Below are 144,179 nucleotides of genomic sequence, written 5' to 3' on the forward strand. Positions count from 1 at the left end.
AGATTTGCATCAATGAAATAATAGTAATACATTCCAAAAGTTTGTTTCACGAGCACCCAATTATCAAAGCTTAACATTCCTTCCATTGTATACCCCATCACTTAGTGCTAGAACAAACACTGATTCTCGAAAATATATTTCATCCGTAGACGGTAGCGAACCGTCAAGGATGAGGGCTGTCAAACCCATATGGCCATATAACATAAGTTCTCGCTTACACCCGGCAAGTGTAACTAATGATAATCGAATTGAGGATTTTGTTCTAAACTCGTATGTAGAATGTTTGTTTTCCCGTTCTTGTGTTCACTTAGTTCAAAAGAATCGTTTATGTTTTCTCATCCCAATATAAGTTCAAAAAGAGTAAAAGTGGGACTATGATCTCACCTCGAGTGCACGAGTATAAAAGTACTTCAACAAGTAAACGTGTGCATGAAAGTTGCTTAGCCTTGACCTAAACAAGTAAGTTATATCAATTAACCGGTTACGACACAAGGTCGGGTGAAATGTGTTCAATTAGTCCTATGGCTCGACACGACTCGATTATGTAGCATGTGAAGCAAATTGTCAAGTTTCATGCAAAATACAAGTATAAAAGCATGTTAGGAAGATTGTATTAAAAGTTTGGTTAAGTTTGACTAAAAGTCAAACTTGGTCAAAGTCAACGAAAAAAGTCAACGCGTTCGGGTTCGGTCCCGAACTATTTTTCTGAGGTTTTTACTCATATATAAGCATATTAGAACAAGTTTCATGTGAATCGGAGGTCGATAGCTAGTCAAACATTTCACGTGAAACGGGACGAGGAGGTCAGAATCTGACCAGGCACATCGGCGCGCCGCGCGGGGAAGGGGCGCGCCGCGCCACCCTCTGTGCAGGGATTTCTGGTCAGTTTTCAAAGTATGCACGAACCAAAACACAAACAATCACATTTTATGATCCGCAAACAATTAGAACATGTATTTTATATCATCGGAAAGCTATTTCGACAAGGAATACAACTAACCACATATCATCAATCAAAAACATCATTTACAATAAACGAAAACTCGTCAATTGATCGAGAAAGGTTTATTTTCAAGATTCAAGTTCGTAAAACGTATTTTATGATTCGGGAATCCAATTTACACATACGATATGCCGTTTTGAAGGTAATGAAGCATACATTACTACTAGACACTAACAATTAACATTCCATGACATTTAAGCATCCAAAAGTTCATGTCAAGAACTATCAAACCCTAGTCAAACATCACAAAATCATTAATCGGGTTTTTGAAGTTTCCTTAATCAACCTACACATCCAAATGTGGCTAATGATACTAGTAACACAATTAAAACATGCACTTTAACAATCTAACAACATTAACTCATCCAAAATCAAGGATTAAGCATCCACTTTTCATTTCCAAGCTAGTTACACCAAAACATCAAGATCGAGCATACAAATCATATAATCATGCTAGACACGAGCCATAGACATTAACTAACAACATTTCAAGTCAAAAACACGAATTTAAAGAAATCTAGAGTTTTAGAAATGTTACCCAAAATCGGTGTAGTTAGTATCAAATCGTAGAGGATGAAGAGAGGATCACGAAAATGTAATTTGTTTTGTTGTAAGCCTCCTAGATCGAATTTAGATGATGATTTAGTGAAGTTGGGAGAAATGGGGTTCTTGAGCTAGAGAGAAAAGGGAGAGAGATGGAGGGATTGAATGGATGAGAATGGTGGGTTGACTAGTTGACCTAGTCAACTAGTTTGCCCACTTGACAACTTCGGTCCCTCAAGTTTCAAAGCGGGTGCGGGAATTAACCAACGAAATATTTTAAAAACGCTCGAGTAACCGAGTGATGTTATAATTAAATAGCGGAAATATAATGAACGTTACTCACGGAAACTATTACTTTAAATACGAAAGATTATGTTTTTTAAAAAAAAAAAAAAAAACGGTGTTAAAATTAAATTTAACGGAAAAACGCGGGATGTTACATTATCCACACCTCAAAAGAAATTTCGTCCCGAAATTTAGTTGGAAGTAGTAGTCGTTGAATCTTCCTCGAGATCTTGTGTTGCCAATTCTACGAATGAGGGAGAAGTACGTTCTAAGGTATTTCAACGAGTTTTGACGGTCGGGATCATGTGTTGTTTTAAGGTTTGGCTTCACGATTTATGGTTTTAACCGGTCCTCCTAGGAAGTGAGGGTTATCGTCGATAGTGAGTTCATCAAAGGAGATAATAAGTTCTCGTTTCGCAAAACACGTCTTTGAGTTGATGCATCGAATGTAGGATAAACGGAGACCCAAAATGAGTCGGAAAAGTCTAAACGGCTAGCGACGGGTCCAAAACACCCCAAGAATTTAAAGGATCAAAATATCGTGGATTTAGCTTCCTACGTTTTCCCGAAACGGATTGCACCCTTCCAAGGTGCGACTCTTAACGTGACGCGGTTTCCCACGTGGAATTTGAAATGTTTACGTCTAACATCGGCGCAGCTCTTGGTGATTACGAGTCGCGTAGGGTTTTGCCTGAATATGAATAAATTTTCTCGGTTGCTCATGAATAACCTCGGCCCCGGTGAATTGATCATCGTTTACTTGGTTCGACAAAGGAGAGTGACGTTTCCGGTCACACGTGGTTTCAAAAGGAGTGACGTTAAAACTCGAATGAAAATCATTGTAGTACGAGGATTCGGTTAAAGGAAAATATTTTTCTCAAGTAAATTTGAAGTTGGTAATACAAATTCGTATTATGGTTTCCAAGGTTTAAATCGCATGTTTGTTCGGTCCGTCGGGTTGTGGATGGTACGCGGTACTCATGTCTAAACGCGGTCCCGAGGCTTCTTGTAAAACTAGAAGTGAAACGAGTATTTCGATACGGGATAATTAACAAAGATACACCGTGTTGGAATAGAATCTCTTAAGATATGTTTGAACGAGTCAGTTAGGGTTCGAAAAAAAATGTTCGTTAGGACTATTCACCCTCGTGGCGAATACTTATGTAATATGAGGAGTTTCTCTATCCATGGAGAAATGTTACAAGGAGTTTCTTTAAACGGAAATGCGAACGGTAAAGATAGTAGTGAAATGAGGACTTAGAATAGGATGAGTTTACATCTCGAGGTTGCCATAACGTGCCTCTAGTTGTCAAAAGTCGAAGTCTGAAAGAGAAACGAGATCGTACACGTAGTTGTTTAGTTCGGGGTTGAATAATAGTTGGCCGATTATTAGAAACACAATGACATTAAGTCAAAGAAGAGTGAAGTATCATTGGATCGTGTGTTATCTTAAGTTCCAGTAATATCAGACGGTAACGGTGAAATAACAGAGATATGTAGCGTGGTATGTGATGACGAGAAAATTGATCGGATCCACAATTTAGTATTAGAATTCTTCGCGCAAAATAACGAATTTCAGTTACACTGATTTTGAGTCGAGAGAGCATGCCTTCCGGCGTTCATGTAGAAATATTTTCATAATTGAGTTCCATCTGGTGCTATACGATTTTTAACTAGAAATATTGGTGTGAAGTATCACGCTCAAGGTTCGGACATGGGGGGGTTTAAATTTTTCCCTCAGTGAGTTAACGAGGTTAAAAGTCGTGTAACACGAGAAAAGGCAGAAATGAATCTTCGGTAATAACCGGCGAGATCTAAGATTTTACGAATACAAGTCTGAGTCGGGGGAGTTTCCTGATTACATGTGGCTTGATTTCGAGATTGATTGAAATGCCTAGACCATTCACATCATGGTTTAGAAAATTGTACTTCGTTCAACAGAAATTCTCACTCGGAGAATTTGGTATAGAGTTGCTCTTTTCTCAAAAGTTCGAGCGTAAGATGGTGATGTTGTTCGTTTTCCTTCTTTACTTGAATAACTCAAGATGTCATCTATAAATACGATAACCGATTTGTCTAGATAAGTTCGCATACGTGGTTTAGGAAGTTCATGAATACGGACAGAGTCCTAAATAAATCGAATGGTACTAAGAAAGATTTACAACTAACGTTGCGAGTTCGGAAAGTGGCTTAGGAGACATCGTCTCACTTAACCCCCAATTGATGATAACCGGAACGGAGGTCGATTTGGAACATACGGGATTCGTGCAAATAATCATGAGGTCATGGGTGCGAGGGAGAGGGTATCGGTTTCCAACCGAAAATTACTCAGTTCACAATAATCTATACAAGATGATGGGGAAACATTTTTTTTTTTTTTTTTTTTTTTTTTTTTTTTTTTACGAATAGATTCCGAGCTCCCTAGTTCTATAGGTGTCAAGTCAAAAGTCTTAACGTATTTCCTCCAATAAAATTTATAGGCACACAATATTTTTCCGTCGGTCACTTAAATCGTCTAAGTAGTATCTGGGGGAAAGAGGTGGAATATAAAGAGCATGAGTCAAATCCTTGGTTATAAAACGTCTAGCGGTAATCGAATCGAACAAGTATGAAATATACGGTTTGTTGTGAAGAAACGTACCCGTTACTAGTCCATCGTCGTTCCGGGCATCCTTGGTGTCGATGTCGAAGGTTCAACGGCGTGCGTTGGGGTTGATTTTCTTATTTGGGCACACATTCCTAAAATGACCCAGTTGGCCACATTCGAAGCAAGCATCCGTTCTGTGTGCGTTGGGCATCTTTCGAGCGACGGGTCCTTGGCGCCGGTGGCGAAACCTGCCACATCCTTCAAAGTGATGCTTGTGGCATTCGTCACAAAAAGGCAGCTTTCCGGCATAGCCTTTCTTGTCGTTGGAGGTAAAAGGCTTCTTGGCGGGGTTGTTGTTATTGTTGTGGTTGCTTGATTGAGAGGCTTCCCATGTTCTTTTGTTGTTACTCGGGTGGTTCTCGACCATTGGTGCCGGTGCTTCCATTTCATTCACCGTTTCTAAGGCTTGGCGGGCCATTGTTAAAGCCTCTTGTAGGTTAGTGGGTTGAGATGTCATTACCTTGTGTTGAATGCTCTTAGGGAGGCCATCCATGTAAAGTTCGATTCTTAGGGATTCGGGAGTCATGAGAATTGGACACATCGAGACTAGTTCGGTAAACCGTTGATTATAAGCTCCGAGGTCGTTCCCGACCGTTCTTAAATTCCTTAGCCCTTGCTCGAGCCTTCGAGTCTCATCGCGCGGGAAGTATTCGGTGATCATTCTTTCTCTTAATTCGGTCCAAGAGAGTGTAAGGGCTTCATCGATACCCACTGATTGTACATACGTGTTCCACCATGAGAGAGCGATACCGGTGAAAGTGAGGGTGGAAAACTTGACCTTATCTTGGTCTCGACAACCGCTTGTGTTAAAAACGGTCTCCATTTGTTCAAACCATCGGGTGAGAGTAACCGGTCCTCCGGTTCCATCGAAAGTGGGAGGATTGTACTTCATGAAGTTCTTGTAGGAGCAACCTTCGATTGAATTACCGGCTCCATGATTGTTGTTGTTAGAAAAGTGATCGGCCACGGCCGTACCCACGGCGGTGGTTATCATTCGTTGAAGAGCTTGTTCTAGGGTTTCGAGAGGAGTATTGTGTTGACCTTGGTGAGCCATTGTTCCTTCATGAGACAAGAATATCGTTGGTTAGTATTTTCAACAATACTAACCGTGGCATGGAATAAGAATATCGTTGACTCGCCTTAAATTCTCTATGTCATAATGTCGGAACGTCCATGTGAATCACCGTAATATAATCCCGGAAATTATATTACCCTGATTCTCATGTGCATTTAACATTACTTCATAAAGTCAAGGTGGCGCACCAACAAAATTTATCAACGTAAGATCAAGATCGAATACGAGTTAGATATGATAGAAGAGTTCGAGTATAAATGCACAATTAGTCAAATAATTCCTACTTCAGTCTATATGCCGGTTGTAGTCTAGATTCACCTATGTACCCTATGACTCGGGGTGAACACAAATGAACTCTAAATCCCTACAACCAAGGCTCTGATACCAACTGTAGCGACCCCGACAAATCGTCAAGTGACGGCGTCGGCTACGTGGGTCCCATTACCTGATTATAAGTCTTTAAGATAACGTTTGACCAAAATATGTCGCCTTCATTTCAAAATAAAGATTGTTTCAAAGTTTACAAGGATTGTTCAACCAAAAGTTAAGTTACAACGTTATAAGTACGATTGAAATCTGGGCGACACGGTTTAAAGTAAAGTCAAAAGACGCTCCATGAAATGCATGTATACTCGACATCGGATGCAAGTATCAAATAGTAAGCGGAAGCATGTTTCACATATCGTGCATGACCTGAGAAAAACATAGAAATCTGTCAACGAAAACGTTGGTGAAATCATAGGTTTAAGTAAGTAAGTACAAGTGAACCACAAGATTTGCATCAATGAAATAATAGTAATACATTCCAAAAGTTTGTTTCACGAGCACCCAATTATCAAAGCTTAACATTCCTTCCATTGTATACCCCATCACTTAGTGCTAGAACAAACACTGATTCTCGAAAATATATTTCATCCGTAGACGGTAGCGAACCGTCAAGGATGAGGGCTGTCAAACCCATATGGCCATATAACATAAGTTCTCGCTTACACCCGGCAAGTGTAACTAATGATAATCGAATTGAGGATTTTGTTCTAAACTCGTATGTAGAATGTTTGTTTTCCCGTTCTTGTGTTCACTTAGTTCAAAAGAATCGTTTATGTTTTCTCATCCCAATATAAGTTCAAAAAGAGTAAAAGTGGGACTATGATCTCACCTCGAGTGCACGAGTATAAAAGTACTTCAACAAGTAAACGTGTGCATGAAAGTTGCTTAGCCTTGACCTAAACAAGTAAGTTATATCAATTAACCGGTTACGACACAAGGTCGGGTGAAATGTGTTCAATTAGTCCTATGGCTCGACACGACTCGATTATGTAGCATGTGAAGCAAATTGTCAAGTTTCATGCAAAATACAAGTATAAAAGCATGTTAGGAAGATTGTATTAAAAGTTTGGTTAAGTTTGACTAAAAGTCAAACTTGGTCAAAGTCAACGAAAAAAGTCAACGCGTTCGGGTTCGGTCCCGAACTATTTTTCTGAGGTTTTTACTCATATATAAGCATATTAGAACAAGTTTCATGTGAATCGGAGGTCGATAGCTAGTCAAACATTTCACGTGAAACGGGACGAGGAGGTCAGAATCTGACCAGGCACATCGGCGCGCCGCGCGGGGAAGGGGCGCGCCGCGCCACCCTCTGTGCAGGGATTTCTGGTCAGTTTTCAAAGTATGCACGAACCAAAACACAAACAATCACATTTTATGATCCGCAAACAATTAGAACATGTATTTTATATCATCGGAAAGCTATTTCGACAAGGAATACAACTAACCACATATCATCAATCAAAAACATCATTTACAATAAACGAAAACTCGTCAATTGATCGAGAAAGGTTTATTTTCAAGATTCAAGTTCGTAAAACGTATTTTATGATTCGGGAATCCAATTTACACATACGATATGCCGTTTTGAAGGTAATGAAGCATACATTACTACTAGACACTAACAATTAACATTCCATGACATTTAAGCATCCAAAAGTTCATGTCAAGAACTATCAAACCCTAGTCAAACATCACAAAATCATTAATCGGGTTTTTGAAGTTTCCTTAATCAACCTACACATCCAAATGTGGCTAATGATACTAGTAACACAATTAAAACATGCACTTTAACAATCTAACAACATTAACTCATCCAAAATCAAGGATTAAGCATCCACTTTTCATTTCCAAGCTAGTTACACCAAAACATCAAGATCGAGCATACAAATCATATAATCATGCTAGACACGAGCCATAGACATTAACTAACAACATTTCAAGTCAAAAACACGAATTTAAAGAAATCTAGAGTTTTAGAAATGTTACCCAAAATCGGTGTAGTTAGTATCAAATCGTAGAGGATGAAGAGAGGATCACGAAAATGTAATTTGTTTTGTTGTAAGCCTCCTAGATCGAATTTAGATGATGATTTAGTGAAGTTGGGAGAAATGGGGTTCTTGAGCTAGAGAGAAAAGGGAGAGAGATGGAGGGATTGAATGGATGAGAATGGTGGGTTGACTAGTTGACCTAGTCAACTAGTTTGCCCACTTGACAACTTCGGTCCCTCAAGTTTCAAAGCGGGTGCGGGAATTAACCAACGAAATATTTTAAAAACGCTCGAGTAACCGAGTGATGTTATAATTAAATAGCGGAAATATAATGAACGTTACTCACGGAAACTATTACTTTAAATACGAAAGATTATGTTTTTTAAAAAAAAAAAAAAAAAACGGTGTTAAAATTAAATTTAACGGAAAAACGCGGGATGTTACAATAACTCTATTAATAATAATAATATTATTATTAATAATAATTTTTATTAATAATAATGATATTTATAATAATCTTATCACTTTTAGTAAAAGTGATAATATTAATAATATTAATGGTAATAATAATTATTAATAATAATAATATTAATAATATTGAGAGTAATAATACTTGTAAATGAGGATAAATGATATATTAAAAATGATATTAATATTAATATTAATATAACGAATTAATAATAATGAATAATAGTTCGTGAATCGTCGGAATTTGTTCGAAGTTAAATGAGATCATATAATGATTTTGTTTAAATTTTGTCAGAAATTTTCGGGTTGTCACACGTTCTATGCGTGATATATGTCGTCAATCCAATCCTGATAGTATGGATACTCTCTTTGGGGTAAAACAGTTGTGTTTGGTGGTGACTTTAGACAAATATTACATGTTATTTAAAAAGGTAAAAAAGAATATATAGTAGATGCATCTCTAAATTCTTCCTATTTGTGAGATTATGTTACTGTTTTAAAACTTACAGTTAACATGAGATTATGTGGTATTGAAACTGATGTCAATACTAGAAGTTTTGCTCAATTGATACTTGACATAGGCAACGGTGATGTCGGTGAATCTGAAGTCGGAGTTTTTGATATTGAAATTCTACAAGATCTTTTGATAACAGATCTTGATGATCCAGTTGGTTTGATCATCTCAACTATTTATCCAGATTATCTTTTTAATTTTGGCAATCCAGAATATTATCAGCAACGTGCAATTCTTGCTCCAACTCATGAAGTAGTTAACCTCATTAATGATAGAATGATGTTGTGTTTGGAAGGAGAAGAAAGTTCATATTTGAGCTCAGACAGTATATGTGCGTCACAGAGAGACGCTGACTTTAATAATGAACCATACACTACCTATTTCCTAAATAGCATTGAAGTTGGTGGTTTACCAAACCACAATCTGAGGCTCAAAATTGGTGTACAAGTTATGTTACTTCGAAATATAGATCAGGCAGGAGGTTTGTGTAACGGTACACGTTTACAAGTTGTGCACTTAGGAGGAAAAATCATCAAAGCAAAATTTTTAACCGGCTCAAACGTGGGGAAGATTACAGCTTTATCACGTATGCTTATCGTACCGACGGACAAGAGAATACCTTTCAAATTTCAAAGAAGACAATATCCATTGTTGGTGTGCTTTTCAATGACAATAAATAAAAGTCAAGGACAATCACTATCGCGTATCGGTTTATTTCTTCCAAAACCGGAGTTTAGTCATGGACAACTATACGTTGCACTATCTCGGGTTACTAATCGGCAAGAAATCAAGATATTAATCTTAGACAAGGATAACAAACTATCCAACACAACAAAAAATGTGGTATAAAAAGAAGTCTTGCAACACTTATAGACTTAATTGAAGAAATGTTTTAAAAAAAATTTATTTGTATGATATCTTTGAACTATTATGTATGTATAATGTTTTTTTAGAAATATTTGAATTATGTTACATTATTATGATTTCCACCAAGTATAATCTAATTTTTAAATATGTTTCATTCATATCAGATATGTGACAAAAATTGTATAAGTTTTCATGTGATGTTACTAATATTATATGTACGGTATCTTAGAAATAATATGAATTCCAACGTGCAACGCACTGACTCCAAAACCTAGTATATATATATATATATATATATATATATAAAATAAAAAAGTGAAAAACAATAAGAAAATACATGGTACGGAGTAGACATTACATATACTCCGTACAAAGAGTTTACAAAACGTAAATGAAATGTCGCACGCTAGCACTAGATGGTGGGGTAGGTGAGAGGGGTTGGTGAAATTGAACCCCACCGTCGACTGTATAATGCATGACACATTGTATAAACCACGAGCGCAATGAAGTCCACATCAGGGCTACGCTAGCAGTCCTTAATATTGCAATACAACAATAAGCCTTCAATGAAAAGTAGTGAAAGGCTCCTAGTTTGTTTTCTTGTTTGTCTGGATTTGCTTGTTTATGTAATGTTTTCGGAGTTTTTTTATCGGTTGTTGAAAGACACCTAATTTCTACTACGTAATTCAATTTTGCTTTCTTGCCAAAGAAAATGAAAATTTGTGAACGGAATTATTTTTCCTTTTTTAAAAAAAAAATATTATTAGAATTGTCTGTATACATAAAAAAGAGGAAGTATATTTGGATGAATTGAGAATAATTTACACTTGAATCTTATTTTATTCTTCTGAAATTTTTTCCCATAAAGTGTTTACAGAAACATTTATGAAACTATATATAATTTCATATTTTAAATGATAAATATATAAAACTTTACCTCTAAAAGTCAATGTTTTTATGACGTTTTGTTTTAGATGCACTTCCGTTACGTTGGAATTTTTCAGCAAAGGGTTGGAAATCAATAGCATCCTATGTCCCATTTGTCATAAGGATTTGTTTTTTTGATTGCACGGTGGCGTTTGACATTTGGAGAAAGGTTAAATTATGGCTTGATTTCAACTTACCTCCGTTTTCTTCATGGGACGACGTCAAGACTTGGATCGAGGGTTACCAAGCTTTGCTTCGTGCAAGGATCATATCATCTCGGTCATAGCTACTCTTCTTCGAGTGTTATGGCGATTCAGGAAAGAGACTGTTTTTAACGAGCCGAGTTTTAGTAGAAATAGTTTTTTGATGTAATTAATTTTTTTCTTCTTCGATGGCTTAAAAATAGAAGTTGTGTAGTTTCAAATTAGAACCTATGGCCTCAAAAGCCGTTGTAATTTCTCTCTTAGCGTCTTGCTATGAAACATTTTTATATAATAGTCCGTTAAAAAAATAAAATAAAATGCATACATCTTTTCATCATTTTTTTAGTCAAAACAATTTAGAAGATACTGTTGGCCTTTAAATTCTTTATACTCATTCCGTACAATTTATTTGAAATAATCCAAATGTAAAATTTAAAAGTAATTTAAGAAAAAGTCGTAGCCATTGATGTAGTCATTTAAGTTTATTATATTGGAAGAGAACATGAAGGTCAATCAAATAATGACGCCTTTGTAAATTTTTTATATTCATAAGTCGGTGGCGGAGCTTTATTAGAATAAGAGGGGCTTTCGATCTTTCAAAAAGTAGAGCTTTATTAGGACAAGAGGGGCTTTCGACCCTTCAAAAATTCAATAAGTAATGAGATTTTGTAGCCTTTGAGTTACTGACGTCTAGCTTTTGAATCACTAAATCGGAGTTTGTGTGAAGAAGATATGGCGAAAATGATGAAGGCTTGCGGATTTTGATTTCATTAATAATTTACTTCATTCTTCCATATCTCTCGAGCGTTTTTAACTTAAAATCAACCTAAAATCAAAGTTTATTGAAGTTAACTTAGATGATATGCAATTATGATCGATATCGTTACCCAAAATGTGTTTAAAATATACAATTTTGTCACACGTTAGACAAAATTTGGCCCCTAACTATTATGCTCGAGCACCGCCACTACTTCAAGTTGCAATTAATGGTAACGGCATTGCATTTTTAGTAGTGACATTTTAATAATAAATCAAACTACCAGATTCTATGATAGTATTACGATCCATCGTTCATCTTTTTCACTCAGTGTGAATTCGATTTTTTTTTAGATGTTTGTACAACATAAAACTGAATAATTAAAATGCCATAACAAAGCGTCTGTAGCTCAGTGGATAGAGCGTCTGTTTCCTAAGCAGAAGGTCGTAGGTTCGACCCCTACCTGACGCGAAACTTCATATTTTTTGTTTGGTTATGGTTTTTATTTTCATATGCTGGCTGAACTGAAAATTAGTTCTTGAATAGAACGACCATTACACACATGGCAAATATTAAGCCGGTATACATAAATACAAACACATGGACTACGGTAGTTGTGACAATTATTGAGATCAAAATGCCAGAGCAAGGAGAAAAAAGCTAATTAAGCGGTTTCATATCTTTTAAACATAAGAAAATAAAAATAAGATTACATCCCAAAGTAAGAATCTTTTTAAACATAAATTCTGAAATTCTCCAAAATAAGAACTCATATAAACTAGCAAATTACCTACTTTTTCTAGAATTACTAACTTCACGTTTCACAACAGCCACAAACCCAGCCTTAATCGGAGCAACAGTACGACGTGAACCAGTCTGCACAGCAAATAAACAGTCAAAAAAATATGGTATTGTCTCAGTTGATATAAAAATGTAACTTATAACTATAAATTTATAAGCAAACAATAAACACAATGAGAAATAAACAGTTTAAAGTATAAACAGCAAACCTTTTCGCATAAGAGGAAGCAAAGACGATTTTCCCTTGAAAGAATTGTTTGTGCACTCTTGCAACAATTGCAAATCACATACTCATCTGTAAATAAAAACTTAAATCAGCATTCATATATACCAAAAACCAAATCCACATTTGAGTTCATACATAATACAATACATAATACATAATAATTATTAAAAGATTAAAAAAGTTACTTACTGACGTATCGCCTTAATAGTCCTTCAAAAGTTCTTGGCGAAAATAGTCCCTTCACTACCAATCTTTGTTTACCATCAATAGATCCACTCGTACCCAATTCAGCTAGCATAAAACTCATAACATGATCTGGCAGCCTACGCATACTGAAAAGCACAAAACAATAACTTAGCAAACAACATATTATACTATTAAATCCACCTCTGCAACTAATTAATTAATAGAAAATAATAGCCATACGATTTGCAATTTTCAATGAAATTCACAAAAACAGTCTTCTTAGTTCCTTCACGAAGTACTTGTGCTGGCCTCAGGGTGGCTTTCGGCCTATCAGCCGCAAGCTCGGGATTATTCTCACTCAGATTACGGAAGACTCTGTCTAAAAGCTGAAAGAAAATAAACATATTTATTGAATTTATAGAATTGAACAAAAGTGTACATATCCATATAATTTAATTATAATTATAATACTCGAGAGAATTGTGTACCTCCTCATACGTATAGTCACGATCATGATCATTACGTCCCAATGGAACTCCTTCTTGCCTGTTTTCTTCACCTGCATTTTCTTTATCATCATCATCATCAAGATGATCTGTCTGTTGCTCTTGAAAGACAACCTTCTTTTTCTTCTTCTTTTTGGTGGGGTCAAATGGTGCCAGCTACATTATGGTTTACAAATAAATAGAAAATTAGAAATAGCAACAATATATATGAGTAATTAACTTCTATTCGGAGTGGCCAAAACATATTAGTTGTGTCAATTTAGCAAATGGCAACACATAATCACCAAATTTTAGTATTTCAGGGGTTTTCTTTCCTAATTTTTATTACAGTGGAATCTAATTATTAATTGTTATTACAGGGGAATATAATTATTGTTATAGGTGTTATTTATTAAACTAATGATGATATCAAAACATACCATAAATTCAGTAGTAATAGTTCTAATAGGACAATATTATACACCATCATTATTATACAGATGTGTTGGTCTCAATTTTTCACCTAAAATTAGATACAATTGAATACAAACCCTAAGCATAAAATCTAACAGATGATATAAAAAAAAAAAAAAAAGGATCAAATGACAGTATGACACTTACATTAGTCGTTGAATCCTCCATCTTAAGTTGTTGAATGTTTTCTTCTGCCATGGTTAACAAAATCTAAACACACACTAATTCACAATTATCAGTCAAACAGGAAGAAAAAAAAACTGAATCAATAAGTTAACACATAAATAAACACAAACAAATAATAATATATTAATGAAGATTATATCAATCAACAGATGAACAAAAAGCATAACAACAGATCGAATCGAATATTTACCTAAAATTGATGAATGCGTAACTCAAATCTGTAACGTATTTAGGCTTTAACGTACTCCTTTATAACGCAACAGTTCGATTTATTATAACTAGTGACGTTTTTTATCTTCGAATTTTTTTAGTGGAAATTCTCTTTGGTTTGAAGGAATTGAAATAATGATCAATGAGAGGCCATAAACCATTTATAGGAGCAGGAACCGATTTGTAAGATAACTTGGCCTCCAAGTTTAACTTGGGGCCCAAGTCCAGACAAAATTAATACATAATTCAACTATTAACGTATCCAAACAATTTTAAGATAAAAAATATGAGCAATATCCGTATTTTTCTACATATAAACGAATGGATGTTACATTAAAAAATATAAAAAAAAGGACCATAATTCCCCATTTTTCTAGGCCCATGAATGTTTTATATTCATGTACTAGGCCAATAGCCCATGAAAATTCACAACCCATTATTCCTAATGGTGCAGGCGTGCAGCCCACTCGAGTCTCGACCACTCATCTCTAAAAGAAAAGCAAGTGCAACTTGTATATTTTGATGCTTGGTATGTTATTACAATTTGGGGTGCATAAAAGTATCTAAAAATGATTAAAATTCGCAAGAGAACTCAAGCTATAACCAAAATTTTATTAGTTAAATCAAGTACATATGTTGATAATAATTCTATTGAATATTTTGAAAAATTTACTAAAGTTGTTTTTTGAATGTTGTTATGACCCTCAAATTTGATAATGCTACATTCGAAAAAATGTCCCAATTGACTCACTATGACGACTAAAGTGATGATAAAGTTGCATGTTGCTTGACTAAGTGATCCTTTTCTGTATGAAACATTTAGTTTTATTTATGTAAAAGAGCTTCGAAAATCGAGGAAATTGGTTGTGTGTCGTGCAACTATGACATTGAATCTGTACAACATGTTTTGTTCGTTTGTAATGTAGCGGACGAGTTATGGCGGAAGGTTAGAGTGTGAATTGATATGCCTTTGCCCATTTTTTTTTTCAGTTGGTTTGAGGTGAGTTCTTTGTTCGATGGATGACGAGCAAGTGAAGATTTGAAGGCTAAAATGTACGTGATTATTGCAGCTATACTTTGGCTTGTTTGACGATACTAAAACGGTGTGATTTATTTCCGGTGAACTTATGAAGAATGCTCTTGTATTTGGTTCCATTTCTAATTTTTTGTTTTTATAGATTACTAGTAGAGGAAAATTTGATGTAAGTTGAAACGATTGGCTTGTAAAGTTGGTTTAATAAGGTCGTTAAATAAAAGAGAGTTCCATTTTTCCGTTTATTTATTTTAGATTGTCTAGAAATAAAGTGTGAACATTTGTTGTTGGAAAAATAGATTGAAAATAAAATTGGGGACTAGTGCGTGGGCTGTGATCCAGTAAGCCGCTGAAGTCACATTTATTTGGGTAAGGTCCAGGGCCGTCCAGTCTTGTTTCATTTGAATCATTGCATGTCTCAATCATGAAATAAAAGTAGGTTAAATTCCACCGACTTTTAGGAATTCTACGTCAGTATGTCACGTGTCTTTTTTAACGACAAAATTTAACATATATAATCTCCTTAAAGCAAGACGCTAAAGAGCAAACTTAAGAGGCCACGTAACTAAATATTGATCTCTATGTCACGTATTCAAACAAATTTAATTGTCAAATGCAACTACTATTAGATTTCTGGTACTCTTTTACAACATTTTCAGTTTTCAACAGTAGGCAAGCGTTTAACACCTCAAAATTGCAAAGAAATCTAAATCATTTACTAGAGGGAGATACATGTAATGTATAACATCCATCATTAGAAGATGGAGTTTTTTTGGCTTAGTGTCGCCTACTTTATATTTTTTTTTGACAAAAAAACTAAAAACTTAAATAGAACTTAGACATTTCACAAAAAGTGAAAGAGTCATGCTTCAAAGGAAATATGGAGTAATACTCTAGTGATCACGGAGGTGGTTAATACCGCTCTGGATGATGCCGACAACTTACCTTAAAAAAATTACTCTATCTTGGTACTTATAGTTATGTTTCCTTCAAGGATCTCCGCGCTTAAGAAGGTATCGTTTGGTCACTGCTTCATTGGATACTATTTCAAGACGTGTGTTTTGTATTTTTATATAAATATAAATATATTTTAGTGTAACTTTCAGGTTTAGTGTTTTTGCAAGCAAAACATCATAATATATCCTACGAGCTTTGCATTCAACTAGTTTTGGGATCCGCGCTATCCAGCGGATTTTGTATTAATTGTGTTAACGATATGAGGTAAGATGAAATGGTGATTAAAGTTGAAGTCTGCATTTTACATAATAGGATGCTATCACTGGTCACATATACTTTTCGATAAAAAAAGATTTTCAAAAGTTGAGAGTGCTACATCTTTGCTTGCTAATCTTTTATTTCACTTGGTTTGGTTGTCGTTGGATCCTGCATAAATGTTACAATTGTCAGTATTGCAATATGATGTCAGGTGTTTTTCGGTGGATAACTTGGTCAATGAAGAGTGATCTTTTTGTGCCGGTGTGACTTTACTCGTATTGAAATGTCTTGCGATGGAGTATCAGTGAATGAGGTGTGGTGGTACTTCTGTTTTTGGTCACTAAAGAGTGATCTTTTTGGTTATGTCTCGTTGCGATGAATCATTACATACGTTCAAAAATCTATACACCTGTAGTGAAACACAACTAAACATTTTAATGAAACACATTTTCACACAAACATGTAACATAAAATGCACAGCCTTGTGTTGTAGCTCATGTGATAGTGGCATTCTTCTTTTAGCGAGAGGTCGGGAGTTCGACTCCCGTGAGGTGCATCATTGCACACAAGGTTACCCCTTAACCCTTGAATCCCACCCAAGCCTTCCGCATATTGCATTGCGGGGGCACTGGGGGAGGGGGTTTTATCGCCCATGCTCTCGGATTGGGACGGGATTCCCCCTGGACAGCAATTGGGGGCGGGGGTATGCAACTACGGGAGATGAACGCGTGAGTGGTTCAAATCTTCTTATCTTTCGAAATATACTATCAATTACAGAAAACAAATTTAACAGCAGCACAAACTTTTAAATGCAATTAGAGAGAAAAAACAGAAATGGCATATTTGAACCTCAAATAACACAAACAACACAAAATAACCTACATCATGAAAACATGACACATATTATAAATATAATTAAAATAATACACCTGAGATCAACATAAAACTAAAAAGGCAAATAGAACACAAAAGAATAACAGAAAAGAAACCCTAATTTGTACCAACATAATGTGACGGCGGAACATTTTAGGGACAAAAGGGGTATCCGCCCCCCCCCCCCCCCCCCCCCTTCAATTTTGAAAAAAAAAAAAATTTTACTAAAAAAAAAAAGAAAATGAAAAAATAAGGTTTTTTTTAGTGTTTACCCCCTTCGATTAGTTTCGCCCCTCTCGAGTCGGATTCAAGTTCCGCCACTGATAATGTCGATTCAATATAATCACGGAAAACCCTAGCATCTGTCGACATATTCATGATCAGTTGATTCAAAAGAATAACAGAAACGAAATAGGTTTTCCATAAATCGGTTCGACGATTTATGAGTGGATGAATCTCCAATTATATTTGAAAAATCAAGATCTTCCCATTATGAATGTGATAGAAGCTGCGAGACCTACAAGATGGTAGAATAATAAATGAGGAAGGCGTAACTTTTTTTATGGATCAGGTCAAAAACATAAACGGTTTCTACGGCCAGGGGCGGAGCTGGGAATTGTTGTTAAGGGTGGCCCGAGTCATTAAGACAGACAAATTTTTTATGGCTCTCAAAATTTAAAAAGATTATTGTTTAAAATGGTACAAAAATCACATACGAATGGCATATTACAAAATTTCTTATTCAAACTTATATTAGTATTTTCAACTAATTTTATAAAATAGTTTACCAGTAACCATTTTTAATACGTACATCCTTTATTACCTAAAATTTGAATGCTGAAATATATCTCCTATATTTATTACTACATATTACCTTTAAAATGAAGATTAAATGACATATATGAAATTTGATGGGCTAAAAATCATGTATGTAGTAATAGTTGAGGGGTCGAAAACATAAAATGAGAAAAGGACAGAGGGAGTATCATCTCTCCTAACTCAAATCTCCAAATTTACATCTCAAACTCACCTGCAACTGTTTAAAATCGCTAGCTTCTCTATCAACAACTCAAAACTTTTACCATTAAAACACATATAGGTATCGATTAATCTACTAGAGTTGAGGGTGGCTAAGCACCCACAAGCCACCCTACTAGCTCCGCCCCTGTCTACGGCAGAAACCCGTTAAATTAGCCAATTAAATGTGTCAATCAGTACGTGATTTAGGATGTATAAAAGTGGGCGTAATGTCATTCATTTCGGTGTATTTGTAATAATGTTTGAACATTTCCTAGATTAATCAAAAGGTTTCATAATTTATTTTTCTTGTTTTACGCAAAAATATAAATAAATAATAAATAATAAAATATTCAATATTATGTGTTGATGATAGTAACTTTATGTACGTATCTACGTGTATATGTTGTTCACCGTCTATATTTGTGATATGTGACTCTTTGCGAGTTAATAAAAGAAGAGCATCATTAATGTCAAAATAATATTGCGTAATGTTATAAACTATACTTTATATTTTGTCATTTTATATATATATATATATATATATATATATATATATATATATATATATATATATATAAGTATAAATATAAATATAAATATTTAATATTAATATAAAGTTTATAGTGGAGGTATGAAAGGAGGGCGTGGTTAATGGTATAACCCCAATTTAGGAACGTCCACATAAAATTTTTGTTGGTCACCAAACATCAAAAGTGGATCTTATTAAATCTGCTTTGACCTCACACCGCCACTCATGGTTGGCCGTTTCCAGTTTGATTATACTTCGTCTTAATTCATGACTTTTATTTCACTAAATACTATTCCTTCCGTCTCATAATTATTGTCATATTTGACTTTTTCTACTCTTATATTAACGACTTTGACTATAATTTTAGTTCGTTATGTTATATAACATTCGATGAAAGATATATTAATGAAAACTCTTTTAAAAACTCAATTCATTCTCATAAATTTCTTCAAATATTATATAACACAAATTAACATATTTAAAGTCAAAGTTTAAGAACAAATACCGAAAAAAGTCAAACAGGACAATAATTATGAAACGGGGGGTATTAATAGTTTTCTTTACATAGTTTTGATGAAATGACGTTTGTAATAAATTTTTCGTTATTTATGTAATATTAATAATTAATAAATTAGTTTTCACATATATTACCGTTTAGAAAAATTTCATTATCAATTTATACTTTTTATTTACTTTATGTTTATTCATTTATTTTTCATTTTATATGCACAAAGTATGTTATTTAAATAAAGATATACTCTAAAATTTTTATATAAAGAATAAAAGAATAATACAATGAGTTCATAAGCAATCAAAAGTTAAAACAACCCTTGACGCTCCCCAAAGCCCTAAGAAACGAATTAAAGAGCAACAAAAACCAAGCTCAACATGAACCACAATTAAAACAAAAGCTACTAACGTGATTAGTGAATATCCCATACAGTCATTAGCCGCTTCACTTCAGATAAGAGTAGGGAGTTTCAAACAAACCGTGAAAACAATCACTTCAAACACCTGGTCAACATTCTAAACCTTCTTCGTAAAGAAGCGATTGTTCCTTTCTTATCATAGAAAATAAACTGGAGTTACAAAAAGAAGCTTAACAACAAACACTGTAGAATACATCAAATGAGCAATCGGGGAGATCATTCAACGAAGTTCTTGTTGGTTATAATTTTAGTTAGAAGAAATGGGTATGGTTGCTTTGTATTTGTGAATGGATGTTATCCCACATCGATGGGAGGAAGAAGTGAGAGGGGGTGACTTGGTTATAAAAGGAGTGTTAAGCCTCACTTCCAAATTGCACCAATCAATACACTTTAAGTATTTGATCAATGATTAGCCAAAATATTCATATAAATTTGATAAGAATCGAAAAATTTATATACATACATATACATTTCGGCATGTGTATATATATATATATATATATATATATATATATATATATATATATAAAGAGAGAGAAATAAGTACAAAATAAATTAAGAAATTTATCAACAATATTTCTAAAAGTTTTTAAAAAAATAAAAATAAATAAATAAATAAAAAAATAATACTTTTGCTTTTTAATTAAAAATTATAAAGATAAAATCTCACTTTTGTTATTTTATTTCATGACCTAACATTTAATAATTTTTATTTTTAAAATCCCATTATCAAACCAACTAAAACTTAAAATATTTTTTTTTTCTTTTTATTATTTTATTCTTTTTACCTAATTTTTTCAAGTATAAATACCACATCATTTCTCATTCAAACTCACACCAATATATATATATATATATATATATATATATATATATATATATATATATATAAAGAGAGAGAAATAAGTACAAAATAAATTAAGAAATTTATCAACAATATTTCTAAAAGTTTTAAAAAAATAAAAATAAATAAATAAATAAATAATACTTTTGCTTTTTAATTAAAAATTATAAAGATAAAATCCCACTTTTGTTATTTTATTTCATGACCTAACATTTAATAATTTTTATTTTTAAAATCCCATTAGCAAACCAACTAAAACTTAAAATATTTTTTTCTTTTTATTATTTTATTCTTTTTACCTAATTTTTTCAAGTATAAATACCACACCATTTCTCATTCAAACTCACACCAAAATTTCTTTCAATCTCTCTAAATCTCTCTACTCTCTATATCTCTCCATAATTAGTAGTATTATTAATATTATGTATTATACATAAAATACTACGACGGATTGATGTTTGGGTAATTTCAAAACGGGTTTTTAAATGGGTTAAAGCTAAGGAAATTATGGATTATAGCTAAGGAGGTTATAAGTATGGTGATGTTAGCGAAGCTATGTCAACAAGATTAGGATGATATAATTCTCGTCACTTTTAAAATTATTATTACTATTATTAATATCATTATTAAAATTATTATTATAACTAGTATTATCATTATCATTAACAATATTATAATTATTATTAAAATTATCAACAAAACTATACTTTTTATTAAAATAACATTATTAATAAAATTATCATTATTATTATTATTATTATTTTATTAATATTAATATTATTACTATCATTATTATTATTAATTATTATTATTATTACCATCATTATCGTTATTATTATTATTATTATAAAATAATATAACTTTTTCTTAATAATATTTTATCAAATAAATATTAGTTTTATAAAAATATTTACTATATATAACATAACTACATTAATATTTTTATAATAAATATTAATTATTTATTTAAGGAATTAAAACAAATATATTTAATTAAATTATTAATAAAACATATCCAAACTTATATACATATCCAAACTTATATACATATTCAAACTTATATACATATATAACAAGTTAAAATTTAAACGTATGGCTATACGAACTTCATCGCTACTCACGGTCGTAAGTGAATGATGTCTAGGTTGCACTTATGGGTAAGCTTATGGATCTCGAATGCCATGACTTAGATTCTGGTCAAGAGTCCTGGGCCCCCGGTTACATCTGGTCATTCCTGACTTACTTGATAGCATCGAAGTTTGGGCAAAGTTGTACAACGTTTTATAAAGGATTATAACTTGAACTTAAACATTCTTTAAAAGGAAAATTACTATTAATAGTAATCTTTCGAACAAACGAATAATTATACTCAAACACTTTATTGCTTAGTTAATTAACGACCAACTATTATCTCTAGGTTGAGTTTTCTGGTCAACTTCAATTACAGCTATGTGAAATCTTTGATGTGCTAATTTATTGTGAGTTCATCTGCTCCCTTTTTATCTATATTTTTGGCCTAAGAATACATGCACTATTTTTATAAACTGTTTTACACGTTAGACACAAGTGTTCAAAACTTATCTGTTGAATACGTGCTTTGTCATGCTAAATCCCTGCCGTAATATCGTTAATTGCTGAGGTATAAGTTGCAAGCTTAGTTATTGTGAGTAGCGCTACAGAGAGTGACGTCTCTAACCATTTGACCGTAGGTCTTTGGTTACATAATAATGATTCAACTGACACTGACTGTTCAAGGTGTCTCGGGGTAAAATTCTGTTTAGTCGCGATATTACAAACTGCAGCAACTCTTTTTAGATTGATATGACGGGTATCAATCAGCTTTAAACTGAAATCTTGTGATCTAATGCTATTATTGAAAACTGTGATTTACGATAAACTTATGAACTCACCAACCTTTTTGGTTGACACTTTTTAGCATGTTTATTCTCAGGTACTTAAATATTGCTTCCGCTGTATATCTGCTGCTTTGATGATGATTGCTTTGCCATGCTTGGAGTCTTCATGCATTACTTATCAATTCATTTAAAAACATTTAATGCTTTAAATACAATGTAATCTATTTATTTTCGCTGAAAAACTCAATAAAACGTCTCATATAGAGTCGTTCTCGTTTATACAACTGTGATTTGATATAATTAGTCACAAATACCCCAGACCCTATTTGGGGGTGTGACAGACATGGTATCAGAGCAGTATTGTTGTAGAGAACCAGGATTGCATTTTAAATGTGTGCCTTATACAATTAGGTACCTTAGCAATGTAGGACTACAACTTTCCTTGACCATAGTGCCTTTAATTATTGTCTTTAATTGATAAATACTACACTATACCTTAGAAACTATGCTTATTAAATTCATTAATCTTCCTTAGAATTCCAAGCCAATCTAAGAACTCTGCTCACTCTCCTAAGTACTATCCATTTTCGCCACCACATTTAAATGCGACACCATGATTTCTGAAATTCTCGACATTCCTTTGTCATCTATCATGGTTTTGTGTATTACATATGTATTACATGAAATGTTATCCATGATTCTTGAAATCTCTACTATTCATATTCATTACTTTCAAAATCTTTGCTTTCTCGTTATTTTTTTATCATTGAATTTTCTTGACGAGTGGCGGCAACGAAACTCTAGGATGGAAGGGTTTAGATTGTCCGATTTAAAGGGTTCTATAGCTCAAGCCCCTAGACCTGAATAGGTCACTACGAATTTAAAGTTTTTAATCGAAAGTATATCTATCAATCCTTGTTGGAAATCATTTGCTTAATAATTGAAGTCTCGACACGTCATACTGCGATTATTGCATAGATGATGTACAGACAAATTCATATCTTATCATATCTATCCCAGTAAACTTTGTCTACCACTTTTCCTAAATTTTCTCCGCAAATTACGAAATCTTTTTGCTATATATACGTATTCAAGGAGACGAATATATCATTCAATATTCAACACCCATTTCATATCGTAAACCCTATTCCAAATCACATAATATGGATTTCTCACCTGATTCTTCAAGCTCCTCTAGTTCCGAAGACAGCATGACGGGGACACACCAACCGATCAACTACCGTGATTTCTTCAGAAGATGGGGATGGGTTCGTGAAATACTCACCCTATGGAGGAATGAAGAAGGTACTCCATATCACGAGCCAAACTTACCACCTAACGTCGGAGTACTCGATCCGCTTACCGGCGAACCTGTTCGCAACACCGTTTTCACTCTTTTCGCAAGGATTTTCCACCTCGAAGGTCGTCTCACCATAGTCAAAGACAGTATTCGTCCTCTACTCCCAAATTCTAATCAGATAGGATTACTAGAAGAAGTTAGAAGACTTCAAACTAAATATCAAGAATTGACAAACCTTACGGAAGAATGGGTAGAACTAATTCATAGACTTGAGCGTAAAGTAGAAACCCTGGAGGAAACGGTGCACGATTTGGAAGCTTGGATCACATCTACTACCCAAGTACCACAAGCAATACCAACAGCAACCACAATACCACCAGCAGTATCGTCAACATCACCAGCACCGACGGCACTACCAGAATCAGCAACAACCTCAACAGTATCACCAACATCATCAACACAGCAAGCATTATAAGCACCAGCAGTTGCATCAGTATCAGCAACAGCATCAGCACCATCAGCTTCATCAACAACAACATCCGCATCACAAGCCTCAACATCACAATCTGTGCCACGAGCATCAACATCATATGCACCATAGACACCAAGGAATACCAGTAACAACAAACGATGAAGTATTGATTCATAACTACATTGAAGAAATACTCTGCAGAGAATATGTAGTTTCTAAAAGTTTTTGGAGATTATTTATTCTTGTTTCAACCTCAAATCATATGAGACTAATATGATATTAACTCATTAAATCCATGATTTACATCCGAAGAAAATATATATGTAGGTATATATTCAAATTCTTTTGTACAAACTGTTGATGTTAAAAATATTTTAACGGGTAGGTAATACCCAAGAAATATTTAGAATTTACATTAATATGTTACACTGTGCAATCTTCAATTCTGATTCAGCAGACATTAACTATCCTACTCACATCCACAGATATATGTATCTGTTCACCGAAGAACAACTATTTTCATTCAAATTCAATTGGACATCCAAAGCTTTAGCAGGTGTTATCTTCCTAAGATCACTACATTCGTAAATTATATTCATTCGCATTCTTATCACATCAAACCATCGAAACCATCATTCATTACTTTTGAGATTTACAACATTTCTAGTTACATCCTACGCTTAAACACTTCAATTCAAAATTCTTGAAAACACCTCAGAACTATAACCAATGATTCAGATTCGTTAAACTTTGAGAATGCTGACGAAGCAGCAAAAGCTGTAGAGGGTCTTAATGACCAAAAGCTTGATAATAAAGAATGGTATGATGAAGAAGCTCAAAAGAAAACTTGGTACCCATGAATGAGGCTGTTGACAAATCACGAAGATTAAACCTATACATAAAGAATCTAGATAATTCGATTCCTGATGAATATCACCGAAGATCTCTTTACGCATTCTAAATTTCTACAGAAGAATTTTCCTCGTTACCCTTCGATTATAAATTTTAAGAATTCATCGTATCTTTCAGTATAAATTTCCTCGACATCTCTGAAGATATTTTTATAACTATTCTTTTCTGAGAATATTTATTTCTTCACACTATCTGCAATACATCATAAAGGAAACTGTTTTAGTTTCTAAATCTTTGAAAAATTCGAAATTAAATTATGAATGTTTTAAAGTAGTGTTGGGAACTGAAGCATGAGTTAGTATAATATAACGACGCCTAATCAACGTGGTTATATTACAGTAAGTCATGCTGAGTTTCTAATGGAACATGATGATATCATGTGCCATGTTACACGACTCTTACATTCTACTTAAATCTATAAACATATCAAGAACATATTTTCTTGATATTTCTATCCTTTCCGTGATTCTAGCAATTTACTAATTAATTATGCTATTATACTTCCTTTCTGTTTAGAACATTTTTCTTAAATTTCCTTAATTCTAAAAATCAACCGTGACTACGTTAAAAGTTAAATCTTTATTTTTCTCATAACAATATTTTGTAATAGCTTCACTCATAATCTTCACATAATCAAATTATTATATTCATATTTATCGATGATGAGAAACTCTATACTTATTAAAATCTATTTCTTTAATGATGATTATATGAACAACCGAATTCATGATAAGAATTTAAGTTATATCATATTTCTTGATACAAGAATATTCTTATTTTCATTGTCAAATTTTCCTTAATCAAATTTCGAGACGAAATTTATTTAACGGGTAGGTACTATAACAACCCGCACTTTTCAACTCTTAAAATCACTAATTTGTCCATCGGGTTGTTATTCGAATAACAATTAATACCATATAATTAAAAATTATTAATAATTTTATTATCAAATAATAAGGAACCTATATGAAAAGTAAATATAATTAACCTTGAAATAAATTTTTTTTATTGTATGTAAATAAAAAAAATTAAATCAATGATTAGCCAAAATATTCATATAAATTTGATAAGAATCGAAAAATTTATATACATACATATACATTTCGGCATATATATATATATATATATATATATATATATATATATATATATATATATATATATATATATATATATATATATATATATATATATATATATATATATATAGAGAGAGAGAGAGAGAGAGAAATAAGTACAAAATAAATTAAGAAATTTATCAACAATATTTCTAAAAGTTTTTAAAAAAATAAACATAAATAAATAAATAAATAAATAAATAATACTTTTGCTTTTTAATTAAAAAGTATAAAGATAAAATCCCACTTTTGTTATTTTATTTCATGACCTAACATTTAATAATTTTTATTTTTAAAATCCCATTATCAAACTAACTAAAACTTAAAATATTTTTTTCTTTTTATTATTTTATTCTTTTTACCTAATTTTTTCAAGTATAAATACCACACAATTTCTCATTCAAACTCACACCAAAATTTCTTTCAATCTCTCTAAATCTCTCTACTCTCTATATCTCTCCATAATTAGTAGTATTATTAATATTATGTGTAACGACCCTACTTTTTCCGTGATCTTTTGCCGTTAATTATTAAACGACCGTTAACTGTTATCTGTGCCACGTCATTTCTTTGACCTATATTATTATTTTTGTAAAAATATATTAATTATTATGTGTTATGTGAATATTTATATTCATATTTTAAGTTATACGTTTCTACGTGTCGCGGATTTCTATCCGGCGAATCTTTTCGGTTTTCAAACCAACAGTCAAGCTTTAGGGATTTTTAAGTCCTAATTATTTTAAATATGATATTTTAATGTCATATGTTTATATTTAGTATTTATACATTTTATTCGTCGCGTATTTGTTATCTCTCCGAAAAATCAATCGCGTAGTAGCGTTTTCGCGTTTCGGGCTTCGATCGAGCATTCGGGACATAAGGATTTCATCATTTATCATTGTGGGCCATTTGAGGCCCACCCCATTCAGTTTTTGGCCGAATCCATGGGGAGGGGGGGGGTATACTCCCTTGATTTTTCCATTTCTCATTCATGTTTTCATTTTACACTTCCCATTTTCTAAACCTAGCTTTTATCACTTTATTTCTCTCCCTCCTTTCTCCATTAGAGCCGTCTCCACCACCACCATAATCCACCATCATCTTCATCAAATAATACTTGGATCAAGAAATCATTCACATATTCGGATTCTACGCGTTCTTCTCTACACATCTACATCTCTTGATTTTTGATTAGGGTATAAAACCTAACCCTAACTTTTCAATTTTTCTTATATTTTTCTATTTTTGAATATTATATTAATATTATGATGATTACATGTTATTGTATCGATGTTTGTATGCGTAGAATTGCTCAAATAATTATGTTTTCGGTTTGATTTAATTGGGACAGCAGCTATTTAGTTCTTTTCTGATATTTTAACTGATATAAAAGTGAAAATAAAGTATCTAGATGAGTTCCTATCATCAAGACATTAATTTTAGACTCCGGATTCATGTCGTTTCGATTCCCGGAGCCCTAGATATGATCAAAATGGTATTTTGTTAAGATTGAAATGTGATATTGATATGAACCAGGTTTGGTACGAATTTGTGACTATATTTGGTGACTTTAGAGTGTGTTAGTGTGTTAGGATTAATGATGGGACGAACTTTCATGTTCGGGTCATCTAAATCCGAGCCACGAATCACCCGTTATGGCTAAAACACGATTTTGATTGAATTGAAGTTCCAAGTGGTGTCATAGCTGATCACCATGACTTGTGGACTGTTCTTGTTGTGTTCTTGAGTGCACCAATGTGTCAGGTGGTTTGATTAGGCGGAGATATATATAAGGCTCGCCGAAAACCGACACCCGGGGCTCAAGAAGCGACGCGATGAACTTTTGATTTAAAACTTATGATTAATTATTAAACTTATGATATAAATAATGAATTTCATTATTATTAAATTACTTATGATATAAAAAGTAATTATTATAATTTAAGACTTATGATATATATTTATTATATCATTTAATTATTACTTATGATTTAACTAAACTTTTAATTAAACTTATGATTAATAATACTTTTATTATTAATGGAAAATACTTATGATAAGTATTAAACTTATATTATGAAATTATTATAATAAGACTTATAATAAGGATTAATTAATAATTTAATTATTATAAGGCTTAGTTACTATTTAATTATAATTTAATTATTAAATACTTATGATTTAATAATTATAATTAGAAACTTATGATATGATTAATAATTCATTATTAATTAATAATACTTATGATATTATTTAAATTTTATTATTAATTAATAATACTTATATTATTACTAATATTTAATTAATTAATTAAATACTTATGTTATATTAAATATATCATTTAAACTTATGTTAACTTTAATAATTCATTTTAATTTAATTAAACTTATGTTATGACATAATTATACATATTTAACTTTAATTAACATTATAACTTATATTATTATTATAACTTATACTTTAAAAATTAATGTTGACTATGTTTGACCAAGGTTGACTTTTGAGTTGACTTTCGGTTGACTTTGACTTTCAGTTGACTTTTGTTGACTTTCTAAATAAGGAAACTTTCCTAACTTAAAAACTTTCTAAAAATAGAAACTTTCTAAATATGAAAACTTTCTAAATTTGGAAACTTTCCAAAAATAGAAACTTTCTAAAAATAGAAAGTTTCCTAAAATAGAAACTTTCCTAAAATAGAAACTTTCCAAAAATAGAAACTTTCCAAAAATGGAAACCTGCTAAAAATAGAAACTTTCTAAAAATAGAAAGTGTGTGTCCGTACGCTGTTCCGATCAAACCGATGCATGTTTAGTATTGTTCTATGTCTACTTGCAACCTGTACAATAGCTATCATACTAAGACTTGACCTAAGTTAATTATTTATATCGACCTGCTTTATTTATAGGTCGGCGTTGTGATCATTCCTGATCACTTAACTTTGATTGTTGTTCGCTTATTTGTATGGTTACTTCGTTCGCTATTAAGGTGAGTTATAGTCCCATTTTCTATTTTAAATCTTTTGGGATGAAAATACATGCAATTTATTTTATATTTTGGATACAAGTGGAAGTTGGTTTAAATTATTCATTGTGAGTTGAACAAAAATATTTCCTAGTCTGGTAACTGTAATCACTGATTTCTACTAGTGAACGCGAATCCTACGGATAGATCTATCGGGTTTGACAACCCCATTTTGAGCTAGTCGCGCTAGCAATTTATAATCGGAATGTTTAGTACTTCATAATTTGTTGTAGATACACTTGTTCGGTGTATATTATTTATTGTGTTTGGCAAGGGTAAATAAATGGTTAAGTGGTTACCAGGTGGCTCACGGTAAATGGAATAATGTTTTTATATGTTTTCTAGCATAAAATTTTGTGGTCCAAAAAGGGGTTTTTATGTTTTCAAACATAAATTTTTATGGTTTAAATTAGATATTGTTTGCAATATTAAACCTATAATTCACTCAACATTTTTGTTGACAGTTACTCGCATGTTTTATTCTCAGGTTCATGATTGATTGCTTCCGCTGTGCCTAGAGAGTCTGCATATTTATGATGGCAGCTTTTGTTAAACAATAACTTGCATTCTATTTTGATACATTTAATAGTGGATGTTGTTGACTTTGTTTTGGTCAACTTTTGGTTAAGTAATAATGTATGATTTTTCTAAACTTACATATTTTGGTAGATTTCCTTTATAGGATATCATTTTTAAACAAAGAATGCAAGGTTATTTATTAAATTCATATAGAGTTATGATCAAGCTGTGGGACCAAGATAACGATGGTCGTCAAGTGTACTTTGACGGGTCATTAAAGTTGGTATCAGAGCGTTGGTTGTAGGGAATTAGGCTGCATTGATGTCGTTACCCGAGTCGATAGGGTGCATTAGTGAGTCTAGTCTACAGCCCGGCCTATAATGTATTATTATATGTGATTATTTGTATCGTATTGGTATGTATATTGTTATCATACATACATCCCTATTATGTTTTGAATCCGGGAGGAACTCCCATTCCAATTTAAACATAGTCTCCGACTCGTGCGAACTTATCCTTATAAGAACACCTCGGGTAGTGAAACCGAGGGGTGTCATTCTTGTCTTCTGAAATTCTCGACATCTCTATGTCATCTATTATGGTTATGTATATATAATGTTTGAGTTATCTTACACGAGATGTCATTCTTGACTTCTAAATGCTCGGCATTTCAATGTCAGCTATTATGTTTAGGTATATAACATTCTTGTTATATTACATGCCTTTGTGCCGTTGTGCCTATGTGCTTTGGTTTTTGAAACGGAAGACGTCATTCTTGAATTTTAGAGATTTTTGGCACTTCGAAGACATCTCTATCTCATCGTTACTCCTATTTGTTACTTGTGATGTTTTGTCTCTTGTGCTATCCTTAGCACATTGTTTAAGAAAATGTTTTAGAGAAATTGTGTGGAAATCCGAAGTTGATCGCGTGTCCTGACCTCATGTAGTGCTATTGGAATGGAGCTATGAATTAGTGAAATATAATGGCGTCAGGCCAACGTGATTATATTACGTTAATTCATAAAGAAGTCCCAATATTGTGACATGAGGAATAGAAAGCGAGTCAAAGAAAATTTTTACACTACTCATTCAGAAATTCCGATGTATTACATGGGTAGGGAAGATATTCATTATCTTATTTTTTGATATACGAGAAGCTCGTTTTAACCAGATTATCTATCTCATGCCCTATCCTCCATAACTCGCTTGTTAGCAACTGCTTCACTCGGGAACAGTTTTGGCCCAATGACTTCTGTCCTGATAATAGTCAAAATAACATTTAACTCATTGGTTTTCATGACCTCGTAACATTTGTTGATCAAATGTCGCACGACGATTCAAGTCATTTACTCGATCTTTCACGATCTTACTTCAACTTGTAACCTCTGAAATACAGATACTCTGTTTATCATCGGGAGTTTTACACATTTGTTTAATTGGGTGGTTCTCACGGGATTTATGGGTGAATAGAAGTAATGAAATATTTTGTCATGTATACAATTTATAAAATCATATATGTATGTATGGATTCAAATGATTAAATTTACCTTACCTATTTTGGCTAGTATATACCAAATCATACCTTCAAAATTATTTTAAAACCACTCATTTATTGAGCTGTTTGACTAAGTCAATTTGTTTTATATAAAATGGTACACGTTGTACATACTTCTAAATTTACTAAGAACTTCATTCCGTTTATGTTGTCACATCAAACGTTTAAAACTTTTTCAAAACTCCTTGGTTGATTTTATCAAATTTTCGCATTACTCTACTGAGTGTTTGGATCACAGTACTTTCCATCGTCCGTTTAAGGATGAAACTTACCATTAAGTTCATTGATAGAAACTCTTACACCACTTTGGATGTCAGTTTTATAAAATTTGTTGGAAAGCCTTTGCGCTCATAAAATTTTCCCCTCTTATGGTTGGACATGGTCGAAACGCGGACCGATAAATCAATTTTATGGGGTACACTCGGCGGTCACCCTATTGTAGAAATGGCGCTAGGTGGGTTTCTACCCCAACTGTTGTTATAGTGGGTATCATGGATATATATTTCACTAGACCGTTTGGAGAGTTTCTACTCTCAATATTCGCTGTCAACCACAACACCCTCGTAAACATCAATCCTAGCATTCAATACTTTGAGGTGCACGAAATCGTTTTTGGAGATCCATCTCACCTGGAGTCGACTATCCTTTATAACCCATGATTCGCGTTCTTTTCATCCGCACATAAATTTAAGAATATGGATGAATCCTAGATTTCCTTGCTCATTGTACGAGGAAGTTCACTCTCGTTGAAATATCACACCTTTCGTACGTCTTCCTTTCGGAAATGTAATAAAAATTTACTTTGAAGTCCATGATCCTCGTTATCTCCTTTGAGAGAATTGCCTTAAATATCTATGCCACCGATGTGACTACTCCATATATTTCTTCCTTCATTGTTGCAACTATATTTCATTCGTCCCAGTTCGTCCCCTTAGGGAGCTTCTGTTTTGTTTGTTAAGAACAAAGGTGGTTCATTCCGATGGTGTATTGATTATCGCGTGTTGAACAAGCTTACGATTAAGAACCGTTATCCTCTTCCGAGAATTGATGATCTGTTCGATCAACTTCAAGGTTCGTCCGTTTATTCTAAGATTGATCTTCGTTCCGGTTATCACCAATTACGCACTAAAGAAACTGATATTCCGAAAACCGCTTTCCGTACCCGTTACGGTCACTGCGAATTTCTTGTTATGCTGTCTGGATTGATTAACGCACCTACTGTGTTCACGGACCTCATGAACCGTGTGTGCAGACCCTATCTAGACAATTTCGTTATTGTTTTCATCGACGACATCCTTATTTATTCCAAGAGTGATGAAGAGCACGAAGAACATTTGAAGTTGGTGCTTGATTTGTTGAGAAAAGAAGAGTTGTATGCTGAATTTTTCTAAATGTGCACTCTGGTTGAAAGAAGTTCAATTTCTTGGACATATTATTAGTAAACATGGAATACAAGCTGACCCTGCTAAGATTGAAGCGATTGAAAAGTGGGAAATTCCGAAAACTCCTACTACGATTCGTCAGTTCCTAGATTTGGCAGGCTATTATAGAAGGTTCATTCAAGATTTCTCTCGTATAGTGAAACCTCTGACTGCTTTAACGCACAAGGGGAAGAAGTATGAGTGGAAGGATGAACAAGAGATTGCTTTTCAAACTTTGAAGAAGAAGTTGACTACCGCTCCGATATTGTCACTACCTGAGGGTAATGATGATTTTGTTGTTTATTGTGATGCTTCGTATCAGGGCTTTGGTTGTGTTTTGATGCAACGAAAGAAAGTTCTTGCATACGCGTCACGTCAGTTGAAGATTCACGAATAGAATTATGCATCCCATGATTTAGAATTGGGAGCTGTTGTGTTTGCGCTCAAGATTTGGAGACATTATCTTTATGGGGTCAAAAGTACAGTGTACACTGATCACAAAAGTCTTCAACATATCCTTGACCAAAAATAGTTGAATATGAGGCAATGAAGATAGGTTGAGACGTTGCATGATTATGATTATGAACTTCTGTATCATCCGGGAAAGGCCAATGTTATGGCCGATACGTTAAGTCGTAAAGAGAGGACTGAACCTCGTATGTTTAGGGCCTTGAATATGACCATTTGAACAAACCTCGCAAGGCAGATTCTTGCAGCTCAACAAGAAGCCTTGAAGGAGGAGAATTTTGTAACGGGAAGGTCCGAGGCTTGAGTAAACAGTTAGATGTAAGAACCGATGGTACTCGGTATTTTGCGGGACATCTTTGGGTTCCAGAGTTTGGTGATATACGACAATTTGTTTTAGATGAGGCTCATAAGTCTAGGTACTCTATTCATCCTGGTTCAGGAAAGATGTATCATGATCTTAAGGAGTTGTATTGGTGGCCTAATTTGAAAGCTGATGTGGCTACGTATGTGGCTAAGTGTTTGACCTGCGCTAAGGTTAAAGCTGAACATCAGGAACCGTCTGGACTTTTGGTGCAACCTGAGATTCCCTAGTGGAAATGGGAAGGGATTACGATGGATTTTATTACAAAGTTACCGAGAGTTGCGGGTGGCTATAATACCATTTGGGTGATTGTAGACCGACTCACAAAGTCGGCTCACTTTTGGCCGATTAAAGAAACGGATTCAATGGAGAAGCTTACTCATTTGTATTTGAAGGAGATTGTTTCTAGACATGGTGTTCCCGTGTTATTTCGGACCGAGATAGTCGATTTACATCGAGGTTTTGGCAGTCCTTACAAGATGCTTTGGGAACTAAATTGGATATAAACACTGCTTATCATCTACAGTCAGATGGTCAGAGTGAAAGGACCATTCAAACGTTAGAAGACATGTTACGAGCATGCATCATTGATTTTGGTAATGTTTGGAATAAGTACTTGCCACTGGCTGAATTTTCTTTTAATAACAGCTATCATGCAAGTATTAAGACACACCTTTTGAAATGCTGTATGGTAGATAGTGCAGGTCTCCTGTCTGCTGGAATGAGGTTGGGGATGCTCAACTCATAGGTCCAGGAACTTTTCATGAAACTACCGAGAAGATCGTACGGATTAAGGAAAGTTTGAGAACCGCCAGAAGTTGGCAAAAGAGCTATGCCAATAAGATAAGGAACGATATTGAATTTCAGGTCGGTGATCATGTTATGTTGAAGGTACCACCTTGGAAGGGCGTGATACGTTTTGGTAAAAGGGGAAAGTTGAATCTCGTTTTGTTGAACAGTTTGAGATTATTGAGAGAGTTGGACCCGTGGCTTATCGTTTGAAATTGCCACAAGAACTCAGTGCTGTTCACGACGTTTTTCACGTGTCAAATTTAAAGAAGTGTTTGGCCGAGGCCGATCAGACTATTCCTTTGGAGGAACTTCATGTTGATAAGCAACTTCATTTTATTGAGGAGCCTGTTGAAATTATGGACCGAGAGGTTAAGACTCTTAAGCAGAGCCGAATTCCTATTGTTCGAGTTAGATGAAATGCCAGATGCGGTCCCGAGTTCACTTGGGAGCGTGAAGACCAGATGAAGCAGAAGTACCCGCATTTGTTCCCAGATGCTGAGTGAACCCCTGCACCTGCTTAAATTTCGGGACGAAATTTCCGTAACGGGAAGGTACTGTAACGACCCTACTTTTTCCGTTATCTTTTGCCGTTAATTATTAAATGACCGTTAATTGTTATCCGTGCCACGTCATTTCTATGACCTATATTATTATTTTTGTAAAAATATATTAATTATTATGTGTTATGTGAATATTTATATTCATATTTTAAGTTATACGTTTCTACGTGTCGCGGATTTCTATCCGGCGAATCTTTTCGGTTTTCAAACCAACGGTCAAGCTTTAGGGATTTTTAAGTCCTAATTATTTTAAATATTATATTTTAATGTCATATGTTTATATTTAGTATTTATACATTTTATTCGTCGCGTATTTGTTATCTCTCCAAAAAATCAATCGCGTAGTAGCGTATTCGCGTTTCGGGCTTCGATCGAGCGTTCGGGACATAAGGATTTCATCATTTATCATTGTGGGCTATGTGGGGCCCACCCCATTCAGTTTTTGGCTTAATCCATGGGGAGGGGGGGTATACTCCCTTGATTTTTCCATTTCTCATTCATGTTTTCATTTTACACTTCCCATTTTCTAAACCTAGCTTTTATCAATTTATTTCTCTCCCTCCTTTCTCCATTAGAGCCGTTGCCACCACCACCATAATCCACCATCATCTTCATCAAATAATACTTGGATCAAGAAATCATTCACATATTCGGATTCTACGCGTTCTTCTCTACACATCTACATCTCTTGATTTTTGATTAGGGTATAAACCCTAACCCTAACTTTTCAATTTTTCTTATATTTTTCTATTTTTGAATATTATATTAATAGTATGATGATTACATGTTATTGTATCGATGTTTGTATGCGTAGAATTGCTCAAATAATTATGTTTTCGGTTTGATTTAATTGGGACAGCAGCTATTTCGTTCTTTTCTGGTATTTTAACTGATATAAAAGTGAAAATAAAGTATCTAGATGAGTTCCTCTCATCAAGACATTAATTTTAGACTCCGGATTCATGTCGTTTCGATTCCCGAAGCCCTAGATATGATCAAAATGGTATTTTGTTAAGATTGAAATGTGATATTGATATGAACCAGGTTTGGTCCGACTTTGTGACCATATTTGGTGACTTTAGGGTGTGTTAGTGTGTTAGGATTAATGATGGGACGAACTTTCATGTTCGGGTCATCTAAATCCGAGCCACGAATCACCCGTTATGGCTAAAACACGATTTTGATTGAATTGAAGTTCCAAGTGGTGTCATGGCTGATCACCACGACTTGTGGACTGTTCTTGTTGTGTTCTTAAGTGCACCAATGTGTAGGGTGGTTTGATTAGGCGGAGATATATATAAGGCTCGCCGAAAACCAACACCTGGTGCTCAAGATGCGACCCGATGAACTTTTGATTTAAAACTTATGATTAATTATTAAACATATGATATAAATAATGAATTTCATTATTATTAAATTACTTATGATATAAAAAGTAATTATTATAATTTAAGACTTATGATATATATTTATTATATCATTTAATTATTACTTATGATTTAATTAAACTTTTAATTAAACTTATGATTAATAATACTTTTATTATTAATGGAAAATACTTATGATAAGTATTAAACTTATATTATGAAATTATTATAATAAGACTTATAATAAGGATTAATTAATTATTTAATTATTATAAGACTTAGTTACTATTTAATTATAATTTAATTATTAAATACTTATAATTTAATAATTATAATTAGAAACTTATGATATGATTAATAATTCATTATTAATTAATAATACTTATGATCTGATTTAAATATTATTATTAATTAATAATACTTATATTATGACTAATATTTAATTAATTAATTAAATACTTATGTTATATTAAATATATCATTTAAACTTATGTTAACTTTAATAATTCATTTTAATTTAATTAAACTTATGTTATGACATAATTATACATATTTAACTTTAATTAACATTATAACTTATATTATTATTATAACTTATACTTTAAAAATTAATGTTGACTATGTTTGACCAAGGTTGACTTTTGAGTTGACTTTCAGTTGACTTTGACTTTCAGTTGACTTTTGTTGACTTTCTAAATAAGAAAACTTTCCTAACTTAAAAACTTTCTAAAAATAGAAACTTTCTAAATATGGAAACTTTCTAAATTTGGAAACTTTCCAAAAATAGAAACTTTCCTAAAATAGTTTCTAAAAATAGAAACTTTCCAAAAATAGAAACTTTCCTAAAATAGAAACTTTCCAAAAATAGAAACTTTCCAAAAATGGAAACCTGCTAAAAATAGAAACTTTCTAAAAATAGAAAGTGTGTGTCCGTACGCTGTTCCGATCAAACCGATGCATGTTGAGTATTGTTCTATGTCTACTTGCAACCTGTACAATAGCTATCATACTAAGACTTGACCTAAGTTAGTTATTTATATCGACCTGCTTTATTTATAGGTCGACGTTGTGATCATTCCTGATCACTTTACTTCGATTGCTGTTCGCTTATTTGTATGGTTACTTCGTTTGCTATTAAGGTGAGTTATAGTCCCATTTTCTATTTTAAATCTTTTGGGATGAGAATACATGCAATTTATTTTATATTTTGGACACAAGTGGAAGTTGGTTTAAATTATTCATTGTGAGTTGAAAAAGCTAACTACGGCACCTATATTGTCATTTCCTGAAGGGAATGATGATTTTGTGATTTATTGTGACGCATCAAAGCAAGGTCTCGGTTGTGTATTAATGCAACGAACGAAGGTGATTGCTTATGCGTCTAGACAATTGAAGATTCACGAACAAAATTATACGACGCATGATTTGGAATTAGGCGCGGTTGTTTTTGCATTAAAGACTTGGAGGCACTACTTATATGGGGTCAAAAGTATTATATATACCGACCACAAAAGTCTTCAACACATATTTAATCAGAAACAACTGAATATGAGGCAGCGTAGGTGGATTGAATTATTGAATGATTACGACTTTGAGATTCGTTACCACCCGGGGAAGGCAAATGTGGTAGCCGATGCCTTGAGCAGGAAGGACAGAGAACCCATTCGAGTAAAATCTATGAATATAATGATTCATAATAACCTTACTACTCAAATAAAGGAGGCGCAACAAGGAGTTTTAAAAGAGGGAAATTTAAAGGATGAAATACCCAAAGGATTGGAGAAACATCTTAATATTCGGGAATACGGAACCCGGTATAGGGCTGAAAGGATTTGGGTACCAAAATTTGGAGATATGAGAGAAATGGTACTTAGAGAAGCTCATAAAACCAGATACTCAATACATCCTGGAACGGGGAAGAAGTACAAGGATCTCAGGAAATATTTTTGGTGGCCGGGTATGAAAGCCGATGTTGCTAAATACGTAGGAGAATGTTTGACGTGTTCTAAGGTCAAAGCTGAGCATCAGAAACCATCAGGTCTACTTCAACAACCCGAAATCCCGGAATGGAAATGGGAAAACATTACCATGGATTTCATCACTAAATTGCCAAGGACTGCAAGTGGTTTTGATACTATTTGGGTAATAGTTGATCGTCTCACCAAATCAGCACATTTCCTGCCAATAAGAGAAGATGACAAGATGGAGAAGTTAGCACCACTGTATTTGAAGGAAGTCGTCTCCAGACATGGAATACCAATCTCTATTATCTCTGATAGGGATGTCAGATTTATTTCAAGATTCTGGCAGACATTACAGCAAGCATTAGGAACTCGTCTAGACATGAGTACTGCCTATCATCCACAAACTAATGGGCAGAGCGAAAGGATGATACAAACGCTTGAAGACATGCTACGAGCATGTGTTATTGATTTCGGAAACAGTTGGGATCGACATCTACCATTAGCAGAATTTTCCTACAACAACAGCTACCATTCAAGCATTGAGATGGCGCCGTTTGAAGCACTTTATGGTAGAAAGTGCAGGTCTCCGATTTGTTGGAGTGAAGTGGGGGATAGACAGATTACGGGTCCGGAGATTATACAAGAAACTACCGAGAAGATCATCCAAATTCAACAACGGTTGAAAACCGCCCAAAGTCGACAAAAGAGCTACGCTGACATTAAAAGAAAAGATATAGAATTTGAAATTGGAGAGATGGTCATGCTTAAAGTTGCACCTTGGAAAGGCGTTGTTCGATTTGGTAAACGAGGGAAATTAAATCCAAGGTATATTGGACCATTCAAGATTATTGATCGTGTCGGACCAGTAGCTTACCGACTTGAGTTACCTCAACAACTCGCGGCTGTACATAACACTTTCCACGTCTCGAATTTGAAGAAATGTTTTGCTAAAGAAGATCTTACTATTCCGTTAGATGAAATCCAAATCAACGAAAAACTCCAATTCATCGAAGAACCCGTCGAAATAATGGATCGTGAGGTTAAAAGACTTAAGCAAAACAAGATACCAATTGTTAAGGTTCGATGGAATGCTCGTAGAGGACCCGAGTTCACCTGGGAGCGTGAAGATCAGATGAAGAAGAAATACCCGCATCTATTTCCAGAAGATTCGTCAACACCTTCAACAGCTTAAAATTTCGGGACGAAATTTATTTAACGGGTCGGTACTGTAGTGACCCGAACTTTTCCATGTTTATATATATTAATTGAGATTGATATTTACATGATTAAATGTTTCCAACATGTTAAGTAATCAAACTTGTTAAGACTTGATTAATTGAAATATGTTTCATATAGACAATTGACCACCCAAGTTGACCACCCAATTGAAATATTATGTAATCTTGAGATACCATAGACACGTATACAATGTTTTGACCTATCATGTCGACAGATCTATATATATTTCGGAACAACCATAGACACTCTATATGTGAATGTTGGAGTTAGCTATACAGGGTTGAGGTTGATTCCAAAATATATATAGTTTGAGTTGTGATCAATACTGAGATACGTATACACTGGGTCGTGGATTGATTCAAGATAATATTTATCGATTTATTTCTGTACATCTAACTGTGGACAACTAGTTGTAGGTTACTAACGAGGACAACTGACTTAATAAACTTAAAACATAAAAATATATTAAAAGTGTTGTAAATATATTTTAAACATACTTTGATATATATGTATATATTGTTATAGGTTCGTGAATCAACCAGTGGCCAAGTCTTACTTCCCGACGAAGTAAAAATCTGTGAAAGTGAGTTATAGTCCCACTTTTAAAATCTAATATTTTTGGGATGAGAATACATGCAGGTTTTATAAATGATTTACAAAATAGACACAAGTACGTGAAACTACATTCTATGGTTGAATTATCGAAATTAAATATGCCCCTTTTTATTAAGTCTGGTAATCTAAGAATTAGGGAACAGACACCCTAATTGACGCGAATCCTAAAGATAGATCTATTGGGCCTAACAAACCCCATCCAAAGTACCGGATGCTTTAGTACTTCGAAATTTATATCATATCCGAAGGGTGTCCCGGAATGATGGGGATATTCTTATATATATGCATCTTGTTAATGTCGGTTACCAGGTGTTCACCGTATGAATGATTTTTATCTCTATGTATGGGATGTGTATTGAAATATGAAATCTTGTGGTCTATTGTTACGATTTGATACATATAGGTTAAACCTATAACTCACCAACATTTTTGTTGACGTTTAAAGCATGTTTATTCTCAGGTGAATACTAAGAGCTTCCGCTGTTGCATACTAAAATAAGGACAAGATTTGGAGTCCATGTTTGTATGATATTGTGTAAAAACTGCATTCAAGAAACTGATTTCGATGTAACATATTTGTATTGTAAACCATTATGTAATGGTCGTGTGTAAACAGGATATTTTAGATTATCATTATTTGATAATCTACGTAAAGCTTTTAAACCTTTATTTATGAAATAAAGGTTATGGTTTGTTTTAAAAATGAATGCAGTCTTTGAAAAACGTCTCATATAGAGGTCAAAACCTCGCAACGAAATCAATTAATATGGAACTTTTTTAATCAATAAGAACTGGACATTTCAGTTGGTATCCGAGCGTTGGTCTTAGAGAACCAGAAAATTTGCATTAGTGTGTCTTATCGAGTTTGTTAGGATGCATTAGTGTCTGGACTTCGACCGTGTTTTCTTTAAAAATGATTGCTTAACATTTTTGTTGGAAACTATATATTTTTAACATATGAATACTATGTGATATATTAATCTCTTAACGTGTTTGATATTATGTGATAGATGTCTACCTCTAGAAAAAGTCCCATTGACTCACCTAATAATAATGAAGAGTCAAATGTAAATTGGAATGATTCGTGGACTGATTCACAAGTTCCCGAAGAGGAACCGAAAGAAGAGTCGGAACCGGAAGAAGAATCGGAACCGGAAGAAGAATCGGAACCGGAAGAAGAAATAGAACCGGTGGGGGAAATAATAAAATGGTTAAGTAAAAGAGAATCCTCAACAAACCGACCAAGGTTAATTATGGTCAATGGTGTTTCCGCCAAGGAAGCAAAATATTGGGAGGATTACCAATTCTCCGATGAATCGGATTCCGACGAGAATTCCGATGATGTTATAGAAATTACCCCAACTGAATTTAAAAAAGCAAAAGAAAATAATAAGGGAAAGGGCATAAAAATAGAAAAATCTAATTCCAACCCCGATGAACTTTATATGTATCGTCAACCCCCGAAGTCCTTAAGTTGTAACAATGACCCGGGAACCTCTAAACCACCAGGTTTTTCTAAACCAATGTGGACAACGACGGCTCGTATTAGGGGAACATCATATATCCCTAGAAACTTGGCAAAATGAACCAAAACCGAACAAGAAGAAACGAGCGAGTCGGAATAAGATAGTTGTATTCGTGTGGTGTAATATATGTAATATAGTGTGCTTATGCTTTATGATATATGTAAAAATTGCTTGTATTAATAAGTATTTTTTTTATGAATCTAACTCTTGTCTATTTTACAGTTTAAAAACACAAAATGGATAGACAACCCAATATTTCAAGAGACCTACCTGGAGACATGATTGATGAAATCTTGTCTAGAGTCGGTCAGAATTCCTCGGCACAACTATTTAAGGCGAGATCAGTTTGTAAGACATTCGAAGAACGTTCCAAGAATGCCTTGGTTTATAAAAGGCTTTCGTTCGAAAGATGGGGGATATCACATTGGGAAATCCATAAGTTACGATGTGTTTACTTTGACGCATATATTGCGGGGAACCCAAATGCTATTTTACGCAACGGGTTAAGAAATTATTTTGACTCAGTATATCCGAATATAGGACTTCGTGATTTAGAAAAAGCGGCTAACATGCAACATAAAGAAGCATGTTATGCTTACGGGTTAGTAATGTTCGCTTCTCACCAAAGTGAGAACAAGAACATCGGGCTACAACTATTAAACAAAACGTTCCCACAAGTGACGGAGTCGGTAATTGGGGTAAGAAATGAGGTTTTTAGGTTATTACGAGACTGTTGGTCATTACGTAACCCTCGTCCCTTTGACGACGTTACAACACGCTGTCTTATCAACGGCCATAACGGTTATGTTCCACAAGACCAAGGATGGGAAGTAGTCCTAGTAAAACCAGAATGCATGACTTGTTTCTGGACGTATGAATTACGTGTCTTTATTGCCTTTGCTGAACGACTTGTATACTAGCTAGAATTATCTTCACAACTATCTTGTATCAAAGTTATTGTGTGCTATATTTCATAATTTATGTAAAATAAGCGGTATTGTAAGTTTGTAAAATATTGTATAAAAGTTTGAACGCGAAATATTATTACAATCAGTTTTTCATATAGAATTGTAGTAGTTGAATTGTATATTAGCTACTAAGTATGAACTTAACGGGTAGGTACTACCCAAATTTAAACTTATAAAACGCTAATATGAAGAAAAAGCTTTTATAAATGAGTTCATATTATGCTACGAAATACTATTAACTACTCTTAATATTCTGTATGATTAACTTGTTCCATTTGACTATTTTGAAGGAAATGGCACCGACTACTCGACACACCGTGAATATGAATGAAGAGGAATTCCGTACTTTTCTAGCTTCAAACATAGCCGCAGTACAGGCTGCGCTACATACCAACAATAACCTTGGATCTAGCAGTACAGGAAATCGTGTAGGATGCACCTACAAAGAATTCACTACCTGCAAACCTTTGGAATTTGATGGAACTGAAGGACCGATCGGATTGAAACGGTGGACCGAGAAGGTCGAATCGGTGTTTGCCATAAGTAAGTGTACTGAAGAGGACAAAGTGAAGTACGCTACGCATACCTTCACAGGTTCTGCGTTAACATGGTGGAATACCTATCTAGAGCAAGTGGGACAAGATGATGCGTACGCACTACCGTGGTCAGCATTCAAGCACTTGATGAACGAGAAGTACCGTCCCAGAACCGAGGTCAATAAGCTCAAGACAGAACTTAGAGGGTTACGAACGCAAGGATTTGATATTACCACGTACGAAAGACGATTCACAGAATTGTGCCTATTGTGTCCGGGAGCATTCGAAGATGAGGAAGAGAAGATCGATGCATTTGTGAAAGGATTACCGGAAAGAATCTAAGAAGATATAAGTTCACACGAGCCCGCCTCCATACAACAGGCATGTAGAATGGCTCACAAACTAGTGAACCAGATTGAAGAAAGAATTAAAGAACAGACTGCTGAAGAGGCCAATGTGAAGCAAGTCAAAAGAAAGTGGGAGGAAAACGGTGATAAGAATCACCAATACAACAACAACAGCAATTACAACAATAATCGCAACAATTATCCCAACAATCGCAACATCAATCGCAACTACAACAAACGGCCCAACAACAACAACAACAACAACAACAACAACAACAACAACAACTACAACAATCATCCCAACAACAATAATAACCGCAACAACAACAACAATCAGAAGCAGCTATGCCAAAGGTGTGAAAAGTATCACTCGGGGTTATGCACCAAATTTTGCAACAAGTGTAAAAGAAATGGTCATAGCGCGGCGAAGTGTGAGGTCTACGGACCAGGGGTTAATAGAACGAAAGGAACAAATGGTGTCGGAACGAGTAATGGCGGAGCAAGTAGTGTCGGAGCAAGTTATGCCAATGTAGTTTGTTATAAATGTGGAAAACCGGGCCACATTATTAGAAATTGCCCGAACCAGGAGAACACGAATGGACAAGGCCGCGGAAGAGTTTTCAATATTAATGCGGCAGAGGCACAGGAAGACCCGGAGCTTGTTACGGGTACGTTTCTTATTGACAATAAACATGCTTACATTTTATTTGATTTGGGTGTGGATAGAAGCTATATGAGTAGAGATTTTTGTACTAAATTAAGTTGTCCATTGACGCCTTTGGATAGTAAATTTTTACTCGAATTAGCAAATGGTAAATTAATTTCAGCAGATAATATATGTTGGAATCGAGAAATTAAACTGGTTAGCGAAACATTTAAGATTGATTTGATACCAGTAGAGTTAGGGAGTTTTGATGTGATAATCGGTATGGACTGGTTGAAAGAAGTGAAAGCAGAGATCGTTTGTTACAAAAATGCAATTCGCATTATACGAGAAAAAGGAAAACCCTTAATGGTGTACGGAGAAAAGGGCAACACGAAGCTACATATTATTAGTAATTTGAAGGCACAAAAACTAATAAGAAAAGGTTGCTATGCTGTTCTAGCATACGTCGAGAAAGTACAAACTGAAGAAAAGAGCATCAATGATGTTCCCATTGCAAAAGAATTTCCCGATGTATTTCCGAAAGAATTACCGGGATTACCCCCACAGCGATCCGTTGAATTTCAAATAGATCTTGTACCAGGAGCTGCACCAATAGCTCGTGCTCCTTACAGACTCGCACCCAGCGAGATGAAAGAACTGCAAAGCCAATTACAAGAACTTTTAGAGCGTGGTTTCATTCGACCAAGCACATCACCGTGGGGAGCTCCTGTTTTGTTTGTCAAGAAGAAAGATGGTACATTCAGGTTGTGTATCGACTACCGAGAGTTGAACAAACTTACCATCAAGAACCGCTACCCACTACCGAGAATCGACGACTTATTTGATCAACTACAAGGCTCGTCTGTTTATTCAAAGATTGACTTACGTTCCGGGTATCATCAAATGTGGGTGAAAGAAGATGATATTCCAAAGACTGCTTTCAGAACACGTTACGGTCATTATGAGTTTATGGTCATGCCGTTTGGTTTAACTAATGCACCAGCTGTGTTCATGGACCTTATGAACCGAGTGTGTGGACCATACCTTGACAAGTTTGTCATTGTTTTCATTGATGACATACTTATTTACTCAAAGAATGACCAAGAACACGGTGAACATTTGAGAAAGGTGTTAGAAGTATTGAGGAAGGAAGAATTGTATGCTAAGTTTTCAAAGTGTGCATTTTGGTTGGAAGAAGTTCAATTCCTCGGTCACATAGTGAACAAAGAAGGTATTAAGGTGGATCCGACAAAGATAGAAACTGTTGAAAAGTGGGAAACCCCGAAAACTCCGAAACACATACGCCAGTTTTTAGGACTAGCTGGTTACTACAGAAGGTTCATCCAAGACTTTTCCAGAATAGCAAAACCCTTGACTGCATTAACGCATAAAGGGAAGAAATTTGAATGGAATGATGAACAAGAGAAAGCGTTTCAGATATTGAAGAAAAAGCTAACTACGGCACCTATATTGTCATTGCCTGAAGGGAATGATGATTTTGTGATTTATTGTGACGCATCAAAGCAAGGTCTCGGTTGTGTATTAATGCAACGAACGAAGGTGATTGCTTATGCGTCTAGACAATTGAAGATTCACGAACAAAATTATACGACGCATGATTTGGAATTAGGCGCGGTTGTTTTTGCATTAAAGACTTGGAGGCACTACTTATATGGGGTCAAAAGTATTATATATACCGACCATAAAAGTCTTCAACACATATTTAATCAGAAACAACTGAATATGAGGCAGCGTAGGTGGATTGAATTATTGAATGATTACGACTTTGAGATTCGTTACCACCCGGGGAAGGCAAATGTGGTAGCCGATGCCTTGAGTAGGAAGGACAGAGAACCCATTCGAGTAAAATCTATGAATATAATGATTCATAATAACCTTACTACTCAAATAAAGGAGGCGCAACAAGGAGTTTTAAAAGAGGGAAATTTAAAGGATGAAATACCCAAAGGATTGGAGAAACATCTTAATATTCGGGAAGACGGAACCCGGTATAGGGCTGAAAGGATTTGGGTACCAAAATTTGGAGATATGAGAGAAATGGTACTTAGAGAAGCTCATAAAACCAGATACTCAATACATCCTGGAACGGGGAAGATGTACAAGGATCTCAGGAAATATTTTTGGTGGCCGGGTATGAAAGCCGATGTTGCTAAATACGTAGGAGAATGTTTGACGTGTTCTAAGGTCAAAGCTGAGCATCAAAAACCATCAGGTCTACTTCAACAACCCGAAATCCCGGAATGGAAATGGGAAAACATTACCATGGATTTCATCACTAAATTGCCAAGGACTGCAAGTGGTTTTGATACTACTTGGGTAATAGTTGATCGTCTCACCAAATCAGCACATTTCCTGCCAATAAGAGAAGATGACAAGATGGAGAAGTTAGCACGACTGTATTTGAAGGAAGTCGTCTCCAGACATGGAATACCAATCTCTATTATCTCTGATAGGGATGGCAGATTTATTTCAAGATTCTGGCAGACATTACAGCAAGCATTAGGAACTCGTCTAGACATGAGTACTACCTATCATCCACAAACTGATGGGCAGAGCGAAAGGACGATACAAACTCTTGAAGACATACTACGAGCATGTGTTATTGATTTCGGAAACATTTGGGATCGACATCTACCATTAGCAGAATTTTCCTACAACAACAGCTACCATTCAAGCATTGAGATGGTGCCGTTTGAAGCACTTTATGGTAGAAAGTGTAGGTCTCCGATTTGTTGGAGTGAAGTGGGGGATAGACAGATTACGGGTCCGGAGATTATACAAGAAACTACCGAGAAGATCATCCAAATTCAACAACGGTTGAAAACCGCCCAAAGTCGACAAAAGAGCTACGCTGACATTAAAAGAAAAGATATAGAATTTGAAATTGGAGAGATGGTCATGCTTAAAGTTGCACCTTGGAAAGGCGTTGTTCGATTTGGTAAACGAGGGAAATTAAATCCAAGGTATATTGGACCATTCAAGATTATTGATCGTGACGGACCAGTAGCTTACCGACTTGAGTTACCTCAACAACTCGCGGCTGTACATAACACTTTCCACGTCTCGAATTTGAATAAATGTTTTGCTAAATAAGATCTTACTATTCCGTTAGATGAAATCCAAATCAACGAAAAACTCCAATTCATCGAAGAACCCGTCGAAATAATGGATCGTGAGGTTAAAAGACTTAAGCAAAACAAGATACCAATTGTTAAGGTTCGATGGAATGCTCGTAGAGGACCCGAGTTCACCTGGGAGCGTGAAGATCAGATGAAGAAGAAATACCCGCATCTATTTCCAGAAGATTCGTCAACACCTTCAACAGCTTAAAATTTCGGGACGAAATTTATTTAACGGGTCGGTACTGTAGTGACCCGAACTTTTCCATGTTTATATATATTAATTGAGATTGATATTTACATGATTAAATGTTTCCAACATGTTAAGCAATCAAACTTGTTAAGACTTGATTAATTGAAATATGTTTCATATAGACAATTGACCACCCAAGTTGACCGGTGATTCACGAACGTTAAAACTTGTAAAAACGACATGACGATATATATATGGATATACATATGGTTAACATGAGATTATGATAAGTAAGTATCTCCATAAGTATATTAACAATGAGTTATATACATATAAACAAGACTACTAACTTAAGGATTTCGAAACGAGACATATATGTAACGATTATCGTTGTAACGACATTTAAATGTATATATATCATATTAAGATATATTAATATATCATAATATCATGATAATATAATAATTTAACATCTCATTAGATATAATAAACAATGGGTTAACAACATTAATTGAGATCGTTAACTTAAAGGTTTCAAAACAACACTTACATGTAACGACTAACGATGACTTAACGACTCAGTTAAAATGTATATACATGTAGTGTATTTAGATGTATTAAAATACTTTTGGAAGACTTCAAGACATATATCAAAACACTCATACTTAACAAAAATGGTTACAGTTACTTTTTCATTCTTTTCTTTCATCAAGAATTCTAGTCGTATTCTTACCCGTATTATACACAGCTTCAAAACGTACTTACTATGAGTATATACCAATAGGAACTAGCATGAGATTCCACTCTTGATTATGTCATGTATGACTAATCAATTTTAACTTCTACCATGAGCTAGTCAACTAACTAGAACTCCTTTTAACCCCACTCACCACTCACCAATTACCACTCATCATTCACTCCATTTCACTTCCAATTCTCTTTCTAATTCTCTCTCAACACACACACACACACACACACTATTATGAACGTATTTTTCCAGTAGTTAATCATCATCTTCATCAAAAATCACTTCAAGAATCAAGCTATAATCATCATAGGAAGAACACTTCAAGAACACTTCAAAAATCCCTTCAAGTTTACTAATTTACTTCCAAGCTTTCTAATCCATTCCAAGTAATCATCTAAGATCAAGAAACCTTTGTTATATACAGTAGGTTATCTTTCTTATTCAAGGTAATATTCATATTCAAACTTTGATTCAATTTCTATAACTATAAACTATCTTAATTCGAGTAAAAATCTTACTTGAACTTGTTTTTGTGTCATGATCCTACTTCAAGAACTTTCAAGCCATCCAAGATCCTTTGAAGCTAGATCATTTCTTGTCACTTCCAGTAGGTTTACCTACTAAACTTGAGGTAGTAACGATGTTCATAACATCATTCGATTCATATATATAAAACTATCTTATTCGAAGGTTTAAACTCGTAATCACTAGAACATAGTTTAGTTAATTCTAAACTTGTTCGCAAACAAAAGTTAATCCTTCTAACTTGACTTTTAAAATTAACTACACACATATTCTATATCTATATGATATGCTAACTTAATGATTTAAAACCTGGAAACACGAAAAACACCGTAAAACCGGATTTACGCCGTCGTAGTAACACCGCGGGCTGTTTTGGGTTAGTTAATTAAAAACTATGATAAACTTTGATTTAAAAGTTGTTATTCTGAGAAAATGATTTTTATTATGAACATGAAACTATATCCAAAAATTATGGTTAAACTCAAAGTGGAAGTATGTTTTCTAAAATGGTCATCTAGACGTCGTTCTTTCGACTGAAATGACTACCTTTACAAAAACGACTTGTAACTTATTTTTCCGACTATAAACCTATACTTTTTCTGTTTAGATTCATAAAATAGAGTTCAATATGAAACCATAGCAATTTGATTCACTCAAAATGGATTTAAAATGAAGAAGTTATGGGTAAAACAAGATTGGATAATTTTTCTCATTTTAGCTACGTGAAAATTGGTAACAAATCTATTCCAACCATAACTTAATCAACTTGTATTGTATATTATGTAATCTTGAGATACCATAGACACGTATACAATGTTTCGACCTATCATGTCGACACATCTATATATATTTCGGAACAACCATAGACACTCTATATGTGAATGTTGGAGTTAGCTATACAGGGTTGAGGTTGATTCCAAAATATATATAGTTTGAGTTGTGATCAATACTGAGATACGTATACACTGGGTCGTGGATTGATTCAAGATAATATTTATCAATTTATTTCTGTACATCTAACTGTGGACAACGAGTTGTAGGTTACTAACGAGGACAGCTGACTTAATAAACTTAAAACATCAAAATATATTAAAAGTGTTGTAAATATATTTTAAACATACTTTGATATATATGTATATATTGTTATAGGTTCGTGAATCAACCAGTGGCCAAGTCTTACTTCCCGACGAAGTAAAAATCTGTGAAAGTGAGTTATAGTCCCACTTTTAAAATCTAATATTTTTGGGATGAGAATACATGCAGGTTTTATAAATGATTTACAAAATAGACACAAGTACGTGAAACTACATTCTATGGTTGAATTATCGAAATCGAATATGCCCCTTTTTATTAAGTCTGGTAATCTAAGAATTAGGGAACAGACACCCTAATTGACGCGAATCCTAAAGATAGATCTATTGGGCCTAACAAACCCCATCCAAAGTACCGGATGCTTTAGTACTTCGAAATTTATATCATATCCGAAGGGTGTCCCGGAATGATGGGGATATTCTTATATATATATATGCATCTTGTTAATGTCGATTACCAGGTGTTCACCGTATGAATGATTTTTATCTCTATGTATGGGATGTGTTTTGAAATATGAAATCTTGTGGTCTATTGTTACGATTTGATACATATAGGTTAAACCTATAACTCACCAACATTTTTGTTGACGTTTAAAGCATGTTTATTCTCAGGTGAATACTAAGAGCTTCCGCTGTTACATACTAAAATAAGGACAAGATTTGGAGTCCATGTTTGTATGATATTGTGTAAAAACTGCATTCAAGAAACTGATTTCGATGTAACATATTTGTATTGTAAACCATTATGTAATGGTCGTGTGTAAACAGGATATTTTAGATTATCATTATTTGATAATCTACGTAAAGCTTTTAAACCTTTATTTATGAAATAAAGGTTATGGTTTGTTTTAAAAATGAATGCAGTCTTTGAAAAACGTCTCATATAGAGGTCAAAACCTCGCAACGAAATCAATTAATATGGAACGTTTTTAATCAATAAGAACGGGACATTTCAAATACCCCAGGCCCTATTTGGGGGTGTGACACGCGGCGCGCACCACCTTGTGTGCGCGGCGCGCACAAGTCCTGGCAGCCCGCTGTCCAAAATTTCCATTTTCCTGTTAAAGATCTCCCACTTTCCGACACTTTTAGACGAAACGCTTTTCACAACATTTTATATTAGTTAAAACTAACACGTTCCGATAATAAAATGAGTTTTACGAGACCGGGCCCACATCGGCCATTTTACGACTTTCGTACAAAATACAAGTTTTCAACCACATGATTTTTAACATAAAATAAAGACCGAGCATGGCGATTGGGGATACGCTACCCAATCCTAATCAATCCAAAAGCAAGATCTTCTAAAGCAACTATGCGAGCCCACTAGTCCCACGCTTACCCGAGCCACCGCATCCATGCAAATCTATAAAAAAAAGTCAACAACGAGAGGGTAAGCTAAAGCTTAGTGAGTGAGAATATACTACATACATATATATACATAAAATGGACACGCCACACGAACAAATAATAGCACATACCGGAGCATCCAAGTATAAGGCAAGCTAAACTAAGCATACCGTACGATCGCTATACACAAGCTAATAATATCAACAAGTAAGTTCACCAATGACGATGTGAACAACACCGATAAGCTACACCAAAAGGCCTAGCTACATCACAACAATACATTAATATATATATAACAATATATAAACGTCCAAGGTTAACCCCTTAACCCAAATACCGAAAACCAAAATACCACAATGAAGACTGGCCGAACTACACGAGCCATAGTAAATCCACATCCACACGAGACTACTATCTTCATTACCACAACAATATCGAGGTTGGCCGAACTACACGAGCCTTAGCGAATCCGCAACCACACGAGATCACTACCTCAATAAGATGACCGAACTACACGCGCCATCATGAATCCGCATCCACACGTGATCCACTTCACAACTCAAAACCCTTCGCCATTGGGGTTATATCATCCACATCACAATCACATGTGAGAACGTACACACAAGGTGTGCACCTCGCCAAAGGTGGTCAACCAAAACGCACAACCGTGCCAATTGGACCTATACACAAGTCCATCAATTCCACCTATATCTGAAGTGAGCTCTATAACCGAGAATCACTTCACCCGACCTGCACCCATCCTACACATACATATGCACATAGGATATTAACACTCACCTTGTCGCCTTGATGAATGCCACCGAATAATCCGTAACCCGTCAATGGAAAGTACCTATTCCATTATCACAAATACAACAACACACTTAGAGTGGATTTACAAACCAACTCAATTCGACACTTAGTGCAAATTTGACCAATTGCACTTACAAACACAAAACGCGCCCAAACTAACCAATAATCACTAACATAAGTGAGAATGGTCCTTATATGCCAATTTAACCCAATCGTAAGTGTTAAACTCTTATGATTCTCAAAAACACCCATAAACCCTAATTTTGACTTATTTCAAAATTAGTCTTTCAAATACACTATAATGGGTTCCAACACTTCCATAATCACTAAACCTAGTGATTAAACCCAATTACAAGTCCTAATCATGGCCAATTTGTTCACCAACCCAAAACCCACCAACAACAACCATAAACCCGATTACTAGCATCACTAAACTCACTTCAAGAGTTTAAATGGGTTTATCTACAATTTAAGTTCAAACCCTAACTTGAATATCAAAATCAAACAATGAAATTCGGAGTTAGAACTTAGCACAACAACCAAAACGTAGCTAGGAACGAGGTGGACAACTTTAACACTTGAGCTTTTGATCAAACCAAGCTTCTTCTTCTCCAAAACTCCAATTCTCTCTCTAGAAATCTCCCTCTCTCTAGATAGTTGAGAGTGTGTTTGTGGATGTGAAAATGATCCAACAATGGATCCAAACCAGCTGTTAAGTCCACAGATCCGGCCTCAAGTGAAATGACCAAAAAGCCCCTCATTTAACTTATTTAAGAAAAAGACAGGAAACTGTCGCTGGGACAGTGCGCCGAGCGCACACCTAAAGGTGCGCTGCGCGCACCCACTCAATTCTAGATAGTGAGTTCTAGTTTGATACAGTTTGATTATACGACGTTTATGTACACCCGTACACTTGGGTTTAGGGTCTTACAACTCTCCCCCACTTAGAATCGATCACGTCCTCGTGATCCTCGTCACTTAACCAACCGGACCTACACTCTGCGGTCCTCAACATAAGTCCCAATCCGACTTTCCTAGACAATTCTTCCCAACGAATCGCCTTTAACAACTAAATCATCACCCACGATTCATCAAATCCACAATTCCGAGCACTAAAACCTTGCTGAATCCCTCACATTGAGAGAACTCAACCAATCTCATACCGAGATATCAACCCCTAGCATACCATACCAAGTACACCGCTAGTAACAACCGCATATCAAAATAAAGTCAACCATCTAAACCGATGAAGACCGAATAGAAGCAAATCCTTACGGATAACACTCACCACTTAACATCCTTTGTAGTGCGCAACACGACCAATACGCAACTACCGTAACATCATAATCTAACGGCTAAAACCGATTGCGCCCAATGACTATGGCAACGCTAATCCCAAGGTGTACAAAATCGTCTATCGTCACACCCGTAACATCATGTGAGCGAAACACGGATATCGCATCACTAATCATACAACATGGTCCTCACGACCCCACCATTGGCGTATAAAACAACCAATAGATCAAACAACATGGTCCTTACGACCCCACCATCGGTGTATAAAACAACCGATAGATCACACAACGCGGTCCTTACGACCCCACCATCGGTGTATAAAACAACCAATGGATCACACATCCAACAACATGAAGGCTGGCCGAAAACTACACGCGCCTTAGTGAATCCGCACCACACGCGACTCACTACCTCCACCGCACAACAATCGGGATTGGCCGAACTACATGCGCCTTAGTGAATCCGAACTACACGAGAGTCATTATCCCAATAGAATGACCGCAACCACACGAGTCATTTGTGAATCCGAACTACACGCGACTCACTCCTCAATACAATGACCGCAACCACACGAGTCATTTGTGAATCCGTATCCACACGAGACCCACTTCCACAATAAGATGACCGAAACTACACGCGTCATCGTGAATCCGCATCCACACGCGATCCACTTCCCAATCTCAGCACATAAATGGTAATCCAATTCCCCATCGGTACTCGAATTTCCCGATAATGTTATACCATACCGATATAACACTACTCCCATGGTGAAGTCAGCGAACCCCGTCAACGGTCATGCTTCACCAATCAACGCCCTTTTGGCCTCGAACAACGAGTAGCGTAACATCGCGCTCTGCTACGCCATAGCGAATCCTAACGGATACCACTAACCATTCACACAATCGAGCAAGAACCACCTACATCAAACATAGGCACAAAACAATAATTCTCTAGAAGAGAATCCGATACGCACATCCCTTAACCGAGAGATTTCACCTTGCTCGTCAAACACGTCCATTATCTCTCAACGAGATGTACCACATTACCACCTCGGTGGTAATTCAAATCCAAAATCATAAGTACAATTTAACCGAAATTGTACTCTACCACAATCGACCAAAAGTAAGTCCCGACACAAATTCCGGACCTACAAAACGTATCATCCGTAATCTCACACTAAAACTTCCTCGTGCGGGAGCGTAACTCCCCCACTTGGAACCACGTTCCATAACCGCATCTCGTACAACCGTACAATGCTACCAAAGGTAGACTTTACTAACAATTGGGTTCACACTACCCAACACCACATCTTGCTCCAAACCTTGAGCACACGAAGGATTTTAACCAATCCCTAAACACTTCGAACGAAGAGCTCATCACAAACTACACAATCTTTACTCTCGCAATCATCCAATTGCTATAGTTTGTCAACTTCCACCCAGTCACTCATGTACCTAAGGGTTTCACTTCGGTACCCAAAGTACAATGTAACCGCAACATAATCGGAGTCGAACACCACGCTAGTAGGTATGAAAGAGGCACCTAATGTCGCGTCACGTAGACTCCTTTACCAACATACATCGAGATCAACACTCGATTTCTCGGGTTTCATCCCACCCGTCGAACCTCATAGTTCATCAACTTCAACACAAAAGCGAACACGCGCCTAACAACCGAACACCAAAACCCATTTCCATGGCTTGGTAGAAACATTTCCCAAATACCAAGGAATGCTTGGTTGCACCAAGTCTTACGCCCTTCGCCCAACAATTAAAACGTCACCATAGGGTCCTCCATTAGGAACGTCACCCTTAACAATATAATCATGCACAACACAATGCATTTAACAAACTCAAACTCTAACGGCACATAATAAATAATCAAAGGACATATTTATTAAAACGAAACATACCTTAACGTCTCCTTGCCGCACCCGTCCCCGCTAACTCGGGACATTCCGACTTACGATGTCCTTCTTCTTGGCAATGGAAGCACACCATGCCATCACCCTTTGGTACCGAACATTCCCAAGACTTGTGACCCCTCACGCTACAATTGTAACATCTAGACGCACTAGAATTTGATATGCTCGTCCGCGTACCACCCGTGCTCACGCTCGGACCCTTAATCCTCTTACTTGGAGCACCATAAGAAACAACCCTTCTCTCACTTGAAGGTTCACTCATCTTCGATCGTGAATACGACTTGAAACCTCTAGCCACGACGAAAAATTCCGCAAACGATTTCGCGTAACCCCGGCTAATCTTATTCTTCAAGTCATCATTCAAAGTTCGATAGAAATCTTGCATCAACAAATGATCATTCCCCAAATACTCCGGGCAAAAACGAGCCTTCGCCATAAAGGTCGTCTTGAGAGTATTCAAATTCATAGAACCCTGTTGCAAATTTCGCAAATCATTACGCATTTCCGACAAATTGGCTGAAGTCCGGAACTCCTCAAAGAATTCCTTCTTAAACTCGTCCCATGATAACGCCATAAACGGTTCACCACCGACAAGATCAATCTTACCATCCAACCAATCCTTCGCCCTACCCCGCAATAAACTAGTAGCGAGTCTCGTCTTTTTCTCGGGAGGGCATTCAATAGTACGAAAACACCCTTCGACATCCGAGACCCAAGTTGTGCTTATCAAAGGATCTGGTTTCCCATCATACATCGGGGGTTTAGTCCTCATGAAGCTCTTAAGACAACGCTCTATTTCACCACTACTTTGAAGTTCGGAATACTTCCTATCCATTTCTTCTCGAAACGCACTCATTTGCTCCGTAACGGCGGCCGCAACTCTAGCGATAAACTCCAAATCGTTCGTCTCGATCCCGTTTCTCATCCCATTCTAAGGAATGCAAAGCGATTAGATCACGAACGTATAAAGCGCACACACAATACTGCCCCATCTTGCTAAACACTGGTCGCACATCACTTGATAGACACGAATTGCACCCGTAATAAGGTTTGCAAGTCCTTATTACGCACACACGCCGTATCAACTCGTTAGTACAACGACCGCCTCACACGATGATATATGCAACCGTAAACATAAACCAAATACAACGCAATCACATATTAATAATATCCGCATATTAATATAAACTTTAGTCCACTTACAAACAAGGCACTAACTATAACCCATTCCGACCCGTATTCCTACAAGTCCCGCACAAAATTAAGCACAAAAGTCTAAGTCTAGGCACCTATCTCAAGTCACCTAAATCCATTAGACCATGCTCTGATACCACTTGTAACAACCCAAACCGTTATCCAACCGAATATGCAACATAAATTTTTTTTATTCAGTATAGGTGCGCGGCGCGCACAAGGCCTGGCAGCCCGCTGTCTAAAATTTCCATTTTCCCGTTAAAGATCTCCCACTTCCCGACACTTTTAGACGAAACGCTTTTCACAACATTTTATATTAGTTAAAACTAACACGTTTCGATAATAAAATGAGTTTTACGAGACCGGGCCCACATCGACCGTTTTACCACTTTCGTACAAAATACAAGTTTTCAACCACATGATTTTTAACACAAAATAAAGACCGAGCATGGCGATTGGGGATACGCTACCCAATCCTAATCAATCTAAAAGCAAGATCTTCTAAAGCAACTATGCGAGCCCACTAGTCCCACGCTTACCCGAGCCACCGCATCCATGCAAATCTATAAAAAAAAAAAAAAGTCAACAACGAGAGGGTAAGCTAAAGCTTAGTGAGTGAGAATATACTACATACATATATATACATAAAATGGACACGCCACATGAACAAATAATAACACATACCGGAGCATCCAAGTATAAGGCAAGCTAAACTAAGCATACCGTACGATCACTATACACAAGCTAATAATATCAACAAGTAAGTTCACCAACGACGATGTGAACAACGCCGATAAGCTACACCCGGAGGGCTAACTACATCACAACAATACATTAATATATAAATAACAATATATAAACGTCCAAGGTTAACCCCTTAACCCAAATACCGAAAACTAAAATACCACAATGAAGATTGGCCGAACTACACGAGCCATAGTAAATCCGCATCCACACGAGACTACTATCTTCATTACCACAACAACATCGAGGTTGGCCGAACTACAAGAGCCTTAGTGAATCCGCAACCACACGAGATCACTACCTCAATAAGATGATCGAACTACACGCGCCATCGTGAATCCGCATCCACACGTGATCCACTTCACAACTCAAAACCCTTCGCCATTGGGGTTATATCATCCACATCACAATCACATGTGAGAACATACACACAAGGTGTGCACCTCGCCAAAGGTGGTCAACCAAAACACACAACCGTGCCAATTGGACCTATACACAAGTCCATCAATTCTACCTATATGTGAAGTGAGCTCTATAACCGAGAATCACTTCACCCGACCCGCACCCATCCTACACATACATATGCACATAGGATATTAACACTCACCTTGTCGCTATGATGAATGCCACCGAATAATCTGCAACCCGTCAATGGAAAGTACCTATTCCATTATCACAAATACAACAACACACTTTGAGTGGATTTACAAACCAACTCAATTCGACACTTAGTGCAAATTTGACCAATTGTACTTACAAACACAAAACGCACCCAATCTAACCAATAATCACTAACACAAGTGAGAATGGTCCTTATATGCCAATTTAACCCAATCGTAAGTGTTAAACACTTATGATTCTCAAAATCACCCATAAACCCTAATTTTGACTTATTTCAAAATTAGTCTTTCAAATACACTATAATGGGTTCCAACACTTCCATAATTACTAAACCTAGTGATTAAACCCAATTACAAGTCCTAAACATGGCCAATTTGTTAACCAACCCAAAACCCACCAACAACAACCATAAACCCGATTACTAGCATCACTAAACTCACTTCAAGAGTTTAAATGGGTTTATCTACAATTTAAGTTCAAACCCTAACTTGAATATCAAAATCAAACAATGAAATTCAGAGTTAGAACTTACCACAACAACCAAAACGTAACTAAAAACGAGGTGAACAACTTTAACAATTGAGCTTTTGATCAAACCAAGCTTCTTCTTCTCTAAAACCCCAATTCTCTCTCTAGAAATCTCCCTCTCTCTAGATAGTTGAGAGTGTGTTTGTGGATGTGAAAATGATCCAACAATGGATCCAAACCAGCTGATAAGTCCACAGATCCGACCTCAAGTGAAATGACCAAAAAGCCCCTCATTTAACTTATTTAAGAAAAAGACAGGAAACTATCGCTGGGACAGTGCACCGAGCGCACACCTAAAGGTGCGCTGCGCGCACCCACTCAATTCTAGACAGTGAGTTCCAGTTTGATACAGTTTGATTATACGACGTTTATGTACACCCGTACACTTGGGTTTAGGGTCTTACAGATATCCGGTATAACGATTCAACATAGAATGTAGTTTCAATTACTTGTGTCTATTTTGTAAATCATTTTCAAATCTGCATGTATTCTCATCCCAAAAATATTAGATATTAAAAATGGGACTATAACTCACTTTCACAGATTTTCACTTCGTCAGAAAATAAGACTTGGCCACAGGTCGATTCACGAACCTATAACAAATATGTACATATATATCAAAGTATGTTCAAAGTATATTTACAACATTTTTAATACATTTTAATGTTTTAAGTTTATTAAGTCAGATGTCCTCGTTAGTAACCTACAACTAATTGTCCACAGTTAGATGTACAGAAATAAATTGATATATATTATCTTGAATCAATCCACGACCCAGTGTATACACGTCTCAGGCTAGATCACAACTCAAAGTATATATATTTTTGGAATCAACCTCAACCCTGTATAGCTAACTCAAACATTACTGCATATAGAGTGTCTATGGTTGTTCCAAATAATATATATACATGGGTCGATATGATATGTCAAAATATTTGCATACGTGTCTATGGTATCCCAAGATTACATAATATATTAGAATACATGTATAATACAATATGAGTTAGCTAGGATGTGATTAATATAGATTTGTTATCAAATTTCACGTAGCTACAACAAGCAAAATTATCCAATCTTGTTTTACCCATAACTTCTTCGTTTTAAATCCGTTTTTAGTGATTCAAGTTGCTATGGTTTCATATTGAACTTAAGTTTATGAATCTAAACAGAAAAAGTATAATTTTATAGTCGAAAATACAGGTTACAAGTCATTTTTGTAAAGGTAGTCATTTCAGTCGAAAGAACGACGTCTAGATGACCATTTTGGAAAACATACTTCCACTTTGAGTTTAACCATGATTTTTGGATATAGTTTCATGTTCATAAGAAAAATCATTTTCCCAAAAGAACAACTTTTAAATCAAAGTTTATGATAGTTTTTAATTAACTAACCCAAAACAGCCCAATGTGTTACTACGACGGCGTATATCAGGTTTTAAATCATTAAATTAGAATATAATATAGATATAGAACATGTGTATAGTTGATTTTAAAAGTCAAGTTAGAAGGATTAACTTTTGTTTGCGAACAAGTTTAGAATTAACTAAACTATGTTCTAGTGATTACAAGTTTAAACCTTCGAATAAGGTAGTATTATATATATGAATCTAATGATGTTATGAACATCATTACTACCTTAGGTTTTGTGGATAAACCTACTGGAAATGAGAAAAATAGATCTAGCTTCAAAGGATCCTTGGATGGCTTGAAAGTTCTTGAAGTAGAATCATGACACGAAAACAAGTTCAAGTAAGATTATTACTCGAATCAAGATAGGTTATGGTTATAGAAATCGAATCAAAGTTTGGATATGAGTATTACCTTAAATAAGAAAGATAATCTACTGTAAATAACAAAGGTTTCTTGATCTTGGATGATTATTTGGATTGGATTAGAAAGCTTGGTAGTAATCTAGTAAACTTGAAATGATTCTTGAATGATTTTTCTTATGAAGATTATAGATTAGATTTTGAAGTAGAATTTGATGTAGATGAAGAAAGGTTGCTGAATATAGATGTGTTCTTGAATGAAAGTGTTTAGGTAGAAAGAAAGTTAAGATTAAGATTGAAATCAAATGGGTTATGGTGATAGATTATGGACGTGAATATGCATGTATATGTAGTCAAATTTGATTAACTTTTAAGCTTGGAATTTAGTTGCAATAATTCTTACCATTAGTCAAAAGATAAATCCTACATGAAAGACTCCAAATTCCAATCAATTATGGCTGATCATGATGGTTTCCTATAGGTATATACTAATAGTAAATACATCTAGAAGCTGTGTATTGTACGAGTACGAATACGGGTGCATACGAGTAAAATTGTTGATGAAAACGAATGAGAATGAAATTGTAAGTATTTTTGCTAAGTAGAAGTACTTTTATATGTGTGTCTTAGTTAACGATCTTATTTAATGTTGTTGAAATCTTAAAATCAAATTTTAACACATTTTTATCAAGGTTGCCACCCCTTGGACCCTGCTATTGGGGGCGCTGCCCCCGGACCCCCGTCATAATCAAGATAAGTTCAAACAATTGTGCACTCCACACTTTCCCAAACTTGTTCGATATTTATCAAGGTTATTTTGGTTAACAAATTAATCCCATTATACTTAAATCATATTGGTGACACAAATCACTGACAATGAATATATCTTGATATGATATATATACTTTAAAATGTCGTTACAACGATAATCCTTACATATATGTCTCGTTTCGAAATTCTTAAGTTAGTAGTCTCATCTTACTTGTATAGTTCATTGTTAATACACTCAATGATATACTTAATTATCATTTTATCCTGTTAAATATAGTATATCAATATCTTAATACAATACATATGTATTTAGTAAGACGTTGTTATAATGATAATCGTTATGTATATCATTTCGAGCTTCATAATTCAATATTCTCATTTTTTATGTATATCACACATTGTTAATATACTTATTGAGATACTTACTTATCATAATCTCATGTTAACCATATATATGTCCAAATATATATCATCATGTCGTTTTTACAAGTTTTAACGTTCGTGAATCGCCGGTCAACATGGGTGGTCAATTGTCTACATGAAACTCATTTCAAATAATCAAGTCTTAACAAGTTTGATTGCTTAACATGTTGGAAACATTTAATCATGCAAATATAGTTTTCATTTAATATATAATCATGGAATAATCATGGAAAAGTTCGGTTCACTACATCTTAAAGAACAATTTCATACTCTGCGTATGGATGGGGGTTCAAAGATTTCAGATCATCTAAGTATTCTTAACGGTATTGTTTCGGAACTGGAGCCTATTGGAGTTAAAAAGGATGATGAAGATAAAGCTTTGATGTTGATATTATCTTTATCATCGTCCTATGAGCACATGAAACCTATTCTAATGTACGGGAAAGAAACGTTGAAGTTTGAATATGTTACTAGCAAGCTCCTATCCGAGGAGAAAAGTTGGAAGGTAACAGAGTCTCGTCATCAAAAGCTACGGTACTTGATGTCGAACGAGGTGTATATAAAATAGCTTATTATTTTACTAGAAAATACTATTAAATACGATACAATTTTACACAAGATATTTATTTATTTATAGAATGGATATACTTAAACCTTGCTACAACACTTATAGGCAGTGTACCTAATCGTACAGTAGTGTAGTTTTTAGTAAGTCCGGTTCGTTCCACAGGGAAATCTTTAAACAAAGCTCAACGCTATATTAGTTTATTTTTATAAAAATACAAATATATATAGGTAATATTATTATTATAAAGGGGGGTTTTTACCGTTTAATGACCGGTTTGTCGATTTTAAAACTTTAGTCGCAGTTAAAACTTAATGTAAAATATAAAATAAATACAAGACTTTAAATTAAAGCATAAAGTAAATAACGATAATGAAATTGCGAATAAAAATGCGATAAAATAAACTTGCGATAATTAAAAAGTACGATAATTAAAAGTGCGATTAAATAACAATAAATAAAAGTGCGATAATTAGAAGTGCAATTAAATATAAAATAAAGGAAATTAAATATGAAATAAAAGAATTATGCTTATTTAAACTTCCGTAATCATGATGTTTGACGTGTTGATTTTAGTTTTATGCCCATGGGTTAATTGTCCTTTGTCCTGGATTATTCAATATGTCCGTCTGGTTTTTGTCCATAACAGTCCATCAGTCATAAATATAAATTGCAAGTGTCCTTGTCAAATTATTATTATACCCGAAGTTAAATATTCCAACTAATTGGGGATTCGAATTGTAACAAGGTTTTAATACTTTGTTTAATGAATACACCAGGTTATCGACTGCGTGTAAACCAAGGTTTTATCACTTTGTTAACAATTACACCAATTACCCTTGAATGTAATTTCACCCCTGTTTTAATTATTCTAGTGGCTATTAATCCATTCCCGTGTCCGGTTAAATGAACGATTATTCGTACATATAAATACCCCGCCCATCGTGTCCGATCGAGTGTATATGATAGTTTATAGGGACGCCCAATTGTAAATCTTTATATTAACATTAACAAACTTTCATTTAGTTAAACAAATATAAAGCCCATTAATAGCCCATAGTCTAGTTTCCACAAGTGTCGTTCTTTTATCCAAACCCCAATTATGGTACAAAGCCCAATTACCCAATTTTAGTAATTAGCCCAACATCATGATTACTTCGTTTTAAATAAGCATAATAATAACTTAGCTACGAGACATTAATGTAAAAAGGTTGAACATAACTTACAATGATTAAAAATAGCGTAGCGTTACACGGACAGAATTTCGACTTACACCCTTACAACATTCGCTAACATACCCTTATTATTAGAATTAAAATTAAAATTAAAATATAAATTATAAATATAAATATATTTACGTATGAAGAGGAAGAGAAAAAAGATGATAATATTTGATCAGAATTCGGTTGGCTTTATAGCCAGAGTTGAAAATTGGGGCTCCGCGACTCGCGGCAAAATGCCCTTAAAACTCCGCGAGTCGCGGAGAGGTATTTACAACTCACACCCTTGGAGTTTCTTGCTGCCGACGGTTTTTATTATATATATATAATTAATATAATTAATTATATATTATATTATATTTATATACATAGTTAACTTGTAATTTTTAGTCCGTTGCGTCGGGCGTTAAGAGTTGACTCTGGTCCCGGTTCCAGATTTTCGAACGTCCTCGCGTACAATTTAATATCTTGTACTTTGCGTTTTGAATCTTGTACTCTTGTGATTTCGAGACGTTTCTTATCAATAATTGGAACCTTTTTGATTGTCTTTTGTACTTTTGAGCTTTTTGGTCGTTTGCGTCTTCAATTCGTCGAATCTGTCTTTTGTCTTCACCTTTTATTATTTAAACGAATATCTCTTGTAAATAGAACAATTGCAACTAAAAGCTTGTCTTTCTTGAGGAATAATGCTATGAAATATATGTTCGTTTTTAGCATTATCAAATATTCCCACACTTGAACGTTGCTTGTCCTCAAGCAATATTGTCTTGAAATACTAGAATCACTTCTTTATTCTTCACACTTTGTACATCAGTGATTTCTATACGGCGGTATAAACAATGGTAGTAACGATATGGTTTACAGTCCCACATGACTATAAAAATTTAGATCCATTAAGGAAATTGGATCTTTATGAAAACATTTGATCTTTTGAAAATTAAATCTAGTTTTTACCCTAGATAAGTTTTCCGGAATAACCCTTTACCGGTGTTTGCAAAATATTTTTGTGGGTTTGGTGGGTTTCAGATTTGAAAATTTTAGCTCAAAACTTGCGGTTTTGTGTCACCCACTTGCTAACCTTGTATTTGGAAAGCAACACGTCCAGTTTACTTGTTCCGTATATTACCTTTCGGCAAACTACCGTCCGGTTGTAAAGGAAAGCGTTGAACAAGCAACTGTTTAAGGCAATGTCCCGTGACATGCTTTTGATTATGGTCTATAACGTGTCGGACGCAATTACTATCCTTGGTAGGAGCAATAGTAAAGCTCACCCTTATAATTTGTCGGTCTGGCACAAGGTCCTGTCTTTGACCATGCTATGCAACCTACCGTTCTTACGGTTGACACCTGATTTGGTTCAGGTGACCTAATGAATTCCAGGTGAATTCCTAGGATTTTACGTTCAATGGTAATGAACGCATTGAAAATAGGGTTTTCAGAAAACAAATCGGTTTGTAATTTTTGATCAAAGTATTTTCTCGTTTAAGCTCGAGTTTAGATATCATTGAATTCCATGAGTTTGAATTCTCAATCTTTAAGGTCAATCTCTAGGATTGAGTAATATCAGTCTTAAAAGCTGATTTTTAATCTTTAAGGAGATTATCCTTGCTGGGGATCTGATTCATTAGTCTTATCCAGCTAATTTGCATGGTGCCCCCCCATTGTACGAGATAAATCCTTCTCATGGTTAGGATAAATCTGACCACTTGGCGACCCTGTTTAATGCTGAGGTCCGTGGATTTCCTGCTGATTTTAGTGATGACTTTTCTAGATTTTTCGTCAACCTACAGCTGGTCTGGACGACAACTTCATGACCTAAATCAAGAAGCGCGTGTCTTTTTCGGAAGACTTTACTTCCTTTTAATGATGGAATTGATTCATCGTGTAGATCCATCTCTTCTTTTCTTTCATTGGGTAAAACAGTTTAGTTTAGTCCAAAGCAAAAGTATTTTCAGTTATTTGTTACAGATATATGTGACATATGTTTAAAATAATTTGGTAAATTTTCCCACACTTGGCTTTTTATTTTTCTTTTTATCGTCCTCTATTCCATTTTAAATGAATTTTAACATTTTAATTTGTTTCTCAATTTATGTCCTTTCCGAGGTAACAATAATTTTAGTGTTAAAACCTAGTTTTATCGTTCATAAATATGTATAAACATGATTTGAATTCATTTAATTGAAAATTTTGAAAAATTTTACTAGAATTGGGTAGTCAGTATATAAGACTAGGGCTGTTCTTTTTTTATCAGAGAGCACTAGATTCTAATACAACTACTGCTTTACTAGTATTTTTAATGGTAACCAAGTGTATAAAGTAAAAAATTTTTAAAATCCGAAAGAATTTAACCCCTTCCCACACTTAAGATCTTGCAATGCCCTCATTTGCAAGAAATCAGTAACAATTTAAATTATTGAGGGTGATTTGTGTGAAAATGATTAAATTTTTACCAAAGTTTCCAAATATATTGGCGTTTGTTTGCTGAATGATAAATGGTGCACATCATTTGTTCATTCCGTCTTGTTGTTATTTCACATGTATTTTGCATCTTGTCGTCAAAATTAGTTGCTTTTGCTGAACTTAATGCCAGTCTTTGAAAATGCGTTGTTTTACCCTGTTGTGTACATAAGATAAACTGCAAACATATATACATATTTTTGAAGTTTGGTTTATTACCCCACATTCAAAAATTATTAAAATCTAAGAATAAAAGTTAGATAATTATAAAAATGATTACAATATTAACAAAAATATTAAATGTATCAATAATTACAAATTACAAAATAATAAAAAAATAATAATAAGTAAACTAAGGATGATATTGGTACCAATAGGGGTTCCAGGCATACCCATACGTGCTATAGAATGCTTCGGCAGGATCATACGTAGGATATGGTGGCTGCATCTCTATCGACCAAGGAGGGAAGACGGGTTTCGGTGTAGGAATATAGTTTCTACCTATATGTTGGCAATGCGCTATGATCTGGTTCTGATGAACTTGCCAATCTTCAAATGCTCTCTGTCTAGCATTTTCGTATTCCTGAGAAGCTATAAACCTATGCATTTCTTGCATCTCATTCCCCCCTCCTACATTACCTTGTTCCTGGTTTCTCTCTACCTGTGGATGTCTACCATTGTATCGTACTGCGGCGTTATTTCGCCGCTTCAAAACTTTCGCACCATGGTATACATTTAAACCTATAGTGTCGCGGGGTTCCGGCTCTTCTACTAATAATCCCCCCCGACTTATATCCACACCGAGATATTCACCAATCAAAGTAATAAAAATACCACCTCCTATTATGCTATGTGGACGCATCCCCCGAACCATAGCTGATAAATAATAACCCACACAATATGGTATACTTACAGCGCTGTGTGGGTCTCGAATACACATATGGTAAAACAAATCTTGTTCATTTACCTTTTCTTTGTTTTTACCCCTTTGTGTAATCGAATTAGCTAAAAACCTATGTATTACTCTTAATTCGGCTCTATCTATATCCAAATAAGAGTAGTTTCCCCCTTTGAAACGGTGATGGCTTGTCATTTGACTCCACACACCGTGTGTATCAAAATTCTCATCTATCTTTCTACCGTTTAGTATCAATCCTCTACAATCGGCAGACGCTAACTCCTCAGGCGTATATATACGTAAAGCCTGAGCCATGTCCAGTAAAGACATGTGGCGCATCGAACCGCCTAACAAAAATCTAATAAAAGAACGATCGGTTAAACTAGCTACCCGATCATTCAACTCTATACTACATAACAACTCTTCACACCATACTTTATATACAGGTCTGCGTATGGTGAATAAACATATCCAGTCATTAAAAGAAGAATTACCATACCTCTGTACCAGTAATTCCCTAATTGGCCCGGCCAATTCTACAGCTTCCAAGGGTCCCCATTCTATGACCCTCGGTACCTCAACAACCTTGGAATGAAGAGTATGCAAACCCCGTTGATATTTTGGATAATCTATCCAAAGTCTGTCAAATCTCAGGTTCGGGTGCAACTGTTCCAAGTGCATATCTGAAAAGGTCATGACTGGATGAGGTACATCCTGCTTGTAGTAGTTATCTACCTCCTGTTGTTCCAAGTTCTCAGCAGGAGCATGGCGGGCTTGGGATGAAGATTCACCCCTTTCATTCTGCAAAACACATCAAACACAAATTTTGTGCATCCAAATATGCATTAGTGTCAGCAAAATCATCAATCAAAATAATTACAATGACATTATCAATTTATATCAAACTTAAGCTTATTTTCACATTTTTATCAAATCTACACTTTTTCAAATAAGCATATACGAAAATTTTCGCCAAGTTCATAAGCATTCAACTCAAATAACATGTCAAAGTAATCATTACTAGCAAATAAACAAGTCTCAAATGGCATTATCTTTCAAAAATCAAGTTCATGAATTTTGGACTTGAAAAAGTCCACTTTAATTCTCAAAATCATGTTTAGGCTCAAAGTTTGGATCATTTAACTACCTAGACATGTTACACTACTCAATTTAGCAACAATTCATGACAAAAATTGGCCATAACCTGTTTATATCAAAAAGCCCCAAATTGCTCAAGAACACAAACCCTAGATTATTCAAAATTTGAAGTTTAAGGCTTCTAATCATGTTAAACAGCATCAATCTAGGTTATACAAGCATAATACATAAACAATTTAAGTCTAATTACACTAAAAAGCATCAAAATCAAATTGGGGAAAAAATAGCTCAAGAACACTAAAATTCGAATTAAATGGTGTTTAGGTGTAGAAATTTACCGTTTTTCTTGAGTAGTTCTTAGATATCATCCTTCTCAACATGATTTTAGCAAAAAATTTGGTGATTAACGGTTAAAAATTGAGATTTTTGGGGGTGATTTTCGGTGGTTTTCGTGGGTTTTTCGCAGTATTTTTCGGGTTGTTTTTGTGTACTGATCGTTTCAGCTGTTTTTATTTTTTTCTGGGTTTTGGTCCCTCCGCGAGTCGCGGAGGTTTTGCCTGCAAACTCCGCGAGTCGCGGAGTTTACCCTTTTTTTTTTTTTTTTTTTTTTATAATCTTTAACTTATAAAACAATTAAGAAATTAATTTTAAAATTTTGTTTCCCTTGTTATTTAGGACGAGGTCGTTTCGGATCGATGTCCTAGTCCGTCCCTCCGACAAAATTTTAAAATTTGTCTTTTTGTAGCGATTGTTTTAAAAGCTAGGATTTTTGGGTTTTTTTTAATGTTTTTGGCATACTTTAAATCAATAAGATTAAAAATAATGATAATAAAAGTTCTCGTCCCTCCCTCGGGTAAAGCAATTTCGGTTCAAAGACCTAGTCTTCAACTTACGACGAATTTTAAAAATCATATTCTTAACTTAATGAGATAAAGTAAATTTTTGTTTTTAAATTCACACAACATAAATATAAAATTCAAAATTAAAAATTAAAAATTAAAAATTAAAAATTCACACCAAACTTAAAATTTGAAATGCATAAAATCATACCACACTTAATTTTTCAAATATTTACAATTTTAAATATATTGTTTTTACAAAGTTTACAATATTAATTTAAGATTTAAATATTAATTTTAAAAACATGGTAAAAAAAAAATTAAAAATCTTTTTGTCTTTTTATCCCACTTTAATCAATCAAATATTATCAAAAATATGCGCCCCTCTTTTCGGTAAAGTAATTTCGGTTCCAAGACCTAATTTAACTCATGACGAATTTTTGAAATATTTTGGGTTGATTGATTAAAGATATTTATACCTTAAGAATAAACGTTAAATTTCGCAGTGATGTAATAAATTTTTGAATGATATCAATAATTTCGGTCGCCAAACCTAATTTTATTTAATACCAATTTAATACTTTTTAGCGAACAAATTAGCGTTTATTATCAAAAGGTTAAAAATAAAAATAAAAATAAAAACTATACAGACATACCTGTGAAATAGATTTCTTAGTTATATGATCTATTATATTCATAAGATAGTCGGTTTAATTGGTTTTCCATGGCTGCATAGGCGTAACCTCGAGCATTCATTGTCTTTTCTTCTAAACATATGAACGGTCCGTCTCTGCATAAAGTAACAAATTCGGTATTTGAATAGGTTTGATTATTTGAACATTTACCTCCATGTGACCATTTTCCGCATTTGTGACATCGTTCTAGGTGTCGTGCTCTTCTTTTCGCTGCGGATTTTGATTTTCCTTTACCAAATTGTAACTTATTATCTTCGCATCTGGATCCTTTTCTAACTCCGTCCATTCTTTCTCTGATTACTGATACTAATTCACTCGGTAGTATGTCATTATTTCTTTTAGTGATCAAAGCGTGTAGCATTAGACCATGGTTTAATTCACAGGCAGTCTTCATTTCGTAAAAACCTAAAAAAAAATAAAAATTCAGAATGGGGGGAGAAGACTAGTTCTTTAGGGTCTGCTAGGGAAAGACCATACGTGTTCCATTTTCGAGAACTACACGAAAACAGACAATCTAACTCTAACAGAAATATATATTATCCTTTAAAGACTTGATTCTCCCCACACTTAGTTAGCTGTGGTGTCGAAATTGTGATTAACTTCGTTGTCGACTTCCATCGGACCATGTATGTAATGTTTAACTCTGTGACCATTAACTTTAAATTCAATCCCATTTGAATTTATTAATTCTATCGTTCCGTATGGGAAAACTCTTTTGACTATGAATGGTCCAGACCATCTTGATTTCAATTTTCCAGGAAATAGCTTGAATCGTGAATTGAAAAGAAGAACTCTGTCTCCTTCTTTGAATTCTTTTGAACTTCTGATTCTTTTATCATGCCATTTCTTCGTTCTTTCTTTATAGATTAACGAATTTTCGTATGCTTCATGTCTTAATTCTTCTAATTCGTTTAGTTGACTTAATCGTAGACGTCCGGCTTCATGTAAATCAAGATTACATGTCTTCAAAGCCCAAAATGCTTTGTGTTCAATTTCTACTGGAAGATGACATGCTTTTCCATAAACAAGTCTAAAAGGTGTGTTTCCAATTGGAGTTTTGTAGGCTGTTCTAAAAGCCCAGAGTGCATCCTCCAATTTAATGGACCATTCCTTCGGATTTGATCCTACGGTTTTCTCTAGAATACGTTTTAAAGCTCGGTTTGTATTTTCAACTTGTCCACTTGTTTGTGGATGATATGCGGTGGAGATTTTATGAGTTACTCCATATCTTTTAAGAACTTTCTCAAGTTGATTATTACAGAAATGAGTACCCCGATCACTTATTAAAGCTTTCGGTGTTCCAAACCTTGCAAAAAGACGTTTTAAAAAGTTGACTACAACTCGTGCATCGTTAGTTGGGAGAGCTTGCGCTTCCGCCCATTTAGATACATAATCAATGGCTACGAGTATATATAGATTATTATGAGATTTTGGAAATGGACCCATAAAGTCAATACCCCAAATGTCAAATACTTCACATACTTGGATGACATTTTGTGGCATTTCATCACGTTGACTTATTTTTCCGGCCCTTTGACATGCATCACAGGATTTGCAAAGAAGGTGTGCGTCTTTGTAAATTGTAGGCCAATAGAATCCAGCTTCATAAACTTTTCTTGCTGTTAGTTGAGGCCCATAATGCCCTCCTGTTGGTCCTGTGTGACAATGGTTTAAAATTTTACTAGCTTCATCTCCAAATACGCATCGGCGTATTATTCCATCGGGACAACTTTTAAACAGATGTGGATCTTCCCAGAAATAGTGTTTTATATCACTGAAGAATTTCTTTCGTCTTTGGTACGATAATCCTTTTTCAAGGAATCCACAAACTAAGTAGTTTGCATAGTCTGCAAACCATGGGATTTCTTTATAATCTATCTTCAATAGATATTCATCAGGAAAGTTGTCTTGTATGGCCGATTCATTTAGAACTTCTAATTCGGGATTTTCAAGACGAGAAAGATGATCAGCGGCGAGATTTTCTGCTCCTTTTTTATCTCGGATTTCAATATCAAACTCTTGTAAGAGTACGATCCAACGGATTAATCTTGGTTTAGCATCTTGTTTTGAAAATAGGTATCTAAGAGCAGAATGGTCGGTATAGACCACCGTTTTTGCTAGAACGAGATATGATCGAAATTTGTCAAAAGCAAAGACAATAGCAAGGAGTTCTTTTTCAGTAGTTGTATAGTTTGTTTGTGCTCCTTGTAATGTCTTACTAGCATAATATATAGGTTGAAATCGTTTTTCAATCCTTTGTCCTAAAACGGCTCCCATTGCAAAATCACTTGCATCGCACATTAGTTCAAATGGTAGATTCCAATTTGGTGTTATCATGATTGGTGCATTAGTGAGTTTTTCTTTAAGAATATTAAAAGATTTGATACATTCATCTGAAAAGATGAATGGCGCATCCTTTTCTAGGAGTTTATTCATAGGAGTGGCAATTTTAGAAAAATCTTTTATGAAACGTCGGTAAAAACCGGCATGCCCTAGAAAACTCCTAACTCCTCTAACATTGGTGGGATGTGGAAGTTTAGCAATTACATCTACTTTAGCTCTATCCACTTCAATTCCTTCTTTTGAAATTTTATGTCCAAGAACGATGCCTTCTTTAACCATAAAATGGCATTTTTCCCAATTAAGTACTAGATTTGATTTTTCGCATCTAATTAGCATTCGTTCCAGATTAACTAGACATGATTTAAATGTATCACCGAAGACTGAAAAGTCATCCATGAATACTTCCATGCATTCTTCTATCATGTCGTGAAAAATCGCCATCATACACCTTTGAAAGGTTGCAGGGGCGTTGCAAAGTCCAAATGGCATTCTTTTGTAAGCAAAAGTACCATAAGGGCACGTGAATGTGGTTTTCTCTTGGTCTTCGGGTGCTATTGGAATTTGAAAATATCCGGAAAATCCATCTAGAAAACAGTAGTAACTATTTCCGGCTAATCTTTCCAACATTTGATCTATGAAAGGTAAAGGAAAGTGATCTTTTCTGGTGGCGTCATTTAATTTTCTATAATCAATACATACACGCCATCCTGTTACAGTCCTAGTAGGAATAAGCTCATTTTTCTCATTTGTAATGACAGTCATGCCACCCTTCTTCGGTACGCATTGAACTGGGCTTACCCATGGACTATCAGAAATTGGATATATCAAACCTGCATCTAGCAGTTTAATAATCTCTTTCTTGACTACATCTTGCATATTAGGATTTAGTCTTCGTTGACGTTGCACATACGTTTTATGACCTTCTTCCATAAGGATTTTATGTGTGCAATACGAAGGACTTATTCCTTTAATATCATGAATCTTCCATGCAATGGCTGGTTTATGAGCTTTCAACACAGAAATGAGTTGTGATTTCTCATTTTCAGTAAGAGAAGACGATATTATTACAGGTAATTCAGATTCACCATGTAAGTAAGCGTATTCCAAATGGTTTGGAAGTGGCTTTAACTCTAATTTCGGAGGTTCTTCTATCGATGATTTATATCGATATCTGTCTTCTTCTTTTAGCATTTGAATTTCTTCTGTTGTTGGTTCATATCCATTAGCTATAAGTGTAGCTAACATTTCAGCTTCATCAATTGGTTCATTACCTTCTCCTAAAGAACATTCTCCTGTTCCTTGTAATTCTGGAAATTCTTCTAATAATTCTGCATGTGCATCTATAGTTTTAATATAATAACATGTATCATCTGCAGATTGTGGTTGTTGCATTGCTCTATCAACTGAAAATGTAACACTCTCATCCTCTATACTTAGGGTCAGTTTCTTACCGAACACGTCTATCATTGCTTTAGCCGTGTTTAAGAATGGTCTTCCTAATATGAGAGGAACTTGAGAATCTTCTTCCATGTCCAAAACAACAAAATCTACTAGAAATACTAAAGTACCAACTTTAACTAGCATGTTCTCCATTATCCCTCTAGGATATTTTATTGATCTATCGGCTAGTTGTATGCTTATTCTTGTTGGTTTCAATTCTCCAAGGTCTAGTTTAGCGTATAGTGAATACGGCATTAGATTTATACTAGCACCTAAGTCTGCCAATGCTTCTATTGAACTAAGACTACCCAGAAAACATGGAATTGTGAAACTTCCTGGATCAGATAGTTTTTCTGGTATCTTATTCAACAGCACTGCTGAACAATTAGCATTCATAGTAACAGCCGAGAGTTCTTCCATTTTCTTTCTATTCGTGATTAGATCTTTCAAGAATTTAGCATATCTTGGCATTCCTGAAATCACATCAATGAAAGGAAGATTTACATTTATCTGTTTAAACATATCCAAAAATTTGGATTGCTCGGCTTCAAGTTTTTCCTTCTTCATTTTACTCGGATAAGGAAGTGGTGGTTGGTATGGTTTAACATAAGGTTTATCCTTAACTGTGTTATCTTCATTAACCTTTTCAACTACCGGTTCTTTTTCCTTATCTTGATCAGGTTGTGGTTCTTGTGGAGTAGGAATAGTTTCATCAGAAGTTACAGGTATTTCAGGTGGTTTAAGTGTTGTACCACTTCTTGTGGTAATAGCTTTAGCTGTTTCATTCCGGGGGTTAGCATTTGTATCACTAGGTAAACTTCCCGGTTTTCTTTCACCTATTAACCTTGCTAGGTTACTCACTTCTTGTTCCAGATTTTGAATAGAAGCTTGTTGATTTCTAAATGCTTGAGCATTTTGTTCATTAGTTTGTTTTTGAGATGTGAAAAACTGCGTTTGAGTTTCAACTAGCTTTGTCATCATATCTTCTAAATTCGGCTTTTTATCATCGGTTTGTTGTGGTGGTTTGTTTTGAAAATTAGGTCTTTGCTGATTGTAAGTATTATTGGATACTTGTTGATTGCTAGGACCTTGTTGGTTATTGTATGGAATATTTCGGTTATAGTTCTGATTTTGATTGTAAATCGGTCTTGGCGGTTGATAATTATTCTGATAATTATTTCCAGGCCTTTGGTTTATGTATGAAATATTCTCTCTTTGTTCCATTGTTAATTCAATACTGAGACAATCTTTTGTCAAATGTGGTCCTCCACACTGCTCACAACTAATTCGTATAGAGTGAATATCCTTAGTCATCTTTTCCATTCGTCTCTCGAAAGCATCTATCTTTGCTGAAATGGAATCTAAGTCATGGCTAGAATCGGCTCTAGCTGCTTTAGATGATCTAATGATATCTTTTTCTTGGTGCCACTCATGTGAGTGGGAAGCAGTGTTATCAATAATTTTGTAAGCATCAGTTTCGGTTTTCTTCATAATCGAACCACCAGCTGCTATATCTATGTCTTTTCTTGTAGTGATGTCGCATCCTCGGTAGAATATTTGTACTATTTGACAGGTGTCTAGACCATGTTGCGGACATCCTCTTAACAACTTTCCATATCTTGTCCACGCCTCATATAGAGTTTCATTTGGTTTCTGTGTGAACGTAACAATTTCTGCTTGAAGTCTTACGGCTTTAGATGCAGGAAAGAATTGTTTAAGAAATTTATCAATTAAAACGTCCCATGTATCAATCGCCCCTTCAGGTAACGATTCCAACCAATCTTTGGCTTCTCCCTTTAAAGTCCAGGGAAATAACATGAGATATATCTGTTCATCCTCCACTTCTCGGATTTTAAATAGTGTGCAGATCCTATTAAAGGTACGTAGATGTTCATTTGGATCTTCCTTCGGCGCACCACTAAATTGGCATTGATTAGTCACCATGTGTAGAATTTGTCCTTTGATTTCATAATCTGGCGCATTAATGTCTGGATGAGTTATTGCGTGACCTTGGCCAGTGCGTTTAGCTCTCATTCGGTCTTCCATACTTAAAGGTTCCAGATTCTCCATAATTGAATTTGTTGAATCGGTATCACTGAATGATTCTGATTTAATAGTTCGTTCCTCAACAATCTCTGTTTGAATGATTGGTGGTTCCGGAGGAAAGTTTAATGGTTCAGGATCTATGAACCGTTCCTGAATATTTTCCGGATTCTCAATTGTGAGGTTGGGTTCAAAAAATGGATTATCGGAAATTTGAACTGAAGTACTTGGTCGACTGGATGACGATTCTAAAGAAAAATCAACGGCGGTTATATTTGTTAAACGATGTCTTGATCTAGTCACAGGTGGTGAACGTACAAAAGGTGATGAACGTCTTGCTCGGTGCATTCACTGAATATCCTATTAGTTTTTAAAAAGGAAAGAAAAATTATAATAAGTTATCCAATCAATAGACTTTTCTGATTTTGCCCACGTTTCGAATAGCCAAAAGATGCAGCAGAGGGGCAGGATTCGTTTGGTCTCAATATAATTGAGGACTGTTTGGCTCCAATAACCCGGTCCACGTACAAATCCAACTATTACTACGAACCAGAAAATTTTGATGTCTATCAATTTAACTACTCAAAATAAATTTTCGTAATTTTAAGAAATTTAGATAAGAAGTAGAATAAAATTCTAAGTCCTAAAAACTAGAATAGCGAGAAATAAGAGAGAAAAAGAGTTCGTCGCAAAAGGTCGAAAAAGAAAAATGGTTGAAAAATAAAAGGTGACGGAAAAATAAAAGAAACTTATAAAAACTTAAAAATACTTAACTAATTTAACCTTATTACTACAACTAACTTAAAATTATAATCGCAAATTGAAATTACTAATTGGAATGATAATTGATACATAGTAAAAGGTGTCTAAAAATATTAAAGCTTACAAGAAAAACTAAATCCCAAATGGAAATAACTTAAAAAGAAACTAAAACTTAAAAAGGCGTCGCAAAATTCTAAAGCACCTAAATCTTAGTCTAAAGAAAAAGCACTTAAGGAATTCTACGGCAAAGCCTAAAAATCTAGGAGTAAAAATAATTATAGCAAAAAACTAAGTTTAAAATTAAATATGAGCTAAAAAAAATACAAATATTACGCTACAACGATTAAAAAGGTACAAAATATAAAAATATACAAAAAGTTGTAAAAAGTACAATTTTTATAAAAATATTATTTTTATATTATTTTATAAAATTACTAATTTTACAATTTAATAAAATTAATTAAACTAAAATATATAAATAAAAAGTAAAAGTAAAAATAAAACTAATAATAATAATAATAATAATTAAGTTTTAATAATAATAATAATAAATTAAAACCCGTAATCAATGCTTGATTAGGGTTTTTGTCCGTGTGTCAGAAACCCTCCGCGAGTCGCGGCAAATGTCGTTACAACGATAATCCTTACATATATGTCTCGTTTCGAAATTCTTAAGTTAGTAGTCTCATCTTACTTGTATAGTTCATTGTTAATACACTCAATGATATACTTAATTATCATTTTATCCTGTTAAATATAGTATATCAATATCTTAATACAATACATATGTATTTAGTAAGACGTTGTTATAATGATAATCGTTATGTATATCATTTCGAGCTTCATAATTCAATATTCTCATTTTTTATGTATATCACACATTGTTAATATACTTATTGAGATACTTACTTATCATAATCTCATGTTAACCATATATATGTCCAAATATATATCATCATGTCGTTTTTACAAGTTTTAACGTTCGTGAATCGCCGGTCAACATGGGTGGTCAATTGTCTACATGAAACTCATTTCAAATAATCAAGTCTTAACAAGTTTGATTGCTTAACATGTTGGAAACATTTAATCATGCAAATATAGTTTTCATTTAATATATAATCATGGAATAATCATGGAAAAGTTCGGTTCACTACATCTTAAAGAACAATTTCATACTCTGCGTATGGATGGGGGTTCAAAGATTTCAGATCATCTAAGTATTCTTAACGGTATTGTTTCGGAACTGGAGCCTATTGGAGTTAAAAAGGATGATGAAGATAAAGCTTTGATGTTGATATTATCTTTATCATCGTCCTATGAGCACATGAAACCTATTCTAATGTACGGGAAAGAAACGTTGAAGTTTGAATATGTTACTAGCAAGCTCCTATCCGAGGAGAAAAGTTGGAAGGTAACAGAGTCTCGTCATCAAAAGCTACGGTACTTGATGTCGAACGAGGTGTATATAAAATAGCTTATTATTTTACTAGAAAATACTATTAAATACGATACAATTTTACACAAGATATTTATTTATTTATAGAATGGATATACTTAAACCTTGCTACAACACTTATAGGCAGTGTACCTAATCGTACAGTAGTGTAGTTTTTAGTAAGTCCGGTTCGTTCCACAGGGAAATCTTTAAACAAAGCTCAACGCTATATTAGTTTATTTTTATAAAAATACAAATATATATAGGTAATATTATTATTATAAAGGGGGGTTTTTACCGTTTAATGACCGGTTTGTCGATTTTAAAACTTTAGTCGCAGTTAAAACTTAATGTAAAATATAAAATAAATACAAGACTTTAAATTAAAGCATAAAGTAAATAACGATAATGAAATTGCGAATAAAAATGCGATAAAATAAACTTGCGATAATTAAAAAGTACGATAATTAAAAGTGCGATTAAATAACAATAAATAAAAGTGCGATAATTAGAAGTGCAATTAAATATAAAATAAAGGAAATTAAATATGAAATAAAAGAATTATGCTTATTTAAACTTCCGTAATCATGATGTTTGACGTGTTGATTTTAGTTTTATGCCCATGGGTTAATTGTCCTTTGTCCTGGATTATTCAATATGTCCGTCTGGTTTTTGTCCATAACAGTCCATCAGTCATAAATATAAATTGCAAGTGTCCTTGTCAAATTATTATTATACCCGAAGTTAAATATTCCAACTAATTGGGGATTCGAATTGTAACAAGGTTTTAATACTTTGTTTAATGAATACACCAGGTTATCGACTGCGTGTAAACCAAGGTTTTATCACTTTGTTAACAATTACACCAATTACCCTTGAATGTAATTTCACCCCTGTTTTAATTATTCTAGTGGCTATTAATCCATTCCCGTGTCCGGTTAAATGAACGATTATTCGTACATATAAATACCCCGCCCATCGTGTCCGATCGAGTGTATATGGTAGTTTATAGGGACGCCCAATTGTAAATCTTTATATTAACATTAACAAACTTGCATTTAGTTAAACAAATATAAAGCCCATTAATAGCCCATAGTCTAGTTTCCACAAGTGTCGTTCTTTTATCCAAACCCCAATTATGGTACAAAGCCCAATTACCCAATTTTAGTAATTAGCCCAACATCATGATTACTTCGTTTTAAATAAGCATAATAATAACTTAGCTACGAGACATTAATGTAAAAAGGTTGAACATAACTTACAATGATTAAAAATAGCGTAGCGTTACACGGACAGAATTTCGACTTACACCCTTACAACATTCGCTAACATACCCTTATTATTAGAATTAAAATTAAAATTAAAATATAAATTATAAATATAAATATATTTACGTATGAAGAGGAAGAGAAAAAAGATGATAATATTTGATCAGAATTCGGTTGGCTTTATAGCCAGAGTTGAAAATTGGGGCTCCGCGACTCGCGGCAAAATGCCCTTAAAACTCCGCGAGTCGCGGAGAGGTATTTACAACTCACACCCTTGGAGTTTCTTGCTGCCGACGGTTTTTATTATATATATATAATATATATATAATTAATATAATTAATTATATATTATATTATATTTATATACATAGTTAACTTGTAATTTTTAGTCCGTTGCGTCGGGCGTTAAGAGTTGACTCTGGTCCCGGTTCCAGATTTTCGAACGTCCTCGCGTACAATTTAATATCTTGTACTTTGCGTTTTGAATCTTGTACTCTTGTGATTTCGAGACGTTTCTTATCAATAATTGGAACCTTTTTGATTGTCTTTTGTACTTTTGAGCTTTTTGGTCGTTTGCGTCTTCAATTCGTCGAATCTGTCTTTTGTCTTCACCTTTTATTATTTAAACGAATATCTCTTGTAAATAGAACAATTGCAACTAAAAGCTTGTCTTTCTTGAGGAATAATGCTATGAAATATATGTTCGTTTTTAGCATTATCAGTACTATTGTGTTCGAATAGGTAGAAGAGAAACTCTAGAAAGAATCTGACATGCTGGAAGTGCGGGAAGACTGGCATGTAAGGGTTAATTGTCCAGGTGGAGCTAATCCGGAAAATGGCTCCAAAGATGCTAATATTGTCTCCGTCGTTACAGAGAGTGACGAATTCTTCTGAAGTCACGTCATCCTCACAGTGTGTCCGCGCCACCATGGAAAGGGATATTCGTTAGCGGTTCCACAATTGCATATGGGAATTGGTTTGGCGTTTATGCAGGTTGTGCGGTGGAAACAGATGTTGTAGCTGATGAAACTTCCAGGGAAAGCCAAACAGGAAGTTGCACCATAACAGTTCAGCTGGGTATACAACATGTGCTGATATAAAATGCTTGGAATGTGATATTCTAAATGCTATACTCTTTATAGTGGAGTATGATAATTTTTGTTTAGAGTTATGATTGTCTGTTATGACAATGATTGTCGGGTCTTGACAATGTTCGATGAAGATGAGGATCTTGAAGTTGTCATCGAGAAAGCATCTACGTCGGTTTCTTTTGCAAAGTGGAAGCATGGTTATCCTCTTCTCTCCAAAAGGTGGAGATTTGTTGGTTATAGTTTTAGTTAGAAGAAATGGATATGGTTACTTTGTATTTGTGAATGGATGTTGTGACGATCGCTCCAAATCCACTTTGGACGAATACATCATTCATTGATTTCATAGTGAGGTTTTGACCTCTATATGATACGTTTTGTAAACATTACATTCTTTTAAAAAGGCACACCATAAATGAATATATAAATCCAAGGTTTTCGACATCTGATGATTTCTACGTATAGACAATTACCGTATATAATAGTTTACAATACTACATCCGTTGACAATGCAGTCAAAATAAGATACACGGTGATGATTTTGTGAATGCAAAGTTTTCTCGAATAAAGCATGTATGACTCCATGCACATAGCTTGTATAACGTATAAGTGAATAGCGGAAGACTTCTAGAAACCTGAGAATAAACATGCTTAAAAGTGTCAACACAAAGGTTGGTGAGTTCATAGTTTTAATGTTGCACATAAATCGTATGTAAAGGTGGATCACAAGATTTCAGTTGTTTCTTCCAGAAACGTTTATCAAATGATTCTACGTAACAGAGCACCCTGGTAACTAAACTTAACGTATATATAATTTGTACCCTTTGTATAATCATCTTAATAATACACGTAAACCAACGTGTACGCTTCTCAAATAGCATACGTCCGTTAAAAGGCTAGTGCTCTAGCTCGAACGGGGATATCTGTAGTGACCCGAACTTTTCCATATTTATATATATTAATTGAGATTTATATTTACATGATTAAATGTTTCCAACATGTTAAGCAATCAAACTTGTTAAGACTTGATTAATTGAAATATGTTTCATATAGACAATTGACCACCCAAGTTGACCGGTGATTCACGAACGTTAAAACTTGTAAAAACTATATGATGACATATATAAGGATATATATATATATATATATATATAGTTAACATGATACTATGATAAGTAAACATATCATTAAGTATATTAACAATGAACTACATATGTAAAAACAAGACTACTAACTTAATGATTTTTTTAAACGAGACATATATGTAACGATTATCGTTGTAAAGACATTTAATGTATATATATCATATTAAGAGATATTCATACATGATAATATCATGATAATATAATAATTTAAATTCTCATTTGATATTATAAACATTGAGTTTAACAACATTTAACAAGATCGTTAACCTAAAGGTTTCAAAACAACACTTACATGTAACGACTAACGATGACTTAACGACTCAGTTAAAATGTATATACATGTAGTGTTTTAATATATATTTATACACTTTTGAAAGACTTCAATACACTTATCAAAATACTTCTACTTAACAAAAATGCTTACAATTACATCCTCGTTCAGTTTCATCAACAATTCTACTCGTATGCACCCGTATTCGTACTCGTACAATACACAGCTTTTAGATGTATGTACTATTGGTATATACACTCCAATTATCAGCTCTTAGCAGCCCATGTGATTCACCTAACACATGTGGGAACCATCATTTGGCAACTAGCATGAAATATCTCATAAAATTACAAAAATATGAGTAATCATTCATGACTTATTTACATGAAAACAAAATTACATATCCTTTATATCTAATCCATACACCAACGACCAAAAACACCTACAAACACGTTCATTCTTCAATTTTCTTCATCTAATTGATCTCTCTCAAGTTCTATCTTCAAGATCTAAGTGTTCTTCATATATTCTACAAGTTCTAGTTACATAAAATCAAGAATACTTTCAAGTTTGCTAGCTCACTTCCAATCTTGTAAGGTGATCATCCAACCTCAAGAAATCTTTGTTTCTTACAGTATGTTATCATTCTAATACAAGGTAATAATCTTATTCAAACTTTGGTTCAATTTCTATAACTATAACAATCTTATTTCAAGTGATGATCTTACTTGAACTTGTTTTCGTGTCATGATTCTGCTTCAAGAACTTCGAGCCATCCAAGGATCCGTTGAATCTAGATCCATTTTTCACTTTTCCAGTAGGTTTATCCAAGGAACTTAAGGTAGTAATGATGTTCATAACATCATTCGATTCATACATATAAAGCTATCTTATTCGAAGGTTTAAACTTGTAATCACTAGAACATAGTTTAGTTAATTCTAAACTTGTTCGCAAACAAAAGTTAATCCTTCTAACTTGACTTTTAAAATCAACTAAACACATGTTATATATCTATATGATATGCTAACTTAATGATTTAAAACCTGGAAACACGAAAAACACCGTAAAACCGGATTTACGCCGTCGTAGTAACACCGCGGGCTGTTTTGGGTTAGTTAATTAAAAACTATGATAAACTTTGATTTAAAAGTTGTTATTCTGAGAAAATGATTTTTATTATGAACATGAAACTATATCCAAAAATTATGGTTAAACTCAAAGTGGAAGTATGTTTTCTAAAATGGTCATCTAGACGTCGTTCTTTCGACTGAAATGACTACCTTTACAAAAATGACTTGTAACTTATTTTTCCGACTATAAACCTATACTTTTTCTATTTATATTCATAAAATAGAGTTCAATATGAAACCATAGCAATTTGATTCACTCAAAACGGATTTAAAATGAAGAAGTTATGGGTAAAACAAGATTGGATATTTTTTCTCATTTTAGCTACGTGAAAATTGGTAACAAATCTATTCCAACCATAACTTAATCAACTTGTATTGTATATTATGTAATCTTGAGATACCATAGACACGTATACAATGTTTCGACCTATCATGTCGACACATCTATATATATTTTGGAACAACCATAGACACTCTATATGTGAATGTTGGAGTTAGCTATACAGGATTGAGGTTGATTCCAAAATATATATAGTTTGAGTTGTGATCAATACTGAGATATGTATACACTGGGTCGTGAATTGATTCAAGATAATATTTATCAATTTATTTTTGTACATCTAACTGTGGACAACTAGTTGTAGGTTACTAACGAGGACAGCTGACTTAATAAACTTAAAACATCAAAATATATTAAAAGTGTTGTAAATATATTTTGAACATACTTTGATATATATGTATATATTGTTATAGGTTCGTGAACCAACCAGTGGCCAAGTCTTACTTCCCGACGAAGTAAAAATCTGTGAAAGTGAGTTATAGTCCCACTTTTAAAATCTAATACTTTTGGGATGAGAATACATGCAGGTTTTATAAATAATTTACAAAATAGACACAAGTACGTGAAACTACATTCTATGGTTGAATTATCGAAATCGAATATGCCCCTTTTTATTAAGTCTGGTAATCTAAGAATTAGGGAACAGACACCCTAATTGACGCGAATCCTAAAGATAGATCTATTGGGTCTAACAAACCCCATCCAAAGTACCGGATGCTTTAGTACTTCGAAATTTATATCATATCCGAAGGGTGTCCCGGAATGATGGGGATATTCTTATATATGCATCTTGTTAATGTCGGTTACCAGATGTTCACCATATGAATGACTTTTATCTCTATGTATGGGATGTGTATTGAAATATGAAATCTTGTGGTCTATTATTATGATTTGATATATATAGGTTAAACCTATAACTCACCAACATTTTTGTTGACGTTTTAAGCATGTTTATTCTCAGGTGATTATTAAGAGCTTCCGCTGTCGCATACTTAAATAAGGACGAGATTTAGAGTCCATGACTGTATGATATTGTGTAAAAACTGCATTCAAGAAACTTATTTTGTTGTAACATATTTGTATTGTAAACCATTATGTAATGGTCGTGTGTAAACATGATATTTTAGATTATCATTATTTGATAATCTACGTAAAGCTTTTTAAAACCTTTATCTATGAAATAAAGGTTATGGTTTGTTTTAAAAATGAATGCAGTCTTTGAAAAACATCTCATATAGAGGTCAAAACCTCGCAACGAAATCAATTAATATGGAACGTTTTTAATCAATAAGAACGGGACATTTCAGTTGGTATCCGAGCGTTGGTCTTAGAGAACCAGAATTTTGCATTAGTGTGTCTTATCGAGTTTTTTAGGATGCATTAGTGAGTCTGGACTTCGACCGTGTTTACTTGAAAAATGATTGCTTAACAAATTTTGTTGGAAACTATATATTTTTAACATGTGAATATTATGTGATATATTAATCTCTTAACGTGTTTGATATTATGTGCTAGATGTCTACCTCTAGAACAAGTCCCATTGACTCACCTAATAATAATGAAGAGTCAAATGTAAATTGGAATGATTCGTGGACTGATTCACAAGTTCCCGAAGAGGAACCAGAAGAAGAGTCGGAACCGGAAGAAGAATCGGAACCGGAAGAAGAATCAGAACCGGATGAAGAAATAGAACCGGTGGGGGAAATAATAAAACGGTTAAGTAAAAGAAAATTCTCAACCAACCGACCAAGGTTAATTATGGTCAATGGTGTTTCTGCCAAGGAAGCAAAATATTGGGAGGATTACCAATTCTCCGATGAATCGGATTCCGACGAGAATTCCGATGATGTTATAGAAATTACCCCAACTGAATTTAAAAAGGCAAAAGAAAATAATAAGGGAAAGGGCATAAAAATAGAGAAATCTAATTCCAACCCCGATGAACTTTATATGTATCGTCAACCCCCGAAGTCCTTAAGTTGTAACAATGACCCGGGAACCTCTAAAACACCAGGTTTTTCTAAACCAATGTGGAAAACGACGGCTCGTATTAGGGGAACATCATATATCCCTAGAAACTTGGCAAAACGAACCAAAACCGAAGAAGAAGAAACAAGCGAGTCGGAATAAGATAGTTGTATTCGTGTGGTGTAATATATGTAATATAGTGTGCTTATGCTTTATGATATATGTAAAAATTGCTTGTATTAATAAGTATTTTTTTTTATAAATCTAACTCTTGTCTATTTTACAGTATAAAAACACAAAATGGATAGACAACCCAATATTTTAAGAGACCTACCCGGAGACATGATTGATGAAATCTTGTCTAGAGTCGGTCAAAATTCTTCGACACTACTATTTAAGGCGAGATCATTTTGTAAGACATTCGAAGAACGTTCCAAGAATGCCTTGGTTTATAAAAGGCTTTCGTTCGAAAGAAGGGGGATATCACACTGGGAAATCCATAAGTTACGATGTGTTTACTTTGACGCATATATTGCGGGGAACCCAAATGCTATTTTACGCAATGGGTTAAGAAATTATTTTGACTCAATATATCCGAATATTGGACTTCGTGATTTAGAAAAAGCAGCTAACATGCAACATAAAGAAGCATGTTATGCTTACGGATTAGTAATGTTCGCTTCTCACCAAAGTGAGAACAAGAACATCGGGCTACAACTATTAAACAAAACGTTTCCACAAGTGACGGAGTCGGTAATTGGGGTAAGAAATGAGGTTTTTAGATTGTTACGGGACTGTTGGACATTACGTAACCCTCATCCCTTTGACGACGTTACAACACGCTGTCTTATCAATGGCCATAACGGTTATGTTCCACAAGACCAAGGATGGGAAGTAATCCTAGTAAAACCAGAATGCATGACTTGTTTCTGGACGTATGAATTACGTGTCTTTATTGCCTTTGCTGAACGACTTGTGTACTAGCTAGAATTATCTTCACAACCATCTTGTATCAATTTATTGTGTGCTATATTTCATGCTATATGTAAAATAAGCGGTATTGTAAGTTTGTAAAATATTGTGTAAAAGTTTGAACGCGAAATATTATTATAATCAGTTTTTCATATAGAATTGTAGTAGTTGAATTGTATATTAGCTACTAAGTATGAACTTAACGGGTAGGTACTACCCAAATTTAAACTTATAAAACGCTAATATGAAGAAAAAGCTTTTATAAATGAGTTCATATTATGCTACGAAATACTATTAACTACTCTTAATATTCTGTATGATTAACTTGTTCCATTTGACTATTTTGAAGGAAATGGCACCGACTACTCGACACACCGTGAATATGAATGAAGAGGAATTCCGTACTTTTCTAGCTTCAAACATAGCCGCAGTACAGGCTGCGCTACATACCAACAATAACCTTGGATCTAGCAGTACAGTAAATCGTGTAGGATGCACCTACAAAGAATTCACTGCCTGCAAACCTTTGAAATTTGATGGAACCGAAGGACCGATCGGATTGAAACGGTGGACCGAGAAGGTCGAATCGGTGTTTGCCATAAGTAAGTGTACTGAAGAGGACAAAGTGAAGTACGCTACGCATACCTTCACAGGTTCTGCGTTAACATGGTGGAATACCTATCTAGAGCAAGTGGGACAAGACGATGCGTACGCACTACCGTGGTCAGCATTCAAGCACTTGATGAACGAGAAGTACCGTCCCAGAACTGAGGTCAATAAGATCAAGACAGAACTTAGAGGGTTACGAACCCAAGGATTTGATATTACCACGTACGAAAGACGATTCACAGAATTGTGCCTATTGTGTCCGGGAGCATTCGAAGATGAGGAAGAGAAGATCGATGCGTTTGTGAAAGGATTACCGGAAAGAATCCAAGGAGATATAAGTTCACACGAGCTCGCCTCCATACAACAGGCATGTAGAATGGCTCACAAACTTGTGAACTAGATTGAAGAAAGAATTAAAGAACAGACTGCTGAAGAGGCCAATGTGAAGCAAGTCAAAAAAAAGTGGGAGGAAAACGGTGATAAGAATCACCAATACAACAACAACAGCAATTACAACAATAATCGCAACAATTATCCCAACAATCGCAACATCAATCGCAACTACAACAAACGGCCCAACAACAACAACAACAATAGCAACTACAACAATCATCCCAACAACAATAATAACCGCAACAACAACAACAACAACAACAACAACAATCAGAAGCAGCTATGCCAAAGGTGTGAAAAGTATCACTCAGGGTTCTGCACCAATTTTTGCAACAAGTGTAAAAGAAATGGTCATAGCGCAATGAAGTGTGAGGTCTACGGACCAGGGGTTAATAGAACGAAAGGAACAAATGGTGTCGGAACGAGTAATGGTGGAGCAAGTAGTGTCGGAGCAAGTTATGCCAATGTAGTTTGTTATAAATGTGGAAAACCGGGCCACATTATTAGAAATTGCCCGAACCATGAGAACACGAATGGACAAGGCCGCGGAAGAGTTTTCAATATTAATGCGGCAGAGGCACAGGAAGACCCGGAGCTTGTTACGGGTACGTTTCTTATTGACAATAAATCTGATTACATTTTATTTGATTCGGGTGCGGATAGAAGCTATATGACTAGAGAGTTTTGTGCTAAATTAAGTTGTCCATTGACGCCTTTGGATAGTAAATTTTTACTCGAATTAGCAAATGGTAAATTAATTTCAGCAGATAATATATGTCGGAATCGAGAAATTAAACTGGTTAGCGAAACATTTAAGATTGATTTGATACCAGTAGAGTTAGGGAGTTTTGATGTGATAATCAGTATGGACTGGTTGAAAGAAGTGAAAGCAGAGATCGTTTGTTACAAAAATACAATTTGCATTATACGAGAAAAAGGAAAACCCTTAATGGTGTACGGCGAAAAGGGTAACACGAAGCTACATCTTATTAGTAATTTGAAGGCACAAAAACTAATAAGAAAAGGTTGTTATGCTGTTCTAGCACACGTCGAGAAAGTACAAACTGAAGAAAAGAGCATCAATGATGTTTCCATTGCAAAAGAATTTCCCGATGTATTTCCGAAAGAATTACCGGGATTACCCCCACATCGATCCGTTGAATTTCAAATAGATCTTGTACCAGGAGCTGCACCAATAGCTCGTGCTCCTTACAGACTCGCACCCAGCGAGATGAAAGAACTGCAAAGCCAATTACAAGAACTTTTAGAGTGTGGTTTTATTCGACCATGCACATCACCGTGGGGAGCTCCTGTTTTGTTTGTCAAGAAGAAAGATGGTACATTCAGGTTGTGTATCGACTACCGAGAGTTGAACAAACTTACCATCAAGAACCGCTACCCACTACCGAGAATCGACGACTTATTTGATCAACTACAAGGCTCGTCTATTTATTCTAAGATTGACTTACGTTTCGGGTATCATCAAATGCGGGTGAAAGAAGATGATATTTCAAAGACTGCTTTCAGAACACGTTACGGTCATTACGAGTTTATGGTCATGCCGTTTGGTTTAACTAATGCACCAGCTGTGTTCATGGACCTTATGAACCGAGTGTGTGGACCATACCTTGACAAGTTTGTCATTGTTTTCATTGATGACATACTTATTTACTCAAAGAATGACCACGAACACGGTGAACATTTGAGAAAGGTGTTAGAAGTATTGAGGAAGGAAGAATTGTACGCTAAGTTTTCAAAGTGTGCATTTTGGTTGGAAGAAGTTCAATTCCTCGGTCACATAGTGAACAAAGAAGGTATTAAGGTGGATCCGGCAAAGATAGAAACTGTTGAAAAGTGGGAAACCCCGAAAACTCCGAAACACATACGCCAGTTTTTAGGACTAACTGGTTACTACAGAAGGTTCATCCAAGACTTTTCCAGAATAGCAAAACCCTTGACTGCATTAACGCATAAAGGGAAGAAATTTGAATGGAATGATGAACAAGAGAAAGCGTTTCAGTTATTGAAGAAAAAGCTAACTACGGCACCTATATTGTCATTGCCTGAAGGGAATGATGATTTTGTGATTTATTGTGACGCATCAAAGCAAGGTCTCGGTTGTGTATTAATGCAACGAACAAAGGTGATTGCTTATGCGTCTAGACAATTGAAGATTCACGAACAAAATTATACGATGCATGATTTGGAATTAGGCGCGGTTGTTTTTGCATTAAAGACTTGGAGGCACTACTTATATGGGGTCAAAAGTATTATATATACCGACCACAAAAGTCTTCAACACATATTTAATCAGAAACAACTGAATATGAGGCAGCGTAGGTGGATTGAATTATTGAATGATTACGACTTTGAGATTCGTTACCGCCCGGGGAAGGGAAATGTGGTAGCCGATGCCTTGAGCAGGAAGGATAGAGAACCCATTCGAGTAAAATCTATGAATATAATGATTCATAATAACCTTACTACTCAAATAAAGGAGGCGCAACAAGGAGTTTTAAAAAAGGGAAATTTAAAGGATGAAATACCCAAAGGATCGGAGAAGCATCTTAATATTTGGGAAGACGGAACCCGGTATAGGGCTGAAAGGATTTGGGTACCAAAATTTGGAGATATGAGAGAAATGGTACTTAGAGAAGCTCATAAAACCAGATACTCAATACATCCTGGAACGGGGAAGATGTACAAGGATCTCAAGAAACATTTTTGGTGGCCGGGTATGAAAGCCGATGTTGCTAAATACGTAGGAGAATGTTTGACGTGTTCTAAGGTCAAAGCTGAGCATTAGAAACCATCAGGTCTACTTCAACAACCCGAAATCCCGGAATGGAAATGGGAAAACATTACCATGGATTTCATCACTAAATTGCCAAGGACTGCAAGTGGTTTTGATACTATTTGGGTAATAGTTGATCGTCTCACCAAATCAGCACACTTCCTGCCAATAAGAGAAGATGACAAGATGGAGAAGTTAGCACGACTGTATTTGAAGGAAGTCGTCTCCAGACATGGAATACCAATCTCTATTATCTCTGATAGGGATGGCAGATTTATTTCAAGATTCTGGCAGACATTACAGCAAGCATTAGGAACTCGTCTAGACATGAGTACTGCCTATCATCCACAAACTGATGGGCAGAGCGAAAGGATGATACAAACGCTTGAAGACATGCTACGAGCATGTGTTATTGATTTTGGAAACACTTGGGATCGACATCTACCATTAGCAGAATTTTCCTACAACAACAGCTACCATTCAAGCATTGAGATGGCGCCGTTTGAAGCACTTTATGGTAGAAAGTGCAGGTCTCCGATTTGTTGGAGTGAAGTGGGGGATAGACAGATTACGGGTCCGGAGATTATACAAGAAACTACCGAGAAGATCATCCAAATTCAACAACGGTTGAAAACCGCCCAAAGTCGACAAAAGAGCTACGCTGACATTAAAAGAAAAGATATAGAATTTGAAATTGGAGAGATGGTCATGCTTAAAGTTGCACCTTGGAAAGGCGTTGTTCGATTTGGTAAACGAGGGAAATTAAATCCACGGTATATTGGACCATTCAAGATTATTGATCGTGTCGGACCAGTAGCTTACCGACTTGAGTTACCTCAATAACTCGCGGCTGTACATAACACTTTCCACGTCTCGAATTTGAAGAAATGTTTTGCTAAAGAAGATCTTACTATTCCGTTAGATGAAATCCAAATCAACGAAAAACTCCAATTCATCGAAGAACCCGTCGAAATAATGGATCGTGAGGTTAAAAGACTTAAGCAAAACAAGATACCAATTGTTAAGGTTCGATGGAATGCTCGTAGAGGACCCGAGTTCACCTGGGAGCGTGAAGATCAGATGAAGAAGAAATACCCGCATCTATTTCCAGAAGATTCGTCAACACCTTCAACAGCTTAAAATTTCGGGACGAAATTTATTTAACGGGTAGGTACTGTAGTGACCCGAACTTTTCCATATTTATATATATTAATTGAGATTGATATTTACATGATTAAATGTTTCCAACATGTTAAGCAATCAAACTTGTTAAGACTTGATTAATTGAAATATGTTTCATATAGACAATTGACGACCCAAGTTGACCGGTGATTCACGAACGTTAAAACTTGTAAAAACTATATGATGACATATATATGGATATATATATATAGTTAACATGATACTATGATAAGTAAACATATCATTAAGTATATTAACAATGAACTACATATGTAAAAACAAGATTACTAACTTAATGATTTTTTTAAACGAGACATATATGTAACGATTATCGTTGTAAAGACATTTAATGTATATATATCATATTAAGAGATATTCATACATGATAATATCTTGATAATATAATAATTTAAAATCTCATTTGATATTATAAACATTGGGTTAACAACATTTAACAAGATCGTTAACCTAAAGGTTTCAAAACAACACTTACTTGTAACGACTAACGATGACTTAACGACTCAGTTAAAATGTATATACATGTAGTGTTTTAATATGTATTTATACACTTTTGAAAGACTTCAATACACTTATCAAAATACTTCTACTTAACAAAAATTCTTACAATTACATCCTCGTTCAGTTTCATCAACAATTCTACTCGTATGCACCCGTATTCGTACTCGTACAATACACAGCTTTTAGATGTATGTACTATTGGTATATACACTCCAATGATCAGCTCTTAGCAGCCCATGTGAGTCACCTAACACATGTGGGAACCATCATTTGGCAACTAGCATGAAATATCTCATAAAATTACAAAAATATGAGTAATCATTCATGACTTATTTACATGAAAACAAAATTACATATCCTTTATATCTAATCCATACACCAACGACCAAAAATACCTACAAACACTTTAATTCTTCAATTTTCTTCATCTAATTGATCTCTCTCAAGTTCTATCTTCAAGTTCTAAGTGTTCTTCATATATTCTACAAGTTCTAGTTACATAAAATCAAGAATACTTTCAAGTTTGCTAGCTCACTTCTAATCTTGTAAGGTGATCATCCAACCTCAAGAAATCTTTGTTTCTTACAGTAGGTTATCATTCTAATACAAGGTAATAATCATATTCAAACTTTGGTTCAATTTCTATAACTATAACAATCTTATTTCAAGTGATGATCTTACTTGAACTTGTTTTCGTGTCATGATTCTGCTTCAAGAACTTCGAGCCATCCAAGGATCCGTTGAAGCTAGATCCATTTTTCTCTTTTCCAGTAGGTTTATCCAAGGAACTTAAGGTAGTAATGATGTTCATAACATCATTCGATTCATACATATAAAGCTATCTTATTCGAAGGTTTAAACTTGTAATCACTAGAACATAGTTTAGTTAATTCTAAACTTGTTCGCAAACAAAAGTTAATCCTTCTAACTTGACTTTTAAAATCAACTAAACACATGTTATATATCTATATGATATGCTAACTTAATGATTTAAAACCTGGAAACACGAAAAACACCGTAAAACCGGATTTACGCCGTCGTAGTAACACCACGGGTTGTATTGGGTTAGTTAATTAAAAACTATGATAAACTTTGATTTAAAAGTTGTTATTCTGAGAAAATGATTTTTATTATGAACATGAAACTATATCCAAAAATTATGGTTAAACTCAAAGTGGAAGTATGTTTTCTAAAATGGTCATCTAGACGTCGTTCTTTCGACTGAAATGACTACCTTTACAAAAATGACTTGTAACTTATTTTTTAGACTATAAGCCTATACTTTTTCTATTTAGATTCATAAAATAGAATTCAATATGAAACCATAGCAATTTGATTCACTCAAAACGGATTTAAAATGAAGAAGTTATGGGTAAAACAAGATTGGATAATTTTTCTCATTTTAGCTACGTGAAAATTGGTAACAAATCTATTCCAACCATAACTTAATCAACTTGTATTGTATATTATGTAATCTTGAGATACTATAGACACGTATACAATGTTTCGACCTATCATGTCGACACATCTATATATATTTTGGAACAACCATAGACACTCTATATGTGAATGTTGGAGTTAGCTATACAGGATTGAGGTTGATTCCAAAATATATATAGTTTGAGTTGTGATCAATACTGAGATACGTATACACTGGGTCGTGGATTGATTCAAGATAATATTTATCGATTTATTTTTGTACATCTAACTGTGGACAACTAGTTGTAGGTTACTAACGAGGACAACTGACTTAATAAACTTAAAACATCAAAATATATTAAAAGTGTTATAAATATATTTTGAACATACTTTGATATATATGTATATATTGTTATAGGTTCGTGAACCAACCAGTGGCCAAGTCTTACTTCCCGACGAAGTAAAAATCTGTGAAAGTGAGTTACAGTCCCACTTTTAAAATCTAATATTTTTGGGATGAGAATACATGCAGGTTTTATAAATGATTTACAAAATAGACACAAGTACGTGAAACTACATTCTATGGTTGAATTATCGAAATCGAATATGCCTCTTTTTATTAAGTCTGGTAATCTAAGAATTAGGGAACAGACACCCTAATTGACGCGAATCCTAAAGATAGATCTATTGGGCCTAACAAACCCCATCCAAAGTACCAGATGCTTTAGTACTTCGAAATTTATATCATATCTAAAGGGTGTCCTGGAATGATGGGGATATTCTTATATATGCATCTTGTTAATGTCGGTTACCAGATGTTCACCATATGAATGACTTTTATCTCTATGTATGGGATGTGTATTGAAATATGAAATCTTGTGGTCTATTATTATGATTTGATATATATAGGTTAAACCTATAACTCACCAACATTTTTGTTGATGTTTTAAGCATGTTTATTCTCAGGTGATTATTAAGAGCTTCCGCTGTCGCATACTTAAATAAGGACGAGATTTAGAGTCCATGCTTGCATGATATTGTGTAAAAACTGCATTCAAGAAACTTATTTTGTTGTAACATATTTGTATTGTAAACCATTATGTAATGGTCGTGTGTAAACAGGATATTTTAGATTATCATTATTTGATAATCTACGTAAAGCTTTTTAAAACCTTTATCTATGAAATAAAGGTTATGGTTTGTTTTAAAAATGAATGCAGTCTTTGAAAAACATCTCATATAGAGGTCAAAACCTCGCAACGAAATCAATTAATATGGAACGTTTTTAATCAATAAGAACGGGACATTTCAATATCAATCCCTATGGATCCATATACTACTACTCGCGCCCACCAGTTCTTATAACCGGCAGTTACTAGTTACCAAAGCTAAGGGTTTTTCGGTTCAAACTCAGTATAGAATTTAGTATGTACTTGTGTCCATTGTTTAAAATAAAGTGCATGTATTCTCAGCCCAAAAATATAGATTGCAAAAGCAATTAAAAAGGGAGCAAATGAAACTCACCTTAGCAGCACATAAGGTCATTTCCCAAAAAGTGACCGAAACTCGTAATGCAAAATTAACCGTAGATCTCAACCTATAGAACATATGTTGATCAATACATGTCTAATAAGATAGGTTGGGTCATAGTGTATCACAATCCTAATGCTCGAGATTGACATACAAAAGTTATCAAAAGTCATTTCAAAAAGTCAACCTGACCCAATATGATCTTTTAAAATCTATACTATAGTTTGAATGATCATGGTAATCGAAAATAGTTTAACATTTCAAATGGTTTCCCAATTCTGGAATAATTAGACTATAGTTTTATAAAGCTTTAAAATATGATAAAACAGTCAATTTTGACAATTGTTCAACAAATCGAGACGTGCCTTATATAAAAATTCATTTACTCGATTAGTAATATTTGAAAATCCAAATTATCAATCTTATAAACAAGTTGTTTAAATATCAATTGTAGATTCAAAAGCAATTTCAATTAATGTTAATCATAATTCAGTTGTCCATATCTTTTAATTCGTTCATCAAAATTACGCGATCTCTAAATGAAAAGTTATTGATTTTTCGGCAGCTTTCCAAAAACATGCATATCATATACCTTATATCAGTAATATATGTATTAAATTCGTGATCTATTATAAGCTATTTAACGACAAAATTAATCGTACTAGCATGCATAATCCTATATACTCGAGCACTAGTCAGGGATACACTATTAATATATAATAGATAAGATATAAATGCTTACGTATCAATATTGTGATTCAATATTGTAGGAAAGTACGTAGACATAACGGAGATGATAAATACTAGTTTGACTCAGGAGCAAAACCCTTGAACAATACCCAAAACCTCTTTAGTAATAACCCATAGTTTCCTTAGCTCTATCCCGCTTGAAAACCCATTTTGAAAGTGACACGCTCATGACCTCGTCGTAGTATTTTAAGTGATATAATTAGTAATAATAATAATACTACTACTAATAATAAAATAAATAATAATAATAATCTTAATAATAATAATAATAATAATATTAATAATATTAATATAAATAATAAATAATAATAATATTACAGAGGGAGTAGTATATGTGTAAACAAAACTCGAGCAGAAACTGGCCTTTTATAGGCAACTTTTTAGAATCTGATGCCCATGCGATCGCATGGGTTTTTAGTGTATTTTCCATGCGATAGCATGGCCGCCTGATCCAGCTCAAAATGTTTTTGTTTTCTTGTTTGTCGACATATTATTATATAATATATATAATTTAAATAATTAATTATATATTATATTAAATTCATGTGCATAGTTGACTTGTAATTTTCGTTCCGATGACTCATAAATTCATGTGTTGGTGGTGGTGATGGTACTGTTGGTGTTGCTGATTGTAACAGACTGAAACCCGGGCTAGTTGTAAGTGGACTATTTTTGCCCATAGGGTTTGTGCTTAGTCTTAAGTGCTTTTATTTTAATTATTTTATTAGTGTTTTATTATATTTGTGTTGTGTCCAGTTTGTGACAAGGGTTCCGGAACAGATTTGTTTATTTTATTTGGACCTCGTTTAGGTTACCTAATCATGTGCGAAAGATATCAGATAACTGGTAAATACCCGTGTGTGATGGGGTATTGTGTTTAACACAAATATATAAGCTTTGACCTGCTTATTTTGTGATGTTTCCAGAAAAATTCATTCTTCACTCCCGTACCTAACTTCCACCTATTCAAACCCTAATCCTTAAACATTGATCTTGAGCTCAAATTGGTATTAGAATCGTGTTTGTTATCATTTACTGAGTCTATCAAGGAGATAAGAACAAGGAGGAAGCTCAGAAATAATAACTGAGCAGTTGCTGGTAATTGGTGAGTGGGTCTATCTACGGATAGAGTTTAAGTAGCATATCATGCTACTATGGTTGAATCTTTTACCATGCATAGTGTAGGAATTGCCATGATAGGATAATATCGTTTGCCTGATGTTGTATGTGAATTATGTGTACACTGTGTGAATGGCACCAGTCGGGCCTAGGGAGACTGGGGACTCGAGACCGTGCCTAGGAGAGGTTAGAGTCCGTATGAGGTCAACCGTGCCAAGGGGAGGTTGGGTCCATAGGCTACTGATTGTGGAGTATAGTGTGAATGATGCATCCCCTGCATCTGGATAACTATACTGTGAATTGAGTAGCAGGGACTATCGGTAGACTCTGGCCCAATCAGCTGAGAGTCATGTGCTCATACAAGCTGCCGATCCTCGTATTGTCTTATTGTATGCTAGTTGGTGGTTAGCATGTATTGTTGTTCGTATATAGCTTGTGTGTGGCTTAAGCTATATCTGTTAGATAGATTCCATTCACTTAGCGGTGCGCTAATCCCCCACATATTCTCCCCTTGTAGGTTTGCTAGTCGGGATGGGTGCTGTTGCAGAAGACATGTTTGACAACCCAACTCTGATGTGGACTTTTGTATAAATAATGTTTTGTAATAACGTAACACCGTTGTGTAAACTTAAACGTAATTACACGGATTAATGTAATGACGTGACATATATAGTGTTTGTAAATAAAGTCTTCCGCTGTGTGTTTAAAAAAAAAGGCCGGTGTTACAAGTTGGTATCAGAGCGTGGTTTGGTAACAAATACGTGCGCGTACTTTGTTCCCAAACCCTGAGGCAAGTCAAACATGTCTGTGGGAGTGGGAGCTAAGTGAAAATAGGATATACATGTGTTAGTTGTGATTGAACTAACTGTTATCCACTAAGCTTTTGTGTGAGCTGTTTTGTAGCACATGTATGGCTGATAGAAACGCAACTGGCCCATCCAACCCCGGAACATTCAGAGCACCAGAAGAGGGTGTTGAGTCTGATGATGATCAGAGTAGTTATATCCTCCTGTTAGAAAGCAAGCTAAAAGAGGCTAAAGATAAAATTAATGAGCTTGAATTAGCGAGGCATTCTGGAAATGACGATACACCACCTGGATTCCCAACCGCGCAATCCCAAACGATACCCAATGTGCACTAGAACCAGTTTCAGAATCAAATACCTAACCAATACTATATGCCACCGCAAAACACTTTTACTTACCAAAATCCCATAATGATGAATCCGAACAAAATGCAAATGTTTCAACAACCTTACATGCAACCACCCAAAAAGTGTACTTATAAGAACTTCCGTGATTGCAAACCCTCTGAGTTCTCTGGAAGTACTGATCCGACTGTAACTCTCAATTGGTTGCGAGAAATTGAAAGGGTATTTGAAGCGTGCCAGTGTGAACCCGAGCTGAAAGTGACATATGCTAGTCGAATGTTGAGAGGTAGGGCTATGATTTGGTGGGATTCTTTGATTTCCAGTATGCCAAAAGAGCAAGTGAGTATGATCACATGGGAGCAGTTTCATGGGAAGGTGTGTGAACAGTATTGTAATTCATTTGATATGAACCGAATCAAGACTGAGTTTCTTGAAATGAAGATGACACCTCAAATGACGATCGATGAGGTAGTAGAGAAGTATATGGATAAACTGAGGTTTGTACAACAATGGGTGCCAGAAGAAGCGTCTTGTATCCAGCATTTTGTTAATATCATTTTGCCAGAGTACCGAACTTTTGTTAGAACAGCTACATCGTTGTCTCAAGCTGTTGTGATGGCTAAGATGGTGGAAAGTGATGTTCAGGCAACCAGAAACAGAATGTTTAGTAATGTGCTACAACAAGGTGGGAAAGTATCTGGTCAATCAAGATCTAAATCCAAGAAGTCTAGTGGGTTTAAATTGAAGGGTAAAAGTGGTCAGAGTAGTTCTGGATCTGGATCAGGTAAAGGGAATTGGTGTCACACGTGTCAATCTTTTCACAGTGGTCAGTGTTTTGAGGCTACAAGAAGATGCTTAAAGTGTGGTGTGGTTGGGCATGAGTCTTTAGCATGTCCGTATCCGAATAGTGTGTGTTGGAGTTGTCATAAACTAGGGCATCGTGCAGTTAGTTGTCCATCGAAGAGTGGTAGTTCCGGGGCAGGGTCAGGGGCGCATTCAGCATCAGTCGAAGGGTCAACTGCCTCGAGTGGGCAAAAGAGGAAGAACCCTCCAACAGCAGAGGCTAGAGCTTTTCAGATGTCGGTTGAGAATGCTGTGGCAACCGACGAAGTGATCACCGGTATGTTTCTAATCAACTCAATACCTGCTCGTGTATTGTTTGATTGTGGTGCCAATAGGTGTTTTATGTCCCTAGATTTCTGTGCTAAGTTGAATTTACCAGCTACTGTGTTACCCAAGCCGGTTAGTGTAGAAGTAGCCGAGGGTAAGACCACACCTGTCACAACATATGTGTCTGGGGTTTGTATAGAGATCGAAGGGAAGTCTTTCCCAGTGACTTGTTTAGTGTAACCTATTCCTAGCTTTGATATAGTATTAGGAATGGATTGGCTGAGCTCGCTTAGGGCTAATATTAAGTGTGATAGGAAAATGATTACCTTTCGTTCGACCGATGGAACCCGTGTTGTGGCCCGGGGGGAGCGGGGCGGGTATAATTTTTCCGTTGATAACCATGATGAAAGCGAAAAAGTCGATGGCAAAGGGTTGTGATTCGTTTCTTGCGTATGTGATTGATGCGAAGAAAGAAAAGAGAACAGTGGCTGATATTCCGATAGTATCAGAATTTCCCTAAATGTTCCCAGATGAGTTACCAAGTCTGCCGCCGGTAAGGGAAGTCGAATATAAGATGGAGTTGGTTCCTGGAACAACTCCAGTTGCAAAAGCTCCATACCGATTAGCGCCGTCTGAAATCCGTGAAATGATGTCACAGATTCAAGAGTTATTAGATCGTGGATTTATCCGACCGAGTTCTTCACCGTGGGGTGCTCTGGTATTGTTTGTTAAAAAGAAAGATGGGTCAATGCGTATGTGTATTGATTATCGTGAATTGAACAAAAGAACAGTGAAAAATAAGTATCCATTACCTCGAATAGACGATTTGTTCGATCAGTTACAGGGTGCTTCATTCTTTTCTAAGATAGATTTACGATCCGGGTATCATCAGGTTCGTGTTGCTAAATCAGATATACCAAAAATAGCGTTCAGAATTAGATATGGTCATTATGAATTTCTTGTCATGCCGTTTGGGTTGACGAATGCGCCAGCAGTCTTCATGGATTTAATGAATAGAGTGTGTCGTCTGTTCTTAGATAAGTTTGTGATTGTGTTCATAGACGATATACTACTGTATTCAAAGACAGAAAGTGAACATGCTGAACACCTGAGACAGGTTTTGAATTTGCTGAAACGTGAGCAGCTATTTGCAAAATTTTCAAAATGTGAATTTTGGTTACGTGAAGTGCAGTTTTTGGGTCATGTGATTTGTGCTGAAGGTATAAAGGTTGATCCGATAAAGATAGAAGCGGTAATGAATTGGAATTCTCCGAAGACTCCGACTGAGATTAAGAGTTTTCTGGGGTTGGCTGGTTATTATCGCAGGTTTATCAAAGATTTTTCTAAAATAGCGGGTCCGTTGACTAAGTTGACTCGTAAAGATGTAGCCTTTCGATGGACTGATGAACAGGAAAAGGCTTTTCAGATTTTGAAACAGCTACTGTGTCAGGCACCAGTGTTAACTTTACCAGAAGGTTCAGATGACTTTGTGGTATACTGTGATGCGTCATTTGCTGGGTTGGGTTGTGTATTAATGCAAAGAGATAAAGTAATCGCCTACGCCTCGCGACAGTTGAAAGTTCATGAGAAGAATTATCCAGTGCATGATCTTGAAATGGCTGCGGTAGTTTTTGCTTTGAAACTTTGGAGACACTATTTGTATGGAACCCATTGTGTTATTTGTACAGATCACAAGAGGTTGCAGTATATCTTCTCACAGAAAGAATTGAATATGCGTCAGAGACGATGGCAAGAGTTGATCAAAGATTATGATTGTGAAATTAAATACCATCCGGGTAAGGCAAATGTGGTTGCAGATGCGCTAAGTCGTAAAAAGTCAAGTGAAAATGTGAAATTCCTTCGGTTGAATATAACTTCAGATTTGATTAACAGCTTAAGATCCGTTCAGGCCTGTGCTTTGAAGGACGAACATATTAAATCTGAACAAATGATCAAACGAAAAGTGGACTTAATTGATGACTCACAAAGACTAAAGACCTTAAACAATCGTGTTTGGGTGCCTAAATGTAACACCCGATAATTGGGCCTAGATGAAATGACCATTTTGCCCTTGTGTGCGATTATATTGTTATTTTATTAGTTGAATATTTATAGTCATTTGACTATTTAGTTGAGACCAGTTCGTGACAAGGGTCACAGAACAGGTTTGTTTATTTTATTTGGACTCCGTTAGGGCTGCCTAACGTGGTGTGAAAGGTTTTAGTTTACTGATAAATACCCGTGTGTTATGGGGTATGGATTATAACCCACATATATATGCAAGTATCTGGATGTTTCTTGCATTTTCTTCCCCAAATTACACACACACACCGTACTTTGCTCTCCTCACCATCTAACCCTAACTTTGATTCTTGAGTGTTTTGGATTAATTGAAGTTTGTAATCAGTTCTTTGTGAATTCGTGATCATTACTAGGTAAGCTTTTCTCAGATTCATGATTTAATCTTGTTGTTAAATGGGTTTTTGTGTTCTTGAGCAAAAGTGAGTTTTGATACTTGAATCTTGATGAATTGTGTTTGTTAGTGTTAATTGTTGTTAGATATATGTTCTATAGTTGTTATATGATGTTTTTGAATTGGTTTCATGATCAGATTGAGCAGAAATCATGTTTTGGGGTCAAAAAACGCGAAAACAGCGAGCTGTAGGTGTTCATCAGCACCCACACTTTTGACAGATCAACCGTACGTGTGACCACACTTTTGATGGTCAACCATGCAATTGAGGAGTCACTCGTACATGTGATGTCTCAGTCATACGTGTGAGCACAGGGTCAGATTTGTGGAAACTTGTTTTGGTCATAACTTTCAAACCGTAACTCCGTTTTTGATGAATCAAGTATCGTTGGAATAGTAATGAAAAATCCTTTCCAATGGTAAACTTTTAAGAATTTGTATCAAACTTTATTTTGGTCAGAAAAAGGGGTTTTAGGGTGTATACCTTGTTTTACACGCTTTAGAGTGTCGTTATGGGTTGAAATTATAATGTAGACTTATCATATAGTGATTACATGTTTGTAGGTGTTGATTTAGTGTATGTATTGATGTTTGATGTTGTGTTTTTGGGTTGAAACCCATATAATTAGTTGTTGCTACTGTTCTTCATCACTCGCACGAGTGAGCCTTCACTCGTACGGTTGAGGTAGTCAACCGTGTGGTGAACCTTGCGAGTGAGTGGTGATGGGAACTTATGTTTTGATTGTGATGATATGTACGGTTAAGATGTGACTCGTACGAGTCACTGGTTACTCGTGTAGTGAACCGTACGGATCAGGTGAGTCATTGTTGGATGTTTGGTCATAGACCAAACGTACGAGTGAGTTGTCAACCGCACGGTTGAGTGTTCTCAAACATGCGTGTGATGGTGTTACTCGTACGGTTGACTGAGCATGTTTGATAGTTTTGTTTCTATATTGATATTGTGTCTGTCTTGTTGATAGAATATTATCAGGATGTAATTACTGACTTTATTTGTATCTTTTCCAGGTGATCAGGAGAAGTGAAGACTCAGAAATATAAGACCTCTGAGTTTTTCTTGTGCTGGTATTCGGTGAGTGGGTTAATCTAGCCGTTAAGGTATATAGTGACATGACCTAGACTGTTGACCTAGTTGCTATGCTTAGAACCTTTGTTGTTGTGTGATGTGGACTATGACCTCGCGCGTTTTTTGGACCGACCTTGCTTCTGATCAGGTCGGGAGAGATCAACCTTGCTTCTGATCAGGTTGGGCTCATTGATGTTGTATGATTAATATAAGTCAGAACCACGCGTCCGTCGCGTGTGGAAGACTTATACTAATGATACAGAGTTATGAGTTTTCGGTAGACTCTAGATTGATCAACTGGGGTCGTTGGCCCGGCCAGGCCGCCGAGTTTCTCAATGGGTTGCTTTGGATTACCCAGATGGTTGCTTTTGATTAGCCATTGCTAGTAGTTATCACGGTTGCTTTGGATTGATCGTTGCTGAAGATGTGTTTATGCTTTGGTGGTCTTTGGATTTAATTGATTGGTGGCTATTGTATGATACAGTATTTGTATTGCTATGTTTCTGCATGATTCTAGTGGTTATGTGATTAACTGTCTGATTAATTTGTTGTTGCGTGTTCTAGTGATTGTACCTTTATGCTTTAGCTGTTAGATTAGTCCATTCACTTAGCTTCATGCTAACCCCTCCACCTTCCCCCTTGCAGGTTGTAGTTCTTTTGCTTTTGTGGACATGGGAGAAGATGGGCGTGTTGGGTTGTGTTCGACAAATCTAGAACTCTGATGTGTTCTATATAAAATCGGATATTAAAGTAACACCGGTTGTTTGTTAAATATGTATTGATAAATGAATTTTTAGTAATTATGTTTATGTGTGTACATAAAGGTACGCTTTGTAAGTATGACTTCCACTGTTTTATTAAAAAAAAAAAGTACGGTGTTACAAGTTGGTATCAGAGCATAGGTTTGGCCGCATCGACATTGTACTTGAATGTCATGTTCCCAAACTTTGAGAGGATCTTGTCGAACATAACACAAAGGGGACGGGTTAAGTGAATGTAGGAACTTTTATGTGTTAGTTGATAGGCACTAACCGGTTATCTACTAAGAGTTTGTGTGAGATGTTGTGGTAGTGCAGATATGTCAGGTAATCAAGACGCTGCCCCCAATGCCACCGGAACCTTTAGAGCTCCTGATGAAGACGGTCATGTATCAGAGGAAGAAGTATCAGAAGAAGTGTTAGAGCTTCAGGGTAAGTTGAAAGATGCTCAAGATAAGATCAAAGAGCTTGAACAACAAGTGATGTCGCATTCTAACACCACAGCAATAAATTAAAGCTTTCCTCCAAGTATTTACCCACAGTTTGGAAACATTTCTCAACAACAGTATGTGCCACCTCAGTACCAGATACCATCTCAGTTCAATCCACTACTTCCGAATCAAGTGATGTACTCGCTTCAGACACCATTCTTCCAACCACCGATGTTTGAAAAGAAGAAGTGCTCGTATAAGGACTTTCTTAATTGTCAACCTTCAGAGTATACTGGTAAAACCGACCCGACTGAGACTCTAAATTAGCTCAGGGAAGTGGAAAGAGCATTAGATGCTTGTCAGTGTGAGCCGAAGTTGAGAGTGTTATATGCTTGTCGATTGTTCAAGGGGTGAGCTATGGAGTGGTGGGACTCCATCACGGGTCATTTATCAATGGAACAACTAAGTCAAGTGTCATGGGAGCAGTTTCATTCTAAGGTTCGCGAGCAGTATTGTTCAGAATATGATTTGGAGAAATTGAAAACCGAGTTCTTGGGGATGAGAATGACCGATGATATGACGATTGATGATGTTATTTTGGACTTTACCTCTAAGTTAAGGTTTTGCCAACAGTGGGTACCGCATGAGAAAGATAAAATTCAGCATTTTATTAGAGTTATCAAGCCGGAGTATCGGTCAATGGTTAGATTTGTTTCTTCTTTATCGCAAGCTTTTGATATGGCAAAAGCGATAGAGGGTGATGTTAAAGCCGTAAGGAGTGCGGGAGTGGGGAGTAGTTCTTATGGGAAGAGGACGGAAGGTCAATCCAGTTATCAGTCCAGTCCGAAATCAAGAAAGTCAACCGGGTCCAGTATGAAGGAAGTTTCGAGTACGAGTGGGTCAGGTTCCGTACAGAAAGAGTGGTGTAACTCGTGCAGATCTTACCATAGTGGACAGTGTTCTCCGGGTACGAAAAGGTGTCTAAGGTGTGGTATAGTAGGACATGATGTTCAATAATGTTCTTTCGGAAGCAATGTATGTTGGAATTATCATAAAGAAGGTCATAGGTCAGCACAGTGTCCGGCAGCGGGTAGAGGTGGTTCCGGGGCAGGGTCCGGGGTGCAGTCGGCGTCTGTTGGTGGATCTACCGCATCAGTAGGACAGAAAAGAAAAGGTCCTCCCACGGCTATAGCTAGAGCTTATCATATGGTAGCAGATACTGATGTTGTATCAGAAGACTTAAATACTGGTATGTTCAGACTAACCTTGTTATTGCTTTTAATTTTAGGAATACGTGTTTAGTATGTTATGTAGATGATGTATTCTGTTTATTAATAGGTGCTTTGAGGTAGTGTTGGCTGTAGTGATAGAGATGATTCGGATTTAGGATTCTCGGATTTTCTTAACTGAAATGGAGACGTGATCTATGATAATGTATTACGTCTGGCCAACGTAAGCACATTTTGGTAGATCATGCAGAAGTTTCAGTAAGTTAAGAAGAGAAGTAGGATAGTTAACTGCTTAAATTGTTGTTAATATGTGTTGCTTGATGAATAGTTGATGAGATTTTGTTACCATGACTTTTGACTTTGACCAGATTCCGAGGACAGAATCTCTTTAAGGAGGGTAGATTTGTAACACCCGATAATTGGGCCTAGATGAAATGACCATTTTGCCCTTGTGTGCGATTATATCGTTATTTTATTAGTTGAATATTTATAGTCATTTGACTATTTAGTTGAGACCAGTTCGTGACAAGGGTCACAGAACAGGTTTGTTTATTTTATTTGGACTCCGTTAGGGCTGCCTAACGTGGTGCGAAAGGTTTTAGATTACTTATAAATACCCGTGTGTTATGGGGTATAGGTTATAACCCACATATATATGCAAGTATCTGGATGTTTCTTGCATTTTCTTCCCCAAATTACACACACACCGTACTTTGCTCTCCTCACCATCTAACCCTAACTTTGATTCTTGAGTGTTTTGGATTAATTGAAGTTTGTAATCAGTTCTTTATGAATTCGTGATCATTACTAGGTAAGCTTTTCTCAGATTCATGATTTAATCTTGTTGTTAAATGGGTTTTTGTGTTCTTGAGCAAAATTGAGTTTTGATGCTTGAATCTTGATGAATTGTGTTTGTTAGTGTTAATTGTTGTTAGATATATGTTTTATAGTTGTTATATGATGTTTTTGAAGTGGTTTCATGATCAGATTGAGCAGAAATCATGTTTTGGGGTCAAAAAACGCGAAAACAGCGAGCTGTAGGTGTTCATCAGCACCCACACTTTTGACAGATCAACCGTACGTGCGACCACACTTTTGATGGTCAACCACGTGGTTGAGGAGTCACTCGTACGTGTGATGTCTCAGTCACACGTGTGAGCACAGGGTCAGATTTGTGGAAACTTGTTTTGGTCATAACTTTCAAACCGTAACTCCGTTTTTGATGAATCAATTATCGTTGGAATCGTAATGAAAAATCCTTTCCAATGGTAAACTTTTAAGAATCTGAATCAAACTTTATTTTGGTCAGAAAAAGGGGTTTTAGGGTGTATGCCTTGTTTTACACGCTTTAGAGTGTCGTTATGGGTTGAAATTATAATGTAGACTTATCATACAGTGATTACATATTTGTAGGTGTTAATTTAGTATATGTATTGATGTTTGATGTTGTGTTTTTGGGTTGAAACCCATATAATTAGCTGTTGCTACTGTTCTTCATCACTCGCACGAGTGAGCCTTCACTCGTACGGTTGAGGTAGTCAACCGTGTGGTGAACCGTGAGAGTGAGTGGTGATGGGAACTTATGTTTTGATTGTGATGATACGTACGGTTAAGATGTGACTCGTACGAGTCACTGGTTACTCGTGTAGTGAACCGTATGGATCAGGTGAGTCATTGTTGGATGTTTGGTCATAGATCAAACGTACGAGTGAGTTGTCAACCGCATGGTTGAGTGTTCTCAAACATGCGTGTGATGGTGTTACTCGTACGGTTGACTGAGCAGGTTTGATAGTTTTGTTTCTATATTGATATTGTGTCTGTCTTGTTGATAGAATATTATCAGGATGTAATTACTGACTTTATTTGTATCTTTTCCAGGTGATCAGGAGAAGTGAATACTCAGAAATATATGACCTCTGAGTTCTTCTTGTGCTGGTATTCGGTGAGTGGGTTAATCTAGCCGTTAAGGCATATAGTGACATGACCTAGACTGTTGACCTAGTTGCTATGCTTAGAACCGTTGTTGTTGTGTGATGTGGACTATGACCTCGCGCTTTTTTGGACCGACCTTGCTTCTGATCAGGTCGGGAGAGATCAACCTTGCTTCTGATCAGGTTGGGCTCATTGATGCTGTATGATTAATATAAGTCGGAACCACGCGTCCGTCGCGTGTGGAAGACTTATACTAATGATACAGAGTTATGAGTTTTCGGTAGACTCTAGATTGATCAACTGGGGTCGTTGGCCCGGCCAGGCCGCCGAGTCTCTCAATGGGTTGCTTTGGATTACCCAGATGGTTGCTTTTGATTAACCATTGCTAGTAGTTATCACGGTTGCTTTGGATTGACCGTTGATGAAGATGTGTTTATACTTTGGTGGTCTTTGGATTTAATTGATTGGTGACTATTGTATGATACAGTATTTGTATTGCTATGTTTCTGCATGATTCTAGTGGTTATGTGATTAACTGTCTGATTAATTTGTTGTTGCGTGTTCTAGTGATTGTACCTTTATGCTTTAGCTGTTAGATTAGTCCATTCACTTAGCTTCGTGCTAACCCCTCCAACTTTCCCCTTGCAGGTTGTAGGTCTTTTGCTTTTGTGGACATGGGAGAAGATGGGCGTGTTGGGTTGTGTTCGACAAGTCTAGAACTCTGATGTGTTCTATATAAAATCGGATATTAAAGTAACACCGGTTGTTTGTTAAATATGTATTGATAAATGAATTTGTAGTAATTATGTTTATGTGTGTACATAAGGGTACGCTTTGTAAGTATGACTTCCGCTGTTTTATAAAAAAAAAGTATGGTGTTACACTAAACTTGGAGATTTGAGGGATTTAATCCTGACAGAAGCTCACAAATCCAGATTAACAGTACATCCTGGTAGTAATAAGATCTATCATGATTTGAAAATAGTGTATTGGTGGCCAACAATGAAATCAGATATCGCCCGTTATGTCAAAAAGTGTCATATTTGTGCTCAAGTGAAGGCAGAACATTAGAAACCTTATGGTTCGCTACGTCAGTTACAGATTCCAGAGTGGAAATGGGAACATATAACGATGAATTTTGTGACCAAACTACCAAGAACTCAGAAACGACACGATATGATTTGGGTAATAGTGGATCGTCTAACTAAAAGTGCTCATTTTCTTGCTACTCGTGAAACAGCTTCGTTAAGTGAGTTAGCTGAATTGTATGTTAAAGAAATAGTTAGTCGACATGGTGTGCCGTTATCGATCGTTTCAGACAGAGATTCCAGATTTGTGTCGAACTTTTGGATTAGTCTTCAACAGAATCTGGGTACACGTGTGAATTTAAGTACAACTTATCATCCTCAGACAGACGGTCAGAGTGAAAGAACGATACAGACTTTGGAGGATATGTTAAGGGCTTGTATGTTATAATACGGTGGTTCGTGGGATACACATTTACTGTTGGTCGAATTCGCGTATAATAATTCATATCATTCGAGTATAGGGATGCCGCCCTATGAAATGTTGTACGGTCATCGTTGCAGAACTCCGACTTGTTGGTTAGAAGCCGGGGAGAAACAGTTTGCAGGTCCCGAAATTGTTCAAATGACAGCTGAAAAAGTTGCAATTGCGAGAGAAAAGTTGAAAGCCGCTAGAGATAGGCAGAAAATGTATGCTGATCCGAGTAGACGTCCAGTAACCTTTAATGTAGGTGAACGAGTGTATTTAAAAGTTTCGTCGTGGAAAGGGGTTATCAGATTCGGTAAACGTGGTAAGTTAGCACCGAGATTTATTGGTCCATTTCCGATCAGTGAAGTGTTGAATGATCAGACTGTGGTGTTAGATCTTCCGCCAGAGTTAGCCGGTATTCATAATACATTTAACGTGTGTTATCTTCGTAAGTGTAAAGTCGATGATGAAATGCAACTCCTTCCTTTAGAAGATTTAAGGGTCGATTTGAATAAGAAATTGGTGGAAGATCCGATCCGTGTAGTTGACCGAAAGGTGACTAAGTTGAGAAATAAAGAGATACCGATGGTGTTGATTGAGTGGAAACACAGTTTGGGTTCTAATCTTAAGTGGGAAACGGAAGAGTTGATGAGAAACCGCTACCCTCATTTGTTTGACCAAGACCAGATTCTAAGGATGGAATCTCCTTAAGGGGGGTGGATTTGTAACAGACTGAAACCCGGCTAGTTGTAAGTGGACTATTTTTGCCCATAGGGTTTGTGCTTAGTCTTAAGTGCTTTTATTTTAATTATTTTATTAGTGTTTTATTATATTTGTGTTGTGTCCAGTTTGTGACAAGGGTTCCGGAACAGGTTTGTTTATTTTATTTGGACCTCGTTTGGGTTACCTAATCCTGTGCGAAAGATATCAGATAACTGGTAAATACCTGTGTGTGATGGGGTATTGTGTTTAACACAAATATATAAGCTTTGACCTGCTTATTTTGTGATATTTCCAGAAAAATTCATTCTTCACTCCCGTACCTAACTTCCACCTCTTCAAACCCTAATCCTTAAACATTGATCTTGAGCTCAAATTGGTATTAGAATCGTGTTTGTTATCGTTTACTGAGTCTATCAAGGAGATAAGGACAAGGAGGAAGCTCAGAAATAATAACTGAGCAGTTGCTGGTAATTGGTGAGTGGGTCTATCTATGGATAGAGTTTAAGTAGCATATCATGCTACTGTGGTTGACTCTTTTACCATGCATAGTGTAGGAATTGCCATGATAGGATAATATCTTTTGCCTGATGTTGTATGTGAATTATGTGTACACTGTGTGAATGGCACCAGTCGGGCCTAGGGAGACTGGGGACTCGAGATCGTGCCTAGGAGAGGTTAGAGTCCGTTTGAGGTTAACCGTGCCAAGGGGAGGTTGGGTCCATAGGCTACTGATTGTGGAGTATAGTGTGAATGATGCATCCCCTGCATCTGGATAACTATACTGTGAATTGAGTAGCAGGGACTATCGGTAGACTCAGGCCCGATCAGCTGAGAGTCATGTGCTCGTACAAGCCGCCGATCCTGGTATTGTCTTATTGTATCCTAGTTGGTGATTAGCATGTATTGTTGTTCCTATATAGCTTGTGTGTGGCTTAAGCTATATCTGTTAGATAGATTCCATTCACTTAGCGGTGCGCTAATCCCCCACATATTCTCCCCTTGTAGGTTTAGGTACTGCTAGTCGGGATGGGTGCTGTTGCAGAAGACATGTTTGACAACCCAACTCTGATGTGGACTTTTGTATAAATAATGTTTTGTAATAACGTAACACCGTTATGTAAACTTAAACGTAATTACACGGATTAATGTAATGACGTGACATATATAGTGTTTGTAAATAAAGTCTTCCGCTGTGTGTTTAAAAAAAAATGGCCGGTGTTACACTGATGGTGGTACTGTTGCTGTCGGTGCTGCTGCTGGTGCTTGTAACCTTTGCACCACATTCTCCAAAGCCACTACCCGAGCGCGAAGCCATTTGACTTCTTCTATTACACCTGGGTGATTGTCGGTTCAGACGAGTGGACGAATAAGATCTAGAATTTGAGATAATATATAATCGTGACGAGACACTCTGGAAATGAGAGAGAAAATGGTGTCTCGAATAGGTTCGCCGGTAAGTGCTTCAGGTTCTTCGCCAAGAGGGCAATGTGGTGGATGGAAGGGATCGCCTTCTTCTTGTCTCCAATAATTAAGTAGGCTACGAACCCATCCCCAATTCATCCAGAATAGGTGATGGCTGATTGGTTGATCCATTTCGGTTACACTGTCTTCAGAATTCAGGTGAATATCCATATCGGAATAGCTGTCGGAGTTTAAGGAATTTGAACTAGATACGGGATCCATATTGTATAATTAGAGAGAATATTTTTGATATGAAATAGATTATAGAAGTTAGATTGGTACTCTTCAATACATAATTTACATATGTATATATAATACCAAATTCCATAAATCACGGAAGAATTTTCGGAAGATGTCAGGAAAAGTTTACAGTAACAGATACGCTAAGATATGAATTTTATCTATACTCTATCTATGCAATCAATGCAATAAGAAGCGTTTAGACTTAAAATGATAAACATGTAATTTCTGACAAGAAATGATAAGCAAAACTTTTAACATGCAGACACGGTCGAAGTCCAGACTTACTAATGCATCTTAACAACTATCAGTTAGACACACTCATGCAAGACCTGGTTCGCTAGGACCAACGCTCTGATACCAACTGTGACGATCGCTCCAAATCCACTTTGGACGAATACATCATTCATTGATTTCATAGTGAGGTTTTGACCTCTATATGATACGTTTTGTAAACATTGCATTCTTTTAAAAAGGCACACCATAAATGAATATATAAATCCATGGTTCGACGTCTGATGATTTCTACGTATAGACAATTACCGTATATAATAGTTTACAATAATACATCCGTTGACAATGCAGTCAAAATAAGATACACGGTGATAATTTTGTGAATGCAAAGTTTTCTTGAATAAAGCATGTATGACTCCATGCACATAGCTTGTATAACGTATAAGCGAACAGCGGAAGACTTCTAGAAACCTGAGAATAAACATGCTTAAAAGTGTTAACACAAAGGTTGGTGAGTTCATAGTTTTAATGTTGCACATAAATCGTATGTAAAGGTGGATCACAAGATTTCAGTTGTTTCTTCCAGAAACGTTTATCAAATGATTCTACGTAACAGAGCACCCTGGTAACTAAACTTAACGTATATATAATTTGTACCCTTTGTATAATCATCTTAATAATACACGTAAACCAACGTGTACGCTTCTCAAATAGCATACGTCCGTTAAAAGGCTAGTGCTCTAGCTCGGACGGGGATATCAAGCTCTATGGATCCATATACTACTACTCGCGCCCACCAGTTCTTATAACCGACAGTTACTAGTTACCAAAGCTAAGGGATTTTCGGTTCAAACTCAGTATAGAATTTAGTATGTACTTGTGTCCATTGTTTAAAATAAAGTGCAGGTATTCTCAGCCCAAAAATATAGATTGCAAAAGCAATTAAAAAGGGAGCAAATGAAACTCACCTTAGCAGCACATAAGGTCATTTACCAAAAAGTGACCGAAACTCGTAATGCAAAATTAACCGTAGATCTCAACCTATAGAACATATGTTGATCAATACATGTCTAATAAGCTAGGTTGGGTCATAGTGTATCACAATCCTAATGCTCGAGATTGACATACAAAAGTTATCAAAAGTCATTTCAAAAAGTCAACCTGACCCAATATGATCTTTTAAAATCTATACTATAGTTTGAATGATCATGGTAATCGAAAATAGTTTAACATTTCACATGATTTCCCAATTCTGGAATAATTAGACTATAGTTTTATAAAGCTTTAAAATATGATAAAACAGTCAATTTTGACAATTGTTCAACAAATCGAGACGTGCCTTATATAGAAATTCATTTACTCGATTAGTAATATTTGAAAATCCAAATTATCAATCTTATAAACAAGTTGTTTAAATATCAATTGCAGATTCAAAAGCAATTTCAATTAATGTTAATCATAATTCAATTGTCCATATCTTTTAATTCGTTCATCGAAATTACGCGATCTCTAAATGAAAACTTATTGATTTTTCGCCGGCTTTCCAAAAACATGCATATCATATACCTTATATCAGTAATATATGTATTAAATTCGTGATCTATTATAAACTATTTAATGACAAAATTAATCGTACTAGCATGCATAATCCTATATACTCGAGCACTAGTCAGGGATACACTATTAATATATAATAGATAAGATATAAATGCTTACGTATCAATATTGTGATTCAATATTGTAGGAAATTACGTAGACGCAACGGAGATGATAAATACTAGTTTGACTCACGAGCAAAACCCTTGAACAATACCCAAAACCTTTTTAGTAATAACCCATAGTTTCCTTAGCTTTATCCCGCTTGAAAATCCATTTTGAAAGTGACACACTCATGACCTCGTCGTAGTATTTTAAGTGATATAATTAGTAATAATAATAATACTACTACTAATAATAAAATAAATAATAATAATAATCTTAATAATAATAATAATATTAATAATATTAATATTAATATAAATAATAAATAATAATAATATTACAGAGGGAGTAGTATATGTGTAAACAAAACTCGAGCAGAAACTGGCCTTTTATAGGCAACTTTTTGGAATCTGATGCCCATGCGATCGCATGGGTTTTTAGTGTATTTTCCATGCGATCGCATGGCCGCCTGATCCAGCTCAAAATATTTTTGTTTTCTTGTTTGTCGACATATTATTATATAATATATATAATTTAAATAATTAATTATATATTATATTAAATTCATGTGCATAGTTGACTTGTAATTTTTGTTTCGATGACTCATACGTTGTCACTCGACTTATGTCCCGGTTCCGGTTTCTCGAACGCATTTTCGTACGCTTAGAAAACTCGCAATTTACGTTTTGTGACTCGTACCTTTGTCAAATATAGTCTTAAATTATCAATAAACTATATCATTCAAAGTGTATCTTAAACTTTCGAGTGTTTTGGTCATTTACTTCTATAAATTATTGTCTCGCTATTTGTTAATATATATATAATAACAAATCGTTTTATGACCAAGTTAATATATATTTTCAACATTCATAAACACGTTTTAAATATACGTCGCAAATTATTCACATAATTAATATTCCAACTTATCATATATATTCAAATAAATATTTAAACCAATAAGTTTAATGTACGGTATCAAACAATTAATACATTGTTACGTTTTCAAGTTATAGTGTATATATATATATATATATATATATATATATATATATATATATATATATATATATATATATATGTATGTATATATATATATATATATATGTATATATGTATCTATATACATATAATTGTTCGTGAATCGTCAAGAACAACCGAAAGGTATTTGAATATATGAAAGTAGTTCAAAAATTTTGAGATTCAGTTTTACAGACTTTGCTTATCGTGTCGAAAACATTAATCATACAAAGATTAAGTTTAAATTTGGTCAGAAATTTCCGGGTCATCACAGATGTTATCCCACATAGGTGGGAGGAAGAAGTGAGAGGGGGTGACTTGGTTATAAAAGGAGTGTTAAGCCTCACTTTCAAATTGCACCAATCAATACACTTTAAGTATTTGATTATTTCTTTTTTTTTTTTTTTTTGAAAAGCAAACTTTCATTGATCAACAAAATTACATAATAACAATTATCCCGAACACGACCAACTGATAATTACAATTACATATAGGAACGAAACAAAACAAAACAGGGAATCCACCAACGTGTTGCAGAGAGAGCAACAACAAGCTAGCCACACTCCCTAGGGTTAGATATCCAAATTAACCATTCAAGATTAGTCTTCTTACACCTTCTCGAAATCCAATCATACGATATTACTTGAATCTCATTGAAAACAATTGGGATAGTGATACACTTGTTGTTGAACACCTTTTGATTTCTATACTTCCAAATCCAATAGAGCACTATCCAACAAACCGCTTGCCAAACATGAATCTTCAAATCCGAATTGAGTGTCGAGTTGCTACCGGAGAATAAGTCGTCTAAATTCAAAGAAGATGAATCAAGTTTCCACCACGAAAAAACCCGATTCCATAGATCATTTGCGAAATTGCAAGTCTTCAAAATATGCATCACTGATTCGATATCCCCGTTGCAAATGGGACATCGAACGTTGTTTGAGAGTTGTATTAGTTAAATATTTTGGAGAGTGTAGTTGGCTTAAGAGAGTGGTCTATATCATTGTAACAATTTGTGATATAGTGTATTTCTCTCTTTGGGAGCCGGTGGTTTTTCTCCTGTTTTGGAGTTTTCAAGTTAAATCTTGTGTTGTGTATTGTTTTTATTTCTTTACTATTATTGTTGGGCTGGATGGTGGGAATTAGTGAGACCGTAATTTCCCAACAGTTCTTCCAGCCACAGGATACGATCGGCAACTGAATCAAAGCTCTAGCTTTGCTCCATACCACGGACGACAAAGAGCAATAAAAAAATATGCTCGTGAGAATCCATTTCCCCGCTACATAAGTACATAGCGAACAGATTAAGGGCACTCTCTGCTTCCCTCGCAAATCATAGCTCTTAACTTGTCTTGTGTCTTCAACTTCTCACTCATAAGCAACCTTAAAATAAAAAGCATGGCTAGGAATAGTTTGGGCAAGCCAAACAACCGCAAAGTAAGGAACAATAGAAGTTGTTGGCCGAAAACTTTGTCATATTGTAACTATTGTAAGCTTACAAAGTGTATAATAAAAACTTGTCTATATGATGATGAATGATACATCAAAAATATGCTTGGTAGGTTTCATTCACGGGCCATATATAGTGATATAATTATATTATATTAATCTTCATTAATTACGACTGTTTATGTTAGTTAATTTTACGATTTAGTAACATTTTATGATCTTCTTTTATTATTTAAGTTTATTAAGTTTATGTAATCATGTTGTTAGGGGTAAATATTGGTATTAGTGGTTTAATCTTTATTTTTATGTATTTGAAGATAGTTAAGGATGAAGAAGAGTTAGGTGGGTGAAGAAAGTGTGCAGGTGCGAAAATAATAGACTTGACCTCAATTCAATCTCAAAAGTTAACTCAATGGGATGAGGAACTCAAGCTATTATAAGCATCACAATATTTAGTCCCATAGCTGATATGGGATGAGACAACTCAACATGCCCCCCTCACACGAAGCGCAGATTACTGCGGGCGTGGTCCCAACATCAACAACTTAGCTTTGATATTGTGCGAAAATAATAGACTTGAGTTCAATTCAACTCCAAAAGTTAACTTAAGATGATGAGAAATTCAAGTTATTATAAACATCACAATATTTAGTCTCATAGCCGATTTGAGAAAGACAAGTCAATAGCATCAGAAATTGGAGATGATTATAGGAAGAGAGATGGGGATGATATTGTAGACCCCACATTTACTTTTCTACGGAGTATGGTCTCGAAATAATGAGTATAATACTAGACCCCACATCTCAATATATATCTCTACTTTTATTTTTCAAAGGGCCAAGTTAATATTCCTCTATATACCATATAGGGAAAATGAATAGTAACTTTCATAACTTTTACAAATCTACCTCATACTTTTTATTTTTTTATAATTTAAATACTCTTTATAATAACTAATTTTATAGTTTTTATAAACTTGCAACAAACTTTTTCACATTTTATAATTTAACCACTAAACTTCTCATTTATTAGAAATCGATCACATAAATTTACCTATCTAATAACTATTCATTATTATTATTATTATTATTATCATTATTATTATTACTACTATTAATTATTATTATTATTATTATTATTATTATTATTATTATTATTATTATTATTATTATTATTATTATTAAATCAATCACATAATTTTCCACTTTATTATTTTTTTTAACTTTTTTCTTATTATAAATTAACTACGTAACTCAATTTTTAATAACTGTTTTATTGTTTATATATATATATATATATATATATATATATATATATATATATATATATATATATATATATATATATATATATATTATTTTATTAAATAGTTTATACCAATCGTTGATGTACGTCTCAATTTATTGATTGAGCATTTGGATCTTTTCTCTCGACAAGACGAAAACTAAAACAAAAAATGATGAATAATTACATTCACGTTTATTACAAATCAATCACATAACTATTTTTAGTCCTTCCTCGGCAAAACGAAAAATAAAACAAAAAAGATGATAAATAGTTACTTTTTCAATAATTAGCTATGTATTTAATGTTAATCAATGGTGAAGAACCGGCGCAAAGATATGTCGTCCAACTAGTTAAAACTATATTAGAACCACATATATAACACAATCTCTTTGTTAAATATTGAATAGATTGATAGAGATAGAATATTTTCTACTTTCTAACACAAGAAATATTACAAAATATATATAGATACAACATAAGACATTTCAAAGGTCAACAATAAATGATATGTCTATACATATGCCCAAATATCCATTAACATCCCACAGTTCGAGCGAAAGCGGACCGAACGTTCAAACTGGATCATTTTTTTTGTTACATGAATTAGACTGATAATCGCTTATAAAAATGCATATTGTTTCGGCTTTCTCTTTTTCCGTGACGACGTCGTTGCATGCATTGCCTAAGGATTCTTTTTCCTTTCCCGTAACGTTGTCGTGACTTGCTTTGCCTAAGGATTGAGCAGTACTTTAATACACCACTTTTGTCAACGATAGCAATCTTCTTCAACGCAACAAAAAGTGTTTTGACAAATATTGTCTCTTTTATTCAGGGTTTGAAACCTAATCAAGCTAGGCGGCTCATCCCACACCGATTACTCTTATTATTCAAAGTAAGAGAAAAAAAATGTAGAGAAACGTAGTCATACAAGGAAAGTACGGCTAAGTGGCTGTCATTAAGAGAAGTGGTTCAACATGTATCGTATTGCTCGGATACCATGTTAAATACTGGATAGATTGATAGAGATAGAATATTTTTTCCTTTCTTACATAAGAAATACTACAAAGTATATATAGGTAAATAGAGGGCATGTAAAAAAAAATTCAATAAATGATATGTCTATTACATATGGCCAAATATCCATTAACACTCTTAAGACATTTAGTTTGTGAATTGTGACCAATTTATACCTTTTCAAGATAATAAACATTTTAATTTTAATTAATATTTAAGAAAAACATCGATTATACTTGAGTATATAAATAGGTATTTGTCTAAAATTACTAAAGAAATGCACTTTTCCTTCAAGGTTATAAAATTAACATTTTAAATTTTCATAGTAGAAAACATGCTAAAATTTTTCTTTTTAAGTTATTACATTGTTTTATATAATTATGCTAATATTAATTTTTTGTTAGTAATTTTTTTTGTCCCGATCAAAAAAATTCTTGGATCCGTTACTCTGGTCATATGTATATCCTACGCTCATTATTTTATTTTGCTTTTTCTTTATTTGATGTGGAGTATTAAATTTTCAAATAACTTTTTGTGTAATAAATGAAATATATATATTTCGTGTTATTAAATTAATCAATGTGGTATTGAGTTTTGTTGTTGTTGTTGTGTAAATTAGTCAATGTGATATTTTTCAAGGCAAGAAGTGGAGTATTTTAAGTTTGAAAAATGCTAGACTTTGCAAAATTTTATAAACAAAAATATACAAAATGAAATGCCATAATATGTAACCAATCAAATGACTTTATCTTTTTTTCTCATTTCCTTACGTACCATGATATAATTGGTTCACTTAATTTTATGAACAATGTTAAGTGCAGTCCTTAAAATTACGACATTTAAGTTTACAAATTTAGTTAAATTAATTATAAAGTATAAAAATTCATTTTAATATTAACTTTTACGGAGTATTAATTTATTTTGATATAATTGTTATTGTTATTGTTATTCATGGTAAATGAGAGTTATAAATAAATAAATAATTATATATTGTACGCTTAAACGTAGCTCTAAAGATTACCTTTGGCATTTTCCTAATTTTATAAATTATGTTGTTGGTCACTCATCTTTTTCTCAAACAATACGGGTAGCCTTTATCTAATTTTGTGGACTTTGTTGACCCTCATATTTTGAATTTTAACATGGGTAACCCTGACGATAAACTCTGTTAGTTTTCAGCCGTTTAATTTTGTCAAGTGCTCAACATTTTAGGGGCATTTGGTCAAGTTATTCTACATCAGATCCAATTAGGGGTGTGCACCATTTAGTTTCAAACCGAATAAACCGAATATCGAATCGAATCCAAACCTAAAATAACCAAACTGAATTTTTTAAACAGTTTTCGGATCGATCGAAACCGAAACCGAATATGTAATTCGGTTTTCGGTTTTGAAAATTTTAAATTCGGTTAACCGAAAACCAAATTAAAAATCGAATTCAAATTAATAACATATTAAAACATATTTATATTTATATATTTATATTATATTTGATGTATTATTATATTTTTATTAAACAATAAACATGTTATATACCATGTATACTTAAATTAATTCCACAACCGTTATTCCTAATTTATATGTAAGTTTATATTGGTTATAATTTTTATTTTTAATGATTTTCGGTTTAACCGTAACCAAACTGAAATCAAATTCGGTTTTCGGTTCGGTTTGGTTATGGTTTTAATATTTAAATTTGGTTTCGGTTTGGTTTTCGGATTTGATTTTATAAGTTTTAAAACCGAAAAATCCGAACTAAATAAATCGAAAAATCAAAAAACGAACCGATGAACACCCCTAGATCCAATTTCACATCTTCATCAATCCTCATCTAATTTCTCTTTAAACATTCATTGCATCGCACATCATCATCGAGCATCAATCATCATCTTCAAAACAAATATCTATTTTCTTCAATTCAGTTCAAGTAACAACTATCTATAGCTATCTGAGCTAAGAATCATAGTCATTTCAATCTCTTAATCATCATCTAGATCATCACAATTTAACCTCATTCAAAATCACAGTTCAATGACATTTTCATCCTTAACTGCATAACTGTCATCGATTTAGGCGATAATCATCCGGAGGTTATGAAACAACCCAACCCGTATTCCATACGATAATTTTTTTTTTATAATACACATTTACGCGCCAATTAAATGATGTAAATCATTCCCCACGTTTCGTTAGAACATACAACAAGTTTAACGTTTTACACAAGGCACGAAGGCCATCAACAAATGTAATACAAGTTTGACCCATTCAAAAATGATAGTTTTAATCCAAACAACACTTCGAGCATGGTTTGGGACTAAACTACCCAAAACGCTAAGCCAACTTCAAAAGCTTCACATTAATCCAACATGGGAACTAGTATCCAATAACCCCCTTCCCTTTGTCCGCATCTGCATCTAAAAAGATAAACAACGAGAGGGGTAAGCTAATGCTTAGTGAGTGCAACAATTATACGATTACATATACAACCTACTTACTTGCAATCACTTACGCATTTACCGCATGCATGCTAGCAATATAAATAATCATACCATCACAAGTATAATACAAAACTTTCCACCATACGAACTAGCATAACAATAGCATATAGTTTAAACAATATAATATGCTACAATCCACACACAACCATGGTTAACCAATCGAACAAGAGAACGGTATTTAAAGGACCGTCGGAGTTCGTAACAACCATTAGTGCACTTAACACCTCGTACACTAACCCCACGGGTGGCATCTTAACACATCGATACTTCACCCCGGGTGGTGCCTTAACACTTAGACATTTCACCCCGAGTGGTGTCTTAGCACATCGACACTTCACTCGCTACATCTCTCGAAGTGGCATCTTAACACATCGATGCTTCACTCCCGAGTGGTGTCTTAACACATCGACACTTCACTCGCCACGTGAGAAGTGGTGTCTTAACACATCGACACTTCACAACTCATACTTCACAAATAAATACATCATATATGCACGCATATAATTATTCCACTCACCTTAACACTTCGGTGGTGATTTAATGCTTCCGTATGCTTCGAACAAAGTACCTAGTACATAAGCACACATTCAATGCACAACTAGTGGAACTAACCACATTACTTAACTCTTGAGCATTTGATGACCCAAATGCATTAAATAACTCAACTACATCAAAACCGCCGATAAATGGCCAAGACCCATTATAAATCACTATAAGCTAGTGATCATAGTCCAACATCATCAACTAACACCATTTAAGGTCTTTTCATACTCATTTTACCCAAACTAGGTCAACATTACCCAATTGACCCATTTTAACACTTACACTTGCAAACCAAGTCAATCATGAACCATTTACAACTCTTTCAACATTTAACAAGTGTTTTAATGCTTAACAACACAATTAACATTTACAAATCTCTTTTCGTAAGACCAAACCCTAGATTATGGCTATTAGGGTTTACTATCATTAATCTAACCCAAAACCCACCCATTTAACCTCCAAATGGGTCATACAAGTTCCAAATGAACCAAACCCTAGCATAAACTAAGTAAAACTCAAAACATAGAGTTAAGACTTACCAAGGCTATCAAAGTGTAGCTAGAGACGCAAGGAACAACTTTAAAACTTGGGTTCGGGCGAGATTCGGTCTCCTTCTTCTCTAAATGAGCTTTCTCACTCTTAAAACCTCACTCTTAATTAAATGGAAATGAAATGAATGAGGAGAGGATAAGCTTGAACCAGCATTTAGTCCCCCAAAACCAGCCATAGGTGAAAAGACCTAAACACCCCCAAAAGATTCCATTTAAAATGGATAAAAAAGTAAAACAGCGACCCTTATGACGTTTCGCGACACATTGTCGCGTTCCGCGATATCCCAACGCGATGAACATTTTTCAAAAGCGATACATTCACAGAAGTCAAGAAACCTTAACTATCGCCTTTTGACACGACATGTCGCGATCCGCGACACACTGGATCGCGATACATTGACCTCCAACGCGACATACCTACTGTAGAAAAGTTCCCAGATACCCATCGCGTTTTAACCTATACCGTCGCGTTACACGACACCCCAGGTCGCGATACACCAACTCCATACACGATAACAGGCCTGATTGATCATTTTCTATATTTTCTAACATTTAAACTATAAACAAACGATCATATATGCAATATTAAACGTACACAAGGTTAAATACGTACCTTGAGTCATATTCGAGGAAAACGGGATGTTACAACTCTCCCCCACTTGAATCGGAGCTCGTCCTCGCGATCCAAGCCGCATGACAAGCAGGAAGAAAAACCAAAACGAACTCTTCGGATTCCCATGTAAACTCGGAACCCTTTCGATGTCGCCATTGCACCTTGAAAGTTCTAACTTCTTTGTTCCGCAACATTTTAACCTTCTCATCAAGGATTGCAATCGGCTCTTCGGCATACTCTAACTTATTATTCAACGTAATCTCATCTAACGGCACCCAAGTCGAGTCATCCGCAAGACACCTATGGAGATGGGAAACATGAAACGTATTATGAATCCCCGCAAGCTCTTCGGGCAACTCTAGTCTATAAGCAACCTCACCAACACGTGCCAAAACATTGAAAGGACCAATAAACCGAGGAGCTAACTTTCCTCGTTTTCGAAACCGAATAACTCCTTTCCATGGCGAAACTTTAAGCATCACCATGTCGCCTTCTTGAAACTCAATCGTTCACCTCCCTTTATCGGCATAAGATTTTTGTCTATCTTGCGCCGCCTTAAGTCGAGCCCGAATCATCTCAATCTTACTATTCGTCTCTAGGACCAAATCAGTACTCCCTATTTCTCGTTGTCCCACTTCACCCCAACAAATGGGAGTTCGATACCTACGCCCATAAAGCATCTTATAAGGTGGCATTCCAATACGAGTGTGGTAACTATTATTATACGAGAATTCCACCAATGGTAAGTGCTCATCCCAACTACCACCGAAATCAATAACACACGCCCTTAACATATCCTCCAACGTTTGATTTGTACGTTCGGTTTGACCGTCCGTTTGAGGATGATACGCCGTGCTCATTTTCAATTGAGTACCCATATCTTCATGAAACTTATTCCAAAACCGAGAAGTGAAACGAGTATCTCGATCCGAAACAATAGATATAGGAACCCCATGTCTCGATATCACCTCCTTGATAAACAACTTAGACAAAGTCTCCGACGATATCGTTTCCCGAATGGGAAGAAACAAAACATTCTTCGCCAATCGATCAACTATCACCCAAATCGTATCATATTGGGTTCTCGCCGTCTTTGGTAACTTTGTAATGAAGTCCATGGTAATGTGCTCCCATTTCCATTTCGGGACTTCCAATGGTTGTAACTTACCGTACGGCGTTTGCTGTTCAGCTTTAACTTGCAAACATGTGACGCATTGTTCAACATACTTAACAACATCACGTTTCATGCCCGGCCACCAATACTCCTTCTTTAAATCAAGGTACATTTTCGTCGCGCCCGGATGAATGGAATACTTTGACTTATGTGCTTCATCAAGCAGCACCCGTCGGTAATCACCCATCTTAGGCGCCCACACTCTTCCTTGAAAAGACAACAAACCATGCGGGCCTAAAGTAATGAACTCCGTTTGCCCCACGATTCGTTCCTCACGCTTGTTGTGAACATACGCTTCTATTTGAATCTCACCAAGATTTACAAGGAAATCGTTAGTAATTATCATGCGTAACGATCCTACTCGTATTGCCGGATGTTGACTCTTTCGACTTAGCGCATCCGCGAGCACGTTCGCCTTCCCTGGATGATAAAGTATTTCACAATCATAATCCTTTACCACATCCATCCACCTACGTTGACAATAATTCAAATCTCGTTGATCAAAGAGATGTTTCAAACTCTTATGATCCGAATAAATCGTACACTTGACACCATACAAGTAGTGGCGCTAACGCATGTACCACCGCCGACAATTCAAGATCATGAGTCGGGTATCTCTTTTCGTGTTCCTTTAATTGTCGAGAGGCGTAAGCGATGACTTTACCCCTTTGCATTAGAACACAACCGAGCCCATTTAAAGAAGCATCACAATAAACCGTCATGTCTTCTACCCCTTCCGGCAATACTAACACCGGAGCTTGACACAACTTCTATTTTAGCAATTGAAAAGCAATTTCTTGCTCGTTTTCCCAGTTGAACCTTACGTTCTTCCTTGTCAACTTCGTCAAAGGAGAAGCGATCTTAGAAAAGTCTTGGATAAACCGACGATAATAACCGGCCAATCCGAGAAAACTTCGGATTTCCGTAGGCGTAGTCGGTCGTCCCCAACTCTTCACCGTTTCTATCTTCCCCGGATCTACTTGAATACCTTCTTTATTCACAATATGGCCAAGGAATTGAAATTCCCTTAGCCAAAATTCACATTTGGACAATTTAGCATACAACTTCTCCTTCCGCAATGTCTTCAACACTTCACGCAAATGGTGTTCATGTTCCTTCATACTCTTAGAATAAACAAGTATGTCGTCAATGAACACGATTACCGACTTGTCCAACATAGGTTGGCACACTCGGTTCATAAGATCCATGAATGCCGCCGGTGCATTCGTAAGACTAAAAGGCATAACTACGAACTCAAAATGCCCATATCGCGTTCGAAAAGCCGTTTTCTCTATGTCTTCCTCACGGACCCGTACTTGATGATAGCCGGACCGTAAGTCAATTTTAGAAAAATACGTTGCACCTTGGAGTTGGTCAAACAAATCGTCAATCTGAGATAATGGATAACGATTCTTGATCGTCACTTTGTTCAACTCCCGATAGTCGATGCACATCCGCATACTACCATCCTTCTTTTTCACGAATCAAACCGGAGTACCCCATGGCGAGGAACTCGGTCGAATGAAACACTTTTCAAGCAACTCTTGGGTTTGATTTAACAATTCTTGCATTTTCGTCGGCGCTAAACGATAAGGAGTTTTAGCAATGGGAGTAGCCCCCGGAACCAACTTAATGCGAAATTCAACTTGTCTTTCCGTCGGAACACCCGATAACTCATCCGGAAAAACGTCTTCAAATTCATTAACCACCAAAATTTCACGAATGGATGGTGGCTCATCACGAGTATCAACAACATGGGCAAGAAAAGTCATGCCACCACTAACAAGGAAACGACGTGCCCGTGCATAAGTGCATATCGGCACAAGTCTTCTTCGCTTATCACCATGAATAATTAACTCTCCCCCACTTGGGGTCTTCACATGAATGAATTTATCATGGCATGAAATATCGGCTCTATAACGATCGAGCCAATCCATACCAATAACAATATCGAAATCACCCAAAGTCATCGGAATGAGATCCATCTTAAACATTTCGGTACCAAACACAACATTACAATCATTACAAACATCAACCCCTAACACCGTCTTACCATCCGCTATTTCGACTTCTACCGGATGACTTAACTTAGCTAGCGGTTTATTTAACTTAGACACAAATCTTGGAGACACAAATGACAAGTTAGCACCACTATCAAAAAGCATACGTGCCAGACTAGAGTTAACCATGAAAGTACCTGAGACGACTTCATTAGTTGCTTGGCTTCGTCATTCGTCATCAAATAATTTCACCCTTTTGCCGTGCCCGCCACCTTCTCTAACCTCTTAACATGATCACCCCGTAAATCGGGACACTCCGGCTTCTTATGCCCTTCTTTACCGCAATTAAAACAAGTGAGCTTGGTTGTGGATGATGGTTTCGGGCACTCACGAGCCATGTGCCCCCTTTGCCCACAATTGTAGCAAGCATAAGTAAAATCACCGGAAGCACCCTTCCTCACACTACCAACACTCTCGGAGCCCTTCTTGTGCTTCTTGTTAGAAAAGTTCGAATGACTAGTGGCTTCAAACTTCTTTTGCCTAAGGTAAAGCCACTCTTTCTCAAGATGAGCGACTCGAAACCTTTGGCCATATCAAAAAACTCATCAAAACTCTTCACCACGTTCACACTAATCTTCTCTTGGTAATTGTCATTCAAGATTCGATAGAAGTCTTCCTTCAACATTTTATCATTCCCGACATACTCCGGGCAAAACTGGGTTTTTGACAAGAAAACGGATTTAAGAGTGTTCAAATCCATCGACCCTTTCCTCAAGGAACGCAACTAGTCCTTAAGTCTAGTAAGATCGGCCGAAATTAGGTACTCGTGGAAAAACTCCGCCTTAAACTCTTCCCAAATAAAATCCATACATTGTTCTTCACCATAAAGTTGGATTTTCGCATCCCACCACAATTTAGCTTCACCTCTTAACATGCTACTACCATACCTCGCCTTTTTATCAATAGGGCATTCACAAGTTCGAAAAGCCCCCTCCATATCGGAGATCCACCGAGCACTCTTTAACGGGTCTCTTTCGCCCTCAAAAGTAGGAGGTTAAGCATCTTTAAAATTCTTATAGAACAAGTCTCGTCTCCCGACATTATCCCCTTGAAGGACAACTTTAATTTGCTCCTTTACTACGTTGACTAATTGCTCGTCAATCGTATCTAGAAACATTTTCTTAACATCTTCAAGGAAAGACGCATGATGACTTTTCAAAATGGCCTCAACTTTGGCCGTGAATTCGGGGTCCTCGATCGTGCCCCCATTTTCGGTGTCGTGTCCGTTTCTCATCTTCATTCTATAAAACAGAAGAGATTAAACAACGAAACAAAAGACTTGACACATATATAAATGTATACATCGTACCACCCCATCTTGCTCAACAATCGTCGTACATCGCTTGTTTGACACAATTTGCACCCGTAATAATGGTAGCTAGTCATTACTACGTGAGAACTTCGCATTAACTCACTAGTACAACGTCTATCTCGCTTGATGATTGCAAATACAACACCAAACAAATAGCGCAAGGTTAGTTCACATAAACTTATGCACTAACAATTCCTGATCCGACCCGAAGCCCTACAAGTCCCGCATAAAGCGCACACACAATAAAGTCTAAGTCTAGACACCTATCTCAAGTTACCTAAATCCCTTAGACCATGCTCTGATACCACTTGAAACAACCCAACCCGTATTCCATACGATAAATTTTTTTTTTATAATACACATTTACGCGCCAATTAAATGATGTAAACCATTCCCCACGTTTCGTTAGAACATACAACAAGTTTAACATTTTACACAAGGCACGAAGGCCATCAACAAATGTAATACAAGTTTGACCCATTCAAAAATGATAGTTTTAATCCAAACAACACTTCGAGCATGGTTTGGGGCTAAACTACCCAAAACGCTAGGCCAACTTCAAAAAGCTTCACATTAATCCAACACGGGGAACTAGTATCCAATAACCCTCTTCCCTTTATCCGCACCTGCATCTAAAAAGATAAACAACGAGAGGGGTAAGCTAATGCTTAGTGAGTGCAACAATTATACGATTACATATACAACCTACTTACTTGCAATCACTTACGCATTTACCGCATGCATGCTAGCAATATAAATAATCATACCATCACAAGTATAATACAAAACTTTCCACCATACGAGCTAGCATAATAATAGAATATAGTTTAAACAATATAATATGCTACAATCCACACACAATCATGGTTAACCAATCGAACGAGGGCACGGTATTTAAAGGACCGTCGGAGTTCGTAACAACCATTAGTGCACTTAACACCTCGTACACTAACCCCACGGGTGGCATCTTAACACATTGATACTTCACCCCGGGTGGTGCCTTAACACTTCGTCATTTCACCCCGAGTGGTGTCTTAGCACATCGACACTTCACTCGCTACATCTCTCGAAGTGGCATCTTAACACATCGATGCTTCACTCCCGAGTGGTGCCTTAACACATCGACACTTCACTCTCCACGTGAGAAGTGGTGTCTTAACACATCGACACTTCACAACTCATACTTCACAAATAAATACATCGTATATGCACGCATATAATTATTCCACTCACCTTAACACTTCAGTGGTGATTTAATGCTTCCGTATGCTTCGAGCAAAGTACCTAGTACATAATCACACATTTAATGCACAACTAGTGAAACTAACCACATTACTTAACTCTTGAGCATTTGATGACCCAAATGCATTAAATAACTCAACTACATCAAAACCGCCCATAAATGGCCAAGACCCATTATAAATCACTATAAGCTAGTGATTATAGTCCAACATCATCAACTAACACCATTTAGGGTCTTTTCATACTCATTTTACCCAAACTAGGTCAACATTACCCAATTGACCCATTTTAACACTTACACTTGCAAACCAAGTCAATCATGAACCATTTACAACTCTTTCAACATTTAACAAGTGTTTTAATGCTTAACAACACAATTAACAATTACAAATCTCTTTTCATAAGACCAAACCCTAGATTATGGCTATTAGGGTTTACTATCATCAACCTATCCCAAAACCCACCCATTTAACCTCCAAATGGGTCATACAAGTTCCAAATGAACCAAACCCTAGCATAAACTAATTAAAACTCAAAACATAGAGTTAAGACTTACCAAGACTATCAAAGTGTAGCTAGAGACGTAAGGAACAACTTTAAAACTTAGGTTCGGGCGAGATTCGGTCTCCTTCTTCTCTAAATGAGCTTTCTCACTCTTAAAACCTCACTCTCTATCTAAACTTTAATTTAATTAAATGGAAATGAAATGAATGAGGAGAGGATAAGCTTGAACCAGCATTTAGTCCCCCAAAACCGGCCATAGGTGAAAAGACCTAAACACCCCCAAAAGATTCCATTTAAAATGGACAAAAAAGTAAAACAGCGACCCTTATCGTGTTTCGCGACACATTGTCGCGTTCCGCGATATCCCAACGCGATGAACATTTTTCAAACGCGACACATTCACAGAAGTCAGGAAACCCTAACTATCGCGTTTTGACACGACATGTCGCGATCCGCGACACACTGGATCGCGATACATTGACCTCCAACGCGACATACCTACTGTAGAAAAGTTCCCAGATACCCATCGCGTTTTAACCTATACCGTCGCGTTACGCGACACACCAGGTCGCGATACACCAACTCCAAACGCGACAACAGGCCTGATTGATCATTTTCTATATTTTCTAACATTTAAACTATAAACAAACGATCATAGATGCAATATTAAATGTACACGAGGTTAAATACGCACCTTGAGTCATATTCGAGGAAAACGGGATGTTACAGGTTATAAATTCAAAAGGAGCTCGGATTCATGATCAGTAACTAAAATCAAGTACTCTTCAATCATGAAACCCGAAATTCTTCGTTATTCAAATCGTGTTCAACGCTAACTGACTAGTTGAATGGCTTAGATGCACGGAATAATTCGGAATGAGTTGGTGAAAAGTAAAATTGTAGATAAATTCTCAATCATATAGTGAATCTATATACAAAACTTGAGATTCTAATTCCTTCTTTTGATTGTTAAATCGTGAGTCAAAGTTGAAAAGTGAAAAGTAAAACTAACAATTGAAAACTCAAATCAAATGATTTAAGAGGTTTTGGTTTTTAATTCTTACTCTCGAGAATCACATATATGATTTAGAATCACTTTCATATATTAAGTTTGGTTCAAATGTTACACAAAATTAATTTGTAGCAAAAAAATTTGAGTGCTTAGTCGTCAAATGTCCTTCATTCTTTTTTTTAGCTTGACCAAAATCACAAATCCATCTTATCACACCTCCCATATATAAATGTGTAAGTAGGGATGACAATGGCCACCCGATTCAATGGATATCCATCCGATCCACCCGATACATAATGGATATGGATGATATAAATGGATATGGATACGGATATGGATGAATTTAAATGGATACGGATATGGATACGGATGCAAAACTTTCATCCATGGATATATCCATATACACTCGGAATACATTTGTAATACATAAATATAGATATATGCAAACACATTTACTATTATAAATACATTTATACTTACACATATATATTTCTTGAAATTATATTACAATAAAACACGTATATATAATTAAATATGCATAAAATTACACATTTAATCATAGTAAGTTTAACAAATTGTGTTATATTTTCGACAAATATTACACGTTCTTATGGATATATTTTAATTATGCCACATTATATAAATTTTTGTTATATTACGTTTTATTCTAATCACATATTGAAAAATATTATAACATTTTTTTGAATATCCAATGGATATCCATTAACCCGCTTAATCCATTGGATATGGATATGGATGGATGAACTGAAATTAAACGGATATGGATATGGATACGGCCTCACCCGATCCATATTCGATCCATTGCCATCCCTATGTGTAAGAGATCGATAATTTAATTTCATAATTGGAATTGCTTAATTAAACCTGATTATAAATCGTTAATTGTATCAGTTGTTTGTACGACTGCTTATAACAGATGGAGAGGAGTACGGAAGTTGTGAGTTTTCATTTGACGATTTTCGTTTGTATCAGTTAGCTTGTTTGTTGGTTCTCATTTAACGAAAATACCCCCACATATGCAAGGCACATGATAGGATTTAAAGGAAAATAATAACACTAGTTAGTCTCAAGGTCATTCGTGTTACAAAATGATAAATGAAGTTCAACGGCACAGTTTTTTCATTGAATTTTGCAAACTTTTAGTAAGTGTACCATGCTCCTTAAATTTATAATATTGTCACAGTTAAAACGGACCAATAACCGGTCAACGAGTCAATGTGATATACAAAGTTAACATTGAGTTTTTAATGTTTCCTACTCAGGAGTCACGCTACTAATTTAGAATACAGAAAACGTATTGAAAGTAATTAGTGGACACAAATGCTTGATGAAATCAATTTGCCTTCCTATATTCACAATTTCACAATTATTATTATTATTATTATTATTATTATTATTATTATTATTATTATTATTATTATTATTATTATTATTATTATTCAATTTGCCTACTACTAGTGATGCTACCATTGTTTCTACTGCTACTCTTTTCTATTACTACTAAGATGCCCACATTAACTAACAAACACAATCTTAATGTTTTGCATTATAGCGAAGTTTTCTTTTCGTTGTTTGTCTTAGTTCGCTTCTAATGAACTATTGGTGTATAACTGAATCCTTTTCATATGTAATATGACGATGTAATTTCGGCGTATCCGCGCATATATAAAAGAAGCTAACTTACAAAAGAAAAATAATAATAATAATAATAATAATAATAATAATAATAATAATAATAATAATAATAATAATAATAATAATAATAATAATAATAAATCTGAGTGACGAACATGTGACGTTCTACTGAAGACAAAATCTTCTCATAATTCTCATCATCAACAACAACAAAACTCAATACCACATGAGTGGTAAATGTGAAGGTGAGATGTAGACAATCATTCCCCTATCCGAGAATAAAGACAAGTTATTTCTCCACTCAGAGTGAAACATTCTCAAAAGTAAAGAAAGTCATCTCTCTCTCTCTCTATTCGACGGATAAAGAGATTGCTTCCGAATGGATTTCCGGCCAATAAGTAAGAAATTGTTTTTTAAAAAAAATAGTAAAATAAAATTGAGACGCCATGAAAATGGTAGAATCAAATTTTCATGGGTTTTAAATCCCGCCTCGAATTCAATTTAGGCTCTAAACGGCAGTCAAGACGCCAATAAATCGACGCTTCTCATAGTTCTCCTGAAGCGCCAAAATCAGTCGACTAACCGCCTAAAAATCTGGATACAATAAAAAGAAAAAACACTCGACCTCGAACACATTGAAATCGTCCGCTACCCCAAACCTAAAAAAAGCCGCCAAACAATAGATCATATTTGTGAAATACACAAAAGTACTCCACTCAAAACTAGAGGGATTGATTCTAAAGAAAAAATTACATTTTAGGGGATGTATGAAATCGCATAGGCATGATACCAATCTAACGAGTCAAAATATAAGAACCCACCGAGTGCTGAAGAACCGAAAAAGCATCAACGACACACCCGAATCGGGTGGTGTTATAACGAGATGTGAGATAAGAAACCGGATCAAGAGGCCTAACAATTAAAAGCATATCATCTCGGAACGCCTTTAAAACAAGGGAAATGTATTATATCTGTAACCATCAACTAACCACACTTCGAATAAAAGTTCGTATTGAAGACACTCAAACACCTGAAACTGCTCAAAACCTACAAAACCATCAAGTAAACACCACTGTAAGACCTAAATCAAACAAAAGATAGCTGAAACCATTATTACCACTACCACTGCAACCCATTAATTGTAACATCCCGCCTTTTTCCATTTACTTTTCCGTTATACTAATATAAAGTCCGTTATATGTTTATAACATCTCCCGTTGATACGCGTTTTAAATTATCTCGTTTAGGTAATTCCCGCACCCGAACGAAAGTTGAGGGACTAAACTTGACAAGGGATCAAACCCTTGACTAGGTCAAAGGGTCAAACCCCTTTCACCCATTCATTTCCACCTCCATCTCTCTCTTTCTCTCTAGCAAGAACACACACTCAAAACCAAATTCATTCAATCATCATCTAAATTCGATCTAGGAGGCTTACAACAAAATAAATTACATATTCGTGATCCTCTCTTCATCCTCTTCGTTTTGGTACCAACTTCATCTCATTTGGGTAACTTTCTAAAATCACTAGATTTTGTGTTCTTGATGTTTTTAACTTATAAAAGTGTTAATTAGTGTCTATGGCTCAAGTCTAACATGAATATATGATTTATATGCTCGATCTCGTTGTTTTAGTGTAACTAGCATGAACTTGAATTTTGGTGTGTTATTCTTGAATTTTGGATGATCATATGTTGTTAGATGTTAAAAGTTGATGTTTTAATTGTGTTACTAGCATCACTAGCTTCAATTTGATGTGTAGGTTGCTTTAGAAAAGTTCATGAACTCGATTTATGATTTTGGTGAAATTGGGTTAGGGTTTGATGAACTTGAAATGGACTTTTGATGCATTGAATGCCATGGATTATGGTTGGTAAGTGTTTAGTTAGAATGTATGCTTGATTACCTTCGAAACGGCATATCATTCATGTAAATTGGTTGCCCGAATCATTGAATTGCATTTATGAACTTGTATGCGATTAATGTTGAGCATTAGATGCGGTTTTGGTTGTTATAATAGGTAGATTGATTGATGAAATGTGTTTAGTTGTGTTCTTTGTCAAATTACCTTTCCAACGATATAAGGTGCGAGTTCTAAATGTTAGCGGTTTGTAATTTATGCTTGAAAGAGTTTTGATTTGGGACTTGAACAATTGAGACTGACCAGGTACCAGCGCACGGCCAATGCCGCGGCGCGGCCAGACTATGTCGCGGCGCGACATAAGCCGTGGTCAGGTTCTGACCACCATGTCCAAATTACGAAAAATGTTTGGCATACTATGGACCTCCGATTCACATGAAACTTGTTCTAACATACTCATATATGATTAAAAACCTCAGAAAAATAGTTCGGGACACGACCCGAACGTGTTGACTTTTTCGTTGACTTTGACCGACCAAAGTTTGACTTTTTGTCAAACTTAACCAAATGATTTTGCAACCTTCCTAACTTGTTTATATACTTGTATCTTGCATGAAAATTGACAATTTGATTTCACATGCTAAATAATCGAGTCGTAACGAGCCATAGGACTAATTGAACATCTTTGACCTATCGTGTTTACCGTTATTGATACGACCTATTTGTTTAGGTCAAGACTAGCATTGTTCTTTGCACACGTTTACTTGTCGAAGTACTTTACTACTCGTGCACTCAAGGTGAGATCATAGTCCCACTTTTACTCTTTTTGAACTTATATTGGGATGAGAAAACATAAACGATTCTTTTGAACTAAGTGAACACAAGAACGGGAAAACAAACATTCTACATACGAGTTTAGAACAAAATCCTCAATTCGATTATCATTAATTACACTTGCCGGGTGTAAGCGAGAACTTATGTTATATGGCCATATGGGTTGACAACCCTCATCCTTGACGGTTCGCTACCGTCTACGGATGAAATATAATTTCGAGAATCAGTGTTTGTTCTAGCACTAAGTGATGGGGTATACAATGGAAGGAATGTTAAGCTTTGATAATTGGGTGCTCGTGAAACAAACTTTTGGAATGTATTACTATTATTTCATTGATGCAAATCTTGTGGTTCACTTGTACTTACTTACTTAAACCTATGATTTCACCAACGTTTTCGTTGACAGATTTCTATGTTTTTCTCAGGTCCTTGAACGATACATGATACATGCTTCCGCTCATTATTTTGATACTTGCATTGGATGTCGAGTATATATGCATACATGGAGCGTCTTTTGGATACTTTTAAATTGTGTCGCATAAGTTTCATTTGTACTTAAAACTTTGTATCGTAACTTGTGGTGGAACTATTCTTGTAAACTTGAACAACCTTTACATTTGAAATGAGTGCGACATATCTTTTGGTCAAACGTTGTTTTAAAGACTTATGACCACGTAACGGGACCTAAGTAGACGGCGCCGTCAATGACGATTTGGTCGGGTCGCTACATTAATTATTCTTATAAGGAAACTTAATCTAAACAATACATTCGAGCTCACAAAAACTCAAATAACTGATTTTTTTATGCGCGTGAGGTGGCTCTCGCCAACAAGCAAAGAAAGGCAACAACCATGTGAACCGGTCTAAAGGATCAGCTTGGACGACAGAACTATAGTTCGAATAGTAATTTGGTAAATAGTTATTCAAGTACCGTCACTTATCGGGTCTACTAAAAACCGACCACATAAATAGATATATCTTCTATGAAAAATAGTGTTTACTTTTGACATACTTTAATTAATCTTCACATTTAAGCAATGAAATCTAACTTTCTGCGACCTTATTCTTTATATTTACTAATTAGAATGGACCTTGTATAGTATAGTATATTATTATAATTATAATTACAAATGTGTTATAATATAATATAAATGTAAATGTAAATAAAGTCAAATATGGATGGCCAATTTTTTTTATAAATAGTACATCAATGTAAGCTTGTAAAACACAATAATTTCATAATCAAAATTCTCTAAACTTATTCTCATTCTCTTTGTTCATGAATATTAGTAAATAAGTCTTGCTTGCAAAAGTATAGGACATAATAATTATTAATAATAATAATTAAAATTACAACACGTTATCAGCACGAAGTGCTCCGTATAATCAAGGTTTATCTAAGCAATCACAAGTCACTAATCAAGGTAAGAAATTCTTTAACGATATCTTCTATTATATATAAGTAAGGTAAATATTATTATCATCATAAGTAAAATTATATTTCTGTATCTAATTTATGTTATTTAAGTTATATATGGTCGGTTATACCGCCTGAATTATATTTATGTAATCTAAATTTTATTAACTTCACTAACATTTATATTTATGTAATTTAAGTTATATATGGTCGGTTATACCGCCTGAATTATATTATGTAATCTAACTTTTATTAACTTCACTAACATTTATATTTATGTTATTTAAGTTATATATGGTCGGTTATACCGCCTGAATTATATTTCTGTAATCTAACTCTTAACTTCACTAACATTTATATTTATGTTATCTAACATTTATGATTACTTATGCAATTAATCATTATTTATTTCTTGCATACTAATGTTTATTCTTAAAATTTATTATTTATGCATAATATGTCTATTCTCTTAATCTTCGTATTTATACTAAATGTATTTATAGTAATCGTATTTGTACTAATAAAATTCTTTTATTAAAATTATTATTAATACAGTGAGTACATAACAGTCGTTAACGTCAACTAACGACGTTACAACGGTCATATATACATAACGGTTGTTAACGTCAACTGACGACATTACAACGACTATATTTTTCAAATATAAAATAAACATCTCTGTTTTTACATTTTCACAAATCAATCTTCATTTTCTCAGAATACCACTCTCAAAAAAGTTTTTTTGTAAAGATGATTCACACAAGGATTATTTTTCCTATTATATTGGTCATATTAACTATCATCATTGTTGCTAATATACCACGGGGTGAACCTATATTCTATCCTGCTCTTGTGGTTTTATCATTTGTAATCATGCCATTATTCTGTTGTTTGCTACTTATGAATTTAAAATGATTCTAATTTCATTTTATTATTTATCTATGAATAGAAGTTGATTATGATTATGATTTATGTTGTTCATCTTTTGATAATAGAAAATGTCGAATTTGAAAAGGCTTAAATTTGCTCCTTTAGAATCAAGTGGGAACAATTACTTAACATGGGTTATGAATGTAGAAAAACATCTCGAATCAATCGGTATTTTAGAAACCCTGAATGAAAATAACAATTGTTCCAAACAAGAGAAAGCAATAACAAGTATTTTTCTTAGCAAACATATTGATGAGTCCTTAGAATCTACATATTATATGATCGAAGATCCAAGTGTATTATGGAAAATACTCAAAGATAGATACGATATTAATTATCAAGAAATAATGGTGATCCATGAAAGAATAAAATTGAAGATGTTAGTAGACGCTCTTATAAGAATCCCGGAGATTCTTATTAATGATCTGGTAACGTGGATCATCAGTCTAGTATTTCTTGAATACATGAACATCTCGTTTAGCTCTACAAATAAGTCTCAAAAGAAAAGAAAACGAGAGTGAATCTGTTGAAAAATCTTGATTAAATAAACCCTGAGCTACCTTGAGACTTGAATGGTTTGAATTTTCTAAGATGCCTAGCTTGTTATGTATCACTCATAAATAAATGGTTTTAGACCATAACGCATATGTTTATTAAGTGTTATCTTTTATGTACTTCAGATTGTAACTTATTTGCAGGTAATATAATTTGGTTATCTTGCTGAAATATAACTCATTATTTGCTTATCTTATTTGAAGTTTTAGTATGAATCCTGCTGAAATACAACATCAATTAAATGGTAAAGACCTATGTATTGCAGATAGTGGTAACATACACACTATGATCAAATCTAAGAAATATTTCATTGATTTAAATCAAATGAAGGAATTATAAATACTATATCAAGTCTTGCAAACTTGATATAAGGAACGGAAAAGGCAAAAATTCATATTACCAAATGGTACGAATTTTCTGATAAACAATGCCTTATTTTCTCTCAAATCAAAGAGAAATTTGTTAAGTTTCTCTGATATATATCATAATGGATATGATTATCAGTCAATGATAACTGGAAATGAGAAATATCTATGTAGCACCAAAAAGCGCATATGATGAAAAGCGCAGCGCATATGATGAAAAGCGCAGCGCATATGATAAAAAGCCCATATGATGAAAAGCGCATATGTTGAAAAGCGCAGTCCATATGATTAAAAGCGCATATGATGAAAAGTGCATATGATGAAAAGCACAGCGCATATGATTAAAAGCGCATATGGTGAAAAGGATATATGATGAAAAGAGCATATGGTGATTAATGAAAAGGCACATATGGTGATTAATGAAAAGCACATATGGTGATTAATGAAAAACACATATGGTGATTAATGAAAAGAATATTGAGAAAGAATCACCAATGTTTCTTGATAGAATTCAAGGTTATATATATGGACCAATTCATCCATCATGTGGACCATTTTGATATTTCATGGTTCTAATAGACGCATCTAGCGTTTGGTCTCATGTTTGTGTGTTATCAGGCCATATATGGCATTTGCAAAGTTTCTTGCACAAATTATTAAATTGAGAACACATTATTCTGATTACACCATTAAAAGGATGAGACTTGATAATGCTGGTGAGTTAACATCTCAAGCATTTAATGATTATTATATTTATTATATGTCTACATGGATTGTTATTGAACATTCAGTTGCTCATGTGCATACACAAAATTGGTTTAGCTGAATCAATAGATAAACGCTTGCAGCTAATAACTAGACAATTGGTAATGAATACAAAACTCTCAATATTTATATGGGGATATGTAAATTTACATGATGCGATATTAATTCGCATTAAACCAAGTGCAAGTCATAAGTATTCTCCATTACCAACTTAATTTTGGTCGAAAGCCAAATATTTTCCATCTTAGAATATTTGGCTGTGCGGTTTATGTTCCTATCGAACCACCACAACGCACTAAAATGGGTCCTCAAAGGAGGATGGGAATATATGTTGGATATGAAACATATTCAATTATAAGATATATCGAACCCATGCCGGGTGATGTTTTTACAGCACATTTTGCTGATTGTCATTATAATGAAAAATTGTTCCCTATATTAGGGGGAGAGATGAAAAATAAAGAAAAAGATGTTTCATGATGTGAACATAAATTAATGTATCTTGATCATCGCACAAAAGAATGCGAAAAGAAAGTTCAAAAATAATACATATGCAAGAACTTGCAAATAAATTACCTGATGTATTTACATATACAAAAAGTAGTGTCTAAATCATATATACTAGCACTAAATGCTTCAGCTAGAATTGAAATTCTAAAAGCTGGTAATAATATCACTCATGAGTCTTTGCCACGCCAGAAACGTGGGAGACCAATTGGTTCCAACGATAAAAATCCTCGAAAAATAAAATCAGCTGATAATGAAGTAAAAGAAAGTGTTCAAGAAGAACCACAAATCAATACTCCTTCTGCAGAGGAGATTGATGATGTCAATACGAAAATTGCAATCAATTATGCACATTCAAAAAATATTATGAAACCGAAATGACATGAAAAATCTTGATGAGATATTTTCATATAATGTTGCATATGACATCATGAATGATGATGTTGATCCAGAACCAAAATCTATCATGGAAAAGTAGACATGATTGGGATCATTGAAAAAGAGCAATACGAGCTGAATTTGAATCGCTCAATAAAAGAAAAGTTTTCAGATCTATCGTTCTCACACCTAAAGATGTGAAACATGTGGAGTATAGATGAATTTTTATGCGAAAATGAAATGAGAAAAATGAAGTTACAAGGTATAAAGCTAGACTTGTAACTCAAGATTTTTCACAAAGATCGGGAATTGATTATGATGAAACTTATTCCCCTGTTATGGATGCAATTACTTTTAGATACTTAATCAGCCTATCAGTTTCTAAAAATCTAGAAATGCATCTCATGAATGTTATTACTGCTGATCTTTATGGATCACTTGATAGTGATATATATATATATGAAGATATCTGAAGGATTTAAGGTATCAGAAGCATCAAATGCAAAACACAAAGAAATGTACTCAATTAAATTACAAAGATTTTTATATGGGTTGATACAATAGTATAACTAATTAAGTGATTACTTAATAAGAAAAAGGGTATACAAATAATCTTATTTGAACATGTGTTCTTATTAAGAAAACAACATCCGGATATGTGATCATAGCCGTTTATGTCGATGATCTTAACATCATAGGTACAAATAAAGAGATCCATGAAGCCATTCAACTTCTAAAGAAAGAATTTGAAATGAAATATCTCGAAAAAACCAAGTATTGCCTTGGTTTGCAGATTGAGCATATGCCTAATGGTTTACTTGTACATCAAACAACTTATACAGACTTTAAAATGTTTCAATATGGACAAGGCAAAACCATTAAGTACTCCTTGAAGGGACCCGTCCTAATCCATCCGGACGAATACATTACATTTGGTTACATCGCGAGGTACTTGACCTCTATATGATACATTTTACAAACATTGCATTCGTTTTTAAAAGACAAACTTTTATTACACCGAATGTTGATGGCATGCATACCATTTTCTAATATATCCAACTATAAATGACTTAATAATAATCTTTATGAACTCAACGACTCGAATGCAACGTCTTTTGAAATATGTCATGAATGACTCCAAGTAATATCTCTAAATTGAGCAAATGCACAGCGGAAGATTTCTTTCATACCTGAGAATAAACATGCTTTAAAGTGTCAACCAAAAGGTTGGTGAGTTCATTAGTTTAACATAAATAATCATTTCCATCATTTTAATAGACCACAAGATTTTCATTTTCATTTCTCATAAATATACGTCTCATGCATAGAGACAAAAATCATTCATATGGATTGAACACCTGGTAACCGACATTAACAAGATGCATATAGAATATCCCCATCATTCCGAGACACCCATCGGACATGATAAAATTGAAGTACTAAAGCATTCCAAATTCCAGAATGGGGCTTGTTGGGCTCGATAGATCTATCTTTAGGATTCGCGTCAATTAGGGGGTATGTTCCCTAATTCTTAGGCTACCAAGTTTAAAAGGGGCATATTCGGCTTTGATCCATTCAACCATATAATGTAGTTTCAATTACTTGTGTCTATTTCATAAAACAGTTATAAAAGCAGCGCATGTATTCTCAGTCCCAAAAATATATATTGCAAAAGCATTTAAAAAGGGAAAATGAAACTCACCATACTGTATTTTGTAGTAAAAATACATATTACGACATTGAATAATGCAGGGTTGGCATCGGATTCACGAACCTATATCATGTATATATATATATTAACACATATAATTGTAATTAAACAGTGTTGTATATATATATTTATTATAATATATTATTAAATTGTAACTTATTGTTATATATATATATAATGTGTTGAATTCAATATTTATATATGTGTTTATTATTACTTATAATATCTTAAAATATTTTTATACACTATATGTAATTTAGTTATTATTATAGTTAATAATATTTCATATAAAAATATAGTATGTAATATACTTTTTACATATAAGTCTCTTTTGTTTGAAAAATTAATATTTATAATACTATTAAGGTAAAGATATTAATACCTATGATAAAAATGATAGTTTTACTAATAATGATTCTTTTAATAATAATATAGTTGTAAAAATAATAATTTTTAATAATAATACTAATAATGATAATGATAATATTAATAATAGTAGTACTTATGTTAATAGTGATAATAATAATAATTATAGAGATATCTATTTGTTAATTATGGTTATAAGTTTAATTATAACCATTCTAATAATCATATTAACAACAATAATGATATTATTACTAATACCTTTGTTGATAATACTATAATATTACTAACAATTTGTAAGATGATACTAATAATAATATTTATAGTGATAATTTGTATTATGTTCATAAAAATGATAATAATAATAGTAATACTAACAATTATAACAATAATACTTAATACTAGCAAATAATAATAATAATCATTACAATAATAATAATGATAGTAATAATATTAATTTAAAAAATGAAATTTTTTTAATATAAATGATAAGATAAAAATGATAGTTTTAATAAACATATTACTTTTAATAATAAGGTTAATTTTAATCATAATACTAGTTTAAGTAGAAATTTCAGTAATCATGAGATAGTACTGATATTAATGTTTAAATGATAATTCTAAATTTTTTGACAATAATACTTTTAATGATTTTGCTAAAGACAATAATAATAATATTAATGATAATTTATCAATAATAACAATAATCTTAATATTAATCATAACAATAAGAGTAGTAATAATAATAATAATACTTATACGATTAATAATAATAATAACGGTTGTAATACTTTATAATTACGAATGTGATATTATTACTAATAATAATAATTACTATACTAATAACATTTATAATACTTTCAATAACAATAATAATAATAATCACAATAATAATAAAGATAATAATAATGATAATAATGATAATAATAATAATAATAATTAATATTAGTAAGAAGACTACCTCACAAGAATGAATCCCATAAAAAAAAATAGCTGCCCTCCCTCTGGATTGAACCCGAGACCTTTCGTTCCTAAACAAGACTCCTAACCATCCAGCTGCCAGTTACTTTTCTGAAATCACCCTATCCTAAATTTAATTAAACCGTTCTACCTGATTCCCTGTGTTCTCTTCTTCTTCGAAATATTATTTCAACCAGGGAACCCAACTCATGATTTGAACAATGATTTAAGATTTAAGATAAAATTTGAATTTTATTTACCAACAACCTGTAATGGATGCTTATTAAATAAAGAATATATATATATAACAAAAACTGTTGCTGTTAGCGAATAAATAAAAAAAAAATATGAACCTCAAATCGATTTTCGAATTCCAGAGGGTTTTAGACCAAAGTAAAACATGAAAGAAATTCTAAATCGTTATTGGAAACTGTAAGCATCATTAATTTAACTTAAAACATTATAATGAATTCAAATTTTGCCAAGAACCATTCGTTTGACTTTTTAAACTAAAAGTTTGACTCTTAAAATTAAAGCTTGATAGATGAAATTGTATTTTGAAATTTTGAAGATAGTTTGAATAGGATATTGCAAACCCAATGGCATTTTTACATTTTTAAAATTTATTAAAATCGAATTTTGGCAAAAATCATTGAAGAACAGGGGTACGTATTCTTGTTCTTCTGTTTAAAAAAAAAACCAATTAACTGATACAATAATTATAAATTGATAGGTGAAAGTGATGAAGGAAAAAAAATCGTTTGCTTCCTCTCTAATACACGAATTTTACAAATGATTTAAAACACAGTGGATGACAGATTTCCATATCAGAACAGAAGAAAAATAAAAAATTAAAAGGGGTATACGATCCTAACTGAATTTGGATTGTTCCTCATGTTTGATTCTGTTTCTTACTAGCTTAACAGTGTTACAACAAATTGATTAAAGCAGGATTGTGACAGGAAGCTGGATACGTATACAAATAATCTCTTGTATGTAAATATTCGTATATGTATATTTTTATATATCTATATATATATATATATATATATATATATATATATATATATATATATATATATATATAAAGCTGTATTTATTTATATAATTCGTATAAATTGTATGTTATATGTATATCTGATTTGTATATATCTATTTATACATTTGTGTTTATATAATTCATAAGTTTTAGATAATTTACAAATAATATTTATAGTAAAGTTCTAATAATAATAATAATAATAATAATAATGTTAATAATAATGATAACAACAATGGTAACAATAATATTAAAAATATATATATCAAATGTATCAATTTCATATTATTTTATATATACCTATAATAATAATATTGATATTAATATTAATAATAATAATGAAAGTAATAACATAAATACTAATATAACACTATTTTAAGTTATAACTAATTTGATGTAATATATATAATTTATGATAACTTATATTGCGTATTGAATATTTATAAATTTATATATATATATATATATATATATATATATATATATATATATATATATATATATATATATTACTAAATATGCACTATTACTTTATGTGTATATTTACACTATTTTAAGTTATAATTAATTTGATGTAATATATATAATTTATGATAACTTATATTGCGTATTGAATATTTATAAATTTTATATATATATATATATATATATATATATATATATATATATATATATATATATATATATATATATATATATATATATATATATATTACTAAATATACACTATTACTTTATGTGTATATTTCATATACTTATTTTAATATCAACTTAATTATTCTGCTTAATAGTTTACATTTTTAATTACAATTGATTAAGTGATTCTTTATTAATTTAGATATTATCTATACACTTATATTTATATTTATATATCTATTTATATTTGTTTACATATTTACTTACACGCAACTGTTCGTGAATCGTCGAGAATGGTCAGAGGTTCACTAAATTCATATAAATAGTTCAAAGGTCAAATGTATGCATGAACACAGTTCAAAGTTTATACAATTTCAATAATACAGACTTTGCTTATCGTGTCAAAATAATATAAAGATTAAGTTTAAATTTGGTCGGAAATTTCCGGGTCGTCACACTCCTATGGTTGTTAGATCACTGTAACACCCCGTTTTTCAATTACGCGTTATTTCGAACGTCATTCGAAATACGAGGCATATAAGCGTATATTTGGATCCCAAATAAAGTTTGATTTGATGTTCTAAAACCTTACCATTAGAAAGGAAATCTCATTACGTTTCCAACGATATTTGATTCATCGAAAACGGAGTTACGGTTTGAAAGTTACGACCAAAACAAGTTCAGAAAACTGAGTCAGTTAATCTGGACGCCGTCCAAGCTTTTTGGACGCCGTCCAAAAGGCCTGACGGGCCAGTTGTGACATTTTGAAGCTTTTAAAAGAGGGTATTTGGGTCTTTTCACTTGGAGGTCGTTTGGGCCATCAAAACTGATCTAAAATCACCCTTATCCTCATTTTCACCCACAAACACTCCCAACCAAACCCTAGAGTGAGAGAGGAGGTTCTAGAGAGAGAGTTGGAGATTTGGAGAAGAAGGAGTGTGATTCGGGTCAGGTCGCGAGAGTTAAAGTTGTTCTCCTCGTTCACGGCTACGTGGTGGTAGTGTTGGTAAGTTCTAACTCCGAGTTTTTATTGTTTGATTTGATAATCAATTTGGGGTTTCAACTTGTATGTTCTTGGGATAACCCGTTTAGTCATTAATGGAAGATTTGAACTAGTAATCGGGTTTATTGTTGATGATTGCGGGTTTTGGGTTGGTGAACGACTTAGCCTTGCTTACAGCTCGTAAATAGTGTGTAATCACTTAGTTTAGTGATTATGGAAGTATTGGAACCCGTTTGGGTATGTTTGGAAGACTAGTTTTGAATTGGGTCAAAATTAGGGTTTATGTGTCAAATTGGGTAAGATAAGTGTTTAACACTTGTGAATTGATTTAATTGGTGTATTAGGGCCATTTTCACTTGTGTTAGTGATTATTGGTTAGTTTGGGCGTTTTTGGACTTATGTCAAAACGGGTTGACTTTGAATTGGGTCAAAATTGATGATGACACTAGTTTGGATTAAATGGATGTTAAACGCTTTTATTAAGTGTTAAATGACGTTTTTAAATGGGTCAGAATTACCACCCGTAGTGGTAATTGGTGAAGTCCACTTTAGGTGTCTAAATGGGCGGATTGTGGAGGTAGGTATAAACCCTCGGTTAAGGGTGTTGGAGTCGAATTCTCGTGTAGAGAATGTATGTTGATTGTGTGTATATCTATATGCGTATTATAGGTAAACGCTTGCTCGGTTGCGTTTGGAGATGGTTTACATATATGATTTGTGCGGGCATCTCGAGGTGAGTGGAATGATTATATATGTGTGTATATAATGTATCTATTTGTAGGGCGGGAGAGGGGCCGGGTATGCGTTGTCTAAACCGACCAAGAGTTAGTGATATATTTCATTGTACACTAACGATGGATATTTCGTTGTCCAATTTGCCCGAGAGTTAGTGATATATTTCGTTGTACACTAACGATGGACATTTCGTTGTACAAACCGACCAAGAGTTAGTGATATATTTCGTTGTACACTAACGATGGACATTTCGTTGTCCAAACCGACCAAGAGTTAGTGATATATTTCGTTGTACACTAATGATTGCTTCGAGTGGATATTGCATTGTCCGAATAGCCTAGGGGTTAGTGATATATTTCGTTGTACACTAACGGTTGTTATGAACACCGGTGGGAAATTCGAAGTACCATTCCCTCGTGTTATTGTTTGACCATGGTTACATGTTGTAGTGTAGCATAATATATTATTCGAGTTATATATGCTATTATTGTGCTAGCTTGTGGTCTTGAAGATTGTAGCGTTATACTTTGCGATGGTATGCTATATAAATTGCTAG

At 34.6% G+C, this 144,179-nt stretch overlaps 1 protein-coding gene and 1 non-coding gene across 4 annotated transcripts; one reads left to right on the forward strand and one right to left on the reverse strand.

Moving 5' to 3' along the window:
- Positions 1-12,002: 12,002 nt before the first annotated feature.
- TRNAR-CCU (transfer RNA arginine (anticodon CCU)) lies at positions 12,003-12,075 on the forward strand. The gene has a single exon. It is a non-coding gene; the product is annotated as a tRNA-Arg (tRNA).
- Positions 12,076-12,287: 212 nt separating this feature from the next.
- On the reverse strand, positions 12,288-14,287 carry LOC139882826 (eukaryotic translation initiation factor 2 subunit beta-like). 3 transcript variants are annotated; one of them, XM_071867105.1, is made up of 7 exons: positions 14,153-14,287; positions 13,924-13,986; positions 13,306-13,479; positions 13,058-13,203; positions 12,821-12,963; positions 12,615-12,700; positions 12,288-12,480 (listed from the first exon to the last, which is right to left on the reverse strand). In XM_071867105.1, exons 2-7 carry the CDS (start codon positions 13,972-13,974, stop codon positions 12,391-12,393), a joined length of 690 nt encoding a protein of 229 aa, XP_071723206.1. In that variant the 5' UTR covers positions 13,975-13,986; positions 14,153-14,287; the 3' UTR covers positions 12,288-12,390. The 3 variants fall into 3 exon arrangements, with proteins under 3 accessions (XP_071723206.1, XP_071723199.1, XP_071723192.1); XM_071867098.1 differs by having other exon boundaries at positions 13,924-13,997; positions 14,153-14,285; XM_071867091.1 differs by lacking the exon at positions 14,153-14,287 and having other exon boundaries at positions 12,289-12,480; positions 13,924-14,013.
- Between the last annotated feature and the right edge of the window lie 129,892 nt (positions 14,288-144,179).

This window comes from Rutidosis leptorrhynchoides, chromosome 1 (assembly GCF_046630445.1).
Source record: "Rutidosis leptorrhynchoides isolate AG116_Rl617_1_P2 chromosome 1, CSIRO_AGI_Rlap_v1, whole genome shotgun sequence".
NCBI classification, from domain to species: domain Eukaryota; kingdom Viridiplantae; phylum Streptophyta; class Magnoliopsida; order Asterales; family Asteraceae; genus Rutidosis; species Rutidosis leptorrhynchoides.

Bases quoted from the DNA above. Each gene is read 5' to 3' on its own strand.
- LOC139882826 (XM_071867105.1), bottom strand. From the start codon at position 13,974: ATGGCAGAAGAAAACATTCAACAACTTAAGATGGAGGATTCAACGACT. The intron at 13,480-13,923 runs GTAAGTGTCATA...ACCATAATGTAG, and splicing joins TGGAGGATTCAACGACTAAT to CTGGCACCATTTGACCCCAC. The intron at 12,481-12,614 runs GTTTGCTGTTTA...TTTGCTGTGCAG, and splicing joins GCTTCCTCTTATGCGAAAAG to ACTGGTTCACGTCGTACTGT.